This window comes from Phoca vitulina, unplaced genomic scaffold, assembly GCF_004348235.1.
Source record: "Phoca vitulina isolate PV1807 unplaced genomic scaffold, GSC_HSeal_1.0 scaffold19, whole genome shotgun sequence".
In the NCBI taxonomy this organism is placed as follows: Eukaryota; Metazoa; Chordata; class Mammalia; order Carnivora; family Phocidae; genus Phoca; species Phoca vitulina.
The window spans coordinates 27,152,051-27,285,869 of record NW_022589722.1 but is presented as its reverse complement, the minus strand read 5'-3'; the positions used below and the strand labels follow the sequence as shown (position 1 = coordinate 27,285,869).

Sequence of the window (133,819 nt, the reverse complement as noted above, 5' to 3'; positions counted from 1 at the left end):
TCTCTCTGTCTCAAATAAATAAATAAAATCTTTTAAAAAAAAAAAGATTCTTGCTCCCTCGGGACGCCTGGGTGGCTCAGTCGGTTAAGTGTCTGCCTTCGGCTCAGGTCATGATCCCAGAGTCCTGGGATTGAGCCTCACATCTGGCTCCCTGCTCCATGGGAAGCCTGCTTCTCCCTCTCCCACTCCCCCTGCTTGTGTTCCCTCTCTCTGTGTGTCTCTCTCTGTCAAATAAATAAATAAAATCTTAAAAAAAAAAAAAGATTCTTTCTCCTTCAAACAATGAATCATGGAACACTACCTCAAAAACTAACGATATACTGTATGGTGACTAACACAACATAATAAAATTAAATAAAAAAAAAAAAGATTCTTTTCCCCTCTCCCACTCCTGCTTCTCCCCTGGCTCAAGCTCTCTTTCTCTCTCTCAAAAAAAAAAAAAAAAAAAAAAAAAAAGTCCTAAATGTATATGCACCAAACAACAAGTTGCAAAATATGTGAAACATAAACTGATAGATGCCTTCACAGTTATAGTTGGGAGACTTCAACATCCTTTTCTCAACAAATGGTAAACAAGACATAAAATTAGCAGGGATATAGAACTCAAAACACCATCAACCAACAGGATCTGATGGACATTATAAACATTACAGAACAATCTGCCCACAGTAGCAGAATATACATTCTTTTTCAAGTGCCCATGGAACCAAGATAGATTATATTTTGGGCCATAAAGCAAATATCAACAAGTTTAAAAGGACTGAAATCAAAGTATATTCTCTGACCCCTGGAATCAATGGAATCAAACTAGAGATCAGTAACAGAAGGATAATAGGAAAATCTCCAAACACTTGGAAATTAAACAACACACTTCTAAATAGTACATATCTCAAAGATGAAGTCTCAAGGGAAATTAAAAAAAAAATTGAACTGAATGTAAATGAAATATAACATATCAAAATTTGTAGGATGCAGCTAAAACAGAATGGAGAGGGAAATTTATAGCACTTACTGTTTATATTGGAAAAGAAATGTCTCAAATCAATGATCTATGCTCCCACCTCAAGAAATTAGAAAGAGATTTTTTTTTTTAAGATTTTGTTTATTTATTTGACAGAGAGATAGCAAGAGCAGGAACACAAGCAGGGGGAGTGAGAGAGGGAGAAGCAGGCTTCCCACCGAGCAGGGAGCCTGATATGGGGCTTGATCTCAGAACCCTGGGATCACGACCCAAGCCGAAGGCAGATGCTTAACCACTGAGCCACCCAGGCACCCCAAAACTAGAAAGAGATTTTAAAAACCCTTTGGCAAATAGAAGGAAGGATATAATAAAGATAAAACAATGAATGAGCTTGGGCGCCTGGCTGGCTCAGTCAGTAGAACACATGACTCTTAATCTCAGGGTCGTGAGTTCAAAGCCCCAGGCATTGGGCCCTGTGCTCAGGTCATGATCCCAGAGTCCTGCTTATCCCTCTCCCTCCCCCTGATTGCTCTCTCTCTCTCAAATAAATAAATAAATAAAATCTTTAAAAAAATAAAAATTGTTAAAAAAAGACGTCAATAAGAGGTGGCTCAGTCAGTTAAGCGTCTGCCTTCGGCTCAGGTCATGATCCCGGGGTCCTGGGATCGAGCCCTGCTTTGGGCTCCCTGCTCAGTGGAGACCCTGCTTCTCCCTCTCCCTCTGCTGCTTCCCCTGCTTGTGTTCTCTCTCTGTCAAATAAATAAAATCTTTAAAAAGTTAAAAAAAAAAAAGACATCAATGAGGTTGAAAACAGAAAGATAGAAAAAATCAATGAGACAAAAACCTGGTTCTTTGAAAAGGTCAACAATATTGACAAACCACATTACTAAGATCAGTAATGAAATAGGGACTATCACTACAGACTCTGCAGACATTAAAAAGATAATAGCAGAATACCACAAACATGGGGCGCCTGGGTGGCTCAGATGGTTAAGCATCGGCCTTCAGCTCAGGTCATGATCCCGAGGTCCTGGGATCGAGCCCCACTTCGGGCTCCTGGCTCAGCGGGGAGCCTGCTTCTCCTTCTCCCTCTACCTCTCCCTCTCCCTCTGCCTCTCCCCCTGCTCGTGCTCTCTCTCTCTCTCTGTATCTCTGTGTCTCAAATGAATAAATAAAATCTTTGGGAAAAAAAAAGAATACCACAAACAACTCTATACACACAGATTTGACAACTTAGGTGAAATGGACCAATTCTTTCTTTTTTTAAAAAAGATTTTATTTATTTATTTATTTATTTATTTATTTATTTATTTATTTGGGACAGAGGGAGAGACAGTTAGATAAACAGAGCACAAGCAGGGAGGAGAGGGAGAGGCAGGCTACCCGCAAGGAGGAAGCCTGATGCAGGGCTTGATCCTAGGACCCTGGGATCATGACCTGAGCTGAAGGCAGATGCTTAACCGACTGAGCCACCCAGGTGCCCCAGACCAATTCTTTAAGAATTATAAATTACAGGAGTGCCTGAGTGGCTCAGTTGGTTAAGCATCTGCCTTTAGCTCAGGTCATGATCTCGGGGTCCTGGGGTTGAGTCCCACATCAGGCTCTCTGCTCAGTAGGGAGCTTGCCTCCCTCTTCCTGCTGCTCTGTCTACTTGTGTTCTCTCTCTCTGTCAAATAACTAAATCTTAAAAAAATAAAAAGTATAAACTACCTCACTTCATCAAATAGTAAAGAGATAATCTGAACAGTCCCATAACTATTGAGGAAATTGAATTAAAATCTCCTGAGAAAGAAGTCTCCAGGGGCGCCTGGGTGGCTCAGTTGTGAAGCGTCTGCCTTCGGCTCAGGTCATGATCCTAGGGTCCTGGGATCGAGCCCCACATTGGGCTCCCTGCTCCACGGGAAGCCTGCTTCTCCCTCTCCCACACCCTCTGCTTGTGTTCCCTCTCTTGCTGTCTCTCTCTCTCTCTCTCTGTCAAATAAATTTTTTTAAAAAAATCTTTAAAAAAAAAGCAACAAAAAAAAAGAAGGCTCCAGGTCCAGATGGTTTCTTTGGAGAGTTCTAAAAAATGTTTAAAGAATTAACACCAGTTCTACACAATCTCCTTCAGAAAGTAGAAGAGGAGAGCCATTTCTCAACTCATTCTATGAAGCTAGTATTACCCTGATACTGAAACTAAAGACAGTTAAAAACAAAAAAGAAAGAAAAAAAGAAAAAAGGAGACCATTATCTCTCATGGGCATAGACTCAAAAATTCTTTTTCGGGGGGCGAAGGAGAGAGAGAATCTCAAGCAGACTCCCTGCTGAGCGTAGAGCCCCACACAGGTCGTGAAATCGAGCTGTGAGATCATGACCCAAGCCGAAATAATGAGTCGGTCACCCAACCGACTGAACCACCCAGGCGTCCCAGATTCCAGAATTCTTGACAAAATATTAGCAAATAGAATTCAGCATTGTATAAGAAGAATTATACATCATGACCAAGTGAAGTTTATTCCAGAGATACAAGGCTAGTTCAGGATTCGAAAATAGATCAATGCAATCTACCATAGTAATAGGTGAAAGAAGAAAAATCATACGATCGTATCGAGTGATACAGAAAAAACACTTGGGAGACGCCTGGGTGGCTCAGTCGGTAAAGCGTCTGCCTTCAGCTCAGGTCATGATCCCAGAGTCCTGGGATCGAGCCCTGCATCGGGCTCCCTGCTCAGCGGGGAGCCTGCTTCTCCCTCTGACCCTCTCCCCTCTCATGCTGTTTTTTTCTCTCTCTCTCTCTCTCAAATAAATAAATAAAATCTTAAAAAAAAAACAACAAAAAAACCCTCTAAATATGAAGGCATAAATAGACTGTTTCAAATGGACTTTCAAAAGTTAATAAATCAAAGATTATTTTCTCTTGTATAGAATTCTAGGTTGACAGTTTTTTTAATTTTATTTTATTATGTTATGTTAATCACCATACATTACATCATTAGTTTTTGATGTAGTGTTCCATGATTCATTGTTTGTGTATAACACCCAGTGCTCCATTCAGTACGTGCCCTCCTTAACACTCATCACCGGGCTAACCCATCCCCCCACTCTCCTCCCCTTCTAAAACCCTCAGTTTGTTTCTCAGAGTCCAAGTCTCTCATGGTTCGTTTCCCCCTCCAATTTCCCCCCCTTCATTTTTCCCTTCCTGCTATCTTCTTTTTTTTGTTTAACATATAGTGTATTATTTGTTTCAGAGGTACAGATCTGTGATTCATCAGTCTTACACAATTCACAGCACTCACCATAGCACATGCCCTCCCCAATGTCTATCACCCAGCCACCCCATCCCTCCCACCCCCCACCACTCCAGCAACCCTCAGTTTGCTTCTTGAGATTAAGAATTCCTCATATCAGTGAGATCATATGATATATGTCTTTCTCTGATTGACTTATTTTGCTTAGCATAATACCCTCTAGTTCCATCCACCTCGTGACAGTTTTTTTTTTTAATTGATTTCTGACTTGCATAGTTTCTGATAAGAAATCTATCTTTGTTCCAAACGTGTCTTTTTATCTCCTGACTGTTTTTAAGATTTTCTCTTTGGGGGCGCCTGGGTGGTTCAGTCAGTTAAGTATCTGCCTTTGGCTCAGGTCATGACCCCGGGGTTCTGGGATCGAGCCCCTCATCAGGCTCTCTGTTCAGTGAGGAGCCTGCTTCTCCCTCTCCCTCTGCTGCTCCCCCTGCTTTTGCTCTCTCTCACTCTGTCTCTGTCAAGTAAATAAATAACATCTTTAAAAAAAAAAAAGATTTTATTACTGTTTTTCAGCAATTTTATTATTATGTGTCTTGGTATTATTTTCTATGAGTTTATCCTGCTTAGGGTTCACCAAGCTTCTTGGATCTGTGAACTTATTGTTTTCATCAAATTTGGGAATTTTTCTGTCATTTATTTCAAAAAATATTTTCTTGCACTTTTTTTCTGGAACTTTAATTATATATTAGCTTGATATTGTCCCCCAGAGTCTCTGTTCATTTTTTTTCAGTCTTTTTTCTCTACTTTACACTGTGAAGAGTTTCTATCATCATATCTTCCAATTCGCCAATCAATTTTCTGCTGTATTTAATCCTCTGTTAATCCCATTCGTTGACTTTCCATTTCAGGAGTTGTGTTTTCCATTTGTTGGAGTCATGAGTGTCCCCCACCAGCCCCACCGTCAGGACCGCACTCAGCACAGGCCTGCGCGTCACACGCAGTATGCACTCGCTACGCGAATAGGAACGTCCAGTCATACACTCTTTGTGGGCTGTGTTTTCTTTTTTTTTTTTTCTGCCTGTGACCACCTGGTAGCCCTGAGAATTGAGGGGTCTGTTCTGTGTATCTCATTCCAGACTGTCACCACCTACTGCCTCATTTCATGTGGTTCTTCCCAGCAGGCCGCATATGGAAGATGGCGCTCATCTTGTTTGCTTCAAGGACATAAGCCACCATCTCTCCCCTCCTTTTGGCAGTGCTGTATTGGGGCTCTGTAGTATGTGTGAACTAGGAGGAAGGACTAGAATTCATGGCCAGAAATCTCTCCGTCATCCTTACACGTAATAATACATAGTTGGCCCCTTTTTGGCTAATTGATTGACAGCATCCAGGAAGGAAAGAAATAAAATAATATATGGGTCAGGGCTTTATTGTTGACAACATACTTCTATTGACATGATTTTATGTAATCGTATTATTGTGAAATATACATAACAAAAAATTGACCATTTTAACCATTTTTAGGTGTGCAATTCTGTGACATTAAGCACATTCACATTGTTGTGCAACCCAAACTGAACTCTATGCCCATTAAACAGTAATCCCCCAGTCACCTCTGTCCCCGACCCCTGGCTGCCACCAGTCTACTTTCTGTCTCTGTGCATTTGACTAGTTTAGGAACCTCACATAGTGGAATCCTACAGTATTGGTCCTTTTGTGTCTAGTCTATTTCCCTTAGCATAATGTCTTCATGGTTCATGGTTCATCTATATGGTAGCCTTCGTCAACTTTGCTTCCTTTTTAAGGAATAATGTTCCACTGTAGATATACCACATTTTCTTTATCCCTTCATCTGTCAATGGACACTTGGGCTGCTGGCCAATGAGTAATGCTGCTATGAACATGGCTGTCCAAATACTTGTTCAAGTCCCTGCCTTTAATTCTTTAGTGTATATGCTCTGAATTAGAATTGCTGGATCATAGGGTAATTTTATGTACAGTTTTTGAGGAACCACTATCCTGTGTCCACAGTCGCTGTACCATTTTTCATTCTCACCACCAACACACAAGAGTTCTAATCTCTGACATGCTCGCCAATACTCGTGTATCTTTACAACTGCTCGCTGAGGCAGCGCGGACAAGATTGTCTCCATTTCACAGCTGAGACTATCGAAGTCCAGTTACTTGCCGGAGGTTATAGACTGGTGAGTTCACTTCATAGTCACCAGTCCAAACCTTTTGATATTTTTTTTATTGAAATATCATAGATGTATAACACTGTGTATGTTTGAGGGGTGCAGTATGTTTATTTATATATAGCGATATGATAACCACCACTTTAACATCTCTTATGTCACATAATTATTTATTTGTTTATTTATTTATTTTTTGTGGTGGGAACAATTAAGAGCTAGCCTGTTAGCACCTTTGAAACTGATCCTACAGTATTGTTGACTCTCATCACTATGCCATGCACTAGATCTCCAGGACTCATGTATCTATCTCCTAGTTCCACGCTGGTACCCTTAAACAGCATCTCCCCAAGTCCCCCGGCCCCTGAGCTTCTGGTGACCACCATTCTGCTCTCTGTGTTTGCAAGTGTGGCTCTTTCAGACATGTAACTGATATCAAACAGTATTTGTCTTTCTCTGGCTGACTTATCTCACTTAGCATAATGCCCTTGAGGTTCACTGATGTCTCAATTGGCAGGATTTCCTTCTTTCTCAGGGCTGAATACCACTCCGTGTATGTATACATATATACCATTACTTCTTTACACATTCATATCTGTTGGCACTTAGGTTGTTTCCCAAACCTTTTGATTTTATAGTTTACTGTGACTACCACTTCATTTTGGTTTTGGTTTTGTTTTAGTCCTTCCTTTTGTCTCCGGAGCTTATCATACACAATAGATCTTCAATGCTTCATAAATGGGAAATGACTGAACTTAAGTTTAGGATTATAGTTGGGAGGTGTTCACTGCTGCGTATTCTTGCTTTTGGGTTAATTTCTGTACAGCCATAAGAAGGGTGATAAACATCCCTCTCAAAAATGTCAGGCTTGGGGCACCTGGACGGCTCAGTTGGTTAAGCGTCTGCTTTCGGGTCCAGTCATGATTCCGGGGTCCTGGGATCGAGCCCTGCCTCGGGCTCCTTGCTCTGCGGGGAGCCTGTTTCTCCCTCTGCACTCCACCCCCCTGCGCTTGTGCTCTCTCTCTCCCTCTCTGATAAATAAATAAAATCTTTAAAAAGAATAAATCTCACAATTCAGGGTTTTTAGTATATTCAGGGCTGTGCAACCATCACCACTGTCAATTCCAGGACATTCTCGCCACCCCGAAAAGCAACCCCATACCTATCAGCAGTTGCTCCTCATTCTTTCCTTCACCCAGCCCCTGGCCACCACTGATGTACTTTCTGTCTCTGTGCATTTGCCTGTTTGAGACATTTCATATAAATAGAACCATACAGTATGTGGTCTTTTGTGTTTGGCTTCTTTCACTGAGCATCATGTGTTCAAAGTTCATCCAGGTTCTTGCGTAAATCACTACCTCATTCCTTTCAATGGTTGAATACTATTCCATTGGATGGATATCCATTTATCAGTTGATGGACGTTTGAATTGCTTATTATTTCAGCTATTATGAATAATGCTGCCATGGATGCTTGTGTACAGATTTTTGTGTGAACATATGTTTTCAGTTTTCTTGGGTCTATAACAAGGAGAGGAATTGCTAGGTCATACGGTAACTCTATGTATAACTAGTTTTTATGTTATGGACAGATATTTACTGAGATAAATTTTCTGCAGTGTACAAATCATTCTTAGAAATATTTAACTTAAAAAAAATTTTTTTTGAGAGAGAGAGGGAGAGGATGGGGGGAAGGCAGAGGGAGAGGGAGAAAGAATCTTAAGCAGATTCCACACCTAGCAACGGAGCCAAAGTGGGGCTTGATTTCATGACCCTGAGATCATGACCTGACCTGAAACCAAGAGTTGGGTGCTTAACCCACTGAGCCAGTCAAGCGCCCCTAAATATTTAACTTTTTAGAGGAACTGCTAGAATTCTCCAAAGCGGCTATCCCACTTTACATCCCCCCAGCAGTGTGTGAGGTTCCACTTTCTCCACATCCTCACCGGCCTGTATCTTTGATACTAAGCATCCTACCAGGTGTGAAACGGTATCTCATTGTAGTTTTGATTTGCATTTCCCTGATACTAATGATGTTGAGCATCTTTTTGTTGTCGATAACCAACCTCTGTGCTCTGGAGCCGAAATAGAACACAAAGACAGTTTGGTGATAACGAGGAACGATAATTTTATTACTTTGCCCAGCAAAGGAGGTGCAACAGCCTAGTCTGCAACTGCAGACCAGGGGCACCTGGCTGGCTGACTCAGCAGAGCACGCAACTCTTAATCTCCCGGTTGTGAGTTCAGGCCCCACGTTGGGGTGTGGAACCTACTTTAAAAAAACAAAACAAAACTGCAGAGCTGCCTGGGGGTAAAAGGCTGAAGGGTTTTATAGGAAAATACAGGATCGGGGCGGTTTTGATAGGAATCTGGTATGTGCTGCCAGCCACGTTCGTCATGTCTTTAAGGTGGTCTCCTGACCAGCCCTGGCAACAGCCATCTGAATCTCGTTACTAAGTATACATTGAGATCAGCGAGATGTCCACATTGATAAGAAGGGAGTTCCTGGGACAAAGGATCCACAGAAAAACAAGTTCAGGGAAGGAGGAGGAGACATCAAGAATGAAAAGAGAAAACCTCGTTGAGTTTAAAGTCAAGCCTTGCTGAAGCATTCGTGTGTCCATCTTCATCTCCATGTATCCGTACTTTTCTTCTTCTTTTTAAAAAATATTTCTTTTTTGGGCGCCTGGGTGGCTCAGTTGGTTAAGCAACTGCCTTCAGCTCAGGTCATGATCCTGGAGTCCCGGGATCGAGTCCCGCATCGGGCTCCCTGCTCAGTGGGGAGTCTGCTTCTCCCTCTGATCCTCTTCCCTCTCGTGCTCTCTGTCTCTCATTCTCTCTCTCTCAAATAAATAAATAAAATCTTTAAAAAATAAAAAAATAAAAATAAATAAAAATAAAAAATATTTCTTTTTAATTTTATTCACTTAAGAGAGAGAGGGAGAGCGAGCACAAGCAGGGGAGAGGCAGAGGCAGAGGGAGAAGCAGGCTTCCGGCTGAGCAGGGAGCCCGACGCGGGGCTCGATCCCAGGACCCTGAGATCATGACCTGAGCCGAAGGCAGTCGCTTAACTGAGCCACCCAGGCGCCCCGCATCCGTACTTTTCTACAGCAGTTTCATTTCCACTGCTTATGGGCCATTTGTATCTCCTCTTTGGGGAAAAATACCTCTTCAAATCTGTTGCCCAATTTTTCATTGGGTTGTCTTTTCGTTGGGTTGAGTGTCAGAGTTTATAGTCTCTTATCAGATATGATTCACGAATATATGATTGCATTCTGTGGGGTGTCTTTCACTTTCCTGATAGTATCCTTGGATGCACAAGAGTTTTAAATTCTGTTCAAGTACAATTTTTTTCCTGGTTGCTTGTGCTTTAGGTGTCCTATCTAATCATGGATTAGCAAGGTTATGAAGACCTTTACCTGTGTTTCTTTCCTTCTATGACTTGTAGTTCTAGCTCTTACATTTTGGTCTAACGATCTTTTTTTTTTTTTTTTTTAAGATTTTATTTATTTATTTGACAGAGAGAGACACAGTGAGAGAGGGAACATAAGCAGGGGGAGTGGGAGAGGGAGAAGCAGGTTCACCGCTGAGCAGGGAGCCCGAAGCGGGGCTCGATCCCAGGACCCTGGGGCCTGAGCCCAAGGCAGACGCCTAACGACTGAGCCACCCAGGCGCCCCTCTAACAATCTATTTTGAGTTAATTTTTGTATTTGGTGTGAGGTACAGGTCCAACTTCTTTCTTTTGTTACGTGGATATCCAGTTGTCCCAGCACCATTTACTGAAAAAAACTATTCCTTCTGCATTGAGTTCTCTTGGCACCCTTATCAAAAATCAATTGACCATAAATATATGGCTTTATTTCTAGACTCTGTTCCATTGATCTAAATGTCTGTCCTTATGCTACTACTGTTGTCTTGATTACTTTAGATTTGTAGTTTAAGTTTTGAAATTTGAAAGTATGAGTCCTCCAAATTTATACTTCTTTTTCAAGATTGTTTTGGCTATTTGGCTCCTTTGCATTTCCATACACGTTTTAGGATCAACATCTCAATTTCTGCCCCCCCCCCCCAAAAAAAAGCAAAAACCCAGCAGATATTTTGGTAGGGGTTGCACTGAATCCCTAGCTGGATTTGGAGAGTACCTCTTCCCTAACAAATTAGTGAGGTCTTCCCAGTCTTCTGATCCATGAACAATGTCTTTTCATTTATTTAGGTCTTTATTTTCTTTCACTGTTTTTAGTTTTCAGTGTACACGTCTTACACTTTTTTTGTTAAATCTATTCCTAAACATTTTGTTCTTTTTGATGCTGGTCTGTGTGCTCTTTAAACAGGGCGACCTCATCATGAACGTAACATTCCAGGAAACCATCCATCTGGAGACCAGCTTCCTAGTTTGTAAAAGGAGAAGCCTGGGGAACTTATCTTTAGGATGCCTTGGTTTCTTTCTCCCCTTTCAGTTTTTAGTCTGCGTGTTGCATTTGCTTGGAGCAGGGTCCCTGTGTCCTATGTATCAGTTTGCTGCCGTGACTGGGGAGTCTCTATAGTGTAAGGGAGATGAAGGGTATGGAGAAGAAAGGCTTTGGGGCCCCACAGACCTTTGACATTCTGGTAAGCCATATCCTGGCTGTGTGACCTTGAGCACTTGAGCTGCAGTCTTCTCATTGATCAGTTGGGGCTGTTTTTGAGGATTTCAGTAAGCTAAGTAAATGAAAGCACCTGAACACTGCTTGCCCCCCTTGGGCCCATTTCCTAGATTGACGTGTTATAAACAGCTCAACTGGAGACTTGTGGCTCCTTTTGGCTCTTCCCAACTTTTCCTGGTGATAATTTTCAAATACACAGAAACATTGAAATCAGCTTCTTGTATTGCTGACTGGATTAATTCTTATCTTTCCCCTCCCTAGCACTGCCTCCGGCCTGGACAAGGACAGCTTCTACCCCGCACCCCATTCATTTCTGCTCCCACTTTTCTCTTTGCAACATTGTAGTGAAAATGTACTTGAACACTTCAACCCAGCTGTCTTTAAGCTAAAGAGGCTAGAGCTGTGAAAGCTGGCTATTTACTGCTTGGAAATGGGTTAGAATTCTTGAGTGTTTCCCTGTTGAGGGCTCAGATTGATCCTGGGTCCGTAGTACTAGGGAGAAAATGGGAGTCTCTCTAACAGGCATTAACCCTCTTCTGTAATCTGGTGTCAGCCAAGTGGACCTGAAGCTGTTTTCCCAACAGGACCTGATTCTTCTTTCCTGGAGTTCCTCCTCACTCCTTTCCACATTCATCTTCCCTCCAAGATCTATTTTATCTAAGTAAATTGTGTGCCACACACAGGACTCGAATTTACAACCCTGTGATAGTCACATGACTGAGCCAGCCAGGCGCCCCTCCAAGATCCATTTTAAATACTGTCCTTTCCAGAAACTTGCCCAATTCCCATCAGCAGGTTTCCCCGACTCCATCTGTTCCCCTGCTTACACCATCAGCCCTTTGTTTTCTCTCACTTAAGCATCCCTCCATCTCCTTGCAGGGTTGCATCCTGTCCTTGTGTGCCATCTGGCCTGGCATATGATGTAGGTGCTCCAGGTGGATCTGCTGGACCACGGACCAGAGGCTGGTAGGCACTTGACACATTTTCTGGGATGGTCTCTGATTAATGCTCAGTGTGCAAGTAAACCTTACATTAAGATACTGGCTATTTTTGAGACAATGTAAAATAGTAGAAAGAACAAATAGGTGTTTGAATTAAGCTACTCGAAGATCTTTCTTTAGCCCTTAGTAGACTTATCATAGTGTGAAGCTCTAGGACAAAGACAAGGCTTGCCCAATGATGCCAAAGCCATTAGCAGTAGTCTGATTTTTCAGTTTATAGCCAACGGATATTCAGTTGGAGGGAGACCAGTAACCTCTTCATTCTTTAGCTACCTAGCACAATACCGGACTCATTGTTGTAATCTCTTAGGCTTCCAGGTTTTATTCCCACACATTTTCCTTTCTTACAACCTCATACCCCCATTGACTTCTTGGTTGGCAGGTAGCGAAACCCAAGTGTAACAGGAGAGGAACATATTGTTGCCGTAGCACCAAGTGCTGCTTTTTCAAGAAGTTACTTCTGATTTAGACAGATACATGATCCCTCTGAGGTGCTCATTCTCATCCCTGTAAAATGAGGGGTGATTAGAAGACCAGGAGGTCATCCATAGGGAACCATGTTTGAAGGTCCTCCTATATAAACCAGTTAACAGCTCATTTGTATCAAGTCAAATTAGTGAAATTGACATTTAGCTGGTCCTTGGGTTTTTCCCTGAGATTTGGATAAATTTATCTAAATCTATTTGTGAATTCACTCTATGTGATAGTTTAGGAAGACTGCAAGCTAGTGCTTTTGCTTTTTCCTCTGAATCCCATGTATCAGGCACTTACTCAAACTGACGCATTCTAAGACAAAGATGTGATAGCAAAGAAGTAAAACAAGGTCAGGTGTCTGTCTCACACAGTTTATTTAACAATAGGTAATAAGAAATCAAATTTAACAGTCTATACAGTGATCCAAAGTTCATATTTATAAGTAATCAACTTTAATTGCATGATTTACAACAGTTGAGGGTTTTTGCTTTCTATTTTCAAGTTTTACAGAAAGTGTGTGTGTGTGTGTGTGTGTGTATGTGTGTGTATGGGGTGGGGGCAGGGTAAGGAGGAAGAAAGCAAGCAAAGAAGAAACCCCAGGGACATTTTGTATGTTAAAATCATCCCACTGGAATCGTTTCTTACCCTCTTTTTAATTTTTTCCTTTGTTAGATGTAAAAATAACGAAAAAAATTCTTTCAAGAAACAGAACCACAATATATAATACATCAATTTGGCAGCTGCCCCTGTATATTTTGAAAAAGTCGTTTTTCTCTCTACATGTACAAATTATTTTAATACTTGAAGTTTTTACGCTCAGACTTACGGAATAGAAAATTTTCTGGAGCACAAAAGTTGACTTGAGGGGAGGAAAGGGGAATTTTTTTTTTTTTTTTTTTACATTTTTAAAAGAATGAACATCTTTGCACCCAGAGAAAAAAAATTGGTATTTTAATATATATTTATATATATTTATATATATATAGAATGTAATTTTAAAGTAACATTAACCCCTTTTGTCCTCTGGTTTTAGAAATGTTCTAACTCTTCCATAAAGTGAGGAAAATAGGGAAAAATGTCAACCATCTGCACCAGTAAATAATAACTATTAATATTACATATTTTCATTAATTTAAAAAAAATAATAAAACCTATTGGAGGTGCAAGGCAGGAGCATGTGGGTGGCTTCACAGACCTCAGCCTCCTCCCAGTGCACACTTGAACCACACACACAAGGGGGAAAAAAAAAGGCCGGTGGTAACCAGCCATAACAAAAATATATTCTTTGTATTCTATCAATCATCCCTCAGGTTCATCTGGCATGTTTGCTTTAAACCACAAACAGCTACTGCACAGTTCTTATGTGTTCCACGGAAAATTGTCTTTTAGGCTAAGAAAGATTCAAAAAAATTGTTTTCAGTACAAAAAGTCTTGTTAAGAGAAAATAATTTTTTTGCTCCCAAAATACTACAAGGTGTCTCTAGTGTATGTCTAGTGTACTCTGTGAGAGGTTTGAATTCAAGTCTGAGTTATCGGTGCTGAGTCCCAGGTCCGTGGCGCTTGCACCATGGAGGTTTGCCATGCCTGGATTGCTAGCGAGCTGAGACAGCATTGAACTCTGGTCCGGGCTGGCAAAATGCCCTTGTTCCATGGGGTTGGCCTGGGCAGCTACCAGTCCAGGATGTGGAGAACTGGTCTGTGGGGAAACGTGGTGTGGAGAAGGCTGAGGCTGCATCCTTGGGGAAGGGCTGGAGTGGGGGGGCTGGGACTGCGGCCGCGGAGAAGGGACGGGCTGGGGAGAACGCACTTGATTGGAGAGAGAAGAAGGGATCTGCTGGCCTTGGAGGTGTGGGGACTGAGCCTGGCTCGGGAGCATATGCTGCTGGGGGCTCATGGGGTTGGGCTGAGCAGGGGACCCCATCTGTTGCTGGAGGAGTCGTTGCTGATACGCCTGCAGGCTGGCTCCTGCCTCTGCTCCCAAGGCCTGGGGGAGCTGGCCCATCTGCCCCAGGCTCCCTTGCTGCATCTGCTGCATGTGATGCTGCATCCGCGGCTGCGGCTGCGGCTGGGGCGGCGGCGGCGGGTAGCCAACTCCCTGGGGCTGCTGGAACTGGTTATGGTTGGCCATCCCGGGCCCGATTCCGGGCCCCGCTCCCTGCTGCTGCTGTTGCTGCTGCATCATCTGCTGCCGCCTCAAGATGTCTCGAAACTGCGAAGGCATGGCGTTGTGGTTCATGTTCATCTGCTGGGCTTGGGGGCTCATCCCTCCCATGGGTGGCTGGAGCTGCTGCTGCGGCGGCTGCTGGGGCAGGCCGGCCCTCTGGACGCCCGCTGGCATGGGGTTCATGTTCGGCATGGCTGCGTTAGAGTGCACCCCCTGCTGGCCTGGCATGGCAGGCGGCTGCAGCCCCGGCTGGCCCTGGGGCATGCCAGGCTGCCCAGGGAGGGGCTGCGGATTCGAGTTGGCATACTTGGCAGCCCGCTGCTTGATGAACGCAGCCAACAGCTGGGGGTTGGCGTGAAGGATACTAAGCACCTGTTGCTGCTGTAGGGGAGAGCTGGGAGACCTGAGAGTCCGCAAAAGGTTTTGTAAGGCTTGTTGAGACACAGTGCCTGGTTTGAGAGGGCTCACACCTACCTGGCCCAGTCCTGGCTGGGGAGCTATATTCAAGGGCTGACCATGCTGGGCCACTGACATCATGGCTGGCCTCTGCATCCCAGGCTGTAGCTGCTGGGGCTGAGGCAATCCTCCTTGGACCCACTGTGGCTGTTGCTGCATCCCTGTGGGCCCCATCCCTGGCTCCAAATGCCCACTGGGACCTCTGGCCATAGGGGGTGGGTTCATACTCATGGGGGCCATCGGAGTCATCTGGGGCATCTGGTGCTGGATTGGCCTTTGAAAGATTTGCACGTGGGCCATCTGGCGCTGCGTCTCAGCTGCCCTCTGAATCTGCATGGCCATTTCCACTGCGGCAGGCGGGGGCCCCGGCAGGGGTGGCTGAGCAGTCTGAGGGGGGGTGGGAGGTGTCACCTGGCCCGCCGCCTTACCCTGGGAGACAGGGCCAGCAGCCTGAGTCCTGGGCAAGTAGGGTGGCATGCTGTTGGGAGGGGTGGGCTGAGGCTGAGCGGGAGGCGGGGGCTGGGGCGTCTGCGGCGTGGCTGGCTGCTGGCCCGTCGGTGTGGTGGGAGTGGCAGGAGTCGGGGAGGGCAGGCCTTGCGGCTGCCCCACCACACCGGTCCGCTGCATGCTGGCCATCCTCCTGCGGAGCATCTGGGCCTGCTGGAGCCGGTGCTGCAGCTGCTGCTGCCGGAGCTTCTGCTTGATGTTGAGGCAGAAGGGCACCGGGCACTTGTTCTCCTGGCAGTGCTTGGCGTGGTAGCAGCAGAGGGCGATGAGCTGCTTACAGATGGGGCAGCCCCCGTTGGTCTTGCGCTTGCAGCCCTTGGTGTGCTGCACCACCCGCTTCATCTTCTGGCAGGACGGCAGCGAGCAGTTGGCATTGCGGCACTGGCAGGCGTGCACCAGGGACTGGATGCAGCGCTGGATGCTCAGGCGCCGAGAGTCTCCTGGGCTCTGGGTGGCTGCAGCCTGTTGGCTGTTGCTCTCGTCATCTAAGCCGAGACCTAGTTTCTCCATTTTGTGGTCGTGGTTTTTAGTGTTGTAGCAGGTGATGCACAAGTCATAATCCTGGGGGAAGACAGGTGCAGTCAACTCTCCCAGATTTAAGTCACTCAAAAACATTTTATGTATTCTGCTACGGCCCCGAAGCCCCCTCTTAGAGAAAGCCCCTGCAGCTCCACCACTACAGTGTTAAGACCAGGCCCCTCCCACTCGCACGCCGCCTCACCACGGGCACCGAGCACAGGCCTGTGTAACAGCTGTTCCTACTGCCTCTCGGGAACCCGGACACCCCCCCCCGGCCCCCTGGGGCCTACCTCGCAGACAGTGCAGTGCCAGCGCGTCTCCACGTGGTGCTTGCACTCGTTGCAGGTGTAGACGAAGCGGTCCTGGCTCTGGGTGTGCAGCTCCACCAGCATGCACATGGTGGACCACTGGGCTCTTCGAAGTGAAGAGAACTCCAGGTGCTTGTCCCTTGCGAGGGTCAGGAAGGCGTCCCGCCCATCCATCAGATCGCAGGGGATGAGGGGGTCAGGATCGACGATGGGAGGCAGGGAGTTGGCGGCAGGGCCAGCGATGAGACGGATCACAAAGAAGACCTACGAAAGAGACCATCTCAATCTGACTCTGGAATAAGAGCACCGCATGGCACTGGATCGACAAGTGAGTCAAGATGGATGCTCGAGAGGCTGCTCACAGACCTCTGGTCTCTTCTCTGAGGAGGACTACAATGGGCCTAAAACTGACATCTTATTCTCTTATTTAATAATTCCTTCTAAATAAAAAGGGTCTGGGGATGATACAGCATACATACAGTGGACATTTCACCTCAAAGTGGTCCACTCTAAGACCCAATCCACGGTTGACTCTGAATCTAATCACAAGGGAACAAGTCAGACAAATCCAAATTGAGGGACATTCTACAAAATGATTTTGGGCCTTCACTTTCAATAAAATGCCCATATTATGAATGAAAAGAAAGCCAGGAACTGAGAAATGGCAACTCAACCTGACACATAATCCTTGATTGGAGCGTAAGGACCAGACATTAGACAGTGGCACTGGGGGAAATTTCCTGAGTGCGAAGCCACAGTGTGGTTAAGGAGAGGAGGTCTTTTTTTCTTAGAAGGTGCTTGCTGAACTACAGATAAAGAAGGTGTAGAAAAGGTTAACAACTGGTGAATCTAAGCGAGGGGTATGGCAGGGGGTCCACTATGCAACTTTCTGTAAGTCTGAAATTTGGGGGATGGGAAAGTTTGTGGGGGTGGGAAAGTTAAAAAAAGCAAAACCTTCTTAGTCCTTGCTGCAGAAACAAGAAAAGTCTTGTTCATTAAAGTCTGAAATGACACAACCACCCCTAATTCCCATGACCATCAGTGTAAAGGCTACAACAGGAAGCTGGTATTGCATGTCTATTTTACGTTAATTAGTATGTAACTCTAAAGATGAAAAATGCAAAGGTACCTTCAAGAGATGAGGAACCTGTGAGTAACTGCTGTACTGCCCACTACACTCTACCAGTTTCTCAGAGACTGAAAATCTGTGCCAATTGGCAGTAACACTTGTAAATATACTTGGGCAGCAATATTTGAATAAAACAAGATTAAGACATCTCTAGAAAAGAACAGGACAAGAGAGCACACTGAGCAGAGACACCTCCTGAACAGATGCCAAAAGTTAAAAGCATCAAGGGAGGACTGTGATGGGTGTTTGACCTTATAATATTGGGTTTAAGACTGTGGCTCAAAGAAAGCACTCATAAAGCATGGAAGAGCATTTTGAAAACGTGATGCACAGGAAAGCACTGAATCTAACAAGCGGGGAATGCCTCTAACAACTCATTTAAAATAGAGGTAAATAAATAAAACCATCTGGTGACTCCCTTGGAAATCTTTACTATGGCCAACCCTCCCGTAACAATTTTAATGAGTATTTCCGCTGTATGTTACCCTCTAGCTAAGACAATACTCAAGTTTAAGCTAAACTGACAACCTTAGATTCTAATTCCCAACAGGTATCCACTACTTACATCTTCAGACTAAACAAAGTCAAAAGACTAGATCCACAATTTAAGTCAAGCCTATATAATATACTCTAGGGACCTTTCCCAACTATTTTGTTATGCCAGAATCTCGTGACACTAAACACTGCTCGAAATAGCTAATAATTATTAATTGTTGATAATATCAAAATGAGGCACTCACCAGAACTCAGAAACCCTGAGGATTACAAACAGGGTTGGAAAAACTACGCTAATGCTTTTAATGCATGAGACACAATACACCACCACTGAGATTTATAACAGCTACAAATCAAAGAAACCTTATCACTTCCGGTTCTTACCTCCCACTCTAGCTATCCTCTTTTCTTTCTTCTTACCCTCAAATGATTTCTTCCTTCTAAATTTCAAATGGTCGGGTGCTCACCTCTTAAATGCCAACCATGGTGGGCAGTGTTTCAGACCTCCTTCTCTGCTTTTTTCCCCACGAGTGGCTACATCTTACCTCTTTGTGTTTCTCCATTGTGGCATACAGTTTCTGCGAGAGGTCATTGGATACATTGGGCATGCCTGGCTTCTTCTTGTTGCCCCTACTCAGGCTGCTCTTGTTTTTGCTGGTTTTCTTATTATTTTTCTTTTTAGCATTTTTGCTATCTCCCTTTGTCACCTGCAGGTTAGCAAAGGGGACAAAAAAATGTTAACATTTTTGTTAAGTGATTTGAATAATACTAATGGTAAAAGCGTTCTTCTTTTCTTTGAAACTGGAGATTCTAATCTTCTCCTCTACCAACTCTTTTCACAGACCCCATTTTTTTAACCTGTTACTTACAGTAGACTAATTAAGTTTACTAAGGTTTTTGCACTAATTTTCTTCCAGTGAAGAATCCCTATATTAAAACTCTTCAATAAGACAATGGCAGCCTTAGCTTTTTGACTAGAAGAGCCCCAGTTTGGACACCACTCAGATCAATCCATCCTATTCCAGATTTGGGGACAGGGCATATGGAGTGGAAGGGTGGGATACCAAACATTGTAGAATTTTATGGGCCTACCGTAAAAAACAACAACTTGAGAAGTCAATCAATGGATTCAAACTACAAGGCTGTGAGGACTTTACAGGCTACTACTTAAAAGTGACTTTAGTTAGGTCAGACTCAACGGAGACCATGGTAGCTATGCTATGGGGAAAAGCTCCTCAGATGATCCCCCTGCAAAGCCAGATTCTGTATGGAGGACTGGCAAACTCTGGCCCAGGTCTGTTTTCGTATGGCTCAGAATGTTCTGTACATTTATAAAGTAGTGTTTAAAAAAAAAAAAAAGGTCCCAAATATTCAATCTGGATCTTTATGGAAAACACTTTGGCCAGCCCCCTGCTCTACATAGCTAATTTTCTATCAGTTTTCAGGGTTTCCTTCCTTCTGTTTTCCACTGCCAGAAATCCAACGTCACAGTTAAAAAGGGGGTCTGATGCTAAAAAGGTCAAAAACCACTAAAACAGAACATTAGTAACTTATCTAAGCCAATTATTTCTTGACCAATTTGAAGAGCTCTTTCACACCTGAGAGCTTTAAGACCAAGTCAAAAGTTGAAGCCCGCTCGTGGATTACATGAGAGAATCAAGGCAGAAGCTGGAAAGGAAAACACAAAGCCCTTACATCTGTGCTCTCGTTGCTGGTGTTTTCTTCTCGCTTTCGCTCTTCCTCCTCCTGTTCCAGTTCCTTAATGCTCTCTTCCAGAACATTGGGCCAGAAATCACCCTCAAAGTAAGGCAACTCCTTTGCACTTGTTAATCGATCTTCAGTAGCTTGTTTAAAAATATCCTGTGAAAACACCCCGGAACAAATAGGTATTTGTTTTTCTTTTCTCAATTTTTTTTTTTAAAAGCATTTATCATTCAAAGGCAGTCACAGCTAGTGGACACAAGAAACACAAAGGATTAAAACGTCTTCTGAAAGAAAGGCAGCAGAGATTTTATTGATGGCCCAGGGAGACATTTAGTCCTAAACAGTGAAAACCCAAGGTCTGAAGTCAGTAGGTCCGGTTCTGTCTTCCCTCTGCCTGTGAGGACAGGGAGGTTACCTGCCTTTACAAAGCCGAGTGGGACATCTTCCTGCTAGGACCCATCGCACAGGCAGAGGCCCCATCAATCATGCCGCGGCCTCTCCTACTGCTGCTAACACAATGCAGTGCAATGTGAGGAATGCCTGCCTTGTACCCATCACCCATCCCCTGATGGGAGAAATATGTTCAAAACAACCCAAACCACAAATACTGGAAACTGCATGGCTACAGGCTGCTCTGCTGGGAAAACATCCAGTTCTTGCTTTTCTCCCCAGGAGTAAAAACAGATAAGAAACTTATCTGTTCAAGTTCTTATCATAAGACGCCCTCTAATCATGAATGGCTATTAAGAATACGTTTTTCATCACATCTTTAAAACAGAGATTTGTTGATCTAAGACTCTTTTAAAACTGAGTTTTTCTTGCTTTGAAAAAGGAAGAACAAACAGAAGATTTTTGTTAAGACAGTCAAATGGCAGACTACAGAGGAACAGGGTCAGTCCTGGCCCCCCGCCCCTCCTGACCTTGTAGTCGTGGACGATTCGCTCAGACACGGCCTTGTCAAGCATCTTTTTGTACCACTCCTGCAGTCGCTTGGGCTTGGGGATCTTCTGGTCAGGAGGATGGCAATGGAAGATATAGTCGTCTCCCTCACTTGGGGGACAAGCCCAAATATGCCCTGTTGTATATCTAACAACACAGAGAGGTAATATTGAAAAGTTTATCGTCCATTCCAGAAAGAATGCTACAAGGTGGAGTCAGTACAGAAACCAGTGATTTTTTCCTAAGACAATACTACGTGTACAATCCAGCATCAGGCCAGAACCAGGCCTAACCCACAGCACTTAAAGTGGGTCCACATTGTGAAGTTCTTGTGAGAGGCTAACCCTGGATCCCCAAATCCCACATTTGCATTTGAAGACCAAACAAAAGCTTCAATGCAAAGGAACATGGATGTGGATCCATTTCAACAAGAGAGCTGAACAGAATGCAAAATGTTAAGAGGAAGAACATGCAAGGTGAGGTGGTGAATATTCTCAAGCACATGTTTACCTTGAAGGTAAGGAATCAGACTCATTTGTGTATCTCCAGACCTTAGTTTGTTTTTGGTTCTGAAATCCAGGTATGAAAGGATCACCTGCAGTTTCAGGTTCTGGCCCTAAATGAGTAACAACCTTCCAATCAAACTGTACCTAACAGCTCAACTGAACAAAATAAAACTAATCTGGAAGGAGTATGCCTAGGGTCAAAATATCCATTTCTGCCCAATTGGCAACACTGAGAAAAGGAAGCAAAAAAAGTCACCTATCTCCATGTTTTAACCTACGTCTCACCACAATACCACGGTGGTAATTAGTTCAAAACCTAGTTAGTTTAAGCTAATTGTTTTTAAAGATAACATTTATCAATATGCTTACCCTAATTTCTTGACGTATTCTAAATATCCAATTAGAATTTCATGATAGACTGCAGTCCTCAAGCATTTAGGACGGAAGAAATGAACACTGTCAAGGTATGATATGTAAACTCTCCTGGATCAAGCGGGGAGAAAGGAACCAAGTCAAGTCACATAAGGAGTTCTTGCTGATGTGGCTAAAAACACAATCTCTCTCTTCTGTGCTTTTTTCACCTCATTTACACTGCACATCACACAATCACAGTTAGATAAATGACAAGACTGTGCACCCTTTAGGGGAGTTTCGTGAGCCTATGGCTCTTATTATAGTCTCTATTATAGTCTCAGTACCCTGTAGTGCCTGAAGCATAGTATGTTAGTATTTATGGATCCAGATGTATTCTGGCAGCATTCTTATTCTGGCCTTTATACTATTTTGGAAACAAATTCTAAACCATATCCTAACTTTATTCGTGTGACATTCTTTCACATACTTCTCAGGCAGGGTACTTACACAATCTAGATTTAAGCCCATTTTCTGAAAAATAGTCTGCTTCCCACTTCCAATTTCAGGCTGCTGTTCATATCCCCTTCCTTATTACTATGACTGCAGAATAGCAGTATTGAGGAGTGAGAATTTGCATTTCCATTTCCAAACCAAGCATATCAAATAGTTTCTTGCCCATGATGCTTTTTGCCTATTAAACTTCAAACTCCCACTCAAATTGGAAGATAGCTGTGTTAAGTCCTACCTCTGGTTGGGTGGAGGGCAGTCAGAGCCATACTCTTGAACATGCATGCCAAAGAAGCACAAGTCAACACCGTCTATCTCTTCAAAGGCAAAGAGGGCTTTGGTTCGGTATGGAAAGGATTCTGCCATCTCTCCACTATCTACAAACCTACACAATTCAGATTGGAGAGAAAAACCACAACATCTCATTCAGATCAGAATTATCAGCAGTAGCTGTATTAAGCACAAGAGAAGAAAAGGGAAAATTACTGGATACCTTGCTTTCATGCCTGGTTTCACTTCCACAGTTTTGTCAGAAGCATGAACTACCCGAACAGTGACCTCTCCTGACTCAGGGTGATTCTGTCGCCTAAGAAAGTCATTCACACGATTCTCCAGAAAGGTACCAAGCCTGGTGGATGGCAACCCTAGAAACGAAGAAGTGAAAAGTTCGGCAATAACCAAGGTGCAAATTTATTAAAAGTCTGACACTTCAATATCAAATATAATTTCTGCTTTTTCCGTACAAACAGGATAACTTGATTTTGTTAAAGCAATGTGGTCAATACTTGAAAACAATCTTTTGAAAAAAAATATGGAATACTTCATGAATTTGTGTGCCATCCTTGCATAGGGGCTATGCAAATCTCTGTATCATTCCAATTTCAGTCTATGTGCAGTTGAAGCAGACATGATAGTCAATTTAAAGTGTCTTCCACCCAGCTTTTTATTTATTAGAAAGAAAGCATGAGCGGGGGGTGGGGAGAGGGAGAAGCAGACTCCCCACTGAGCAGGAAGCCCTATGCAGGATTTGATCCTGGGACCCTGGGATCATGACCTGAGCCAAAGGCAGCTGCTTAACCAACTGAGCCACCCAGGCACCCCTCCACCCAACTTTTTATTTGGAAAATTTTCCAATTTCAGAAGTTAAAAAATAGAACATCCACATGCACTTTGCCTCAACTACAGTAATATTTAAAAAAATGACAATGGGTGCTCGCTTCGGCAGCACATACACTAAAAAAATGACAATGGTTGGGTATTATGAGAAACCTTACAAGAAAAAAAGCAATCTGTAGGTCAATAAAAAACTGCAAAGGCGGGCGCCTGGGTGGCTCAGTTGGTTAAGCGACTGCCTTCGGCTCAGGTCATGATCCTGGAGTCCCAGGATCGAGTCCCGCATCGGGCTCCCTGCTCGGCAGGGAGTCTGCTTCTCCCTCTGACCCTCCTCCCTCTCATGCTCTCTGTCTCTCATTCTCTCTCTCAAATAAATAAATAAAAACAAAACAAAACAAACAAACAAAAAAACTGCAAAGGCATCCACAAAATTAAACCAAATACCAAATAATGTGATAATCTCAACTGTATGGTACAATCTTTGACTACAATTCCCCCCAACCCCCAAGCGAGACAGGTCTGAAAGAAGCCTTGCTAATGGTATGGACCAAACTGAGATAATCACACACGGGACGGCAATTCTGGGTAGTATTTCTACATGTGGCCCCCAAAATGAAGAATTATAGGAAAAAAAAAAACATATCTTGCACATTTCAAATCCTGATCCTTTAAGTAATCTCTACACCCAACATGGGGCTTGAACTCACAACCCAGAGATCAAGAGTCACAGGCTCTTCAGACTGAACCAGCCACCTAGCCCCTTGGATGGGTTTATTTTAACTATGCTTCACTGAAGTATGGCCAGGATTTACTTGTAAGAATAAAACTTACTTTTAGCAGAAAACTTATTTTCTTTCCTGGTTCGTGCAGATTTCTTTAAGCAGCCATCACAGACAAATCTAAAATGTAAACCAAGACTTTGCTTACACAGCTTAGATAAACATTTTAAAGTTAACAATATTCTAGTAACACAATCTACCATATATATGTACCAAGTTAAAATTCAAAAGACAACCTGGGAGAAATATTTCTAAATATATAATGACTTAAAATAAGCAATATACAAAAAGCGTTTGGAAATCATTAAAGGGAAAAAAAAAAAAAAGAAAAAGAAAAAAAGCCTAACTGAAAAACAGTCAAAAAACCATGAGGAAATGTGAAGGGCATATAAACTGGTTGACATGTGAAAAGATGATGGACTACAGATTAAAACAGGAATTTCAGTTTTTGGCCAAAGTCTATATTCCTACTGGTAGGAATATAAATCAGTATGCTTTGAGCAGTACCAATAGATTTAAAAGGTACATTCTCTTTGTCCCAATTACATAAGGATGTGTGTTTGTAAGTAGAATTTCTTACAAAAACTTGAGACCACATTAAGTATCAAGTGACTGATTTCAAGTTGCAAGAATCACTGCAAGTCTTTTAACTGTTCTTCTTACCCAACTCTTTAATTAAGGAGAGCACTAAAAAGGCGTATCTAAAGATCAGCCATATATACATCAAATGAGTGTGATTTTTCCCTGCATGTTAGTTTCTAGAAATGTGTTAATTAGCTACCTCTTTCCCGTGACCCCCAAACCAGTATCAACAATCAAAGTAAAGAGCAGAGGACAGTGCAGAGATCCTATCTTTTTTCTTTTAAGTTTGTATTTATTTATTTGTTTAAGTAATCTCTACCCGCAAGGTGGGGCTTGAACTCATGACCCTGAGATCAAGAGTCACATGCTCTTCCAACTGATCAGCCAGGCATCCTGAGATCCCATCTTAATGAATCACTTCATTCACAGACACCCCCAACCTCGGAACAGAACTGGGATCAACTCCATTCTTGGAGAGTGAAAGGAGATCCATAGTAGTAGACAAGTGTCACAATGGACAAAAATCCACTTACTGTTGTCAAAGTCTTTGATGATGTGCAACTTATGTAAATATGTGGAGAATATTCAGAAAAAGAACACAGGGCCCAAGAACAGCTTGCTTACTGAAGTCTGTAGTCATTTCTATGAAACTCTTTCACTGGACAATAGACATGTAACTTACTGTCCAACCCCTCAAAACATCAAATCCTAACCCATTTCACCATTTAGTAAACCATTCACAGCATGACATTTTCTCAGAGGTAAGAACAGAGCTGCCCCATGGACACCCTCCGTATCTTCTAATTTTCCTACTGTGGCCAGTGTAAGTAGCACTCAAAATCTGGCAAATTTAATTCCTTCTAACAACTCCTTGCTAGTTTCCAGGTGCTAGAGATTTCTTATCTCTACTGATAAACCTTTCAAAAAAAATATATATTTTTAAAGATTTTATGTATTTATTTGACAGACACAGCGTGAGAGGGAACTCAAGCAGGGGGAGTGGGAGAGGGAGAGGAAGAGGAAGAAGCAGGCTTCCTGCTGAGCAGGGAGCCTGATGGGGGGCTCAATTCCAGGACCCTAGGATCCTGACCTGAGCCGAAGGCAGATGTTTGACTGAGCCACCCAGGCGCCCCCCAAAATATTTACTTTTGATGTGTAATGATTACAAAAGAATTTTATTTATTTATTTATTTTTAAAAGATTTTATTTATTTATTTGACAGAGAGACAGCAAGAGAGGGAACACAAGCAGGGGGAGTGGGAGAGGGAGAGAAGCAGGCTTCCCGCTGAGCAGGGAGCCCGATGTGGGGCTCGATCCCAGGACCCTGGGATCATGACCTGAGCCCAAGGCAGATGCTTGACTACTGAGGCACCCAGGCGCCCCGACAAAATAATTTTAAAAACCAGCAGAATAAAATATTTGTATATGGATTAAAATAAGGCATGCAAATTAATAGAAAGACCTGTATTTTTGGATTCTAGCTTAATGTTTTAAAAGTGAATTTTAGAATTTTTAAAAAAGATTTTATTTGACACAGAGAGAGAGAGAGAGAAAGAATGTGAGCACATACAAGCAGGGGGAGTGGCAGAGGGAGGAGGAGCAGACCCCCAATAAGAAGGGAGTCTGACATGGGGCTCAATCCCAGGACCCCAGGATCATGACCTGAGCCGAAGACAGATGCTTAACAGACTGAGCCACCCAGGTGCCCCTAAAAGTGAATTTTAGTTATCTCTCTCAATCCAAAACTAATTTTAGAGACAGTAACTTTGAAAATATGATACAATCATTGCAAAGACAAAAACTTGCTATAATTCACAAAGAAAAAGTCTAAAAAAAATAGTAATGTCTCACCCAGATGGCCAGATGATTTCATGATGAAGGACACAGATCTGATGCATCTTTCTTCCACACTCTGTACATTCAACAAACCTGGAATGAAAAGCCAGAAGTCAAGATTAGAACCAAAACTTTAACCAAATCAAAACTTTCCAACATTTCCCCTGATTCCGAACAATTTAAGACAGCCAAGATCACATCCAAAGAATTAAATTGTTTTTAAAAAGCTCTTCAGTATTATAGGCAGAGGAAAATTCAAAAGCAATTAAGTCACTGAATGTTACAATTTTATTTTTATTTGAGAGCGCAGGACACAGAACTTAAGCAGACTCCCTGCTGAGTGTGGAGCCCGATCACATGACCCCAAGATGATGACCTGAGCTGAAACCAAGAGTCAGACGCTTAACCAACTGCATCGCCCAGGCACATCAAAAATTTTATTTTTAAAAGATTTTAAGTAATTTCTACACCTAACATGGGGCTCAAACTTACAACCCTGAGATCAAGAGTCGCATGCTCTACCTACTGAGACAGCCAGGTGCCCCTGGATGTGACAATTTTAAATGTGACTGGGGGTAGGCAGTAAAAAGTGAAAGATCACTTCCAAAGAAGTCTGATGCCATCTGGATGCCTGGGTGGCTCAGTTAAGTGTCTGCCTTTGGCTCAGGTCATGATCCCAGGTCCTGGGATCAAGTCCCGCATCGGGCTCCTTGCTCATTGGGGAGGCTGCTTCTCCCTCAGCCTGCCACTCCCCTTGCTTGTGCGCTCTCTCTCTCTGACGAGTAAATAAAATCTATAACGAAGTCTGATGCCATCCTACCCATTCTAGGAGTGCCCAGAGTACTAGCACGGTTCAGTACTCTCTGAGTGGCCTCACTACAAAGTAGGGGAGTATGAAGATGTTTGAAAATGCACAGGACAGGGTGCCTGGGTGGCTCAGATGGTTAAGCATCTGCCTTCGGCTCAGGCTGTGATCCCAGGGCCTTGGGATTGAGCCCCATGTCCGGCTCCTGGCTCAGCGGGGAGCCTGCTTCTCCCTCTGCTTCTCCCCCTGCTCATGCTATCTCTGTGTCTCGAATGAATAAATAAAATCTTTAAAAAAAAAAAAAAAGAAAATGCACAGGACAGGGATGCCTGGGTGGCTCAGTCGGTTAAGCGTCTGCCTTTGGCTCAGGTCATGATCCCAGGGTCCTGGGATCAAGTCCCGCATCGGGCTCCTTGCTCAGCAAGGAGTCTGCTTCTCCCTCTGCCTGCCACTCCCCCTGCTTGTGCTTTCTTGCTCTCTAATAAATAAAATCTTAAAAAAAAAAAAAAAAAAAGAAAATGCACAGGACAACAGGAACGGAACACATGACACTCAGCAGAAGTAGGCCGGAGCTTCACTTGGGCCCAAACTATTCGGGGGATTTAGTGAAACGTAAATGAATATTAACTGTAATGCAGACTTCCAAATTTCTACCATGCGTGTTGCACATATGTTGTGTAGATTGATCCTCAGATCGCACTGGCTATGCAAACAAAGAGAATGAAAGGAAGAGGGAATATCAAAGTATATGGACTATTCAAGCGCAACTACTTACAGTTCAGGATCCAGTGTGTCATTTTTTCTCTTGGAAAATTGTTCTTTATTTATTGTACTAAGGAGAAAAGAGGGACACAATGAGAAAATGCATATGGAAAGATGAGCAATCTGACTACTATTCTAACCAAAGGAACAAATCTTGTAAAAGTGGATTATTTAAATCTTCTAAGAAGATACTGAAGATACATTAAACAGGTACATTCTAGGCTCCCAAAAAATGTATATTTACATAAAGGAATGCCTACATTTTTGGAAAGGACTTTATAATAAATCTATTTCCTCTTAGAGGAAATGGAGAACCCAGGAACTTATAAAATCTTGTCTACTACTCTTAGTACTAGGTTTTTATACCTTTTTTCTTTTTTAAAGATTTTATTTTTAAGTAATCTCTACACCCAACGTGGGGCTTGAACTCACCACCCCGAGGGTCAAGTCTCTTGACTGAGAGAGCCAGGTGCCCCCAGTATTTACACCTTTTAATATTTTAATGTTAGTGAGCTATGAAAAATGGATATATGTAAGGAGCTAAACCCCTATTTAAAATTAATATTCATTTCTCAGGGCAGTCTAGTCAAACAACATTTTATATTATTAAAAAAAATCTCAATATTAAAAATACATATTTCACGTTACTTATCGTTACCCAGAAAATTTTAAAGGGTAAAAATTCTTTATAATATTCACTTTAAAACTTTCACATGGCCTATCCCCAAATCTAGCACACCACATTGCTCACAGCCTTACAGAAGCTCACGTCTTAACCTTCTCTACCTAGAATAAACTTGAGGAGGCCCAACTTTGACTACTGTGATTCCTCCTCACAAAAATGAGGACATCTCCACATTTAAACTCTTTCCTACTCGGTACAGCCTAGAGATTATTCTCTAAATGGCCAAAGTCCTTGCTTCTCAAAGACTGTTCTGAAGACCAGAGGCATAGAAGGACCGGGAGCTTATCAGTAATGCAGACTATCAGGCCCACTATAGACCTATAGAATTGGAAAGGGGTTTCTATGCCCTTTAGTCTAAGAGATTCACTGTCCTATGGTTTAGATGTTATGGGAAGCCACTCAGCCGTACCAATGGTAAGGCTACCTTCCTTTCCTGCCATAGAAGGAACCTAGTTAGAGCTAGTCAGCCTGATTTATTTAGCCAAGGGTCAGAAAATCTCCTTAAGGTTCAAGGGGACCCAGCATCTACTCCCCAGACTAGCACCCAGCTCTATTATACTGTAGTTCAATGGTGACTGAAGGAAAAATTAACCAGTTTTTCCTCAGAAGCCCTATTTTTTTACTAGTAGTGTAACAATTCCACACTTTTTGGAATGTTCTGAACTGCTTCTGTTTATTATAGGTTAAACCAGGAAAGAAGGAACTGAAGAATATTAAAAGCACACCAAATAGTTCTTTCTTCCTGAAACAGTACACACTTGAAACACAGTGTCTAACTACATCTTAGCAATCAGGAGAGCTATTAGCCGATTTAGGCTATGTTTGAAAATTTGTCCTGGCATTCACCACACACGGTAACAGCTTGAGAGACTGCAAAAGCCCAACCAAGTCTCCTTCTTCTAGGCCACTCTAATAAGTGCCTAAACCCGTAATGTGAAATGAATGATTCTCAATGATTATAGTGATTTAGGATTGATAACCTACACGAGAAGCTGTAAGGAAGTTATTTGTTCAATTCCCCTTCAACTTAAAAGTTAATACCGAAGTCCCCTTGCATTACAACCTGTCAATTTTTAGGAGAGAAGCTGTTTCCTTATAGAAGTAGTATCTAAAATGAACATCCAGTCCAGTGTTGATATACTTCCCAGATCAGTGCTGACAAAACTTTCTGCTGTGACAGAAATGTTCCCTGCCAACATGGCAGCCACTACCCAAAGATGTCTACTGAGCGTTTGAAATGTGAATTTTTAACTTTATTTCCTTTAATTAATTTGTAAATAGCCAACTGTGGCTAATGGCTACTATACTGGCCGTGTAACCCAAGACCACCTAGCAGCTTAAGGATAACCACTTGACAACAAACCAAGACAGCACTTTCCAAAATAATGCAGTTACTTACGTTTGAGGCTGGGAAGGGTCATCCCCCAAAGAAACGCTCTCCCCTTGGATTTCATTGAAACACTTCTCACAGAAATGATACCTGTCGGCAAGAAGGCCATACTGGGGTGAACTGTTCCGTTCACACAACACAGCCCAAGCCAAGCAACGAAGCCACCAATCACAGCAGGCCAAGGAGGGGGACGGGAGCAGAGAGCAGGTCATCAACGGCGACAAGGACATTCAATGATGCAGATTTATGGGCCCCACAGTTTGGGTTTTTTTTTGGTTTGTTTTTTGTTTTTTTGTTTTTTGTTTTTTGCAATCAAAGCCAAGTGCAGACAACGACAAGCATGAGGGAGAAAAAAAAACACAAAACAAACGAAGAAATGAGGGATTGCAGGACAACAAAAAACATAAAAGCAAGACAAGACAACACAAAGCAGAAAGCCAAGGCAAAGCACAGATTAGCATTAAATATCTCAAATGGGATCACAAGTAGCAAATGATTTCAGCAAATAAAACAAAAAAGTTTCACTTACACAGACCTACATTCTTTCATTTTAGTAATTAATGCTACTTGATGCAAATAATCAAAAGGAGGAAGGATAAATATACTGGAGAGAGAAGAATTGCTACTCTATTACTGAAACATAGCAATCAACACACTTCTCCCCATTTCCACAACAAAATAAGTAACAAATAAAAATCCACTATGGATACAGAACCAGGAAGCAATCACCTAAAAACAACCCTGAATTGAAAAAAAACCCACAAAATTTCTTTTTGATCCCAAGGAAGCCACATCAGTTAAAATTTTTGTGTTTTTGTTTTCAATGAAAAAATCTGCACAAGTGCTTAAATACTGATTGTAGCCATCAACTGACATAGCTGAAAAGGCAAAAAGAAAGGCAGTGGTGCGAGCAGGCACATGATTACATGTTCCTTAGGTACAAAGATTATAAACACTGCACACCGATGTTAAAAATCCAAAAAACGTATGTCAAGACTGCAGCATGAGCAAAGTTTCATGCAAGTTGTTTGTTTTTTTTTTTAAACGTAAGTGCTTTTAACAACTTGATTCAGTTTTCCTAGGTATTAACAGTGAAAAACTGTGGATTCTAATGATTACAACAAAGCATTAGGAGAGTGCACCTAACTTTTTGTAAACAAAACAAAAAGTTTAAGTGACTTTTTCAAAGCTAGAAATGCAACTGTAGCACACAAGTTCAGCAAGAACCACCACCATGGGCTTGGTTTTATTAAAGAATATTAACTGCCCAGCCTTGTTATGACTGTCTCAGAGCCCCAAATAAACATCCTACACAAGTTATATTGTAGGCTGATGACTGAAAATAGGAGACAGATCATGCTTAAGATAGATTAATGAATGCCATCTGTGTGATTACAGCCATTGTTTGGCCAGGAGAAAATAAGGCAGAGGTCCCTAATTTATTAGAACTCTACCATCCACTGGTACAGACCTATTTTTTGGAGATGCTCCTTTTTATTTGCTTAACAGAGGCAAAGCAAAAAACTCTGAAATCCTCTGTTTTCATATGCTCTGAGAAGAACAACTTAGTGATAGGCTGCACACAAAAAGGAAACATTTCCCAAAAGATAACAGCTGGCTAACAAATTTCTGGCTAAAACTTTTCTGGAGAGTTTTTGGGAAGGAGATAGACTGCAGCAATTTCAGGGACAAGAAAAGACTAATTCGTTTAAAAATTTTCTCAGTTTGCCTCAGGCTGCGTGGTAAGCTGTGAAAAGAAAGGGCAATGAGAAGTGGGGGCTGGGATGGAGTCCCATCTATGCCACCAACTCACAAAAAGTTGTTTAACCTCTCAAGGACTTGGGCTCCTGCCTTGTAAAAATAAGGGGCCAGACAACTGACACAAGGCTACTTTCTGCTAGAAAACTGTACTGATTCTTCAAACAAAGGCAGAATGCTAAGACCAGAACTTGTGCTGTACAGTTGTTTTCAAGCAAGGTACACATGAACCATGAATGTATGTGTGCTGGTCCATCCGCATGCAGTCCCTGGACACACGGATACGTGGACCATGGTCCACACATAGTCAAGCTTACCTGTTCTGGTAACTGTAGTAAGTGGCATCACGAGGGATTGTGCATAACTGTTTGCCATAGCAACAGAGTGTCTGTGGAGAGAACTCCAACTGCAATAGAAACCATTTGTTAAATAGTACACAGGCCTGAAAGACAAGCTAGAATATTCATAATGGCAGATCAGAAATGAAAGTCATTGAATTCTTAAGTTCTCATTTATATAATGGGCTAATTCAGTTTCCAAGAGCACACACGGAACTAAAACCATTCTAGTATACTGTAGCAGTCCCACTTATCCACAGGCAAAGACCACACTAGTGGATGCCTAAGATCGTGGATAGTACCAAACCCTATATGTAATATGTTCTTTCCTATACATACATACCTATAATAAAGTTAGCTTATAAATTAAGCACAGTTAAGAGATTAATAACGAATAATAAAATAGAACAACAATAACAACATACTATAAACAAAGTTATGTGATTGTGGTCTCTCTCAAAATATCTTACTGTACTGTACCCACCCTCTTGTGATGCTATGATGCCTAGGTGATGAGATGAAGTGAAGTCAGTGATGTAGGTATTCCAGTGTAGCACAACAAAGGCTACTACTGACCTCTTGCTAGTATGTCAGAAGGTGGAGCATCTGTTTCTGGACCGTGGTTGGCGGAAACCAGGGGAAGGAAACCCACAGATAAGGAGGGACTACAGTACTGTATTAGCTCACCACTCTGAGGTAAGCTTAGCAGTCATGTCCTTCAACCACTCAGCAAAAAACTCAACAGGATAAGATGAGCTCCATGTGAATTGGTATGCATGGGAAAACCAGCACATGCCAGGCACTGTGCACCCACAGGTGAAAAAGATCCAAAGTCCTACTCCAGTAAGTTTACAATCTGATGATGCAGGGTTCTAATTAGTCAAGTTTTTAGTAATTCTTGTCCGTGCAAAAATTTCTTACCTTTCTGCCACAACAATATCCAAGGCTTTGCATTACTGGGTCAATTTCTTGTTCAAAGACTTCAGACAGCTTGGAGCAGTATTTGTATACCCGAGATGTTTTCCGATTATACAACCAGGCATTGTTGAACATAAGCCAAATGTCATCCACATACTGCCAGGGCTCCTGATACTGTCCAGTGTCTAACTTCCTCTTGATGGTAGAAAGGTCCATGGGGCTCTTCACAATATCAAAGTAATCCTAGAAAGGTAAGTGACACCGAGAAACATTACCTCAAAGTCTCAGTATGTTTTAAGGTAGATGGTGTGTCCTATTATCATCATGAGAGTTTTCCAGAAAAGTTGAGTCTTTGACCTGTTATGTCCAAGAAATTGACTGATGGCCATCACTTTTTTTAAAAGATCTATTCAATTTAGAGAGAGACAGCACATGAGCGAGTGTGTCAACTGGGGGGAGGGGAAGAGGGAGAGAGAATCCTCAAGCAGATTCCCCGCTGAGCATGGAGCCTGACACACAGGGCTGGATTCCAGGACCCTGGGATCATGACCTGAGCTGAAATCAAGAGTCGGCTACTCAACCGACTGAGCCAGTCAGCCATCCCCATCACTTCTTTAAATTACTAGTCTACAGAGATATGAAGCAGCTCAGACAGCAGAAATAAGAGAGCTACTATGTAGACTTTCCACAGTAGGCTGGAAAGTAGGCTGATGATCTACTGAAACAACTCCAGATACTCTACCATAGTATATGTGCCATCCATTTAATGACCAGTAAGTCAAACAACCTTAACATTTTAGTACTAAAAAGGGCCTGATGAGAAAACTAAGCCCAGTGAATATCAGTGATCTAAGACCACAGAAAAATATAGGAAAAAAGAAGTTCCTAATGGAGTTTGCCTCTGTAAGCACTCCACTGCCTTATCCAATACCACTTAGAAGCTTCAAGTGAAGCCTGCCAGCAGCCTGGTGTAGAAAGGCAACTTTAGAAGCAGATGAAGCTAATTTAGTCCATCTTTTCTACAAAATAAATAAACGTATGACCCAGTAATCAAAATCCTAAACGTATGACCCAGTAATCAAACTCCTTGGTATATCCCCCCCAAAACAAAAACATACACCCACACAAAATTTTGTACATGAATGAACATTCACAGCAGCACTACCCTCAATAGCCAAAAAGTGTAAACAACTCAAAATGTCTATCAACTCACGAATGGGTAAACAAAATGTGATATAGCCATACAGAGAGATATTGCTGGGACACAAAAAGGAACAAAGTATAAGTTCATGCTATAATATGGATGAACCTTGAATGAAGTCAGTCATAAAAAACAACACATACTATTTAATTCCATTTAATGAAATGTCCAGAACAAACAAATCCATAGAGACAGAAGTAGACTAGTGGTTGGATGGGGGAAGGAAATGGGAGTGACTGCTTATGGACATGGGGTTTCTTCTTGGGGGTGGTGAAAATGATCCAAAATTGACTAGTGACAGTTGCACAATCCTATTAATACACAGAAATAATTGAATTGTACAGTTTAAATGGGTGTCTTGTATAATGTGTGAATTATATCTGAATAAAGCTGTTAACATATTAAAAAAAAATCGAAAGTACCACCACATACTTACAGGGATTCCAAGAAGTTGAGGGTCCACAGGCTGACGAAAGGGAAGGGATTCTGGATCCTGCCGGTAAAGTGCCTCCAAAGTAGGCATCAGTGCCTGTCGTAACTCTTCTGGTTTGAAAACTTAAGAGCATATTTAAAATTAGTTATCAATGAAGCAAAAGAAGAAAAAAACGCTTGAGTTGAAGCTATGAAAATATCATACAAACCACAAAACACAAATCTGCCTACATTATCTCCATGAAGGTATCACTTAGGACACACTTCCTACTTCTAATTCCTGGTCTGCATCAGGTAGCACCTTTAAAACACCATGTCTAGTCAGCTTTAAACACCCTTCATGGCTCAGCTAATTTTTCAGTCAGAAATTCAGTTAAGATAGTCTTGACCAAGTAGAAACAGAATCCTAAGCATTCCAAAAATTTATGAACAGACTTGTCAAAAAAACATTCCAAGAGATAATTTTTATCTTCAGGAGGGGATATTTGTTAGTACTTTAGATATTTTTCACTTCATGGTGGGGGCGACCATGAAAAAAATGAACAAACAGAAGGGAGAGGATACTTTGTTTTTCATATCTGCTTGTACTCAAAAGAAACAAAATTTGAACAAACTTGTGAAATTAGATGTTTTAAAGACAGATTCCTAACAGGAAGATTGGGTTTTTTGCAGCCTCTATTAAAATAACATCTCAGTTATATAAACCTTATTTAAGTAATTGTTTTAACCCCAACATGTTAAACTGCATTATATTAACGGAACACCTTTATATATACCATCTTTAGGAGCCAGCAGACTCCTCCCTTGAGAAAAGTCCTACCTCTGCCATAGAAGGGATCACTAAGAGCCATGAGAAGTTCTAGTCCTAAAGTAGTTAGTAAATCAATTTTTGTGAGAATTAACTAAAGAGAGTAACACTCTATATTAAGCAGAGCTGCTTGCTCGGCTTGACTCATTAATATTTAAGAGGTGGTTGGGAGCAGAGACTCTGAATCAGCCTGCCTGGGTTCACTTACCAGCTGAGTAAGCTGGGGCAAGCTACTTAACCTTGCTGAGCCTCAGGTTTTCCCTGCCTGTAAAACAGGGATCAGTAACTCAGAGTTGTTGTAAAGTTTTTAGACGAGACAATGCAGGTGGCACAATGCCTGGTGCCCAGGAGGTTAACAATAAACAGTACTATTATCACTGCTATTATTTCCTGCATTTCAGTCAAGGATATCTAACAATTTTTCTCCTCTGAAAAAAAAATTTTGAGAAGTTATTAAACACCCAACCCTGAAGAAATGATGGGTGTGACTGACCCAATGACTGCAGGAAGGAAATGCACCTATAGAAAAGAAAAAGTCTTCCCCAGGAGCGCCTGGGTGGCTCAGTCGTTAAGCGTCTGCCTTCGGCTCAGGTCATGATCCCAGGATTCTGGGATCAAGTCCCACATCAGGCTCCCTGCTCGGCAGGAAGCCTGCTTCTCCCCCTCCCACTCCCCCTGCTTGTGTTCCCTCTCTCTGTCTGTCAAAATAAATAAATAAAATCTTTAAAAAAAAAAAAAAGTCTTCCCCAACATTAGTAATAACCCAGATACCAGGCCAAAAGGGCTCTAAGCTTAATGAAATCACACTAAAATCAATTTCAGAAACCCAAGAAGCTTAATCCCATTCTACTCAAAGTCTCCGGTTTTTTTCCCTGCCTCTAGGAACAGAGAGCCTAAGAGACCTACTCTTCTTCTTTGACTGTCCTGGGGCTGGAGATGACTGGGTAGCTGAAGTACTTGGCTGGTCTTCCTCCTCTTTTGTTTCAGTTTTTAATTCAGTGCCTCTCTCTTCTGTTTCTGTAGGTTCCATTTTACAGTCTTCTGCTTTAGTCTGAAAGACAAGGTAAATATTTTTAGTATTCCAAAGACTCGCCACCAGGAAGCAACAAGATCATTATCTTATTTACCCTGTCCTGGAGACCTATCCAAAGACCATTTCCTCATGCGGAAATCAGTGAAATGAGACCTAATTATCAGAATGCTAAGTTGGGTTCCGAGACTGAGGCCCTAACCAACGGCAGTCCTGGCCCTGCTCTCACCTCTGGAATATCCTCTGGCTGAGTATCGGCTGGTTCTGGTGGATCCACTTCCATCTTTGCCTCCATTTTCACTTCCTGTGAAGGCTGCTTCTCAGGAATGGTCTGAGAATTCACTTCTGTGCTACTAGTGGATGGTGGGTTTGATACCTGCCCTTCAATGCTTACAGCTGGTTGGGAAAGCTGGGCAGAAAGAGAGGAAAACACACAAAAGTTTGCCAATTATACAACCACAGTTTAAGCTCCACAACAAGATGGCATGATTAACCACCTATCTCTAGACTCCTTATTCATTATATTCATTTATGATGCTTTCAGGTACTCGGCCTATTTCACTCCCTTGAAGTAAACCCTGCTTCAGAACAGAAGACTGAGGACTTGCAAACACTGGCTGGCTGGCCGGCTATACATGAGAGACACTCAACAGTTCCTGCGCTAGCCGTCATTCTGTAGCAGTGTGAGGGCTGGGGTCTCAGAGATGACTTCCTCAGAGGAGCTCACGTTTATAGAGAAATCCAAAGAAATGAAAGACTGACTAGTTATTTTGTTTTGTTTTTAACTTTCCAGTAGGAAAGGCTGCAAGTGTACAGAAAAAGTAGACAGCAAATAATGAACTCCCATACTGAGTGGCTGTTTTGAATCACCACATTCTAATGGGATAATGAGCAATCTCTCATTTTCCTAGGTCTTCCAATAAGAAACCTCATGAGTAGTTAGTATTTTCAGGAACTACCCTAATCAAAAGTTTCCTTTCTGAATTCTGCTGTTCCTTGCCTATCAGAGGGTGGGATGAACCAGTTGCTGACTTAAGTGTTTCATGAAGTAGCTATGATTCATGGGACTTCTCTGTTCACCAACATGACAGAGAACTAAAATATAAGTATCAGTGAGCAAGCAGAAAGTTCTGAGCCTTGACACAGAGAATTCTATCAGTAAGGATGCACTATTAGATGTGAACTTGGATTTCTGTTATGTACATAATGAGCCTCTCACAAGGAAGCTACAGACTGTTCCAGGCCCATACTTATCTTAGGTCATGATTTTCTAACCTTGGCTAGGACCACAAAAATTCATAAATCTATGGTTTTGTTTATTCACTCTCAAATACTACAGTTCAGACTGTTTGAAAAAGATTCTTTAAATAAACAGAAAACTTGTTTAGTACACTAAACATACTACAGACTCTTTCCTCTTGTCACCCTGGTTATATGCCTTCAAGTCTCAGAACACAACACAAAACATACCATGGTCAACGTCAGACCTAAACAAAGTCTTTGAGCTCCCTCTATGCTAGGTACTATCCTGGGAAGAAAGAACAGGAAGAAAAGAAAGTCCTAATTCTAGTTTAACAGGGGAAACAACACAATAGAGAATAGAACCGGCATATAAATAATCTTAACACTACAGTACAATTTGAGAGGGTCTGCTGAAACCCAGATCTCTGCTTACTGGAGTCGAAGGCTGTGGGGGCAGCAGCGGCGCCGTCGGGGTGGGGGCAGATGCCGCGGCGCTCTGCTGTGAAAGAGGCTGCTGCTGCGGCTGCTCAGCTGAAGGAGCAGCAGGAAGCGAAGGCTGAACTGGAGGAGGAAGCTGCGTCGGCGGTGGTGTAGGTGTCTGCCTCGGAGGTGGATGGAGGGCCTGGGTCGGTGGCCCAGGTGGCATGGCTGGAGGTGTAGGAACAGGGGCTGGAATTGTTGCTGGTGGCTGCTGAGCCCCTATGCTTGGGGGAGTGTGGTGAGGCGTAGGGGTGCGACTAGGTACTGGAGAGGGTGAATTCTGATGCAGAGCTGACTGAGGGAGAGGGGGACAGTGAATGTGGCTCCCTTGAGACCCCGGAGGCATTATAGGAGAGTTCACAGGGCAGGAAGAACTGGACATTTGTGCCTGTTAAATGAGAAACATAAGATGACAATTGAGAACACAATAAAAGAAATATTTACACAGGCAGACTATATGCAATATGCTTCCATTTAAAAATGTGTCAAAAATCCTGTTACTGGGGGCATACCTTCAGATAATCCAATGTACTTAATTAAGGAAACTTCAAAAAAATTCACCAAAACAAAAACAAAAAAACAACCCACACCAGAATGGCCTCAGCTGCTTCAGGGGCATGGCACAGTTGAGTACACAGTATTTTCTGCCTGGTGATGCTCTTTAGCCACAGTTCTTTCTTCTGCATTATAGTTCTAAGATTCCATTTTTTTTTTTTTTTTTTTTTAATTTTAGGCAATAGTTCATTTTATTTTTGTGTTTCTAATTAGTGGCAAATTACACAAGTTCAATACATTTTCCTAAGATTCCATTTTAAGAAGTGTTCGCTACTATAAAAAATGGTTACAACTATCAATTTAATCTCTTTCCTAGTTTGTAACAATTATAATTGCAGCACTGCTACTTCAACTAATCTCTTCATGTTCAGAATACCATATGTCCATAACTGCTCTTATTAAAAACTTAGAAACTAGGGCGCCTCGGTGGCTCAGTCGTTGGGCGTCTGCCTTCGGCTCAGGTCATGATCCCAGGGTCCTGGGATCGAGCCCCACATCGGGCTCCCTGCTTGGCAGGAAGCCTGCTTCTCCCTCTCCCACTCCCCCTGCTTGTGTTTCCTCTCTCGCTGTGTCTCTGTCAAATAAATAAAATCTTTAAAAAAACAAAAACTTAAAACCATCTATTTTCACCCATTATTTGCTGCCACCCTTTCCTGTAAAAACCTAGATCAAGAGAAGTTTAAAGAATCACAAAAACAGGTGGAAAAAACCCATCTGTGAGACCTACTTGGGATACCGGTGCTTGCCCGCCAGACGGAGCCAAAGGCATATTCGTTACATTCATTCCCTGTGTTGAGAACTGAGTCTGGGGAAGGAACTGGCTCTGGTTGGAAGGCTGCTGCATGCGAGGCCCATAGCCCATAGGCTGCATAGGGGGAAAAAAACAAAAACAGAGCACCAATTGCTTCATTATGGTTATTCTACTACAGCTAGAATCACAACTGCTATGGCTCTGCTGAGGGGAAAGTGGGGTAGAAAAGGAAGAAAGTGTGCATGCAAAGATAATGGAGAACAGCCTTACAGCTGACCCAAGCCTATTCTAAAGCAATTACAGGAGGTTACTGACAAACCAATTCTCCTGATATACAAATGCACCTGACAAGGTACAGAGGTAACTGCTCTTTGCATACTGTTTGTTAAGTGACAGTGAATTACACCTTCACGAGGTCTGTGTTCATGTAATGATGTTGTAGTAGCACAAATCGTAAGACTCTGTAATAGGTACAATGAAAATCTTACAAAAGTTGTGGCTGAACTTGGTAGCATTCATGGTCCACAAGTATTTGAGGATTGTTACATTTCTTTTTTTGGGGTGGGGGAGTGTTTATAGTAGCTTTATTCATTAAAGTCAACAACTGGAAACAATCGAAATGTCCATCAATAATAAAGAATAAACACATTGTGGCACACTCACAAAATGGAATACTACTCAGCAAGAACAAATTACTGACATAAACAACAATGTAGATGAACTTTAAAACCATTATACTGAGCCAAAAAGATCAGACACAAGAGTACATCTGAATAATTCCATTTATATGAAGTTGAAAAACAGGTAAAGCTAATCCATGGTGATAGAAATCACGGCATCGGTTGTCTAAAGGAGACAGTGATTGAGTGGAAGGGGACATGAGGGCACTCTCTAGTGGAAATGTGCTTGAGGATTATTAAATTTCATTTCTAAAATTCCCTCAAACAAATATAGGCCTTTAATAGAGGAAGGAATTATGGAAAAACAAAGGCCAAAAACGTCATAATCTAAGAAAGGTATTTATCTTTTAAACATGGCAGTCTGGTGCTCAAGGACTAAAGGCACTAATTCTGAAAGCATAAGGGTTGGGGTTAACATGGAAAGGTGGATTGCCTTAGAATTTGCATAACGAGCAGTGAGTGCTCAGAGTCCCTCTTCTCCCTCCAGTCTCTAGAACCAAGCAACTGCCCCTACATCACTCTTGCAAGAGACAGTTTCCTGTCTGGATAGGTTCTGTGTTTGATGCACATTATAAAAGAGAGGCAACTATCAAAGTGTGCAGGATACTAAATATTGAGATTCCAGGGAAAGGTGACTGGCTGCTCTTACCAACTTTCTAGTATGTAGACCATGGGCTGTACTTGGAAATAAATCTTTTTTTTAGTGTTTATTTTATACAGATTATAATCAAGAGAGTTCTTAACTATATTGGATCCTCTAATACATATACTTCAGAAACTTGGTTTTTCATTTAAAGCTATAAACAGCTTTTATGCCACCATGTAAGTTGAAATTTTGCTTACAGAGCATTCCAATTTACAAATGTACCATAATTTAACCATAACAAATCCCCTACTGTACATTCAGGATATGGCCTGTTTTTAAAAACAGAGTACGTAATATAAGATCCTTAACATGAATTTTCTCCAAATTATATCCTTTTGGTTCCTTAGTGATGAATTTTGTAGGATAAATTTCTAAATACAATTTGTTGGTAAAAGAGATAGATGAAAATTAGGGATTATAGCATTTACTGCCTAATTGTGGTATATGGTTTAGTTTTCTCCTACTCCACTTTAAAAAAAAAATAACTATTTATTCTCATCTCTAAAACACATATATAATCATTTATCAATAAGGGCCAAATACAACAGAATTACAGAAAAAAATCAATGTTAAAGGTTAATCACTTACAGTTAGCTATTTAAGCAACTGTAAGATTTGTTGTTTACAAAGTAGAGACAAATAAAAAGGATTTTTAAATGTTAGGTAAAGGCCCAAATAATTACCCAAAGACGACACACTTACTGGGTTGAGAGTTCCAGGCTGAGCTAACTGTCCATGGTGCTGAAGAGGAGAGGTTTGCCGGGGTCCAATTGGGGGCTGGGGCATACTCATCTGGCCAAACTGATTCAAACCTGTAAGTACAAAATATTTCGTCTGAATACCTTCACTGGAGAACTAAAGAATGAATTCTGATTCTGTAACATTTTATCAGAACAAATAAAGGAATCTGCTCTCAACTGTGAATGAATTTGTTTTAATCACAGCAGCCACAGAAGGACACTGTTAATTAATTAACATATGTTCTCTGAATAAAATTTTATAATTGGGAATAAAACCCATCTTGACCAGTTGTTTTTATTTTATTATTTTTTAAAATATTTCATTTATTGATTTGAGAGCGAGTGAGCACAAGTTGGGGGGGGAGGGGGACAGATGGAGAGGGAGAGGCAGACTCTTGGCCAAGCAGGGAGCCCGACTCGGGGTTCAATCCCAGGATCTGGGATCATGACCTGAGCCTAAGGCAGACACTTAACCGACTGAGCCACCCAGGCGCCCCTGACCAGTTGTCTTTAAATGGATGCTTGATCATTTCGTATCTCTGCCACCTAGGTGACCTGCCACCCAACCTATGCTCTAATACCCTTTTCTTCCCTCCCTGGGCTCCAACTCCAAAATGTGTTCTGATTTCTCAAGTAGGTAATTATGATACATGCTGCTGGTTGAGGCAGGAATCAAGGTGGCAAGAATAATCTTGTAGTACACCAGAGACTCTGTTTTAAAAAGCCATGGTTGGGGCACCTGGCTTGCATAGTTGATAGAGCATGGGATTCTTGATCTCAGGGTTGTGAGTTTAGTTAGGCCCTATGTTGGGCATTGAGCTTACTTTAAAAAAAAAAAAAAAAGCCATGGTTAGATACATGGATTTCTTTTATAACTTACCAGGCTGTGGAGTTATCCGAGGCATCATCTGGTTTGGCACATTGCCACGGATCATAGATGGGTCAGGTAGAGGGCCATCTAGGGTGGAATAGAGAAATGGTTAAAAAATCATTTTTTTTTTTAAAAAAAGATTTTATCCATTTATTGTTTAGAGAGTGAGCGAGCAAGCATGCCTGAGCAGGGGGGAGGGGCAGAGGGAGAGGGAAAAGCAGACTCCCCACTGAGCAGGGAGCCCGACACAGGGTTCTGTCGCAGGACCCTGGGATCATGACCTAAGCCGAAGGCAGATGCTCAACCGACTTGAGCCACCCAGACGTCCCTAAAAAACCATCTTTTTTTTTTTTTTTAAAGATTTTATTTTACTTGACAGAGAGAGTGAGAGAGCATAAGCAGAGGAAGGGGTAGAAGCAGGCTCCCCAACGAGGGACTCGATCCCAGGACCGTGGGACCATGACCTGAGCCGAAGGCAGACGCTCAACCTACTGAGCCACCTAGGCGCCCTAGAATACCATCTTTTAGCCAGTAGCCCTTCCATTAAAAAGAGAGAGAGTGGGAAAGAGAGAGGGAGAGAAAAGAAAAAAAAGGAAAAACCCTCACAAAATATCTTTAATAGTATCATGAAAAATTCAGCCTGAATCTCCAAAGAATAAAGCTATGAACTCAGGAACCTGAAGAAAACGTTATTTCTGGTATATAAGAAAAGCCTCCAGGGGCACCGGGGTGGCTCAGTCATTAAGCGTCTGCCTTCGGCTCAGGTCATGATCCCAGGGTCCTGGGATCGAGCCCCGCATCGGGCTTCCTGTTCCTCGGGAAGCTTGCTTCTCCTTCTCCCACTCCCCCTGCTTGTGTTCCCTCTCTATCTGTCTCTCTCTCTCTCTCTGTCAAATAAATAAATAAAATCTTAAGGAAAAAAAAGCCTCCAAATATAGTATAAACTTTACTTAATCTTTCAGTGTTGACAGGAAAATAATGTAAAATCTTAAATTAAAAAAAAAGAGAGAAAGACTACTATAGTATTTAATATGCTACTGTTTGACTAAGCTGGATTCTTTGGTTGGTATGCAGAATACCTCCAAGAGACAGCCACAGATTTTGTTCAGTGACCAAATTTGATGTGTACCTCCATGTGTTTTTATGCGCACAAACCATTTCACTGTGACCACTGACCTTAAATAATTCACTTATTATACTGCTCTATATACCAAGGACCTCTTAAATACAAAAGCAGAAATAATTAAAATGACATCAAAATATAAATACAGTTGACACTTGAACAACATTTGAACTCCGCAAGTCCACTTATGCAGGTTTTTTTGGGTAAATATATATTTCTTAGAGGAGTTTCTTAGTAACGTTTCTTCTCTCTAGCTTATTTTAAGAATACAGTATTTAACACCTATAACATGCAAATATGTGTTAACTGTTTATGCTATTCCTAAAGCTTCTTGTCAACAGTAGGCTACTGATAATTAAATTTTGGGGGGAGTTCAAGTTTTTTGTGGATTTCTAACTGTGTTGAGGTCAGCGCCCCTAACTCCTGAGTTGTTCAAAGGGTCAAAAGTATGTAAGTTCTAATGGTTTCGTGGATTATCTGGACATCCTCTAGCACAGTGCTTTCCAACCTTTTCCATATCATGGTGCAGAGAAAATAATACTTCTCCAGCACTCTGGGAAAAGACAAGATGCTTGTAGTGACCCAACTCTGCCCTGGACACCCTGCCAAACCGAAGTGCTGTGCACGCAATCCTCAGATGTGCTTGTGGCAGACTATGCTCTAAAGAGAAGGCTATCACACTTCAGACAACTCAAAATTCCCTGTCACTTCTGCAAGTGTGCTATACTAACAAAAATGATCACACAACTAAGCGGTTTAGTGCAATTCAAGTAACTAAATCCACCAGGATTTACCATTAATATTGTTCTTAATAAAATTAAAACACAGTCAAATTGAATACTGGATTCTAAACATTTATTCATACTCTTTTATCCACAATTGTGCAAGATTTATAAAATTATGCATATAACCTATGTTCACTATATAAAAATTAGAGACTCTAAGACAGATAAAACCTATATAATCTTCCATATGTGTATTCATTACACTTTATGTAAAAGCAAGATTTTCACCTAATATATAAAGAACGTTTTTCCTGTCAATAATATGGATAGGTGTTGTAAGCTAAATGCCAGCAGGCACCAGGCAGTTAGTATCAACGAGTGGGAAAGACTAGGCATCTGAAGCAACACGGAAGGAACAGGGAGCGACTGGGATGAAGTGGGGAAGGCACAACTCTTCTAACAAGCAGTCACGACTCTAGATGGAGACTGTGGTACCCCTGGAGGAGAGGGGGCCAAATCTGCTAGATCCTTCCCTTCTTAAAGGAAACCAGAAATCCATATTCTAATGCAAAATCTTTTCAAATATATGAGACTAATCAAATGAAAAATCAAAAACCTAATTCTATTGCCCACATCTGGCCCTAATACCTTCATTTACAACTATGATGCACATGCTAGTTTTTTTCTGGCTACATGGTACAAATGTGTCATAAAACCTACTGTTGGCCTATTAGGCAGGTCTTAAATTCTCTTATCATAAGGAGTATCTGATGGACACTGAAGGAACATTTTGATAATTTTTAATTATTTACAAATTTTTAAAACATATATACACACAGACACACACAAAACCATTAATTAAAATGCTTATCATTCACATTTAAATAAAATACTCTCAATGCAAAGTACACACATAGACAGGACAATCAAACACCTTTTAAAACACAACATTAAATATATTCAAGTAAACCTATCACCCCCACAAGAAACCAATATTAACAGGTTAGTATTTATTTCTTCCAGAACTTTTTTTTTTTCTGGGAATTTGCCATATTAAATATTATACAGATAATACACATACTTGTCAACTTTCTCTTAATGTTTTTATGTTTGCAAAAAATTGAGGAGTCAGCTCCTTATTCAAACTCATTAAAAATTAGGTTCATTTTCGGACTACACATATATGTTGTTTATATCCACTTATTATAAACACCTTTCTAGTCTAATACAAATACCTACCACAGCCACCCTCTGATTATATAATGCATGCCCTTTGGGGTGGGGGGGCTTTATAGAAATACAAAAATGAGAAAGTTCAAGTCTTCCATAATCCTTCCTTGTGCCCATAATCATTTTCTCATGCAAATATAAAAATGAGGTAGAAATAAATTCATACTGAACTTGACAGATTATATTAAATGAGTATAAAAACTGTGTTTTCCAAATTTCCCATTGCGTTTGTCTATCTTTTTAAAAACTGAGATATAACCGACATGACAATGTATTAGTTTCAGGTGTACATGATTCAATATTTGTGTATATTACAAAAGGACCACCACAGTAAGTCTACCCCACACCCACTACCATACAGAGCAACAAGGGTTTTTTTGTGATGAGAACTTTTAAGATCTACCCTTCCGGCAAGTTTCAAATGTCTAATACAGTATTATTAACTATAGTCATCGTGCGGTATGTTACACATCCTCAGGACTTATAAGTGGAGGTTTGTACCTTTTGATCTTCCCCCATTTCACCCACCCCATCCATACTGCTGTCCCCACCCTGCCTCTTGCAACCACCAAACTGTTCTCTGTATCTATGAGCTCATTTTTTAAAAATAAAGATGCCAATCTAAGGGAGATCATATGGTAGGTCTTTCTGACTTATTTCACTTAGCAGAGTGCCCTCAAGGCCCATTCATGTCGCAAATGACAAGACTTCCTTTTTTTATGACTAAGTAGTATTTGTGGGTGCGTGCGTGTGCACGCACACACACATTTTCTTGACCCATTGATGGACATATCTTGTCTATTGTAAATAATGCTGCAATGAACATGAGGGTGCATGTATGTTTATCTTAACTAGTTTCTTCCTTATGGTACACTTCGGGCTTTTTACCTAGTCAAATCTTCATGGTTTGGTTTTATTTTCTGGATATTTCCTCGTGTACTTTTATGTTAAGACAGTGATGAGCTAGGTTTGGTTGGGCAATTCGCTTTTTCTTTCAAGAAAACTTTCTTTTATTTTTAATTACAATTGTATTTAACATATCTAATGGTTTAGAGCAGACTGTGAAGACAAAATGCCTGGGTTTGATTCTTGGTTCTGCCACTAACATTGTGACCATGACAAGTTAGGCCACCTCTCTCTGTCTCAGTTCCTCACTGGTAAAATGGGGCAACAGTACCTAAGATTATTGCTCAAATCTTTTTTTCTATGTATTTATCATCTACTAATTTTTTTATTAATGTAAGCTCTACAGCCCAACGTGGGACTTAAACTCATGACCCTGATTTCAAGAGTCACATGCTCCACTGACTGAGCCAGCCAGGTGCCCCATATTTTGTACCTTTTTAAATAAAGCTGTTTGGGGCACCTGGGTGGTTCAGATGTTAAGCTTCTGCCTTCAGCTCAGGTCATGATCCCAGGGTCCTGGGATCGAGCCCCGCATCGGGCTCCCTGCTCCACGGGAAGCCTGCTTCTCCCTCTCCCACTCCCCCTGCTTGTGTTCCCTCTCTCGCTGTGTCTCTCTCTGTCAAATAAAAATAAAATTCTGAAAGAAAAAGAAAGAAAAGAAAAGAAAAGAAAAGAAAAGAAAAGAAAGAAAGAAAGAAAGAAAGAAAGAAAGAAAGAAAGAAAGAGAGAGAAAGCTGTTTTAATTCTTATCTTGTTTTTTTAAATGCTAATCTGGTTTTATACTGCATCAACTCTCCCAGTTCGTTTTCCTTTTTTTTTTTTAAAAAAGATTTTATTTATTTATTTGATACACAGAGAGAAATAGAGAACAGAAGCAGGGAGAGGGAGAAGTGGACTCCCCACTGAGCAAGGAGCCAGAGGCGGGGCTTGATCCCAGGACCCTGAGATCATGACCTGAGCCGAAGGCAGAGGCTTACCAGACTGAGCCACCCAGGCGCCCCTCCCAGTTTGTTTTCCATCCCGTCTTTTTGTTTTCATTTCTTCTGTGTAGTAATTTTTTCTTTTGAACATTTCCTTTTTGTATAATAAATTTCCCTTGCAGTTTTAATTATCTATACAAGGACCACAGGATGAATCCTTCCTGATCATTATTTATCTCTATATAGGGAACAGTCCCCTCAGGGCGTGCTGTCTGCTCCAGAGGGTAGGTGGAATTACCTTAGAGTGGTTTCTCTAACAGCCACACCTTGCCCTTTACCTTTAAGTAGAGGGCTCCAGATGGTTGGTTAAATCTGTTCAACCTTCCAACTGCTTGGGTAAAAAGGGAATGCTCTGGAGAACCCTCAATTAAAATATAGTGTACAGCTGTATGGCTACTTCAGCAATGCAATACTGGGGGCACTTTTTGGATGTTTCTATAGTATAGATTAGGTTATTGTGAGTATTTCACAACTGAAGTTAAGGAAATGAAAAAAAAATTTAAATTCTCACCAACAGCATATTCCAGAGCCATGTTACTATACAATCTTTAATACCCACTTTAACCTTTAGAGACTCCAAAAGGTCACGCTGATTTTACTTGTTCTTTCAGTTCTTTCAGTTCTTTTCCCATTTTTCTTCCCACATTCCATCTTTTTCCCCAAGTCACATACTAAAGGAAATTAGCTCCTTTAATGTTGAAAACATTTACCTTGGTTTGTCCACTAATTATGTTTATGGTATCTTCTGTTGTCATTTTTTTCTTCAAAACTTCTAGGTAGTATCTAGTTTAAAGACGTTTCTCATTTCATTTTATATTTTCTTCAATACATTCTGTGTACTACTTTTAATTTTTTGTTTAAAATTTAAAACTTTTGATTCTTCTATAATTAATTTGCATATGGGATAAGGCAGTGATCTCATTCTACAAAATGCCAGAATTAGTACAGGCTAAAGGTCAACATATACTTACGAGGCGATTCAGTTCCATTAATATTTGTTCCTGTCGGCATCAATACACCATACTGCTTTCCCTCTAATGCAAGACCACAATTTAATACCTGTAGACTTTAGACTTGGCTCAAATTTCTAAAGAACTTCAGAAAACTATCACACCCAAGTATCTCAGGTTTGCCCACTCGTCTCTATACCTAACTGTTCTGGTTTAGACCATCAGCACTGAAATCAGTCTAAACAATTCTAATCTTGACTTTGTTTCTGAACATTTGTTCTCCTACCTACTCAAAAAACAGCTGCTTGGGCATCTGGGTGGCTCAGCTGGTTAAGCATCTGCCTTCGGATCCAGTCACAATCTCAGGGTCCTGGGACTGAGCCCCACACTGGGCTCCCTGCTCAGCGGGGAGTCTGCTTCTCCCTCTACCCCTCCCCCCGGCTTGTGCTCTCTTTCAAATAAATAAAACCTTAAAACAAAACAAAACAAAAGCTGCTTTTTCTTTGCCAGTGGACCTCCATGTATACTCTTCTTCTGCCAGAAACACTGTTGCTCTTCTCAATTCTGCTCAAATCACGGCCCTATGAGAGCATGTAACCAGCACTCTGCATTTAACAAATGGGGCTGCTGAAGGCCACTGGCAACCCTGGAGCTCACCATTTTACTACTTGAAGGCCTGAGGGAGATGAATTTCTCAGCCCTCCTAAAATCTTGACATATGAGTTGGTGCCTGCCGGCTCACATGGCACTATCTAAAGGTAGTCAGTCAAAAAATACAGGCTTTTCCTTCTCATAGCCTTTCTCACATCATTCAGAATAGCCTGTGTTGTTCTTCACCATGTACAAAACTCCTAATTTCACTACGTGAAATCTAGTAATGAGACAGTGAATGAATAAGGGAATGCATAATAATCTTGGCTATCTGGTTAATTCATTAGGTTGAGAAGGCTCCTATAACCAGAACACTAAAACTGTCAAGATGAATTTTAAATGCTTCTAAAAAATAGTTCTTAGCCTTCAAACATATTGTGTCAAGAAGAAAGTGTGACACTGTTGAGTAACATGACATTTATTGTGTGTTTAGGATGTATGAAAGCTGATGGGGACTTTGAACCTGCTTAGCCTGTATCTATTAGGTGCCTACCAAATTCAAGTCTGTGCAAACCTGTGGGCCACCGTCTTCTAGGTGTCACTTTGAGAGAACAGTATCTTGGGCTTCTAAAAATGATGCCAGATTATCAAGACTTTTTAAGTACTTACTATGCCCAGAAATCTTAAATATACTGTTACTTCTTTTACTAAGGGATGAATTAAGTTTCTTTGCAAAGGCAAAAAAAAAAAAAGGGTCATTCAGAAGCTCTAGGATAGGTACATAAGCTAGTGCAAATTAATGACTTTGGTTAGAAACCATTTTATTACCAATTTCTCCCCAAAATAACTGTAACAAAAAGCACTTACTGGAAGTCATTCCTGGTTGTGGCTGCCCCATATTGGGCCCTGGATTCATAGAAACTGGCACCATGCCTGCAGCACTGGGCAGCATATTTTGTTTCTGTAGTCTAGTCCTTCGTTTTTCTTCTAGTTCTTTCTGGATCTTATAGATCTTCTCAGCTAGCAGGTGGTAGTATTCCGCCTTTTTGAATGTTGGAAATAAAACAAAGATAAGGAAAAGAGAGTAACTACCATTAGGTAACAGAAAAAATGAACAAAGGACAGATATTAGCTTCATTTAAAGAGGTAAGCAGAAACCCAAAGGGGGAATATCTAATCTATTTTATTTTTTAAAGTTTTTATTTAAAGGCAGATGCTTTGTAAGTTAACATACAGTATAATATTAGTTTTAGGTGTACAATATAGTTACTTAACACTTGATATACCACCAGGTACTTATCATGACAAGTGCACTTCTGAATCCCCCTCACTTGTTTCCCTCATCCCCCACCCCCCCGTCTGATAACCACCATCTAATCTACTTTCTTAGATCATTCCAGATGTGAATTCGTGTTTGAAATCATCATGTGAAAAGCAGCTTAATTATGAACCTATATAGTAAAGCATGACCTCTCAAAAGTAGGTTTACAAAATACATGCTGGCAATTTGCAGCACAGGGGATGGATATGCTACATTTTGAAAAACTGCCAATTTAAAGAACAAAGTTCAAATGATGAAGAGAAACGAATACTTGAGATGAAAGTACTAAGCAGCTGATTCACCATACTCTAGTGAAAATAGCACAGAGCTGGTAACAGCTCAACCACTTTTTAAGTTGACAGAAGGACAACCCAGATAAAGTGCCACACGAGTACACTGTATTATTAAGAGGAAAAATGTAAGATTCTTGATGACATACACTTAAAGAAAATTGCTTTGTTATCTTGACTGTGCACAGTGAGAATAAGACAGGATAGCGAAAGGGTAGCCTCTAAAGTACACTATTATTTGTATATGTTACAAAGAAGAATAAACAACTAAAACAGGTCCACTTCTGACTTTATATAGGAAAACAGATGCTCACTCGATTATTTGCAGATTCATACATGTCCCCTTCCACTTTCCGGGCGTATGCAACTAAGTTTTCCATCCGTCTGTCTTTTAAAGCAGCAGGATCCGGAGTAGGAAATATGGCTTGAACACTAGGAAAAGAAAATTCTACCACTATTATATCATGTCAACTTTTCATTCTCATCACAGAAATATACAGTACTTTAAACTTTTTCCTGATTAGTGCTTTCTCATTTTTATACAATGTGCACATTAAGTAAAATAAAAAGGGGTGGGACATACTCAAATATTAAATAATACTGGCCCAAATGACATTGTCTCTGTGGTAAACAAAAGGCTTCCCCGATCAGAATATAAGAAATGACACCGCAAAAATCCCCTCTGGTCCCGGTCACTCTAACACAGAGTAAAAAAATTATACCAAGCTATTTGCATAAAGGAAGTGAGGAAACCTGACCTTTGTCATAGTGTCAAGATCCAACTGCCTTCAGATCCTTCTATTCTCAATTTATTCAGCTTAATGAAACCTAACGGGGTGCCTGGATGACTCAGTCAAATTAAGCATCCGACTCTTGATTTCAGCTCAGATCATGATCTCAGGGACATGGGATCGAGCCCCGCTTCAGGCTCCACACACTGAGCATGGAAGCTGCTTAAGAATTTTCTCTCTCCCTCTCTCTCTCAATAAATAAATAAATAAAACCTAATAATCACTACAAAAATCTTACAAGATAAAAAACATGAAGTGGAAGGGGCAGAGATGCATGATGATTCTGCCCAATTCAATGTCTTTTACTTTCTAACAATTCCCTACAAAATGCTTGGCACTAGTGTTCCTGAAGATTTGACAAATACATTTCCAGTCACTGATTTTATTATTTAGATATCTCATGTTCAGTTGTGCAGGATTCGGAAAAACCAGATGGAAAAGAAATAAATGGAAGTTTAGAAGAATATTTAAGTTGGTAAAAAATTCACAAGCATATAATATACTTTTAATGTCAAGTCAGATGATCAATCCCAAATAATCTATTATCTGTTACGAGATAACGGTTGTTAAACAATTTGAATGTCACAAAGTAAGTTTGTTTTGGTGGTTCTTTTTTAATTCATTTTATTAAAATCTTAGGAGTTTCCTCCTTGTTGTCAAATTCCACTTCTAGTGCCATCATTTTTGAATTCCTAAATGAAACTTAAATATACTTGGTAGGCTTATGTAAGATAAAATTAAGTTTAGATAAAAGGCCACATGGTTCTAAACCAATAAAAAATATGGATGGAATGAAGGAGACCCTTCTATTAAGTGGAAGAGAAATGAAAAAGATTGCTTTCTCTGAGAAAAAAATGCTGGACGTCATTCACAGCACAAGCTCTGTAATAAGTGAGGTCCAAGCTCTACTTTTATGATATTGGGCACATTACACTTTACCGCTCTCTATCCCTCCTCCCCTTCTTTCATCTGACAAGACGCTTCTTTAAATAAGCTGAATGCCTGGCATATATCAACTCCACAACAAACAGCGCAGAGATATCTCACAAACCACTGACATGCATTTTTGGAGGGCCAGAAGACAATAGGGCGGCCACCACTCAACATCTTAAGAGCGTTATTAGGGATATTTACCACTACCATATTCTAATGCACTGAGACATGGTTTTTCTTCTAAAATTTGAGTTTTGCAAAGGCAGTGACACTAAAATAATTTTTAGCTAATATATTGAAAACAGTCACTAGGTAGAATAGTTTATACACTAATGTTAAAGCTGAAAGACTTCTACGAATGGTAGTGGAAAAGCTGAGAAGCAGAGAACAGGAAGCAAGAAAGCTACAGGAGCAGAAGCATTAGCATCAAGAGCCAGGCTACAGAAAAATCAATACTCCTCCTCTGTGGTTTAAGTGTCTGGCAGATTGGAAGCATGTTGACATGGTAACTCTTTATGAATAAGACATGCCCAGTCTTTATGAATAAGACATACAGTTTGTGAACAAGATGATTTCGAAGATCCTGAGTAATATCTTCATGCCATTGTTTCCGAATTCCAGTATTGGATGGTTGAGCTGCTGTTGGCATAGGACCCAGGGAGGCCACACTGGCATTTTCACTCATCATTGGACTTTAAAAAGGAATTGTGAAATAGTTTTAGTGAAGAAGGTAGGAGAAAGAAGATTTCATTTAGAGCTAACAGTGATGACTACAATGGGTCTAACACACTATGACAAGTCTATTTACATAAAGAAATCTGAGAGAAATAGTGTATATGTGTTTGTACTTGTGTGAGGCAGAGTTAACCCACAATACTTCATCCTCTGGAGGAGAGGATGAAGTCTTAGGTTTAGAAGATTAAGTGTTATGTTGTAAAACTAAACTGTTACTCTGACACAACTTATCCCAGGAATCCACTGGGTAATGGATTAATTCTTACCTCTGGGATAACTCATATTTTAAGTAGCTGCATACTTGCAACCTCTTACTATATGGAGGGAAGGTACAGGTTACCCTGGATAATTGATACAATTTCAAATAAGATTGTAGAAAACCAAAAGCATGGACTCAAATATAATATTTGCCTTCATTCATCAAGGATAGCTTCAAATCAAAGAAACAAAAAAACTCAAATAAGGAATTCTAACAAGTGTTTAAAACATGACATAGGGAACACACTGAGAAAAAACTTACTTTTGAGAATTTATGGCTGAATGCAACATTGAGTCAGAAAGAAGATTCGACGTTTGAACCCCTACACCTCCATTTACTCCCATAGGACTAGCACCTAGGTCAAAACAAACAAAAGGAATATTTTAAATACCATAGCAAAAAGAAAGAACAAACAAAAGAATAGCTATAAAAGTACTAGAAGAACATATCACAGGAAATTTTTGTGCTTTCAAAGACCCAAAACCCAGAAGCCGTAAGGACAACATTTAGAAACTTGAGTAATAAAATAACCACCATGAGCAAAGAAGACAAATGACAAACTAGGGGAAAAAACAAAACAAAGAAAACACTAGGGCTATTTACCAAATGCTGACAAAAAAAATCTGTGCACACTCTTTGACTTAGTATTTCTACTCCTGATATTTTGTCTTATAGGTTTACTCATATATGTATGGACAGACACTGCCTACAATGATGTCAAAAGGAGCAAAAAATTAAAACCAAAACGGTTTAGGTGACATAACTATATATGCATATATTTTCATAAGTACAACTTACGAAAGGACGTAAGTGTGATGATCCCTGGAAAGGGGGGAATGAAATCTTAATCCAAAAGATGGTGTTTTGGTTAAACATTTGAATACTCCTTCAAACTGGCCGGAATAGCTCTATGTGCATACATTACCTCCTCAATTAGCAATTTTAATGAATAGTCTATTTCTTTAAAAACAAAAGCTAACAGCAATATTCTCACTAAACCAGATTTTCATGTGGTTAAAATTTTTTTTTTCTTTAAATACACAATTCTATTAATATACCTCAAGGTATGTTAAAAACAAGGAAAAAAAAGAAACTTCACACTATAATGCAAATAACTGGTGAGATCTGTAAACAACATTTAATGAAAAAAAAATGCTGGTGCTTTCCTTCACCATGTTTCCTAAATATTTAGGTAGAAATTTGCTTCTAACATCAGCCCAGCTCTGAAATGTAGTTGCTGGAAGTGGTCTTTTTAAAACAGAATTGTATTGTTCCTAATTCTGTATTTGTCAATGTAAACACTACATGTGGAAATACTCCTTTTTAGAGAAATTAGGTACCCATCACATTGATTTGCTTTATTGCTGGCAACAGCATGAAGGGGTAAAAGAAAAAGTGATGACACTCCACCAATTTGCTTACTGTCTTCTGATGGCACATGAGAACATAGCAAAACATTCTCTATGAAGTCCCCAGGTCCATTTAATATTCGGCACTGACTCCAAGTTATGGCTCAATCATAACTTGAGAAGGAATAGGTTAATATTTAAGATCCTAAGAGGGGGTTAAAAAAAAAATTCCAAGAGCGAACATTCACTTGAGAATACAAAAATTAAGTCAAACAATACTGGCACTGCCTGAGATTAAGTCAGAAGGCGGGGGGGAAGGGAATCGCAACACCTAAAAATCATCAAGAATATATATATATATATGTTTTTATATATATATATATTATTTATTTATTTATTTGACAGAGAGAGACACAGCGAGAGAGGGAACACAAGCAGGGGGAGTGGGAGAGGGAGAAGCAGGCCTCCCGCCGAGCAGGGAGCCCGATGCGGGGCTCGATCCCAGGACCCTGGGATCATGACCCGAGCCGAAGGCAGATGCTAACGACTGAGCCACCCAGGCGCCCCATCAAGAATATATTTTTGTTGGGGTACCTGGGTGGCTCAGTCGGTTAAGAGTCCGACTTTTTTGTTGTTGTTGTTAAGATTTATTTGAGAGAGAGAGAGAAAGGGCGCTTGTGCGCACACACAAGCAAAGGAAACAGCAGAGGGAGAGGGAGAAGCAGGCTCCCCGCTGAGCAGAGAGCCAAGGACGCAGGCTGATCCTAGGACCCTGAAATCATTACCGGAGCCCAATGCAGACGTAACCGTAACTGAGCCACCCAGCACCCCCTGCATCTGACTCTTGATATTGGCTCAGGTCATGATTTCAGGGTAGTGCGATCTAGCTCCATACTGGGCGTGGAGCCTGCTTAAGATTCTCCCCCTCTCCCTTTCTTTGTCCCTCCTTCCCCTCTAAAAATAAAAAAAGAATGTATTTTTGTTTTCTAAGCCCTAGGAGAAACCCCATACTAACCTTTATAAAGTAAGGGAACTCAGCAGGGACTGTAAGAATGTGGTCAAATATGGTCAAGGAAGTCTTATACAAAAAAGCTCTAATTTAGGGCTCCAGAAGGGTTTCTACCTTTTGGCTACAGAATCTCTATAACCTGATATATGTTAACAGAGATCTTGTAGTTCTGTCTGCTTAATTGCTTCCTTGCCCATCCAAACCAGAGATGTTTCAAAGTAAGGGCCATGCCCCTTTCTTAATTTTTTTTCCAGCACATAGCACATTTGAATGCATGCTGTTTCTCATTTACTCAAATGTCCCCGTCAATCAAAGGTACCTGAAATTTATAATTGATTCCAGCATTACAGCCAGTTCTGCCACAGGGGGAGACACATCTGGAGTCCCAAGTTGTTTTGGTGAATATGTCTGCTTAAAAGCACTAGTATAAAGGTTTGCTTAAGTGCTTCATCCTACCCAGTACTATACACCTCAGGGAAAGATGCTATGACATAGACCCATAAACACAAATACTACCTTTTCTAAAAATCCAACAGCCTCGGAACATACACTAGCACCTGTATCTGACAAAGAGGGGGGACAGAAGGCCTTCAGAGAGAGTACAAAACAAAACCCGGGAGTTCTTAACAGAAATAGTTCCAGAATTTCCATAAAATAGCTGAAAGATAGCTAACCAATAATTTGAAGGTCAGTAATAGAGAGAATAGGGATACTATAAAGGCCAGTTAAAGGCAAATAAAGAGTCCCAAAACATTTTTATGCTGAGATTATTAAAACCTGAACATACACACCACTATACATGACATATTCATACCAAGAATGTTTAATCTGGATCTCACTACAAGGAAACAATCAGACTAATCCAAACTATAGGACAATCTACAGTGTTCATCAAAAGTCAATGTGTGATGAATAAAGAGAGGAGAGATGACTTCTAGATTAAGAGAAACAAACGGCACATAACAAACTGAATGGAAAAAACCCCAAATGACTTCGGGGGACAACTAGAGAAATTAAAATACAGACTGTACATTAGAAGACATTATTAACTAATGTTAAATTCTGTAGGCATGATAATAGTGTTGTGGCCATGGAGAAGAATCTCTGATTAGGAAACACATGCTGAAACAGCAGTCAAATGTCAGGACAGCTCAAGAACACACAGAAATAAAGCAAATTTGGCAAAAAATGCTGAGAATAAAGAAATCTAGGTAAAAGGTATGTATATGGTCTTTATTGGAGTATTACAACTTTTAGGTAGGTTTTGAAAACTCCAAACTAAAATTTAGAAGAAAAATATGTATTCATATAGGGGAAAGAAACATGTAAATACTACCTTTACCTTAAATCTGCAACGATTATGAAGAACCTAGAGCATTTTTTTTTAACTTTTTAAAAAAATATTTTATTTACTTGACAGAGAGAGAGATAGCGAGAGCAGGAACACAAGCAGGGGGAGTGGGAGAGGGAGAAGCAGGCTTCCCGCCGAGCAGGGAGCCCGATGCGGGGCTCGATTCCAGGACCCTGGGATGACCTGAGCTGAAGGCAGACGCTTAACGACTGAGCCACCTAGGCCCCCCGAACCTAGAGTATTTTACACTGCTATAAAGGAGGATACAAAAAGTGTTTTTATGTCTCAAATTTCCTGACCAAGTTTTCCCCTGGATTTCTGATTATATATCCAACCTGCCCTCTTGTCAGAGTCCCCAACAATACTTTAGGGTTAAAATAATATGGGTGAGACCTGACAGCACTAACCACTTGGGAGTCCGATCTTGGACAAACACAAAAGATAAACATTATAGGTTGCTGAGTAAATGGAAATATACTCAAGTAAACTGCTTTTGTTTACAAATGCCATAAAAACCCTACACTGTTGGAGCACACGACACAGTCCCCTTTGTGGATACAGTCCAGCACATCAGGCTAGTGTCCTAAAATAGAAACCATCAGTGAAAGAAAACAGAAGTGAAGAGAGTCTGGTTTAGTATTTCAAAATCATGAGATATCAAAAAAAATACAGTTAACACTAATTTTGAGTATTGAACTGTGTATTTCTTTACTCTTTCTGATAATATGGCTCTAGGCTAAGGCCAAGATGCAACTCCAGAGTCATTATTTCTGATCATCAAAATCATTATATTCCTAGTAAAATCCATTATAAAACTCTAAAAATAGAAGCTTGAAAGGATCACTTTAAGTACCCCCCAAAAATCAATTTACAGTAATCCTTGGTCCAAACATTACTCAGAAGCATAAAGTTTAGATTAAAACTAATAAATTGCTGGGGTGCCTGGGTGGCGCAGCTGGTTAAGCATCCAACTCTTGGTTTTGGCTCAGGTCATGATCTCAGGGTTGTGAGACTGAGCCCCACAACGGGCTCCACAGTGAGTGCAGAGTCTGCTCAAGATTTTCCCCTCCTGGGGCGTCTGGGTGGCTCAGCCGTTAAGCGTCTGCCTTCGGCTCAGGTCATGGTCCCAGGGTCCTGGGATCGAGCCCCGCATCGGGCTCCCTGCTCAGCGGGGAGCCTGCTTCTCCCTCTCCCACTCCCCCTGCTTGTGCTCCCTCTCTGTGTCTCTGTCAGATAAATAAATAAAATCTTTAAAAAAAAAAAAAAAGATTCTCCCTTCCTCTCCCTCTGCTCCCCCTCCCCCCGTGCTCTCTCTCTCTCTCCCCCTCCCTCAAATGAATAAATAAATCTTTTATTTTTTTAAAAAAATTTTTTTTCAAAGATTTTATTTATTTATTTGAGAGAGAGAGACTGAGAGAGAGAGAGCATGAGAGGGGGGAGGGTCAGGAGGGTCAGAGGGAGAAGCAGACTCCCTGCCGAGCAGGGAGCCCGATGCAGGACTCGATCCAGGGCCTCCAGGATCATGACCTGAGCCGAAGGCAGTCGCTCAACCAACTGAGCCACCCAGGCGCCCAAATGAATAAATAAATCTTTAAAACAACACAACAACTAATTAATTGGTTAAGATTTTGGTGTGAAGTGAAAAAGAGGTCACATGTTCATAATATGCAATAAAATATTTTCTTAAAACCCTCTTAAAGACTGCAGAGAGGGGCGCCTGTGTGGCTTAGTCAGTTAAATGTCCGACTCTTGATTTCAGCTCAGGTCATAATCTCAGGGTCGTGAGACTGAGCTCCCCATAAGGCTCCAGGTGTAGAGCCTTCCTGAGATTCTCTCTCCCCTTCTCTCTCAAAAAAGAAAATAAAAAGAAAAGAGTGTGGAGAAAATTACATGCCCCAGTCAGGGGGATTTCATTTTGAGATACATTTCTTTTGTCTAAGTTTTACGGAACTCATAAAAAGAAAATGAAAAGATAGGGGGCACCCTTCAACATAAACACACAGGATTAATTACTTTTAAAAGGGCTTTGGTATAAAAGAATAACACTTCAGGGGCTCCTGGGTGGCTCAGTCGTTAGCATCTGCCTTCGGCTCGGGTCATGATCCCAGGGTCCTGGGATCGAGTCCCGCATCGGGCTCCCTGCTCAGCGGGAAGCCTGCTTCTCCCTCTCCCACTCCCCCTGCTTGTGTTCCCTCTCTCACTGTGTCTCTCTCTGTCAAATAAATAAAATCTTTAAAAAAAATAAAAAAGAAGTAACACTTCATATATAAGCCTTTGCCCATCTGGCTTGGGCCTGATGAATAGAAACCATGAGGATGTAACATGCCAAAAAGAAGAGTTTGTTTTCACACTAGTTTTTAAGATGAGATTGAACACAATGAAATAAATGAGGTATTCTAGAAGTTTTGGCTCATGGTGATTATTACTAATAAGGTACCATTAACTGAACTAAGAAGAAATAGATGGAAACTTGATTAATCTTCAATCTTAAAATAAAGACACTGAGAAAAGGGGAAAAGAAATCTCAAGAAGCCAACTTTCAAATGATTTTGTGGCTATATGCAAACATACATACATAGATGATACAAGAGGAGACAAAAAGAACAAAACTAGGAATTAAACACAGAAAATTTGAAAAATTAATGGGAAATACCAATTACAAAAATGAAAATCCAGGCCAGGCACAGTTAGACAACAGCACTGGTTGAGATCCTAAAACTCAAGAGGAGTTTGGATAACACTTAGGGTAACATGGGAAGAAAGAAGAAAAAGGCAATCTTAAGTAAAAAAAAAAAAGATGAAGAGGGGTGAAATGAAGTCCCCAGATCTCTATTTCTGGCCCCTTTCATGTATTTGAAACACAAGAGTTTGAAAACTAGCCTGAAAAGGCAGGATTAGCTCTTCATCCCGGTTTCTGGTCTAGTTTTTTAAACTCCTCACTCAGTAATTATTTAACAAGTTTGCACTGCCCATCAAGGAATGATGTACATTTCGTTAAGTTAAAAAGCACAAAAATCAACAAGATTACATTTTTCTAAGAGCAGTATGCCCAATTTTGTTTCCTCATTTGGAACCGAACAATAATGGGCAGAAACTAAAGCTTACTATAAATATTAACCGAAGGAAGACAATGGACTTCATAGGAAAAAACACGGTGGATCATACAGAACCAGACTTTTTTTTTTTTTTATGATTTATTTAAGGAGACAGACAGCACAAGTGAGAGGGGCAGAGGGATAGGGAGAAAGAATCTCAAACAGACTCCGCACTGAGCAGAGCTTGACTGTGGAGCTCGATCCCAGGACCCTGAGATCATGACCTGAGCTGAAATCAAGAGTTGGATGCTTAAATGACTGTGCCACCCAGACGCCCCCAGACTGTTTTCTAGTTACAGAAGAACTCATCACCAAGGACAGTTTTAGAATAAAGAGGCAAGGTATTAAAAGTCACTGACTCACCAGTGGACCTACTTATTTATTTAAACAAAATTGCTTAGATGTTCAACTTCTTAACAGCAAAGGGATACAATCTAAATGCAAATCTCCTTTACTTCACTACACAATTAGAGGAAAAGAAAAATATGCCCCAAATTAGGATACTAGAACACTGCTCATTCTTCCCCTTCCTTCTCAGTCATATCATAGGAAGAAGTTAAGTAAACACATACATTCAATAAGCTATTTCAAAAGGCACACTACTTTAGCAAGAATATGGGAATCTGTATTAATAACCACATTCATTTCTACACACCTCAAACCAAAATATAACAATTTCCTTTCCTTTTTCTTTTTTTTTTAAAAGATTTTATTTATTTGAAAGAGAGACAGAAAGCGACAGAGATAGCAAGAAAGATCATGAGCAGGGAGGAGAGAGAGAAGCAGGCTCCCCGCTGAGCAGGGAGCCCAACGCATGACTTGATCCCCAACCCTGGGATCGAGCCCCGCATAGGGCTCCCTGCTCGGCGGGAAGCCTGCTTCTCCCTCTCCCACTCCCCCTGCTTGTGTTCTCTCTCTCGCTGTGTCTCTCTCTGTCAAATAAATAAATAAAATCTTTAAAAAAATAAAATAAAATAAATAAATAAAATAAAATGAACTACTCTTCAACCATTAAAAAGGATACATGGGTATATAAAATGAAAGATGTCCTGAATTGTGTTAAAGAAATAGTTTGCTATAGAGTAACACACAAGATCACATTTCTAGAAATACAAATTCACATATGCATGAAAGAATTAAGAAAGATATAAATCACTAGCAGTTGCCTCTGGTATACTGACTGTGATGAGACTTTTCTACTACAATCTTTAAAAAATTACTTCAAGAATTAATCACGTGGGACACCTGGGTGGCTCAGTCGGTTTTAAGTATCTGCCTTTGGCTCAGGTCATGATCCCAGGATCCTGGGATGGAGCCCCACACTGGGCTCCCTGCTGCTTCTACCTCTCCCTCTGCTGCTCCCCCTGGCTTGTGCTCTCTGACAAATAAATAAATAAAGACTTAAAAAAAAATACCTTAAAAGAAATCATGTAACAAAAAAAATTAAGAGTGGGGACAGACACACACACACATAGACTAAAATAAACTAAGGAGGTAATTCTGCATATTACATGGCATTTACATATATAACCAACATCACATCTGTCACCAGAGAGGACACAAACTTACTCATGTTGCTCATGGGCCGCATGCCTTGGGGAGATTGCCCAGACTGCTGATTCTGCTGGTTCTTTGCTTGCACCTGGGGCTGCGTCGGCATTTGATTTACTTGATAAGGCAGCCCAAGAGCTGCATATGCCCTTTCTATAGAGCTGGGATCAATCTGACTAACAGTGCTTAGGCTGGGGGTAGACTGTTGACCCACCCCTAGAGAACTAGTATTTCCAAGTCCAACTGGTGCTCCAGTCAGAATTGCTAGAGAAGACAAAAAAAAATGGGATTATAATGTTAAAGATGTAAGAAAAGTAGACTAACCCATCATGAATTTAAAAGACACCAAATCAGTTATGTGATTATGAAACATCTCAGTACATGCATCTTGTTTCTCATTATTTCCTTAAAAAAATGTCTAGATGCAGAACTGAATGGTCAAAAGAGGGTCACTGGCATGAGAGGCTTTTGATCCAGAATACCCAGAAGCCTCCCTTCCCTACAGGCTGTATCAGTGTTCCCACCAACAGTGTATGAATGACTCAGAGCCACACAAATACCAACACCAGAGAGCATCATTTCTGCCAATGTGATGTGAGACAAATAGCACCTTATTTCATTTCTTAATTTAATAGTGAACTTTTTGGTATGTCCTCCTCCCTCTATTAAACTATTTCCTTATCCCAATTTTCTCCTGGGTTGTTTATGACTTCTTCTTTAATTTATGGTACTTAATTCCTTCTTCACATGCTATACATATATTTCCAAATTTATCTTTTCAGCCCTAAATGCTTAATGTTTTGTTTCTAGAGAGGAGGTGTGGTAGCTGCACTTAAATCTTTCTACTTTTGTCTTTCTCCAAGAAAAGCTCCTAAACATCCCAAGCTTCTAAAAATAATCTCAAACTTTTTTCCTTTCTCTTTAGTTTCAAATTATCTCTATTAGACCATAAGTATAAAAGAGTAACTTGCCCAATGTCACTGTCTTTTCAGTTTTCATGAATGTAAAAATGAAGTATAAATTCACCGTTTTCAAACAATGACTATTAACAGTTTCTAGATCTTACTTTAGGTAATAAGCAGATCAATTCTAATCTCATTAATATGAAGTTAACAGGAGTGGAAACAACCTAGTAGGATAGCACAAGGAAGACACAGGAACTTCACATAATCAAGAAGTACTCTAAATCCCACCAAACTGCATGTGGTAAGAGTCTAAGAATATTTTCGGTATAAAAGCTTCAAAAGATTTAATCACTTACACTGTTGGTTTCTCTTATCTCCAGCATTTTTAAGGGGGAGACACACAGGACAATCATGCCTTGTACAATTCTTCCAGTGTGAAATGATTTGTCTAGAAGAAGCACAGTGTGCCACTAAAAAGAAGAAAAATAATTTTTTCAAATGCAGCTTATACTTTTTTATATTAGTATCAGCTAACTTACTGATCACTTAACAAGTGCTACAAATGTTAACTCACTTCATCTTCCTAACATCCCTACAGGGTATTAGCACTCACATTTTATAGTTGAGAAAACAGGCAAAACCTGGTTAACCAATTTGCATAAAGTCAGAGTACTCAAAGTGGGATTCAAACTTAAGCAACCTCCAGAGCCCATATTTTCCACCAAGATGTGCAATCTACTTTATAAAAACAGATTTCTAGGGGCGCCTGGGTGGCTCAGTCGTTAAGCATCTGCCTTTGGCTCAGGACATGATCCCAGGGTCCTGGGATCGAGCCCCGCATCGGGCTCCCCGTTCCGCGGGAGGCCTGCTTCTCCCACTCCCCCTGCTTGTGTTCCCTCTCTCGCTGTGTCTCTCTCTGTCAAATAAATAAATAAAAATCTTTAAAAAAAAAACAAAACAAACAGATTTCTAATGACTCCATAAATATACAAAATGCATTAAGCTGGGTAACACTGTTTTAGTATTTGCCTATCTGATAGTTAGCAAATCCTCAATAATATTTAAAGTATGCTATGCTGGGGCAAATCAAAGTCAATAAGGATCACCACAAAAGAGACATCCTTTAAAATTTCTACCATATCCCTAGATACTAACAAAATGATACTGAATTTTATCACATCCTAATATGGAATTAAGACATTATCAGTAAAGGAGTTTCAAAATAGAGTAGATCACGTTTTCTCTTGGACTCTAAATGTTAATTGCTGACCACAGAAACCCTTTGAGCCCACTCACCTTGGCAGGACTTGCCTGACTGGCAGTGTGTCATGTGGTTTAGGACGTTCTTCATTGTGCGACAGTGGGGAAGGTTGCACTGCCTCACTTCCCCATTAGCCTGCTCCCGGCGCTGGCACTTGTGAGCATGCAAAAGGAGAACAAGCTGCTGCTGGATGAGCTTGCGCTTCTCTGGATCAGCTGTATGCGCTCCAGAACCCATCCCTTGGGCTACTGGAGTCACAAGGCCTGGCTGCTGGACCTGTGGGGCCTGCTGTTGACCCTAAGGGAAAAAAACAACAAAGATACATTTAACGTTGAAAATATCTAGCTCTATAGGTGTGCCGCAGTGTGCTCTTTAATAAATATAGACCTAGACATTTTCAATTAAAACCTTTAAGGACAGGGGCGCCTGGGTGGCTCAGTCATTAAGTGTCTGCCTTCAGCTCAGGTCATGATCCCGGGGTCCTGGGATCGAGCCCCGCATAAGGCTCCCTGCTCGGCAGGAAACCTGCTTCTCCCTCTCCCACTCCCCCTGCTTGTGTTCTCTCTCTCGCTGTCTCTCTGTCAAATGAATAAATAAAAAATCTTAAAAAAAACACAAAACCTTTAAGGACAGTCTACCATGTGCCACAGGTGAGTCCAAGGTAAATAAACAATGGTTCCTACCATCAAGAAGCTCAATAAGAAAACAAAGTTACATTACTAAGTAATATAGTCAAAGTATATATAGTATGCAAAGCAAAAAAAAAAAAAAAAAAAAGCATGATAAGCTGGGCTGGGAGAGGAAAAGGCAAGGAGTCTGTAGTGAAGAGAATGTTCAAGTCAGGTTTTGAAACACAGTAACAATGAAGAACTCCTTGGGAGACCCAGCACCCTCTTTTAGGTGGGTGAAAAATTAATTTTTGTAATTAGGAAGCCCCCTTTTTCCCCTAGTGAAAAAAGTAAACATTTCTGGGGACAGAGATGCCCTGTTTTATTCATTTTTATATCTCTAGTACTTAAAGTATCTGAAATACAGGCAATTCAGTGAATATATGACACAAAGCAAAAAATAAAAATAAAAAATCTGAAAGAGAAGTAGCATTTCTACAGGACAATTTTTTCCAAAGGTGAACAGGGACTACTTAACAAATTTACAACTAGAAATTGTTTTACTTTAGAAAAATAGCAAGCAGCAGCTCTTTCTGCCTATGGGTCTTTGTCCCCGTGCTTTAATTCCCTTTTGCACCGAAAAAAGAAAGAAAAATAGCAATGTTAGAAGCTTTGGAGATTCCCAAAACAAAAATCACTGTTTAAAACAATGTGTAACGGGACGCCTGGGTGGCTCAATCGGTTAAGCAACTGCCTTCGGCTCAGGTCATGATCCTGGCATCCCAGGACTGAGTCCCCTTCAGGCTCCCTGCTCAGTGGGGAGTCTGCTTCTCCCTCTGACCCTCCCCGCTCTCGTGCTCTCTCAAATAATAAAAAAATAAAATCTTTAAATAAATAAATAAATAAATAAATAATAAATAAATAAAAATAAAATAAAACAATGTGTAACTTTGAGGGAGGTTACTCTTGTATGGCAATATCAGATACAAATCAGTAAATACGGTCATTGAGAGTTGGAATCCTTTGCCACAGAGTCCTTCTGAGGAGAAAGGTTCTACTTTCCTATTCCATAGAAATGCTAACAAGCAGAAGATATGTAGTACAGCAGGCCACAAAATTTTCGTTGTAGAAGCCCCACTTGCTCGCATTTGGCCAAGCACCCTTACTGAACAATACTGTAAGAAACAAAAACCCATGGGAAATGGAAGGAAGGCACAAGCCTCCTCAATCATGGGGTCCATCCATTACTTCCTAGTGTGTATAGCAGACAGCATGAAAGTTTAACACAGTTCTTTTGTCAAAATGCCAGTTTAAAGACAAATCTGTACACAGATTACTACCCACCATGTTGGGCATTCCTCCACCAGGAACTGCCTTTTTGTCCATTGCAAATGGAGATAAGTTATTTGGTAGTACAGACTTTGTCTGAATCTGGAGACCAAGGCCACCGGCTCCAATCTGCTGTCCAGAATTCTGAGTGTATGGTGAACCATAAGGATTAGGGTTGTTCATCATTCCCATCTAAGAATAAAAACAGACAAGAAATTAAATCTTATTCCCTGCATTAACAGAACATTACTATTCCTTTTCCACTTCCTAATTTATAAAGACAATTTTAAAAGTAGTTCTCTGCTGTTATAAACAGACTATAGAAGTATGTTCATGAAAATACTCATATGTTTTCGAAGATTAAGATTTATGGGGGGGCGCCTAGGTAGCTCAGTTGGTTAAGCATCTGCCTTAGGCTCAGGTCGTGATCCTGGGGCCCTGGGATCACGCACTGAGTTGGACTCCCTGCTTAGCCGGGAGTCTGCTTCTCCCTCTTGCCCCCTCCCCGCCAACTTGTGCACACTCTCTTGTGCTTTCTCTTGCTCACTCACTCCCTCAAATAAATAAAATCTTTAAAAAGAAATTATTAAAAAAAAATTAAGATTTAAGGGCTTCAGCTCAGGCAGAGTAAATTTACAGGGCTATTTTCTGTAAATATTTGAGATAAATGTGTTTTAGAAAAACTTACAAGCATCTTCACTAAGCTGTATCTACAAATCAAGGTTTGCCATTCATCTTCGCTTGAATGAAGTAGATGCATTTTTATTTAATGTACAAAATACGGCTTAATAAATTCAACTCAATAAATGACCTAATCCCTAAATATGTTAGAGTGTGTGGATTTGAATGCTTAGTCCAGCATTTTGTTCACATAAAAGGTAGAAAACATAATTTAGGGGATATGTCCTTTTTCATTTAGGCATATGGCAGCACAGTGATTTTAAAACTTTTGAAATCTGAATCCCTTAGATAGAACATGCAAACTTCAGAGTCCACATCATTCCTTGCAGTCTTAAACCTAGCTGCTTTATTCATTAAATTACCTGCTTGGCTCCTAAAGTAATCTGAGTTTCTCTGTAACCCGTATATATTTTCAAAAGTAGACTTTTGTCTGTATTTACGACAGTGTGGAGCGATCATATTGCATAGTTATTAATTTAAAGAACAGAGTATTTATTCAGAAGCCAAATGTTTTACTGATAGCAATGATGCAACTTACAATCCTATTCTTCCATAGAGGAACCCACCAGTAGTCAAACACCACCTACTAAAAACATACAGCATAGCTCTCAGAATAGAAACTAAGGAGACTAGTACTACTACTCAATTAACGACTGAGCCACCCAGGTGCCCCACTACTACCCAATTAAAAGGAGTCATACTAGATTTCTATTCTTCTTAGCCAGATCCAATTCTATCAGAGGGGCCTTCAAATTCTACCTCTAAATACACACACACACACACACACACACACACACACACCCTAAAACTGTCCCCAGTCCGCTGTCACTGTCTTAATTCAAGCCCCTCATCACAGCTTGTGTAGACTGTGTCCAACAGGTTTTCTTGCCTTCTGTCTCTTCTATTTTCTACCCAGAGCCCTCATGATGTTCATCAGGCCTCTCTATCCATGGTATCCTACTATAGCCTGTACCCATTAACTTGCAAATCTGAGGAGCAACTTGTTTCTTAAATCTCTAGCATTTGCCTTAAAGATTTTCCTTTTTCCTCTTCCTAGGCTGTGGCATACCCTCCCTTCCTACTTGATTCCTGAACGATAACCTGTAAAGGAAATAAAATACTTAGTTCACAAAGAGGCAGTCCAATTTTCATTTTTTGTTGCTTACTTAGTTGATACAACCTAATTAAGAAGCAGCTACAGATTCTACTCATCCTCTAAGATACATTTCAAAAGTTACCATCTCTGTGAAGCATCTATTGTTCTAGACTGCTAAAGAGCTCTTTTTCTACCCTAATCAATGTTTGTGCATTTATAATACAACATAGGTGGTAAAACAAAACGCATGCCTCTTCTATCCCCCCAGACCACACATATTAAGGGTAAGAACCTTAGTTCACTTATCTTTGTAGCCCCAATGCCCTAATCCTAATCGACAAAAGAGCCCGTTGACTCAGGAAAACAAAAATACTAAGTCATAAACACACAAACCTCTGTAAATAAAACTGTTCTTTAAATCATATGCAGTATCTATACTCTGAGTACATATACTCTGAGATTTTTTAGGAATATGGCATGTTTATCAGTTTAAAGGTTTGCCTGTAATGAAAAATTAAAGAACATTTACAGTTTCCAAATGACATAACTAAGGGAATAAGCCTGAGGGAAGTGGCAAGGTTTGGGGGAAAGCATACAAGAATGGGGCAGCCTGAACAGGGAGCATCCAGAGTGAAAAGCTAACTGCTTCAGTCTCCAATAACTGTAATTCCCTAAGTGAATCTGGCCAAAAGATTATAGAGACTATCAAATACAGAAACAGGCTTAAACGCCAAGTTCAGGTTTCTTTTGGTAGTTTCAAGTGTGGCTGCAAGTGCTGTTCCTCCATATGCTTTTAAAGTCCTAATATTTATATGAATATAGTTCTAATAATACATGAGCCTACATGTGGGGGAGTTACAGTTCACTTGACTGTGTTTCCTACTAGCATAGAAATTCATGACAGACATAAAATGAAAGCTCTTCTAACAAAGAATCTGCAGGACAGACCATAAAAGACCAAAAGACAATAAATTAAGCTTTTAGGAGTCCACTATTTACGAAAATAAAACACAGGAATTTGTAAGCTGCCTTGATGTCTCTTGATAAGCATAATATCTCTACTCAAATGTATCACAGTAGAATCTGGTCCTTCACATTTGTTCACATAGACACTGCCTTACCTGCTTACAACAACTGGGTTTCAACCAGTTCCTGACATTGCTTGTTTTCCCAATTACAATGCATTACCTAGAAACTCCCAAGTGGGCCATGGTCTCAAATATACAGACTGCACCGACTGCTGGTCTGTCAGCAGTAATTCATTCCTGACACTTTTGGTCCCTCTGACCAACCAAGACTCTCAGGCTTTTGGCTCTTCTGTCTTCCTCAGAGTTCTGCTGCCAGTGTTAGACAGAATACAACCAATCTCCCCATCTCCCATCCCTATCCTTTCGATCTCGCTAACTTCCAGTACTCCCCCACCAAATATAACAGGAAGGGAATATACTGGACTTAATGTCTGCTGCACTGTAGTTCCTTATTTGATCTTGTTCCCCTTCTCTGTATCTCAAGTGATCCCGATGTCCAACTCCCCACCACCTACCTGCATCACAAGGATACAGATAACCACCTAAACGGAAAAGGCAGAGGACCAGGAGACCAGGAAGCCACAACAGTTCCAGGCAACTAAAACAAAAAACACCTCAGGGGGCTCTCTCTTCTTTTTTTAAAAAATCTGACTCTACAGGGGCACCTGGGTGGCTCAGTCTGTTGAGCGTCTGCCTTCAGCTCAGGTCATGATCCCAGAGTCCTGGGAAGGAGCCCTGCGTGGGGGGAGGGAGGGGGTGTCCCTGGCTCAGCTCTCCCTCTGCCCCTCCCTCATTCTCTCTCTCTCAAATAAATAAATCCTTAAAAAAAAAAAAAAAAAATCTGACTCTACAGGTTTTTTCTAAGTTTTCAATATATTAAAAGCAGAAACTTATGGAGCACAGGAACTCAAAAAACACCCGACAGTGGCAATAATTGGCAAATATATAGGAAAAATAAAAGTAGTACCTCAAATATTAAGAAAATAATTGGGAATATTTAGCGCAGAGAAAAAAAATCCCTTAATAATATTTGCAGGCACCACAGTAACTCAAACCAATACCATGCATGTGACTCCAAGATTCATCAAATAATAAAAACAAAATTAAACTACAATCAGACATTTCCTACTACCTACTGGGTTTAATAAACGCCCATGTTATGCAACATGTTACGTTACATGTTATGTAAATCCGTATCCAAGTTAGATGCCAGACACTACGTTAATAACTGAGGGTACAATGATAAACAAGGAAGACGAGGGATCTCTTAGAACCTACAGCAAATCCTAAACATTACTTTTCAGACTCGTTCCCATTACTCCTATACCAATGCCTTAGTTTAGGAGGCCTCATCACCCCATTGGGACCATCCCTCAAACTGTTATTACACACCTAAAACCACATCCATCTAGATGGTAAATTTGGGTATAAACTCTCCTCTTTGGGGCACCTGGGTGGCTCAGTTGTTGGGCACCTGCCTTCGGCTCAGGTCATGATCCCAGGGTCCTGGGATCAAGCCCCGCATCAGACTCCCTGATCAGAGGGAAGCCTGCTTCTTCCTCTCCCCCTGCCGCTCCCCTTGTTTGTGCTATGTCAAATAAATAAATAAAATCTTTAAAAACAAAACAAAACAAAACTCTCCTCTTTCAAACCTGTCAGATTACAGCATTTATAATTAGTCTTTCTCTCAACATGGATTCTCCCTCCTTTCTTTACACTTAATACCTGCAGTCCCAACTGGTCCTTCCTACCTGCTTCACTCCTGGCCGATCCAAGTTCTAAAACAGATCAATCACTGCTCTTATATTTTAAAATTTTATAGGTTAAATATTCTTTAACATTATATGCCGAAGACCATCACTACTGATGTTAATTTTAAGAGAAGAACTCCAAAAATGATATTACTGTTCCTACCTCCTCAAAAAAATTTTTAAATGAGAAAAAGAAAGAAGGAAAAGGGAATTATTCCTAAGGCCAATATTCATTTAAATGAAGAGGTTTTTGTTTTTGTTTTTTTAATATCAATTTCAGGGCGCCTGGGTGGCTCAGTCGTTAAGCGTCTGTCTGCCTTTGGCTCAGGTCATGATCCCAGGGTCCTGGGATCAAGCCCCACATCGGGCTCCCTGCTCAGCAGGAAGCCTGATTCTCCCTCTCCCACTCCCCCTGCTTGTGTTCCCTCTCTCACTGTCAAATAAATAATAAATAAATAAATAATAAATAAATAAATAAATATCAGTCACAATTCATACAGAATTTGGATATCAATCTATCCAGATGCCAAGTAACACACAATTCTTCACAACATGTGAGGTAACCAGAGTCAGAGGAAAGGAGGGTTAGGATTTGTCATCCCCCAGATCTAGGACTACAGAATAAGAACTAAAAAGTAATACATAAAGATCCTCCAAGACAGGGTGACTGGCGGCGCCTGGGTGGCTTGGTCAGTTAAGTGTCTGCCTTTGGCTCAGGTTACGATCTTGGGGTCCTGGGATGGAGCCCTGGTTTGGGCTCCCTGCTCAGTGGGGAGTCCACTTTTTCTTCCTCTGCCCCTTACCCTGGCTTGTGCTCTCTAAAATAAATTTTAAAAATCTTAAAAAAAAAAAGATGGGGCACCTGGGTGGCTCAGTCGGTTGGTTGTGTCTGACTCTTGATTTTGGCTCAGGTCATGATCTGGCAACTCATAGGACTGAGCCCCATATCCGGCTCTGTGCTCAGTGCGGAGTCGGCTTGGGATTCTCTCCCTTCCCCTCTGCCCCTCCTCTTGTGCTCTCAAATAAATAAATAAATAAAATCTTAAAAACAAAAGGATGCTCCAAGACTGTCTGTGAAAGGTCCAGCGATCACTAAGACTGAATTATAGAAAACAGGCAAGGTTCCTGCTCTTATAGGTCCTAGTCTAGCAATGATCACCCCTATACAAGGTTACAAGTAAGTGAGGAGGGACTGTTGCTGTAAGAAACATAAAAACGTTGTATGTTTTTAGCTGTGTAAGTCTTATCAATATATGAATCATAATAATAGAATGACATTATACTATAGTGATAAACAACATGCACTTTTTTTTAAAGATTTTTAATTTATTTTTATTTGACACAGAGACAGAGATAGTGAGAGCGAGCATAAGCAGGGGGAGCGGCAGGCAGAGGGAGAGGGAGACCAGGCTCCCCGCTGAGCAGGGAGCCCGATGCCGGGCTCTATCCCAGGATCCTGAGATCATGACCCTGAGCCGAAGGCAGACGTTTAACCAACTGAGCCACCCAGGCGCCCCAAACAACATGCACTTTCAATTCAGAAAGACAAGAGTTCTCTGTTAATACCCATTCCCTGACTCTGTTCCCTCACCTGTACAATGGGAATAAAACCATAGGGTTGATATTAGAATTAATGGCTCTAACACATATTAAACCTATTAACATTCAGTAGCTCCTTAACTTTTGGAGCCTAACACTAATTTAGGTACAATTATACTGATGTTGTTATTTAATAGTATTCTGGATCTTATCTCTTTAATCCTAACAAGCTCTTTCATGGAACAGATTTTTTTATTCCTTTAAAAAAAAAAAAGATTTTATTTATTTAAGTGAGCGAGAGAGAGAGAGAGGGGAAGAGAGAGCGTGCGCGCACATGAGCAGGGGGAGAGGCAGGGGGAGAAGCAGACTCCCCGCTGAGCAGGGAGCGCCAATGTGGGGCTCGATCCCAGGACCCTGAGATTATGACTTGAGCGGAAGGCAGATGCTTAACTGACTGAGCCCACCAGGCGTCCCTAGCTTTTTTTTTTTTTTTAAAGATTTTATTTATTTATTTGACAGAGAGATAGAGAGCACAAGTAGGCAGAGGGAGAGGGAGAAGCAGGCTCTCCACTGAGCAGGGAGCCGGACGTGGGGCTCGATCCCAGGACCCGAGGATCATGACCTGAGCCGAAGGCAGCCGCTTAACCGACTGAGCCACCCAGGCGCCCCTCTAGCTTTTTAGGCGCCCCTCTAGCTTTTTTTTTTTAAATTCTAAGGGTGGGGGGATCCCTCCACAATATTAATGAATACTTCCTGAATAAAAAGTCCTTAATTCCAAAGAAAGTTACTCTTCCACCAAATGTAGAGAATATTAATCCACTGAAGTCTCTACTAGTGGGCATTCCCATAACCTCTAGCCAACAGCTGTTCATGTGGTAGGTCGTTTATCTCGTTAGAGCCAAGAGCTACGCCTCTAGAAGGTTACAGCTTAACTTCCGTGATCTAGATTTGATTTCTCCCCCTCCCCCATAAGTTTTAAGAACATCACAAAATGGGAACTACAATAATACTGAACACTTGCTACCACTACTATTACTACTCTACAAGTCCTTACTATATACCACTCACAAAGAGCTCACTTCTACTAATCACTTAGTTCCCCAATAATCCCATGAGGTAGGTTACACCCACTTTTACTATTTCCATTCTACGGGTGGGAAAACTGAGGTATAGCAAGCAAGTTGTCCAAGGTAATATAGCTACTATGTGAGTGACTGAGTTCATTTTTAACCCAGGCAGTAAAGCTCCACAGTCCATACCATTAACTATGATGATTAACTTCATCTCTTTCCTCATACATAAAGAGCAGCTATTAGGGAAAGGATTTTCAAAAATGTTTCTTTTGTCACCAGCATTTTTAAGGAGGCAGACAGAATATTTTGCGATGTTGCTGGAGAGTGAAACAATTTAACCAAGAAGCTTGGCAATATGCAGCCGAAGAGGACGACGACTATGGTAACAGCCCAGATGCTAAACCAGGTAGCAGGATTCCAAATTGGCACTATTCTGCCCTTCACTGTACCCTCCTGAACTAATCAGTCAGAAGTAACTTTAAGACATAAAACATTTTGTCTTTATCTTATGTTAACTCTAAAATCAAAGACTAGATTAAAAGAGAATATGATCCAAGTTTTTTCCCATTAACCACTGTTAGGCTTTGGAAGAATGTTCTAAGTAGTAATGTCACAACCTGCGTGCACACTTGAACCATAGATTCACCCATAAAAAAGAACTGTGTACAAAAGCCACTGCCATTTGCCAAGAAGGTTCAAATCTTCAAGTCTCACTGAAAACTTCCTTAATTCCTGATTCTTAAATATCATTAGAACTCTTTAAGAATTTTGAAAGAAATGTAATGAATATAATTAGCTCTTAGAGGTAATTTTAGGACCTGGTCCCATGGAACAATTTTAACGCCTTGACTTGAATTTATTTTAATCTTCAATAGGAAAATACGGAAGGTTTTTTTTCCTGTTATAAAGAGAAAACTCATTTTATAAAAGTACTTAGTTGTATATTAATTGGGTATCTCATCGTAAACTTCCATAATTCCTCCAAACTCATTTACTAATAAATAAGCATTTAGAGTTCTTAGCACTGCTCTAAGTACAAGTATCACTTTATTATTTTTTTAAAAGATTTTATTTATTTATTTGAGAGAGAGAATGAGAGAGAGCGAGCACATGGGTGGGGGGGAGGGTCAGAGGGAGAAGCAGACTCCCTGCTGAGCAGGGAGCCCGATGCGGGACTCGATCCTGGGACTCCAGGATCATGACCTGAGCCGAAGGCAGTCGCTTAACCAAGTGAGCCACCCAGGTGCCCTAAGTATCAACTTTAAAATATAGGTGGGACTCATTTAAAACCACAAAATATTTTTTTTTTTTTATTTGACAGAGAGAGACACAGCGAGAGAGGGAACACAAGCAGGGGAGTGGGAGAGGGAGAAGCAGGCTTCCTGCTGAGCAGGGAGCCTGATGCGGGGCTTGATCCCAGGACCCTGGGATCATGACCTGAGCCGAAGGCAGACGCTTAACGACTGAGCCACCCAGGCGCCCCAAAACCACAAAATATTTTAATAATATTTTTATATTTGAATTTCTCCATCCCATGAAAACAGAAGCTCCACAAAGACAGGAATTTTTGTCTATTTTGTACACTGCTATATATCCAGTCCCTAAAACAATGCTGATATAAGAAATTTGTGATTTAGATTATAAGGAGAACAGTGCCCCACTCCCACGGAGCCTTTCCTTTTTTTTTTTTTTTTTTAAGATTTTATTTTTAAGTAATCTCTACACACACGTGGGGCTCAAACTTACAACCCCAAGATCAAGAGTTGCATGCTCAACTAACTAAGCCAGCCAGGCACCCCTCGGCTTTTCCTTTTTAAATTTTTCTTCATAGCACACACCTGGAATACTATAAACTTGTAACTTATGTGCACACTAGAAAGTAAGTTCTATGAAGTAAGTTTATTCACCAAAGCTAGGGCTCAATAAATATTTGATCAATCAGTGAAGGTTTAGTCTGTCACCCCACCACTCCCCACTGGAGTATAAACATCAGGAGGGCAGGGACTCTTCACAGCTCTGTTCTAGAATCTGGAAGAGGTACCTAATAAATATTTTACCTTCTTGTTTCTGGTTTCCACTCCAAATATTCAACCTTAACCATATTAACACAGCAACATGAAAGTGCCAAAAAAGGAGAATCTACAGAGGAGGTAGGAATGCAAACAGAATCTTTCCCTAAGTTAAGAGGTCAATATTCTTTACTGTGTGGCAAAAAAAAAAAAAAAAAAAGAATTAAATAAAATTAGGAGCTTTCATATATGAAAATGACCTCAGTCTCCTCACTCCCAATTTATCCCTATGTCTTTTTTTAAGTAGATTCCATGCCCAGTGTAGAGCTCAAAGCGGCACTTGAACTCAGGACCCCAAGATCAAAACCTGAGCTGAGATCAAGAGTCGGATGCTTAACCGACTGAGCCACCCAGGCGCCTCTCATCCCGATGTCTTAATTTGATCCCTGAACTCTCATCATCATGATTCTCAGGAACACGAAGTCCTAATGCCTACTCAGTTATTCCTCTAATGGAGAGAGCTTGCTCTTAACTCCTTGTGAAAATCTTACCCATCTCCAATATCACCTCCCAAGCAAAGTCATCTTTTTCATTCAACAAATGTTTACTAACTATATATCAGGTGTTGGCAATTGTAGTGTGATCCACTTCGAGAAAAATAAATAAATAAATACATAGGAAAAATATGAAGGAATAAGCATCAAATATATGCTTATAACATCTTAATTTTATACATAAAGAACACATTTAAAAAGTTTTGAAAAATATATTTAGTATGCTTTACTTAATAAAGTTTTTTTAAAAAGTAGGCTTTTTGAAAAAGAAAAGCCTTTCAAACAATGACCAAAATTAGGTTAACTGGACACTTGGAATGTTAGTTGAGGTTTCAGAGTACATGAATGCACCTTAATGTCCATCAACTAACGAGAAAAAAGTAACATTTAATAAATCTTTTAGAATAAATACCTCTTGAAAACCAGGGACATTCCAAGTGGTGGAAATAAGTGATGTCTCTCTGAAGATGGTATAAAGCCAGCTAGCTCAAAACTACTTTTACAAGGAGTCTATGAAGGCTAAAGTGGGCTTAGAAAGGAGTCAAAAATACTCTAATATTTGTGAAAATATTCTAACACTTATTCTAATATGCTAACACTGAGAGAACAGGAATTAGCAATCAGTTGGAACTGAAGGCATACAGTATCACTGAACTATAAAATAACTGGTTTACTTAAAATTAATGTAAGAGCTTCATAAACTTTATGACAACACAGATCCTTGGCATATATGGGAGAAATGGTACACCATGTAAGAAGATTAAGCATGATTAGTAAAGAATAAATGAGTAACTGACCTCAAGCCCTCCCTCCATCATTGGAACAATCAAAAACATACTGATAGTGCATACAAATCAAAACTGCACTTACCTTAAGAGGCTGAGGGCCTCTCAATCCTGCTTGTCCTCCCATCTGAGGAGAGCCTTGCTGCAGTGGCTCGGTCATTAAACTGCCAGCATTTCCCATGCCTGGGTTTGGGTACTGCATATTAGGTCGCCCCCGGCCTGCTCCAATTGAACCGTTCATGACTTGATTAGGCATCATCCCCTGTCCATTGCCTGCATTCAACATTCCAGGATTCATGCCAGCATTCATCCCTGTGTTCATTCCCATGGCAGGTTGATTTACTGGACTGTTCATCATACCTGCTGCAGATGGCGTAGGACCCTGATTTGGTCCACTAGTGCCCATCCCCATGTTAGGAGAAGTCAAGCCTGCCTGTGCCATTGGGCTTTTAACCATGCTATTTATCAAACCTAATCCAGGACTATTCTGTTGGGGCTGGCTGGCCATGCCTTGGCCTGGGCCACCAACCCCCATATTGAGGTTAGGGGAACTACCAGACCGGAGCAATTCTGACAGTTGTTTATGTTTAGAGGCTGCATCTTGTACTATGCCAAGACTTGTCTGAAGCTGACTAATATCACCACCATTGGTTAGTCCCAATTCTGTAGAGTTGATTAATTCATCTGGTAAGTCATGCTCCAAATCAAATAGAGAGCCAAAATCTAAAAGCAAAGAGAAAAGATAAGAGTTAGAGTTTGACAGAATCAAAATCACAAATTTCTGTTTTGTTCTTGATAAGCATTAAATATTTCCAAACCTCACTCCATGGGATACTATTTGTATTGCAGTCTTTCATATTATGCTAAAAAAATTTTTGTTACATATGTATTTAAAAATTAGAGAATATTTGGTTATGCCAACAAGTTTAAACACTTATGAACTGTACCTAACGTAAGACCAAAGGAAAAAGGATTAACTGTTAGCACAACACCCATTACATGTATTGCCCAGTTTGTACCGGTTTACGAAAAAAAGATATACAATCGTTTAATATTCCAGAATTCCTTAGAAGAGGTTAAAATAACTTATCTATACACAAACTAAGTTCAGAATGAAATAAAAGATTTAAAATATTATAATAATAGACAACTGGGGCGCCTGGGTGACTCAGCTGGTTAAGCGACTGCCTTTGGCTCAGGTCGTGATCCCAGAGTCCCAGGATGGAGCCCTGCATCGGGCTCTCTGCTAGGCGGGAGAGCAGAACATTTACTTAAATGTTCAACACTAAAACTACGCAGATGATGGGATATTTCCTTGTATACTGTAGGGGGAAAGTAGAATGCAAAATTGTTCATAATGTTCTCTGCTTCTCCCTCTCCCACTCCCCCTGCTTGTGTTCCCTCTCTCGCTCTCTTTCTCTCTCAAATAAATAAAAAATCTTAAAAAAAAAAAAATACAGGGGCTATATCCATTCTTTACCAAGTGCCTATCACAGTACCTGCCACAAAGCAAGTCCTTGATCTGAGTGAATTCACTTTCACCTGACCTCAGCCTACAGATCAGTTTCCCTTAACCAAAATCTCGCTGGAATAGGATATAAAACCATGCCTAGTTCCTTCAACAACATACAAATCACCCCAAACCCAACAAAAAGAGGATGCAAATTATGGATTAACTCAGGGTTTCTCAATCTTGGCACTACTGAACATTTTGGGCTGGATTATCCTCTGTTGTGGGGGAAGGGGAGATCGTCCTGTGAACTTTAAGATAAGCAGCAGATCCTTGGTCTCTCTCAATGCCAGGAGTACCCCCACCCCATTTGTGACAATCAAAAAATATCTCCAGAAATTACCAAATGTCCACTGGAGGGAAAAAACTGTCCTGGTTGATCTGTGGACTAACAGTATTAACTCATTATATAGATTGAGGTGTTGAGTTTTTTTTCCTTTTAATTCTCCAAGTAGTTTTCACATTAACAAGGCATAATTGGGTATTTAATAATTAGATATACTTGAATCAACAACTGATTATACTATTAAAAGATAGTCCATCCCTTGAAGACAAAATACCACTTAGTAATGATCTACTTGGTCCAATTAATCTTGGTTCCAAAGCCCACCTCTTCCTCTATGTGCCCTTCCTATTCTTAAAAGCATTCTATCATGGCACTGAAATTATCTGTGTGTCTCTCTCCCCTCCTCCTGGCTATCTCTTCCTACCACCAACCCTCACCCCACACCTGCATCCAGACTGTAGCTTTTTGGGAAGGCTAAGTTTCACCACTTATACACCAACTCCCTGCCTATGTCCAACACACTTAAGCAACTGGTCATATTATAATTGCTCTGAATTGGGACACCTAGGTGGCTCAGTTGGTTAAGCGTCCACCTTCAGCTCTCAGGTCAGGATCCCAGGGTCCTGGGATCAAGCCCCACATCAGGCTCCCTGCTCAGCGGGGAGCCTGCTTCTCCCTCTTCCTCTGCCACTCCCCCTGCTTGTGCTCTCTCACTCTCACTCTGTCAAATAAACAAAATCTATTTAAAAAAAAAAAAAGGGAAATTCTAATACATATGTAAAATATATATTAATATATATATATTTGCTGTCAATCACATCCCAGGATCTCAGGGCATGATTCAGAATCCAGACTTTTACAGTATTATTCTTTCCTTTTGAAAAATCATTTTATGCTCCTCCATTATAAAAACTAAATGTGTCTTAGGTGTTTTGGAATACAAATAAGGTTTCAAATAAAATTTCCCTGATATCATCGGGATGCCTGGGTGGCTCAGTTGGTAAAGTGTCTGCCTTCAGCTCAGGTCATGATCCCAGGATCTTGGGATCATCAGGCTCCCTGCTCAGTGGGGAGCCTGCTTCTTCCTCTGCCTGCCGCTCCCCCTGCTTTGTGCTCTCTGACAAATAAAATCTTTAAAAAAAAATTTCCCTGATATCACTACTGAAAGACAACTGCTTAATATGTGGATGTATTTCCTTCACTGTTTCCACTTACACAAGTCACAAAACTAAAATCATACATATTTTAGGAACAATTTTGCATTCTACTTTCCCCCTGCAGTATACAAGGAAATATCCCATCATCTGCATAGTTTTAGTGAACATTTAAGTAAAAAACAAAACAAACAAAAAAAAAAACCTCTGCTCACTTAGAAATTTTAAAAGCATATATATGAATAAGTGAGAAGAGAAAATCGCAAAAGAAAAGTAACATTTCAAAACTTAAATAAAAAATAAAGATAAAACTTAAGTAGCCAAGTTATTATGTTAGAAAAAATAGTAGCAAGATAATCAAAGATAAAAGCAATTATCAACAGAAGAGAAAAATAGGGATACAACTGAGAGGGTATCAACAAAACCAGAAGTTGGTTCTTTGAAGAAGAGTAATAAAAAATAAATTTCTGGGAAGGTTAAGGAAAAAAAAACAAAACAGAAAGCAATACAGCTAATCAGCTTCACACAAATAAACTGAAGAGTCAAAAATGGATACATTCCTGAGAAAATATTCATGAAACTTTAATCAAAAAGAAATTCTGTAGGATAAACGTCCTAGTTTCTGCAACAAATCAATGACATAAAAAGACAAATATAAAGGAATGGGAGGAGTTGTTTTAAGGATCCAACAACTAGGGGCGCCTGGGTGGCTCAGTCGTTAAGCGTCTGCCTTTGGCTCGGGTCATGATCCCAGGGTCCTGGGATCGAGCCCCGCATAGGGCTCCCTGCTCGGCGGGAGGCCTGCTTCTCCCTCTCTCACTCCCCATGCTTGTGTTCCTGCTCTCACTATCTGTCAAATAAATAAATAAAATCTTAAAAAAAAAAAAAAAGATCCAACAACTAGACATATCTTGTTTGGAACCTGAAAACTAGCTATAAGAAAACACATTTTTAAGAAGAGAATCAGGACGAGGCACCTAGGTGGCTCAGTCAGTCGAGCATCTGACTCCTGGTTTTGGCTCTGGTCATGTTCTCAGGGTCATGGGACTGAGCCCTGAGTTGGGCTCTGCGCTCAGCAAGGAAGTCCGCATGAGATTCTCTGTCCCTCCCTCTCCTTCTGCCCCTCCCCAGGCGCCACTCATATATCTCAAATAAATAAATAAATAAAATCTTAAAAAGAAAATCAGGAAAACTACATACGACTGAGTGGTGGGTAATATTAAATTATCAATTTTGGTGGGTGTGGTAATAGCATAGTTACTACGTTAAAACAAATCCTTTTAGGGGCGCCTGGGTGGCTCAGTCGTTAAGCGTCTGCCTTCGGCTCAGGTCATGATTCCAGGTCCTGGGATCGAGCCCCGCATCGGGCTCCCTGCTCGGTGGGAAGCCTGCTTCTCCCTCTCCCACTCCCCCTGCTTGTGTTCCTGCTCTCGCTGTCTCTCTCTCTGTCAATTAAATAAATAAAATCTTTAAAAAAAAACCAAACAAACAAACAAAAAATCCTTTTAACTATGAGATACATATTGAAGTATTTCTGGTGAAATGACTTGTCTGGGATTTGCTATAAAACACTCCAGCAAAAAAAAGAAAGGAGGGAGCATGTATGTGTGTGCAAAAATAACTTGAAGTAACAGGCATATGGGAGTTCCTTTATACTATTCTATTAAATTGAAATTTCTCATTTAAATAAGTTTAAAAGGAGACATAGAGAGCCTATTATTACTATTAAAGGAATAGTCTGGGGGTGCCTCAGTGGTGCGGTTGGTTAGGTGTCCAATTCTTGGTTTCGGCTCAGGTCATGATCTTAGGGTCGTGAGATCCAGCCGTGCATCAGGCTTCTGCCCAGGGAAGAGTCGGCTTGGGATTCTCCCTCCTTCTCCCCGTGCCCCTCCCCTGGTTCTCTCCCTCCCTCTCAAATAAACAAATCTTAAAAAAAAAGAAAAGAAAGAAATAGTCTGTCTTAATCGTTGGTTGGGGCGCCTGGGTGGCTCAGTCGTTAAGCGTCTGCCTTCGGCTCAGGTCATGATCCCAGGGTCCTGGGATCGAGCCCCGCATCGGGCTCCCTGCTCCGCAGGAGAGCCTGCTTCTCCCTCTCCCACTCCCCCTGCTTGTGTTCCCTCTCTCGCTGTGTCTCTCTCTGTCAAATAAATAAATAAAATCTTTAAAAAAAAAAAAAAATCGTTGGTTAATCTTCCCATAAGGAAAACACCAGATCTAAATGTTTTTACAGGCATGTCCTACTGAACTTTCAAGTAAGACAAGTCAACCTCATACACACACTTCTAGAAAACAGAATACTCTAAAAAAAATCACATGGCCAGTACAAGAAAAGAAAATCATGAACATAAGCAAAAATCCAAAAAAGAAAAAACCAAACACCAAAACCCACCCCCAAACAAAAACAAACCCCCAGCAAATCAAATTCATCAAGTGTCTTTAAAATGTACTGTAACGATCAAGTTGAGATAATGTCAGGAATCCAGGGGGGGAGGGGTTTGCATTAGAAGCCTAGAATATCTGTAAGTCATTCATCATATTAACAAAGATTTCAATGGCTCTAAGAAAAGCACTGTATAAAATTCAATACCCAATCACACACAAAAAACCCCAAACCAAAACAACAAAAAACTACAGCGATCAAGAAAGTGATGGGAACTTCCTTAAAGTGATAAAAAAGGTTCCTTCCAAAACATAAAAACTGACAGCAAATATGCATTAATGGACCAACATCAAAAGTCTCTTTAGCATCAGAACAAGACAAAGATACCTATGACAAACACTTCTAATCCAATGTTGTACTGGAGAATCTAGCCAAAGTAATAATACAAGAAAAATTACACATTCAGTGCAATGCCAATCAAAATTCTAACACTTTTTCAGGGAACCAGACAAGAGGGTTCTGAAGTACACACAGAAGAGCCTAGTTTCCACCTCTGTATAATAGGAAAGTACCTACTTCATAAGTTATTTGTTGAGTATTAAATGAGTTAATATGTATTTAAAATAGTGCCGACACATATTAAGCACCATGAAAATATTTTATCTATTATTATTCAATGGAATCATTACCCTATTAGGAGACAAAACAATCTTATAATAATGAGAAACTTTTATCAGGCACTTTCAACGTGTCAGGGATTGTTCTTGGCACTTCAATAATTTTATTATTCCCACTAATCCTCTCAACAATATCAGAAGTAGGTAAGAACCACATATACAGAATTCACTGAGGAGAAATCAACTTTAGTAATACAGAAGTCTTACTGGAGACCCTAGAATCTTGAGGATTTTAATTTAACCTGTACTACAGCCAAATTTGCTCCATTTGATTGCTGCTTCATGTTTATGCAAAACATTTCACATCACATTACAAAGTTAAGCTCCATTGTGAAGCCAGACAGGAGGGTTTACATTGGTAGACCCTGAAAATAAAAGTTTAGGACTGTTCTTAGATCCACTCAGGTTTCAACTCAAAGACTGATTCCAATTCTCTTGTTTCCCAAGATGGCTCTCAATCAACTATGCACTTACTATCTTCTATCTTTTGTTATGGCTAAATATTTGTGTGCATCATTACTTCATTACCAAATTATGAGTATCTGAAGGATAAGGGTTGCATTTATTTTTTTTAAAAGATTTGAAAGAGAGAGAGAGCTCAAGTATGTGCACGGGGGAGGGGCAAAGGCAAAGATTCTCAAGCAGACTCCCTGCTAGATGTGGGGGCTCAACCCCACAACCCCAAGATCATGACCTGGGCCGAAATCAAGAGTCGAACGCTCAGGTGACTGAGCCACCCAGGTGCCCCAAGGGTTGTATTTAATAAATATTTACATTTCTCACAGGATCTAGCGTAAGCTCACAGAATTAATGTTTTCAGCAATTCTAAAATTGCATATTGTAATTATTTATATCCGATTTGGTATTTGTAACTTAATAAAAGTTCTCTTACCTCTACTTAAAACATTTTCAACAGCTATACTGATTAAATTTGGAAGACTGTAAAAGTCATATATATACTTTGATTAAACAGACACTATTATTTCATCTAATATCATTAACAGTCATCATTACTCCTAAGCTACTTTGTGTGCCTAAAAGCTGGACATTTATAATTCCTAAATGCCATCAGCTATCACTGTTACCTATAGCTTGGCACTGCTCAGGGAGTCTAAACCCAATTCTATAAGCTGACCTCATTTAGCAACTGTGAGCTCAAGTCACCCCTTCCATCAAGAGATAGTACAACTTTCTCTACTTCCCTCATGGAGTTTTATTGTTGTTGTTCTGTTTTTTGGGATAGGAAGAGTGTTAACTGAGAAAGGTAAACTCACACAGAAGATTCTGGTGTCCCTGGCTGAGTGATAGAGAATCTGAATGCCTGATGAGAAATTTCAGAACCTTCCGTCCAGAGGGAAGGGCCAGGATAACTTCCAGGGTGAGTCCTTAGCTACGACTTTGTCCTAAACAGCAAATGAAACTCATGGTCTAAAACTTGTTAGAAAAGCAAGTCCCAAACTAAAAGCAATATGTATGAAGATGCAAGGGAAAAAAATAATTAAAAAATTTAATGTCACAATTTAGGAAATCCTACTGGATGGTGGATTTTAGTACTGACCAGTCTCAATTTCACGCTTGTTACTGAGCTCTTCAAGTTCTTCCTTTTCCTTCAAGGAAAGGGAAAAAAATGAAGGTTCAAATAAATCATCTTCTCAGGCCCCTATCTCAACTTGCCCTTCATAGGGATTAGTTCAGATCAGCTGAGTAAAATTTAGATGTTCAACAAACATGAGAAACCTAGAAGATCCCTTAACCTAAGAGTTCAGAATTTTTATTCTAAAGAGAAAATTGGTCTGAGGACTTGTAAGCAAAAGTCTGGTATGAACAAATTTGTATTTCTTAGAGCCCACTCAGGCAAACAAGATGAAGAATGAATTGGACAGACGTGTCTGGAGTCAGAGAGACTGGTTAGGAGGCTGCTGCTGGAGAAGTAACAAAAACTAGCAGTTGATCTGGAGCAGAAGTACTAAATGGGCAGAGGCATCAAAGATGCCAATTGAAAGAACTCTTTGTGACTATAGGTAGGGGATTAAGAAAAAGACAAGGATGATGCCTAAGTTTCTGGGTTGGACGACCTAAAAGTATATAGGGGTTCTGTTATCCAGAAGGGAAACCCAGAGGAATACATGGTGATGTAAGAAAAAAAGTCACTGTTAGACATTAAGGGGACCATCAGATATACAAGTATTTAAGGGACAATAATCTTAACCATCAAAGGATGTTGAGGGGTACCTGGGTGGCTCAGTTGGTTAAGCAACTGCCTTTGGCTCAGGTCATGATCCTAGAGTCCCAGGATCGAGTCCCACATCAGGCTCCCTGCTCAGCAGGGAGTCTGCTTCTCCTTCTGACCCTCCCCCCTCTCATGTTCTCTCTCTCTCTCATTCTCTCTCTCAAATAAATAAATAAAATCTTTAAAAAAAAAAAAAAAGGATGTTGAAACCCACCATTCCCCAAGCCCATCCACCAGGAACACTGTCCTGGAAACCAGGTTCCAAGAAGGAAATGTTAGTGGTGTCCCATGCTCCAGAGAGAATTTACTAAATGTAGATGTACTAGGAAATATTTACTAATCTAGGAAAGAGTAGTTCAGTGGAGTTGGAAAGAGCAAATGCCAGACTGCAGCGGACTGAGGAGGTAAGAAAGGAAAAGACAACAAGTATCTTTTCTAGATATTAAAGTAAGCTCCTAAATACTTGCTTAATTGCCCCCTTTCTCTATGATTAGAAATTTATAAATCTGAAATTTATTCCATTACCTTTTAAACTATCCTATGCCAAGTATCACAAAACAGTATCACAAACAACTGTTGAATGAACTCACACTATCTCCAATAAGACATTTCCTGCTTACTTTCAAATTATCAATCAATCAATATCATTAGCAGACGATTTCTACCAAATAGTTCACTGACAAGTTCCCAAATACCTTTAATGATGCTCAAGTACAAAATAACTTTGAGTAAAATATTTCTTCACCTGAGTGCACATTCAATCCAAACACAGTGATACAAATGTGACTGACAGGACAGATTTAAATGTGATTTGCAAAGTTTAGAATACATGAAGTATATCCAATGGACCAGGTATTTAGAAATGTGACAATCTAAACAAAAATGAATTTGGATTGAATATGTGGGAAACTAGTGTTGAGTCAAAACGTCCTTTCATTATTACATACTGATTTTGTAGGTCACACTTGGGTGTTTTCTATATTGCTATGTCAATTTGGCCATATAATATCTTGTAAAATGAATACTGACATCACTTAGCCTTTCCAAAAATCAAGATAAAGATGATTCCACAATATGTGAGAAACTACATAAATACTACCCACCATGAAATATATAAATGAAGCATAACCTTCAAAATTAGAATTCTTAATACAATCCCACACACTGCACTGTGCTGTGAGCATAAATAAGAGGCTTTTTTAAAAATTACTAATTACAATGTGAAACTTGAAATAATTTTGGCTCAAAAAATCTAATTCTACTGAATAGCACCTCTTCCCAGTTATACATTTTTTTCCTATATAAAAGGCTCAAACATTGTTTGTAACAGGCTTATTTTTGTGCTTCAGGTAAACTGAAGTCAAATAAAAACTCAGTTCTGCTCTTAAACTGTGCACATAAGCAAAATACCCATACTAATAACCATACTGTTCCAAAACTAGTAAATTCTCAAGTATCCACTTAGAAGACAGAACTCATCCATTGATTTTTTTTTTTTTTTTAAGATTTTATTTATTTGGCAGAGAGCGTGCGCACGCACGCCCACAGGCAGGGGGGAGCAGCAGAGGGAGCGGCAGAGGGAGAGGGAGAAGCAGGCTCCGTACTGAGCAAGGAGCCGGATGGAAGGACCCTGGGATTATGATATGACCTCGGCTGAAGGCAGACACTTAACGAACTGAGACACCCAGGCGCCCCTGATTCTGCTTTCATTTAGTTTTCTATATGGCATTAAAATGTTTTTAAAAAAACGAACATTCCAGATCTCAAAACCTTTCCTTCCTCTAACCCAGTGGTGAGGCCAGAGGATTAAGTAGGAGCAGGACAGGTGAAGAGTGGAGAGAAAGAAAATGGGATGCGTACCACCTAAAGCTCAACCAGTTCAGCAACTGCAAGAATTACAAGTAGGGAGAGCAAAGTGAGTGATGAGGTGGGAAGAGATCAGAATGCTCAGAGCCCCTATTCCAGGTGAGGGATCTGGGATTTAAAAAAAATTAAGGATGGAAATGAAAGTCAAATCTATGTAACTTCAATAAATCTGGTAACAGTTTGGCTAGACATTGACAATATAACAAAGATCTCTCATTCTTACTGGTTTAGGGCACTTCCTACATTATTAACTCAGCTTTTTGGGGTGCTTAAGAAGCATGACATTTTAGGGGCGCCTGGATGGCTCAGTCAGTTAAAAGGCTGCCTTCAGCTTGGGTCATGATCCCGGAGTCCCGGGATTGAACCCCACATCGGGCTCCCTGCTCAGTGAAGAGCCTGCTTCTCCCTCTGCCCCTCACCCCACTTGTGCTCTCTCTCAAATAAATAAAAATCTTAAAAAAAAAAAGCAGCATGACATTTTAGATACAGTCTTTAAAATGAGGCAAATTTGCAAACTTCATGAAATAATTAGGTTGAAACAACTTTCCTAACCTTCATTCAGTGCTTTATTTAAAAACAGTATTTTGATACTCTGCAGACGTAGAACTAATCTAATGAACTAATCTAATCACAAACAACCCACCTATCAAGGAAAGAAAGATGCACAAACACTTAAAACTACTTCTGAAATACTAAGAAAATTAAATGAAATATCCATGCTGGAAAAACAGATATGACTTCTAATACTTTTCAAGAAAACTGGAAACAATTTGTGATTTTACATACAAACTTGGATTGAAGATGATGATCAATACTAGATTATACAGGATCACATAGCTATGCATGTTATCAAGTGTTGAATTTTGAAATCCAATGGAGTCAAAGGGCAGAAGTGCAAGCAAATTTCAAAATATGCATTCTTAACATTGTCCTGCAACAATGACATCAAAAGGGGTACTTATACTTTGGCAAGTGATTGACTTGAAGTCGCCTCTTAACCCCAACACATTTAAGTTAGGTCTTAAAATTTAAACAGAGATGAAGTGCTATAACTGATCAAATGTGTGACCTTTCCCCACTTTTAGAAGTTTTATATTGACTATCTGCCTTGCTCTTTATTAATATGGTGACACTTCTTCGCATGAAATTAACTAAAAGGTGAGGACACTATTATTTATCAAAATCCCACCTTAAAAATCAACTCAATGACATGTTTATATTAAACCTAAACTGCATGTTAACTTAACCACCACTGATCATTTCTTGATTTGGAGTAGTGGTAACATCTTGGGAGAAGCTTTGTGGTGAGTTTAAGATTCGTTTGCTTGACTGGGGTTAGTTCTGAGGGAATGAAATGCCTATAGGGGATCCTACGTGATACAACTATCATAGCATCTCTCCAAAAAACAAAACCAAAAAAATTCCTAAAGATTGCATATCTGCAAAGAAAAAGGAGAGAGTGAATTGTTTGAGTTATCTGCTGTTATTCTCTACATTTAGGACAACTGGTAAACAAAACTTGGACCTTAAAAAAATAAACAATTCACATCAATAATTACAGTCTACCAAAAACTCCCAAGGCAAATGGAAGTGCACTTCAAAAGATAAATGACATACCCCTAGTCTTCCTGCCATTAGGTGCTCTCCTTGCTACTGATCCTGTACTGTGTCACCAGAATTAGTCTTCCCCTTTTCCCTGACCACGTCATTCTCTTGTTCATAAAATTTTTATCCTGATGGTAAGAAACGTCAAACTCCTTACTACATTTCTGTCTTTTCATAATAGGACACCAAAATCCTTTCCCATCTGTCTCACATAAAAACATACGCCATAGTCTGATTCCAGCCACATTAGAACCACCTGTATTTGTTAAACAGAAATACTCTTCCGGGGAGTCTGGGTGGCTCAGTCGTTAAGCGTCTGCCTTCGGCTCAGGTCATGATCCCAGGATCCTGGGATCGAGTCCTGCATCGGGCTCCCTACTTAGGGGGAAGCCCGCTTCTCCCTCTCCCACTCCCCCTGCTTGTGTTCCCTCTCCCGCTGTGTCTCTGTCAAATAAATAAATCTTAAAAAAAAAAAAGAAAAAAGAAATACTCTTCCAATTTTCTCTACTTCTAAGGTAAGTTATCTTCAAGTTCTCCTACCTCTGTTCAACTTTCCCTCTGCAGTTTTCCCTCAGTTCTCCAAACACACCCCGTCAGAAACAATCCCTATCCTCTACTTTTATCTCCAACTTTTTAGAATACTTATCAGAGTATAACTCACAGGAAAACTGTGTGGACATGTATACCAACCCCACCAGATCCTAAATGCTTTGAGAGCAAAAAGTGCAACCTTGATTCATTTTTAAATTTCCAAGTGTCTAATAATTGATGTTTGGTAATTAACGTTTGTTGGCTGAAAGGAGAGAAAGACACACCAAATGAAAACAGTGACTACTCAACTCAGGAGAATCACACAACTTCAAAATGTTCACAATTTAACTCATCACAACCCCTCCCCACCACATCCATACACAAATACTTCACTTCCTATGTTTGCTATCTTAGAAAATGGCAACCTCACCAACCCAGCTGCCCAAACTTGAAACTTGGGAATTACCCTTGATCCCTCTATCACAAAATCCTAATGAGTAATAAATCACCAAGTTCTGCTGGTCACCCACTTTCCTCGAATCTTTTCACTGCTTTCCATCTACTAGTTCAGGCCACCCTCATCACAGCTGGAATCCTAAAACAGCCATCTCTCTGGTCTCCCTGTTTCATATTTTTCCCTGTTCCTTTGCAAAGCATTCCTCACTTTAGTCAATCATCAAGGTACAATTATGCCCCATCCATTTAAAAGAGCTAAAATGGGGAGCGCCTGGGTGGCTCAATGGGTGAAGCGTCTGCCTTCGGCTCAGGTCATGATCTCAGGGTCCCGGGATGGAGCCCTCCGTCGGGCTCCTCGCTCAGTGGGGAGCCTGCTTCTCCCTCCCCCCGCTGCTCCTCAATTGTGCGCGTGCGCATGCACATGCAATTGCTTTCTGTCAAATAAATAAAAATCTTTTGAAAAAGAGCTGAAATGGAAAATCTAAACTCCAATAAGTATTATAAGCAAAAAAAAAAAAAAAAAAACGAAAGAAGTATTATAAGCCAAGCGTAACTGGCTCCACACTCCCCTATATGGCTGTATTTCTTGCTAACCCCCCAGTCAGATGGAACTTAACAGGTTCCCTGAACAGGCCATACTCTTGTTCCCAGCCTGGGCTCACTCTTACGAACACTATATTCTATCCTTCAGATCTCAAGATCAGACATCAATTCCTCAAAGACAGCATCCAGAGGAACAGTAGTTACAGGTTATAGGCCCTCCTATTTCTCCCACTGTACACAGTACTTCCCAAATACAACGCTGGTCACATCAGTCTTGAATGTCACTCTCATCCCCTTATCTATGAGCAATGGGAAGGAAGGGTCCGTATCTATCTTGATTACCAGAGTATTCCCTGCACTGAAAATGCTGGTCCAATACAGATGAATGCCAGCTTGTCAACTCTTCCAAGCCAGTATTTTTCAAATTGTGGGTCACAAGCCAATAGTGGGTCATGAAATCAATACAGTGGGTCACAACCAGCACTTAAAAAAAAAAAAAGAAACAAACATAATAGAAAACACCAGAGTATATTACAGATAGTAAGGATAAGTAGTTTGTCCGCTTGCTGAGGTAGCGTCTCTAGTTCTCCACGTAAAATGGAGTTCTTATGGGGTGTGGTCAAAAAAATCTGAAAAGCACTGCACTGCTTCTTTTCTTCTCCCTCTTCCTTTTTAAAAAAGTCTTTTAAGACCCAGTAAGCAAACAGAAAATAGAAAAAGTAGTGCTCAATCACACAGTTCTTTAGCAAAAAGCCATTCTAACTTGAGCATTTCCAGTAAGAACAATCCTTCTGATTTCTCACGCTTTAAATACTTGATTTCCATTTTAATTACTTACATATACAAGACACCCTATATGACAGTACATATAGTACTTCTACTTTTATTTTAGTCTCCACTACTATATTCTTACACTCTTCAGAAACTTAATCTTTGAGATCTATTGGCTAATTTGCACCATAAGCTTTACTTCTTAGACTACTACTACTCTCTGAACTTCATGAACTTGGCTTTCTCTTAATCCAATCTATCTATAAATCCATTAAAAAATCTACCACTGCTTTGTTGTTGCTATATATTTAGCCAGTAAGGTTAAAAACTGTCAACACAATGAGCGCATACTACACTGCAGCAAGCACTCTACCCTAAACATTTGACGAAGAGAATTTTCGTTTATTCCTCACCACAGTCCTGTAGGGTGGGTACCACAGGTGAGGAAGCTGAGCGAGGTTAAGTAACTGGCCCTAGGTTCACAGTTAAAAAGGCACGTCTGGGATGAGAACTCTAAAGTAGTGTCTCCAAAAACCCCTTTTCTTAACCGCTCACGTTTTTTCCCAGGAGTTTTAGTTTTCGTTTCTCTCTCTCAACTAAATTACTCCTAATTGCCTTTTGAAGCATTTATAAAATAAGATCTATATCTAAAAACAAAGGATATCTAAACTGTTCAGGAGAAGCTTAACACCTTAATATTTATTCTCTTAAACCTGTGAGAAAAAAAAGACAACAACAAAAAAACCTGTGAGAACTGAGCAATAAAAAATTTCCTACCAAAATTTCAGAAGAAAACTAACACCCATCACATGAAAAAATCACCTGCAAAATTTAATGTTTTAAAATTTTTACACTTGGTATAATTTAAGTTTCAATTTGCCCATTTATTTCCCTAATGTTTGCCACACTAAAAAAATTCAACTTCGGAAATTCTCAAAGAAGAAAACCCTAAAATCACAAAATACACACAAAACAAGCATATCTTATTTTTCTATTAATTGTTGGCTGTTATGAATTGGCAGAACAGCTCCTGAACTGTTTTTGTAAATATACCAGGAAGAGGTATTTTGCACTCCCACTTGTATCTGCAACATTCTTCCTACTCTTTTTTTTCTCTTTCCTATTTACCACTTAATGTCCCTACAAACACCACTAGGCACTTATTTTCAATTTCTTGTTTCAATTTATCTCGCTTTTTATAGAATAGACTAAGGAGAAGGTGGAAAAGCAAAGTAAAACAGAAAATAATGCAAAAAGGCAACCAAAGGCAGAAACCGTTTCCTCTCTCTCCATTACACATTCACTGGACATGCCAATACATTTCTTACGTCTGTGACAGACACGAATTTCTGCTGGAAAAGGGCACCCACACTGTATGTAACAAGATTTACAATTTAACAAAAGTCACTATCTCACTATCAACCACATACAGCCTTCTTGAAGCCCTATAAATGAACTTACAAAGCCTTGAGAATAAGCAACTGCCAGAGTTCAAGGCACTTAATAAAATGTTTTGCAACATTAACACTGAGGTCAGCAATACCTCATTGGACCAAGGAGCCATAACCGAAAAACTCCAGGAGAACTCTAATATAAACATGCATGCCTTAAAAATAAAATTAAAACACAGTATCATAGGTTTAAGAGCTGAAAAAGAAATGGCCACCAAAAATATTCTGGTTAGGATAATAAACCATTAATCCACAGTAGTGTTTTGAGAAAGTATAACTGACATTAAAAAAAATCCTTGCCACTTCTCTATTATGTATATTAATCTAGTGGTCAAAATAATATATTTTATATCCTATCTGCCCTGTTCCTTTGAAATGAAAAACAGGGATAAAATCCAAGCCGATTCTGACACGAATACACAGTAGAACTACAAAACTGGTACCAAGACCAGAAAGATCGTTACTTAATATGCCAGATCCTAACGCTGTCATCCATCTTTCCAGAGTCTGTTCTTTCAATGCATATAGCATTAAGTGTTTACAAAGCAGTGACAGAACATATCCAATGAACAATGAAGGCAACTATATCATCCTCATCAAGCCCACTGCACATATTATTACTAGAAATAGGTTCAAGAAATATTTTCAGGACTTACCTGTTAACTTTCTTGGTCAATAATTTTACCAAAATATTTCTACAAATGGTTTTTATAATCTTTTTTTTTTTTTTTGGGTGGAGAACATAAAGTTATTTTATTTATCAAATAGTTCTGGCCTAACCATACCAAGTTAAATAAAATTTTCAATGGATCAAGTACAAATATTGAAACAGGAACATAAAGATGCAAAAGCTAAAAAATTAAGTCTCTCCCTCCCCATTCCAACACATAAAACTTGAACTTAATTCAAGTTATTTGAATCAATCTGGAATGTTTTAGAAGAATCTTTGACATCTCATTAAGAAGTCATTTTTATTCTGCATCAGTGGCTAACCTTAAAAATTCAGAAGTTGGAATTTAAACACTAATTTGTTTTAACATGTTAGTATGTCAACCCAATTGCGCTCCAGTTTTCTTTCCTATACAACTGGAACATGCCAACACTCTTGGTAGGTACACTCAACACTACTAAAATCACAAGTCCTGATCATTAAAAAAAAAAAAAAAAGTTTCTGATGTCTACAATGTTGGGATCATTTTGACCCAGTTCTAGATAAAATTCATAATCAATTACCAAAAAACAACTTACTTTCACATTTATAAAATATCCAGGTAATAACTCAAAAGTCAAAACACAGAAAAGGTATGTGTTTGAAAACTTAAAGTTTTAAGAAGTGAAGTGTCTCTGTTAAAAGTTCCCTGACAACTTATACTACACACTGCTGCCTGCAAAAAGAAAAATAAAAGAAAAATAAAAAATCATCAACTTGAATTATGTTCACAATGGGACAGTATTTTCTTTATAACTACCTCCCTCCATCCTCCCCCGCCAAAACCCATACTGATTAGGATTAAAAATTGACACCGAAGAATTCCTAGAGTACAATCTTAATGGGGGCAGGAGGGATCAACTCTCATCACAAAATTTAGAGAAAGGTAACTAATACTAAGATAAACTCTTAGTACTAAAATTGAGTTCATCTCAATGTTGAGGGTTTTTTACTCTAAAAACCCACCTGATACATTTAGGACTCTCTTAATTATCCAAAGATATTTCAACTAGCAAAATAGTTTTTGTATACTGGACAGGTGAGACACTACTAAAATGAGTTAGCTAAAGTTGCCAAGTACACAGATCAAATATGGAGAAGGCAGTAGTGCACTGAATAGAGGTGTCTGAACAACAGCAGAGCGCACTCTCCCTTCAGGCCTTGCATTACTCCAAGAGTAAGCTGCTCAAATCAGGAGTCATCAAAATGACACACATTAAAGAAGTTTTCTCTACAATATCCCACGTCTCTAGTGAACTCAAATGTAAAATCCATTACCACATTACACAAAAATTAAAGAAATAACACAAAAACATACAGGCAGAAATATGTCTAAAGGTGATCTGAAAATCCTTCGGAACATTTTAGTAAGTGCAAAGGAATATGATACTCGATATGTGTAACAGTTCTAAGGAAAAAAGGCAAGTAAGAGAAAAAAAAATCTGTGAAGACTACAGAAAGTTAAAGGAATAAGAATAGATCAAAGTTCTTGCATTGCCAATTTTACAAGTCTGAAGTGGAAAACTACAAGAAAACTGCACAAATCCTCAATCTTTGCAGGTTATCTTAAACTCATTACACATTTTTCTTATAAAAGCAAAGAATCCAAAGCATTTGCCATATCCTTACATTTTCACCCTCTGAAACGAAGCCTGCTTAGAAACATGCTTTAAAAGTTCTCTACAAACTCATAGGGTACATTTAACTCCATTATGCACTCTCACTGGCAGATGGAGGGATGACGCGGAGTTAAAGAGATGCTCCGTAGTAAGGGGGAACATCTTGTGGACTGTCAGATGGCCAACCATTCTTCCTCTTCATTATCCTGGCACCTCAAACAACTACGACAGCAAAAGAGAAGGTCGGTGGCCATCAGGACAGCACCAAACTAATTATAAGAAGGGGATGATGGAGGGAAGTCTCCCTGAATTTCCCTTGACAAAAGGGCTGGTCCACAACTGAGTGAAGTTAAGAATGGTAGAGCTTTTCTACGCTGAAATATGGATCTCCAAGTATGTTTAAAGCATAAAAAAAAACAACAACAACAAAACACAAAAACACACAAATACAGTACCTTACGCACATTTTAAACTTTCGTACGATCAGTCTGTTTGCAGTTCATGACTGGGACCCTTACAACTCCTAATTTTGATTTCCAAGTACATAACTCCACACAATTGGTTATCTCCACCGCCCCCCCCCAAAAGAGAAAGTGACTACAAACTGCAAAGAAAATGCCTCTGCTCTCTCCCAACCTAAAACCCCAGAGTTTCAGACATTTTGGTCTCAGACCAAAGAAATGGGAGATGTAAAATGAACTGCGCTCCATATTGATTCTTAAGGCAAATAAAAAGGGGGGGAAAAAAAGCTAGGAATGGTAGGTAAAATAATTCGAACCAAATTTCAGCTTTGACGTTAAAGCTAACGTCAAACCTGAAATCCTGGATCACACATAACACACAAATAAAAATCAAGATTTTTTACACTCTCATCCTCAACGGAAAATCTTGTGCAAAAAAGAGAAAATCTTGAAAAGAGTGGAAAGTAGAGAAAACAGAGTAAGTGCAATCGAGGAGAAAGGATTCGCAATTCCTCATTTCTCAACAACAAAAAATTCAAAGCAAAATTGCATAAAAAGCCCTTACACACAAATGCACTGGCATTTCAAAAATTAAACTGCATGGGAGCAACAATAAAAGCTATTTCCATAGCACCACTCAAGAGCTCTAATTCCAGAACACACATCGATATGACATAGTGTTGCAACGAATGTATTAGGAAGCAAAGAAAATGGTTGGGCTACTGGACGTCTTCGACCAGCTCATTCAAACACCTTTAAAATTAATCAAGAAGCAGAGAACTAAGAAGAGAAAAAAAGGAAAATATGGAAGAGGAAAGGTGCACCGAGCAAAAAAGATTAAGGGGGATGTGGAAGGCCAGGGCTCCCGGGACTAACCTGTGCCATCGCTGGCCGACGCCGAGAGGGCCGGAGATGAGAGTTTAGGCCGCTTGGCTGAAGGCGGCCCCGGTTCCACCACATTCTCGGCCATTTTTAATTCTTTCGGAGATACAGGCGAGGAAAACGAGAATCCTCGGGAAATCTCTTCTTTGGCCAGGGCTCCCCGCCCCGCTCCCTGGGGTGGGCTTGGGGGGCTCCGCCGGCCCCCGAGGGGGGTGGGGGAAGTTCCTTTTTCTCTTCGCTGGGTCGCGGTGGCTGAAGAGGGATGCGGACTCGATAGAAAAGGTAGGGGCAAGTGCGAGGGGCCGGGCCTGCGCCCAGGCCCGGAGGAGGGCACAGGAGCACAAATCCGCCGAGCGCGTCCGCTGCGGCGAATTCCCGAGAACTCGCGGCTCTAGAGGCGCAGTCCCCGGCCCGCCACGGCCGGCCCCTGCCCAGCCGAGGTCTCTCGGAGCTCCGCCGCCGCCATCAGCCTCTTCCTCCTCGGCGCTGTCCTCCTCCTTCTCATCGCCACAAGGAGGCGGGGGCGAAAAGGGGGGAGAGGAGGAGGCGACGAGAGACACTCACCTCCTCCCGGTGCCCCCTCCCGGACCTGCGCCCCCACCCTCCGAGCCCTCCTCCTGCCGCCGCACCGGCCCCTAATGGCCGCAGAGAGCTCGCCCGAGCCGAGAGCCAGGCTGGCGCCGCCGCCTCACATCGCGCGGCGGGCGGCGGAGGCGCGGCGAGGACGCCGGGCGCGGAGCTCGCCGGTCCAGAGGGCCGAGGGGGCCGGGCCGGGCCGAGCAGCGCCGCCCGCCCGCGCCGACGCCGAGCCCACCGAGGAGGCCCCGCTCCGGCGGGCGGCGCAGGCGGCCTCTCCTCGCGCCGCGCTCTCCCCCTTCACCCTCCTCTCCCGCGGCACAGAAATAAATACGGCCGCCGCTACGGCCCCCACCCCCGGCGGCCAGGTGCCGGGAGCGCCCGCCCCCCGGGGCTCCGCTCGGGGCCGCCCTCGGCGACGGGCGAAGGCGCCGCGGGGCGCGGGGTTATGTAATGGTCCCCCCTAGGCGTCGACGCCGGCCCGGCTGCCGGGCCGCGGTGGGGGTGTGTGCGGACGGGAGGGGGCTGGGGTCGCCTCAGCCCGTGCGCCCCGCGCCCCCTGCCACTGTCTCGGCCCCTGCCGCCTTTCTTCGGCCCGGCTCGCCTCCGCACTCTGGCTCCCGCAGTTCGCACTCAGCCCGGCGTCCCGCTTGCCCACTCTCGCCCGCTCCCTCTCGCCCTCTCTCCCCCCCAGCCTAGCACACAAACAAGATGGCGGCTGTTGTTTCTTCCCTCTGCCGAAACCTCCTTACAGGCTAGCGGTAGCAGCGGCGGCCGGAAATGAGCCAAGGGGGGGGTGAAAAAAGGGGAGGGGTTGGGCCTCCGGAGGGAGGTGGCGAGGGGGGCGGGGCCTGGGCCCGAGCCGCTCACACAATGGGGGAAGAGGACCCGGGGGGCGGGACCAGCTCCAATCACGGGATCCGCCCAAGGCCCCAACGCGGTTGGCGCTTCCGCAAACTCCCCCGGCGTCACCGGTGGCTCCCTTTAAAGGGGAGGACTTGGCGGCGGCGGGGGGCGGGGTTCAGGGCCCGCCTCGGGATCTATTTTCAGTCGGTGGACACTTGCGGGGGAAGGTGCCTGTGTTGGGTCTCTGCGTAGGGGACCGGTGGGAACCGGGGGTGACGGAGCCCGGGAGCTGCGCCGGGGAAGACGCCAGGTTACCGCGCAGGTGGCCGAATGGGAGCGCCGTGGGGATGGCCCTGTATCCCAGGTCCTTGGGCGGCCAGTCTTCCGAACCCCGGTTGAATCAACCAGGCTGGGGGTACTCCGTCGTTGGCCCGTGTTCTCTCCTCCATCTCTTTCCCAGAGGGATCATCCAAAAATCACACTGATTATGAGTTGTTTCCCTTTTCTCCGAATTTTACAATTTGTTTTACAATAAGCATATATTATTTTGATAATCAGGAAACAAAAATCGCAGCGGTGGGAAGACACTGTAGGACCAGACCTAAATTCGTTTCTTGCCCACCACGTGTCCACTCGCCCTTACCAGGTACCTCTCTCACCAAAGGAGACTTGAATTATTTTTCTGAATACATCTGAGACCTGAGGACATCTTATGGTACTTCTTTTCACCCACCCCCACTAGGCTAGCTCAACAAAAGACCACGTTTAGGTAGTGCCTTAAAGATAATGTAGATACGGAAAAGCGCAAAAACGTAATGTGCTAAAGATAATCTAAGCATGGACAAAAGCAAAAATGTAACTACAGAGGAAAATTCTTGAATATAAATAAAGTGTGTGCAAAACACAGTTTTGCAGAGGAGGGCCTCACCAGCATGCTTTCACATTCCTACACATTACGGGATTCCGCTGTGCTTGGCCTTGGGTAAATTGGTACTTGAGGAGGTGGCAAGGTTGTTAGTGTTCCCCAAGGAAACCCCCAAACCAGTATCTATGGCGATAGTTAAAAGCTTTTTCACGTATTTCAAATCTCATCCTCCTTAGTTGGTGTTTGCTTATTGTTGAATTTACTTTGGTGGTGGTGGTTGTTTGCTCTTTAAAGTGAATGGTGAGAATAAATAAGAAGGTAGCAGTGAAGATATTAATGGAGCAATTCAGGTTACCAACAAGGATGAGTTCTGTTCTGTGATGTTAAGGCCTAATTCACCCCAACTACAGTAGAAAAGCAGGTAAATTGAAAAGGTACTTTAAGAAAGTTGTTTTGGATGGATTCAGCATGTAGGACTAAGGTCAAAATGGGCCTTCAAGAATGATTCAGTTATTTCTAATAGTTTATACCCACATTCACAGTAAAGAGGACATGGGAAAGAAATGTGGACAATACCTGGAAACTTGACTGGTAGTTTCCTTCTGGAAGGTTGCTCACCCAACTTTTTAAAGAGTTTATGACCTTTGGAAAAAGATTTGCCTCCTTTTGCAGAGGAGCCAACCTGAGTCTAAGCAGCATTCAAACATAACTGGCCTGCGTGGCCAAAAATACCTTAGGACTAGGTAAAGGAAGCCTGTCCAGGAAGATCTGAGGACCATCTCATGAGAGAATTCTGCAAAAAGGAGAATCGGGAGCCATGGACCTGCCCAGAAGGGAAGGCTCCACAGTAAACTGGGAGTTCTCATGCCTTCTGCTCCTTCCCAGGATTTGCGCCTTGGGGTCTTTACCCAGACCTTCAAGTCAGCTGAGCTGGAGACGTAAGGGTCACACAAATGCAGTCAAGATGAGACTTCAGATTGTTTCAAAAAAGCAGAATGGAATCATCAGCCTGGATTATATCCAGCCTAATCAAAATGAAAATTTCCTCCAAGGGTGCCTGGGTGGCTCAGTCAGTCAAGCAGCTGCCTTTGGCTCAGGTCATGATCCCAGAGTCCTGGGATCAAGCCCCGCATCGCATCAGGGGAGCCCGCTTCTCCCTCTCCCTAGGCCTGCTCCCCCTGCTTGTGCTCTCTCTCTCTCTCTGTCTGTCAAATAAATAAATAAATAAAATCTTTAAAAAAGAAAAGAAGAGAAAATTTGCTCCAATCGTGCCGTGCTATGTGTAGGTTAAGAGTGTTCATGAAGAAGGAATTGTCTGTCAGTCACTAGCCGGCAGGTGGAAGGGGGATGGGAGATGGAGACACAGGAGTGAGCAGAGACTGGCAGGTAAGAACATGGGCACTGAAGGCTACCAGGCCTGGGGTTAAATTCTGGCTGTGTCACAAGCTGTGTGACTTGAGCAGGCTTCTAATCTGTAAAATGGATTTCTTGATTAGACTTACTTTATTGTGAAGATTAAACATGACAATTTATAAATAATGCTTACCACAGTGTTTAACACATGGTAAGCACTCAATACACCTTAGCTATATCTAGTCATACATTCTAAAATTAAGTTAGAAAGGGCTATTCTAGGTGTGGCCCAACAAAGTTTGTCTCAAGCACTTGTCATCAAGGGAAGAATGCCTCATGAACTTGGGTTCCTCCTGCAAATACGAATGGGGATGGGGTTGTGAAAGTGGCTGCATATCCATTCCAAGGAATTATTGATTTATATACTCTTCTAAAATGTTGTCAGCATTTGCAAGAACACATTTTTATTTATATCATATATTTAATAAAATCTGTTCTTGAAAAAAATTTTAGTAGTCAATATTGGCAAGGATGGGGGTGCCTGGGTGGCTCAGTTGGTTAAGCGGCTGCCTTCGGCTCAGGTCATGATCCCGGGGTTCTGGGATCGAGCCCCGCATCGGGCTCCCTGCTCCGCGGAGAGCCTGCTTCTCCTTCTCCCTCTGCCTGCCTCTCTGCCTACTTGTGCTCTCTCTCTATCTCTCTGTCAAATAAATAAATAAAATCTTTTAAAAAAAAATATTGGCAAGGATGTGGAGACTTGGTGTTTACACACAATGTTAATGGGAAAAGAGCATGGAAAAAATGTTTAGGTTCATACGATTTTTTTTTAAGAATTTATTTATTTATTTGAGAGAGAGAGACACAGTGAGAGAGGGAACACAAGCAGGGGGGTGGGAGAGGGAGAAGCAGGCTTCCCGCCAAGCAGGGAGCCCGATGCGGGACTCGATCCCAGGACACTGGGATCATGACCTGAGCTGAAGGCAGACGCTTAACGACTGAGACACCCAGGCGCCCCTAGGTTCATACGATTACATTTACAGATTTTTAAAATCCCAGTATTCTAGGATGTATTCCGCAAGTGCACAAAGATGGATATGAGAATGTTTATTGCAGCCATTATAATACTTTCTCTCCCTGCTCCCAAAGTTAAACAAACCAACAGCCCATCTCTAGGTGAATGTTAAAAACAACAACAACAACAACAACAAAAACCAACTATGGATATGATTCCACTTATATAAGCTTATGAAGGTACTCAGATTCACAGAGACAGGAAGAATGGTGGTTGCCAGGGATTGAGAAGACTGGGAAGATAATTGTTTAATGGGTAGAGAGTTTCAGTTTGGTGAGATTAAAAAATTCTGGAGCTGGATGGTGGTGATGGTTGCATAGCTGTGTGAATGTACCTAAATGCCATTAAACTGTGCACTTAAAAACGGTTAAGATGCGGGGCGCCTGGGTAGCTCAGTCGGTTAAGTGTCTCACTCTTCATTCCAGCTCAGGTCATGATCTCAGCATCATGAGATGGAGTCTGGTGTCAGGTTCCAGGCTCAGCTTGGAGTCTGCTTGGGATTCTCTCTCCCTCTGCCCCTCCCCCCACCACGCGCACATGCTCTCTCTCTCTCTCTCTCAAATAAATAAAATCTTTTTTTTTAAAAAAGGGTTAAGATGGTAAAGTTTATGTTATGTATATTTGACCACAGTTTATACAAAAATTTTTAAATGGTTAAAATGGTAAATTTTATGTGATGTATTTTTTACTACAAAAGGAAAAAACAAGCCAAAACAAACAAACAAAAAAACCCCAAGCAATGAAATAGCCTTACCATGGTGGGGTATAATGCAGTCATTTAAAAATGAGTAGGGGGCACCTGGGTGGCTCAGTCGTTGGATTGAGCCCCACATCACAGGCTCCCTGCTCAGCAGGAAGCCTGCTTCTCCCTCTCCCACTCCCCCTCCTTGTGTTCCCTTTCTCACTGTATCTCTCTCTGTCAAAATAAATAAAATCTTTAAAAAAATAAAAACAAAAATAAAAATGAGTAGGTAGATATGTACTACCATAGAAAGATATCCATATATTGCTAAAGACAAAAAGAAAATTATAGAACTGCAGGTATAGAATGGCTGTATTTTTATAAATGTAATTAATAATAATAATGGGTTTGAAGCTGAGAGAATATGTACCAAACTGTCAACGGTGTTGGAGTAAGAGAAGTGTTATGAGGAGCTTTCATTCTACATTATAAATTTTGTGGTGTGTGAAATCAGAACTAAAAAGTATTTTTTTAAAAAGCCTAAACGATTCCTCTTTGCCATTAGGATAAAGTTTCATGTGCAAGAAATGGCCCTTGTCTACCTGTCTCATTTCTTTCAAATTCCCTCCTTGCAGCAAAGTGGAATCATTTCTGTGCTGCTTGTGACGTGCTTTCTCTGTCCTCAAGACATTCACACATATTCCTTCTGTCTGAAACACTCACCACCCCCACCCCTTTTATCCACCTAATTCCCAATACTTTTCAGGTCTCAACTTACACATCCCTTTTCCTGTAAAGGCCTTCCTGATGCCCCCAAATCCTGGTTGCAGACTTCTCCCCTGCCATCCCATGGCCAGCATCCTGTAATTCCGAATTGCCTGCATTTCGCACTGTGTCATAGTCCTTGTTGGCCTTTTCCAGTGACAGCAGGAAAGGTGACCGTGTTGTCCATCTCTCTCTCTCCCGGCTCCTAACTCAGGACATGATGCATGGTAGAAACTCAACTCAAACTTCTTTTTTTTTTTTTTAAAGATTTTATTTATTTATTTGACAGAGAGAGACACAGCAAGAGAGAGAACACAAGCAGGGGCAGTCGGAGAGGGAGAAGCAGGCTTCCTGCTAAGCAGGGAGCCCGATGTGGGGCTCGATCCCAGGACCCTGGGATCATAACCTGAGCCGAAGGCAGACACTTAATGACTGAGCCACCCAGGCGCCCCTCAACTCAAACTTCTTGAGCGAACGAATAGATACCACTGATTTGTTAATCTGGTCTGAGTGAGTGGGTCTCCTCGCCCATCCTTTTATTCCCTGCAGCGACAAGGACACAGTCTATCTGGCCCTGAAAAGAACAGTCTATCTTACCTGTCCATTGGGTACCGGCCAATCTTCCTCTCTCCTGGAATCGTGAATATCTTGACCCAGATTCTTTATAATAGAAGGAGAATAAGTGTATTCATTAATGATCTGGGAAACTAAGGCTCTAAAGAAAGTAAAATGTCCTTCATGAGACCCCAGACTGAGGCAAAGGGAAGGCTTGAACTCAGGTCTTCCAACAGCACATACAGGCCTCTCACCACTGAACCTTCAGGGCAGGAAGTGGGTCTCATGCTTTCTCATGGTTCTGGTACCTAGTACAGGAACTGCTATAGGATTCATAGCCAAGGAGGGTCTGTTGAATGAGTGAATGAGTGAATGAATGAATAAAGGAAGAAGGAAGTTCTATACATAAACACATACTCAAACACACACATTCACAAAATCCTTTTTTTTTTCTTTTAAGTAGACTCCTTGCTCAATGTGGAGCCCAAGGTGGGGCTTGAACTCATGACCCTGGGATGAGGACCTGAGCTGAGACCAAGATGTCAGACACTTAACTGACTGAGCCACCCAGGTGCCCCATCACAAAATCTTTTCTATAAATTTAGAATACAAATTCTAAATTGTATTAGAATACAGAGCCACAAAAGCAGCCACAGAACTTGTAACTTTCCATGTTGTTAGGCATGGTGTCCCACCATAAGGACTGAAGTGGACTAGGAGAGCATAACTACCAGCAAGCAAGAACTTGCAATCTTTCCACCCTGAACCAACCTTTTCTGAGCATCTTCTCTGTGCCCAGCACTTTGCTGAGGACTGGGATTCCAAGATGGAGAAGATACTATTCCCATCCTCTGGGCACACCATCTAGTTGGAAAGAAACCTATAGTGATAAGTAGTTACCAGACAGAGTGATGGAAGCTATCTCAAGGCAAATGAGGATGGATAATTCATGAGTGAAACACTTGTCACATTGGTGCCTGGGTGCTGCTCACCGAGGCTGGAGCATATGCTAGTGAGAGGACCCAGGCAGCAGAGGATGCTGAAAGAGTGGCCTGGCCAGGCCACAAAGGACCGCGTGTACCATACCGGGAAGTCTGGACTGAGACTGGCTTTTTATTTGGAACTTGTGGTCATTTGATCTACCAATTAGAATGTACAGCAATTCAGTGGAATATTAAAATATGTTAGCAGTATTATAAATAAAAATATGATTGACTTCAAAATAAGAAAACCATGACCTAAAATTTGGTCCTTTATATTCTAAAAGGGTTCTTCAAAGGATGGCAAAAAGGACAGACATGCAAATCAGATGTTTTCAATGCCTTGTACCCCTAAGCTGATGGTAACTATCGCCACAATGTGTGGGCCTATCAGACTGTGACTCTACCTAAAGGATCTCAAAATAGCTCTGCTCTGCTCTCTGCGGCAGGCAAGCGTCTGCTCTATTCGGCAGTAGCTCATTCTTTACTATTGTTGCTATGTGACAAACTATTGGCTCTCACTGTTAATCTAAGCCTGCCAGAGAAGGAGGGTGGGCAGAGGGCTTTGGGAGAAGCATCTTTCCTAGAATCTAATGTAACAAACGTGTCCTGAGAATTTCCTAGGTACTCCTGTGGTACCTGGTCCTGAAGATACAGATATCCAATTCAGATCATTGAACATTTATTGAATAGCTCCTATATGGAGGCCCTGTGCTGGGCTCCAGCAAAAATAAATAAAATTCACATGATTTCTGCCCTCAGTTTCTCACTATCTAGTGGTAGAGATAGTCTCATAAACAGGAAACTATAATCTAATATACAAGATGCAATGATAGAGTCTTGGGTGCTATATGAACACTCAGACAGGGTGCTTTAGATTGCGTTCAGCTTTGGACATGGTAATGTGCTTGTGGGACACCCATATGGACATCTCCAATGGACAGATGGACCTACAGGTCTATAGGGAAATCAGACTCAGTCCTTGCCCTGGAGGGTCTTGCTATTGAGTGAAAGAGACAGAAATGTAAATACAGAGATCAATTACAATACTCACAATTACAATTCACACAAAGGTGATGGTACAACTACCTTGACCTGGAAGTTTTGATGTCCCTCTAGGAAAGAGCCTAGGAGCTGAGTCTTGAGTGACTCAGAGTGGCTATCCTGGTAAACCAAACCAAACCAAACCAAACAAACAAGCAAACAAAAACAAAAGGTCCTCTATGAAATAATTGAACAACTCTTTAGCTCTGTAGTCCAGGCATAGGTAAGGGGAGGCACAGCAAACACCATAAAGCTCAAGCCCTGGGCTATGGGCACTGGTGATCTGGTGATGTGGCTTACTGGGGAGCTAAACATGTGGCATCACTTGGTGACAAGAGATAGTCTGGGGTGGTGAGATCATTAGAAGCATACAAAGTAGCAAACCCAGTGTTCCACACACTGCCAACCTGAAAAACATCTCCTTCCAAAGGACTTCAGGTGCATCTCCATGAGACACAGGTAGAATATCTGCCTTGTCCTCCTACCTGCAGCCTCATTGCGGTTTATTCTTTGCACTACTACTTTGACTCATCTTGGCATAAATCAAAGTCAGAACAATTTCAGGATTGTGAGTTTGAGCCCCGCATTGGGTGCAGAGATTACTTACAATAAATCAATAAATAAAAATTAAAAAAGAATTGACACTTTGGCAAACAAAGGGTTAATCGATTTAATCCACAGAGCTCTTGCATGTGGATAAGGAAAAAAAAATAGAAAAGAAATTGGATGAAAAACTCACAAAACAATAAACAGTGGTGACTGACAAACCCAAAGGTGACTCCCCCAAATTCCCACCTCCTGATGTTCATGCCTCTCTGTAATCCCCTCCCCTTATGTGTGGGCAGAATCTGTGACTTGCTTCTAATCAACAGAAGTGGCAAAGGTGATAGGATATCACTCCCAGATCAATTGTGTTATATAAGACTACATCAAGACTTAGTCAATTAGAGAGTCAGATCAAGAGATTCTCCTTGCTGGCTTGATGGAGTAAGCAGCCATGTGGAGGAAGCCAAGTGGCAAGAAACTGTGAGTGGTCTCCAGGAACTATAAGCCAATAGCCAGAAGCAACAAAGCTGGGGCCCTCAGTCATACTGCTACAAGGAAATGAATTCCGCCAACCATCTGAATGAGCTTGGAACCAGATTCTTCCTCATTCAAGCCTCCAGATGAAATGCAGCCCTGTCAACACCTTGCATGCAGCCCTGGGAGAACCTGAGCTGAAGACTCAGTTAAGCAATGCCCGGACTCCTGACCTGTATAAACTGTGAAATAATAAATGTCTGTATTGTTTAAGCCACTAAATTTGTGGTAACTTATTATGTAGCAATAGAAAAATAATACAAACAGGACTACTTTTTCAAAAATGCAAATGTATTTTTAAGCAGGTAATATATCAACAAGGTTTAACACTTTAAAAGGTGTATTTTGGGACACCTGGCTGGCTCAGTTAGTGGAGCATGCGACTCTTGATCTTGGGGTCATGAGTTTGAGCCCAGTGTTGGGTGTAGAGATTACTTAAAGTAAATAAATAAAATGTTTAAAAAAGAAAAGGTTGGGGCGCCTGGGTGGCTCAGTTGGTTAAGCGGCTGCCTTCGGCTCAGGTCATGATCCCAGGGTCCTGGGATCGAGCCCCACATAGGGCTCCTTGCTCAGTGGGGAGCCTGTTTCTCCCCTGCCTGCTGTTCCCCCTGCTTGTGCTCTGTCTCTCTCTCTCTCTCTGTGTCAAATAAATAAATAAAATCTTAAAAAAAAAAAAAGAAAAGAAAAGGTATATTTTTCCTTCTGCTCTTGTCCCCTAGTCACTTAGTGCCCCACCCCAGTGACAATCTTTATCCCCAGTTTCTTGCATATGCTTCCAGAGCAAAGCAGTGCATATTTGAGCAAATAAATTTATATTTCTTTATATTTTTAACTTTTTTCTTTTCATCTAAATGGTATACATATGCTCTTCTGAACTCTTAGATTATTTTTTTTTAATTGTGACAGACAAGGCCACCTGGGTGGCTCAGTCGGTTAAACATCTGACTCTTGATCTCAGCTCAGGTCTTGATCTCAGGGTCGTGAGTTCAAGCCCGGCTCCCCACTGGGCATGGAGCCTACTAAAAAAATAAAAATAAATTAAAAAAGAAACTATTCTCGGGGAGCCTGGGTGGCTCAGTCGTTAAGCGTCTGCCTTCGGCTCAGGTCATGATCCCAGGGTCCTGGGATGAAGCCCCACATTGGGCTCCCTGCTCAGCAGGGAGCCTGCTGCTCTCTCTCCCACTCCCCCTGCTTGTGTTCCCTCTCTCACTGTGTCTCTCTCAGTCAAATAAATAAATAAAATCTTTAAAAAAAAAAAAAAGAAACTATTCTCTAAACTGTGATATACCTCATACATACATAGGAGTGTGTGAAATATATATATATATATATACACACACATTTTAAAAACAAAGCCAACACTTGTGTAACGTCAGGCAGGCCATGAAATGAAATATAGCCAGTCTTTAGCAGCTCCGTCCATGGCTGTGTGGCCTCTCCTATTACATATCCGTTGCTTCTCAGAAGCACAACTACTACACTGATTTCAGTCACTACCATCCCCTTGCCTTTTGAATATAGTTTTCCCTCCTGTGTACACATCATCAGACACTGTAGAATAGTTTTGCCCATTTTGACCTTTATATAAAGGAAATCATACTCTTCTTTTGTGATGGCTGCAACCCAGCCATGTTGATGCATGAAGTTGTGGTTTGTTCATTCTATTGCTGTAGGGTTTTCCACTGTCTTAATAAATCACAATTTATTTTTCCATTTTACTATGGATGGACATTTTAAGGCTTTTCATTTTTATCCTATTAGGAATAGCTCTGCTCTGAACTGGTGCACATGGGCAAGGCTCTCTCAAGGAGTATGGGTCTTAGGACTGGAATTTCTGGGAGGGATATAGGGCATTCATCGCTTCAGTTTTTCTGAGCAGTTTACCAATTTACACTCCTGCCACCGGTGCCTGAGAGTTCCTATCATCCCACTTCATCAACATTTGGTATTGTCAGATTTCTTAATTTTATTTACTTACTTATTTATTTTTAAGATTTTATTTATTTATTTGAGAGAGAGAGAGAGAAAACACGAGTTGGGGGGAGGGACAGAGGGAGAGGGGAAACAGGGCTCATGTGTGAAATGACACATTCAAGGATAGTCGAGGTAACATTGTTTATAAGAGCAAAAGATTGAAAACAGCTTCAATCCCCAATGGCTGAGGACTGCTTAAGTAATTTATGATACAAATTTACAAGGGAACACTAATGCAGATTTTTATTTTTATTTTTTTTAAATTTTTATTTATTTATTTGGCAGAGAGAGACACAGCGAAAGAGGGAACACAAGCAGGGGGAGAGGGAGAGGGAGAAGCAGACTCCCAGCTGAGCAGGGAGCCCGATGCGGGGCTCGATCCCAGGACCCTGGGATCATGACCTGAGCCGAAGGCAGACGCTTAACGACTGAGCCACCCAGGCGCCCCGTAATGCAGATTTTTAAAAAAAATTTTATATAGGCTGAAAAGGAATATCTTCCAAGATATATTGTTTTGTTTTGTTTTTAAAGATTTTATTTTTTGTCAGAGAGAGAGAGAGAGAGCACAAGCATGGAGAATGGCAGGCAGGCGAGAAGCAGGCTCCCCGCTGAGCAGGGAACCCGACGTGGTGCTCGATTCCAGGATCCTGGGATCATGACCTGAGCCAGACGCAGAGGCTTAACCGACTGAGCCACTCAGGTGCCCTGGCATATTTATTTATTTACTTATTTATTTATTATTTTTAAAGATTTTATTTGTCAGAGAGAGAGAGAGCACAAGCAGGGGGAGCAGCAGGCAGAAGGAGAAGCAGGCTCCCCACTGAGTAAGGAGCTGGATGCTTCGCAGGGAGCCCTACCAGGGCCCAATCCCAGGCCCCCAGGATCATGACTTGAGCAGAAGGCAGACGCTTAACTGACTAAGCCCCAGGCGTCCCCCAAGATATATTGTTAAGAGAGATAATAGTCAAGTGTCCCATACTATGTATAATATGCTACCACACCCAAAGTGAATATGCATATGTACTTGTATTTGCATAGAATATCTTGGGAGGATGCTCAAGAAAATAGGTACAGTGGATGTTTGGGGAACCAGGGTGGAGGGAGACATTTTTCACCATACATTACTTTGCACCTTTTGGATTTTCTACTAGTTGCATGTATTACCTATTTTTTTTTAAGATTTTATTTATGTATTTGAGAGAGAGAAATATAGCGCACGCGAGAGAGAGAACATGAGCAATGGGGAGAGGGAGAAGCAGGCTCCCCACTGAGCCAGGAGCTCGACATGGGGCTCGATCCCAGGACCCTGGGATCATGACCTGAGCTGAAGGCAGACACTTAACCAACCGAGCCACCCAGGCACCCCGCATGTATTACCTATTAAAAGTAAGTTAAATAATTTTAAAATGTATTGAGTTCCTATTATGGGGCAGACCTGTGCTAATTCCTAGAGATACGGTGGTGAACAAAAGAGAGACCTTGCCTTGTGGAGCTCCCAGTCCAGTATGGGAGACAGTCACTGAAACCATCATTGTGGTGACCTGTGATGAGTGGACATTGAGCCACTTTGGAGGAAAGGGATGCATAGCAGGGACATCCATCAGAGTTTTGGAGGTGGGCAGGCAGCCTGATGTTTGCATGGGGAGCAGAAAGAAGAGGGAGCCAGCCCGTGGAGGTGGCTGGCAGAGAGCAGAGGCCCCGGCAGAGGAAACAGCATTTGTGGAGGGAGAGTAGAGTTCTGTCCATTTGAGGAACTGAAAGAAGTTCAGCTAAGCCGGAAGTTCACACGAGCTGAGTCGGTTTTCAGAAAAAGCCACACTAGAACTATGGAGAAAGGATTGAAGAGGGCAAGAGTGGAGTCAAGAAGGCTGGTTAGGAAGCTTCTGTCGTCATTAGACAATAGAGGACCGGAGGCTGGATTAGGAGGGTGGCAGTGGGGACAGAAAGGGTGAGACAGATTCAAGAGACATTGAGAATGTAGAATCTACAAACTCAGTGGTTGGATGATGGGTGAAGGAGGGAGAGGATCGTTATCATAGTAAAGACTAATATTTGGTAAGTACTTACTATGTGGTAGTACCTGCCCAGCACTTGCTGTGATTCTATCATTCAGTGACCTGGGGAGGTAGGTATGGCTATGATGAGAGTCTACAGATTTAAAGTCTGAGAGGGTGCAGGAACTTGCTTGAGGACACATAGGTATTATGTGGCATAGCCATTTGAAGCCATTTATCTGGCTGCCACATTCATGCTCTTAACCCGTCTCTCTCTCTCTTTTTAAAGATTTATTTACTTATTTTTGTGAGAGAAAGTGGGAGGAGGGGCAGAGGGAGAGGGAAAGAATCCCAAGCAGACTCCCGGCTGAGTGTGGAGTCCCACACGGGGCTCGATCTCACGACCCTGAGATTATGACCTGATCTGAAACCAACAGTTGGTTGCTTAACTGACGGAGCCACCCAGGCACCCCTCTTAACCCGTCTCCTAAAGGTGACTCCCAGCTGCCAGGTTTGGGCAACTCGGTGGTGAATGATGCTATTTATTGAGAGAAAACACAAGAGAGGAAGAAGGTTCAAGGAGGAAAATGGGCATCTGACTCCTCTAGTTTAAGGTCACTGCAAGAAATGGGAGTAGGTAAGCAAAATAGGCAGTTTTATATCTAAAAGTAGAGAAAGTTCTGGGCTGGAATTTGGGCCTCATCAGTATACAAATAGTGCCCGAGGTCAAAGGAGTGGATGAAACTAGACCTTGACAGAGTAAGAACAAAGAGCAGCCAGCCAGTAGAGGTTTTTTTCCAGCAGGGAAGTCACATGATCAAATCTTGTTTATGAGAAGATAAGTCTGGCAACGGTGTGGAAGATTGACTGGGGAACCTTGGAAAACTAGGTAGCAGAAAATCGAACACTTGCATTCATTCTTTCCTTTAGTTATCTTCCAAGCATCGCCAGACACTTTGTGTGAGGTACCACCAAGCCCAGGGAACACGGAGACAAACCAGACCCTGTCCTCGACCTCGTAGAACTTTGGGAGCTAGGAAAGAGTGAGGTTAGTGAGCCTTATGAGAAGGGGGGGGGGCGCGCACAGGTCACTGTGGGAACACAGAGGAGGGAAAGGAGACTTAAATCCACCTTGGGCAGGGGGTTCCTCAATGGAAGTTGTGACTGGAGGTAAGCCTTGATGAACAACTAAGTGTCCCCTCAATGAGTAACAGGCAGAGCCAGCAGGGTGGGTGAAGGTACTCCTACCTTAAAATCACTTCAGTAACTGCAAAGGGGTTCAGTGAGACTGGGGCAATGGGTGGATGCGTGGGGAAGGAAGATGGATAAGGCTGGAGATCTGGATAAGCTCCTGAAAATCTGGGTTCTTAACCAAGGAGTTTGAATTTTATCCTGAAAATAGTGGTGAGACATTGGGGGTAAGCAGGGAAATCGTGTGATCAGATTTGCCCTTTAGAAAGATCCCTGTGACCGCAAAGTGGAGAATGGGCAGGAGGAGGCCAGAAGACAAACAAGGAGGATAGCTAGGAGGATGTTGCAGTGAGAATAAGGAAATATTGGTTGCAGTGATCCAGGTAGAACTATTAAGGACCTGAACTGAGGTATATGTACTATTCAGCTTTCTCTAAGTGATGCTGCATAACAAACAGCTTTAAAATCTCATGGCATATGGCAATCTATACTTATTTTTTGCTCATATAATAAGATTGCAGGTTGGCTATCTCTCTGCTAGACTCAGCTACCCTTATCTTTTCATTTTGGAATCCAGGTTGAAGGAATAGCCACTATCTGGGACATTTTTTCATAGTGAAGGCCTAGAGCAAAAGTACCCCAGCCAAGCCCCACAACTGCATTTAAAACTCTGGTTGAGTGTGACAAAGTTCCCATATGCTCATATCTCATTGGCCAGAGCATATCGTGTGGCAAAATCCAAAGTCAATAGGCCAGGGAAACACGTTAAGGGTTGGAGAAAATGAATGCTTATGAACATATGGGATAGTTTCTAGCAACCGGTTGTTGAGGACAAAAAGGAAAAATGGATTTGATTTGGGATTTGGTGAGATTTGATGGATGTGCCAAGGATCACCTCAGGTGGTTAAACTGAAGGTGGTACCACTCAACAAGAAAAAGGATAGGGGAAAAGGAACCTTATAGTAGATGATGCCCAGCATCACATCTGCCTTCTTAGGATCATGGTACCCTGGTTTTGCTTTTAGGGAACCATTCTTTCTCCACTCTCAACCATTATGCTTTGGGTGAAACTTCTACCCCCTTACCAAGGGTGCATGTGACCTCATCCTAAGCCAATGAGAACATACTGTACTCTTGAACACTGATTCGTTCAAGTGGAAATTCACAACACACACATGGCCAATCAGAGCCAGTGAGGCTCAATTTTAGGTCTTTAGTTTGTGGACTTGAATGAGAAAGGTAAAAATTCTTGCAGCATGAATGGAGTCAGCACAGAGGAAGCAGAACAGGGAGGAGGTAGAAGAATGGTTTCTGGTGATATCACCTGAACTTTGACCAAGCCATATGTGGAACAACCCCAGGGAAATATTAATTCTAAGCATCAGAAACCTGGAGGAAAAAGCTAGAGAAAGAGTAGTTCATGGAGGTCAGAATAGTCCAAGCAAGAAATAATGAGGGATTCAATAAATCAGTGGCTTTGGAAATGGATGGAAACACTGAAGCATATCTGAAGACCATGGAATTTGTTGGCTCACAGCATTTGGGGGGTAGTGGAAAGAAAGGTGAAGATGATGACATGCTAGTATATAGTGAAGAATATTTGGGGAGATGGTGAAAGCATTGAGGTCAAGAGTACAGAAAGTGGGGGCATACTTGAGGGTCAAAGAACAGGTTCCATTTTGGACATGTTAAACTTGAGGTGCCTATTGCAGATAGAAATACTGACATGGAGCATGATAAATAGGTTGAGAACAGGGATGTAGGCATGGAAAACGTCAACGTATAGTTAAGAGTTGCAGCTAAGGGGTAAAGGAGCTTTCCCAGAGAGCGCTGATAAAGATGGAATGGAAGAGGGTCATGGACCTTGGAGAAGCACACCCATTTAAGGAGCTGGCAGTGAATGCAGATCGATGAAAAGACGGAGAGGCATGGTCATGGAGAAGGGAAGGGTGAAGGGCTGCAGAAGCCAAGGAATTAGGGAGTCCCCAGCAGTAGGGGGTTTTCATAACACTTCCCTCTCCTATGCACTCTACATCCAAACCACTGGCAAAGGTAATCAATCTTATTTTAAAAACGTGTCTCAGATCCCTCTACTTATCTCCATCCCCATTCCCAGCATGTAGTCTAAGCCACTATTTTGCCTACATTACAAGACTTCACTGGTATCCCTGCTTCTACTCTTGCTCCATTTCAAATCCATTCTCCACACAAAAGCCAGGGTGAACTTCTAGAAATCTAAATTGAATCATGTCACTTTACAGCTCAAAACCCTCCGAAGGCCTCCTACTGCTCTTAGAATGAAGCCCATAGGTGACAAGGAACCATTGGAGGGCTTTTAGTAGGGGGGTGACACAATCAAATTTGAGAATTTGGAAAGCATTTTGGAAAGTCACTCTAAGAGCTGGGTGGAGGGTAGAGAGAAGAGGAGCAGAGAGTACAGCGAGGAAGCTGTTGCGTGGTGACAGAAAACGAGAGGGGATGGGTTTGAGGAATATTTAGGCAATGGAATCTATAAGGTTGGTGGTTGACTGGCTGGTTACATGTGTGGTTGAGGTTTCCAGTTAGGGGACACTAAGTGCCATAACCAGTAAAAGGAGACAGGGAGATGAGGCAGTGATACATCAGGCAGCGAACTGTACAGGGCGGACACAAACTGGTATGACTTAAAATTCAAGGTCACCCCTCTCCCCATTCAACAATGCTGAGAACATTACTGAGCATCTCTGGTCAGCTCTCTTGCCCACTCTGCACAGGACGATTGCTAACCTTCTTTTGCTGTGTGCTCCCCTTGCCTTCCTCTTCCACTCTCAGGAGATGGCTTCACTTCCTACCTCACAAAGCAAAGATAAAGCTTCAGAAGCCAACTGGTTCACGTCCCTGCTACCACATCCCCGTACCCGTATGCCTCTGGTGCCTATCCCTTCTTCCAGTTTCAGTAGTATGGCAGAATGAACCAAAACCTCCCGAGATTAGAGGAGAAATTTGAGAATCAGAGAAGATCTAGCTCCGAATGGGGCCCTTCTTCCCCGGTAGCTTAGATGGGGGCGTTTTCATACAATCATTTTTATGAAAAAATCCCCAGGAGGAGAGCAAATACATTGTTGGGACCAAAAGACAAGGAAGTCTTTATCACTTCTCAAGGAACAAGGCAACATCCTATCAATAAGAGGAAATTGGGTTTTTCATATGACTAGACAGTATGGAGTTGGAAGAAAAGAAATTCTTTTTTTTTTTTTTTTTAAGAAAAGAAATTCTATGGTGATAAGGTGAGTTTGCCCTTTGGTAACTGAAGAGTGAAACAGCTACAGCTACTACTGATACAGAGCAATCAAACTGAAGAGGAAATGCCTAACATTTTATACCCCTGTAAGAGTCCGGAGCTCCCTCTTGCCCCCAGTCATCTTGGAAAGCAGTAGATGCCCAAGCAGAGGAAAGCTCCCCTGACATCCAGTGGGAATGTGCCAGAAGGGAGATGGTGTGGCTCTGCTCTCCTGCCAGGAGGGATGGGGAGTCTCAAGGGGCAGAGGGGGGCTCAAAGTGAGAAAGGGCTTACAGAGGAGGCTCGCAGAAGAACCAGACAAGTGAGAGAAGGGAACGAGGGGGGATCCACAGGCCAGGAAGGGGAGGGCTTTACTCCTCCTGTCTCATTCTCTGGGTTTTCTTCCTCTGCCTTTAAGAGGCTGAGATCCCCACATCTCAGTCCCCGGCCCTCTAATACCACTCTCTATCCCCAGGCAGGCTGTAAGTGCCATCTCTACATAGGTTCAGCAAGTGTTTGTTGAATGAGTCTGTGAATAAATGATATTATGGACTCAGTGGTGTCCCTCCCTAAATTCATGAAGTCCTTACTCCCAGTATCTCAGAATGCAGCTATATTTGGAGACAAGATCTTCAAAGAGGTGGTTAAGTTAAAATGAGGCTGTAGGGTGGGGCCCTAGTCTAATATGACTGGTGTCCTAATAAGAGAAACAGATACCAGGGATTTGGATACACAGAAAAAAAACCGGGTGCCTGGGTGGCTCAGATGGTTAAGCATCTGCCTTCGGCTTAGGTCATGATCTCAGGGTCCTGGGATCGAGTCCCGCATCGGGCTCCTGCTCCTTGGGAGCCTGCTTCTCCCTCTGCCTCTCTCTCTCTCTCTCTGTCTCTCATGAATAAATAAATAAAATCTTTAAAAAAAAAAAAGAAAAAAAAAAAAACCCCTGTGCGGTCACAGAGGAGGCAAAGGTGATATTGTGAAGAAAGAAATATGCATTTGGTCTTTGTCCCCAGTTCCCGGCACAGAGTTCCTAAAACCCTTGGAATTTCCTGAGTGAGAGGGGTGAAAGGACCATCTTTTGTTATTCATAATTAGCCCCTTTCAACCACACCGAGTTTATGCGAATGAGGTGACTCTTGGTGCACCCCCAGCCCCTAGATAGCTTCAGGATCCTCCCCTGCCAAAGGATCCAACCATGTGATTGGAGGGCTGGAACTTTCAGACCCACCCCATCCCCCACCCCTGGGGAGGAGAGAGGGGTTGGAGGTTGAGTTAATCTCAAGGGGCCAATAATTTAATCAATCATGCCTCTGTCATGGAACTTCCATAAAAATGCTAAACGATGGGGCTTGTAGAGCTTCTGGATTGGCAAACACATCAAGGTGCTGGGAGGGTAGGTAGTACACCCAGAGAGGGCATGGAAGCTTCAAGCCTGTGCTCCCATATCCTGCCCTATGCACCTCTCCCATTTGCCTGTCCCTGAGTCACATCCTTTATAATAAACAGATAATAGGAAGTAAAGTGGCCTTCCTAAGTGAGCCATTCTAGCAATTTATTGAACCTGAGAAGGGGGTTGTGGGAACCCCCAATTTATAGCCTCTATCAAAAGTACAGGAGGCCTGGGAATTGTGATTGGCTTCTGAAGTAGGGGGCACTCTCTCTTGGGACCCAGCCCTTAATCTATGGCGTCCGATGCTAACTCCAGGTAGTTAGTGTCAGAGTTGAATTGAATTGTTGGACGCCCAGTTGGTGTCCAGAGAGTTGGAGAATTGGTTTTTGGTGTAGAAAAACAACAACAACATACGTGTGATGTTATGAAAATTGTTTAGAGTGGCCCCCTGCAAAACGGAGATCCATCTCAACAGACACCAAACCTGCCAACACCTTGATCTTGGACTTCTAGCCTCCAGAACTGTGAGAAAATAAGTTTCTGTTGTTTAAGCCACTCAGCCTATGGTATCCTGTTATAGCAGCCCTAACGAATGAACACCGATGAGGAAGCCCTGGGACAGGGACCTGGGGAAGGACCGCAAGCTGATGGCAGCATGCAAGTTGGATATGTGGGGTCTCAACCCGAGAGTGGGGTCTGGGCTGGATAAAAAGATTGTTGGGCAAAGTGTGATATTAGTCTGTTGTCTCTGTCTCCTATGGAGACCATGGGAAGTGAGAAGAAAGTCATTATCCTTTATATTCAGTCTGGGAGGATGCTGTTGGTTGACTTCCCAATGTTCAGGTCCCCCTTCCTCCTTCCAACTAGAAACTTGGTTTTGTTTGGGTCTTTGCACCTCCCCAGGCAGCCCATGAGAATCTTGGGAATCTGACCCCATTCCCAGCTCCAGCATTTGATCCTCTTTCGTTTGAGCCAGCATGGGAAATTCATTTTTCTAGTGAGTGATTATTGCCAGAATTTAGGCTTAAGCTAATCGTCTCAAACCATTCCTCTGGTCACTGTCATGTTCTAGGGGTTGGCAGAGAGTAGGTAGCCTCCAATATTCCTTCTTTCTGTAGAACTCTCAATATTGAGCCGGGCATTGGCCACCCTCCCCATAAAGACTACCTTTCCAGCACCACTTACAACTAGGTGTGGTCATGGAGTAAGTTTTGACCAATCATATGTAGATATGATTGGTGAAGGCAAATTTTGAGAAGCATACTTAAAGAGGGATATTGTAATTGTCCATTGCTGCATAAAAAAGTTGCCCCAAAGCTAAGTGGTTGGAAAACAACAAACATTAGTTTCTTGAAGTTTCGGTGGGATAAGAATCCAGGAGCGACTTAGCTGGATGGTTCCTTCTGGCAAGGCTGTAATCAAGGTGTCAGAGGGGACTGCAGTCACCTAAAGGCTCCAAGAGAGGAGGCTTTCCTTCTGAGCTCACTCATGTGGCTCTTGAGCAACCCTCAAAGGAAGGATCCATTTCCAAAATTACTAACATGGGGCTCTGTGCAGGACTGCCTCATGACATAGCAGCTGGATTTCCCCAAAGCGGTCATCAAGAGAAAGTGAAAGAAAACACCCAAGATAGAACCACCATCTTTTTATGAACTAGTCTTGGAAGCAACATCCTACTACTTCTCCTGTAGTCTATCCCTTACAAGCAAATAAATAAGTCCTGCCCATGCTTGGGGAGAGAGGATTACACAAAGATGTGAATCCTGGGAGGCAGGGATAACTGGGCACCATTATAGAGGCTGCCCCCCACAGTGGGAATGTGCTCACCTCTTTACCTTTTTCTTCTGCCTGCTGACCAGAAAAAGAGAACTAGTGGCTGGAATTCAAGCAGCCATCTTGTACCATGAGGTGATCTTGGGAATGGAGGGTGTGAATAGCACAGCAAAAGGGTAGAAGGAGCGGTCCCTGACATTGTGGAGAGCCATTCCTGTGTCTCTCGGGTTTTATTTATCTTGTTTAAGCCATTGCTATTTTATACTTTCCATTTCTGGCAGCCAAACCTAATCCTACATGATCCAGGTCGTTAGTGTGGCCCTGGAAACTATTCTGGTTGGTAAAAGAACTGGTTTCCTATCATTTTTATGCTTTAGATATGATAATTACAAGGATTTGTTCTCTTTCTTTCTCTCTTTTTTAATTTTTATTTTTAAAAAGATTTTATTTAGGGACGCCTGGGTGGCTCAGTTGTTAAGCATCTGCCTTCGGCCCAGGTCATGATCCCAGGGTCCTGGGATTAAGCCCCACATTGGGCTCTCTGCTCAGCAGAGAGCCTGCTTCTCCCTCTCTCACTCCCCCTGCTTGTGTTCCCTCTCTTGCTGTGTCTCTTTCTGTCAAATAAATAAATAAAATCTTTTAAAAAAAATAAAAAGATTTTATTTACTTATTTAAGAGAGAGAGAGCACATACACACAGATGGGGGGAGGAGCAGGGGAAGAGGGAGAAGCGGACTTCCCCCTCTGCTGAGCACAGAGTCCAATGCGGGGCTCCATCCCAGGACCCTGAGATCAAGATCTGAGCCAAAATCAGACCCTTAACTGACTGAACGCCCTGGGCGCCCCTTTCTCTTTTTTTAAAAGTATAGTTGATATACAATGGTACATTAGTTTCAGGTGTACAATATAGTCTATATGTTATATTATGCTCACTGCAAGTATAGCTACCATCTGTCACCGCGCAACAATATTACAATACCATTGACTAGATTCCTTATGCTGTACCTTTCATCCCGGTGACTTACTCGTCCCCTAACTGGGAAGCCTGAACCTCCCACTCCCCTGCCCTCATTTTGCCTACCTCCTCACTCCCCTTGCCTCTGCCGACCACCAGATTGTTCTCTGTATTTATGGGTCTATTTCTGCTTTTTGTGTGTTTGTTCATTTGTTTTGTTTTTTAGATTCCACAAACAAGGACTTGCTCCTGATACATGTTCACTGAAATCGCTTTCAGTCTCTTGCCTTCTTTCAATTCAGCCACAAACTGTCCTGAGTTCCCTTGCCCCTGACTCATCCTCTCTCCCCTTTCAACTATTTCGCCATTCAGATGCAGAGACTTGAACACATTTGCAGAATGTGAAGAAGAAACTGGCATAGAGGAAGAAATTAAAAATCCAGGAGGAGTCAGGAATAATTGGTGGAACAATGCCCCAGAGCAGGGGGCAGCAAACTACAGACGCCAGCTGCCGGTGTTTGTAAATCAAAATTTATTGGAACATAGCCCCACGCATTCATTTACTGATCGTCTATGGTGGTTTTCTAGCCACAAAGGAAGACAGGCCAGCAGAACCTGAAATATTTGCTATCTTGCCCTTTGCTGACTCTTGCCCTAGAGGCAGGATTGGGTGCGCGGGAGTCAAAGATGCTGGAAAGGTAGCAAATAGTGGGGCCCACCGCCGGTAGGAAAAGTGGCATGATTAAGGTGAGGCTGAGAAGAAAGAGGAAGAGACAAGAGGCATGAGGAGGCTCCATGCTTCTGAAAGGCAGGGGCCTGTGGGGGGGGGGCGGGGGGGGCACAGAGGCAACCAGATAGGGATGTCAGGAACTGAGGTTTCTGAGGTGTTGAGAATGGCAAGATGGTGGGGAGAGTTTCATTTAGTCCCCACGTCAATCACTAGCACCATCAGCTCTCTGTCCAGTTGTCTTCCCCTAGCTGGCCCTGCCTGGGGCCCAGATGCCCAAGTTCTCTGTGAGTGTGACAGAGTGCCAGGCAATGGTTTGAAGAGACTGAGGAATTGTGGTGAAGAACTAGCAGGGAAAGGCTGCAGAGCTGGAGCCCGAGGCATAGGAGGTGAGGAACCAAGAGCCTCTGCTTTTGCAGCTGTAGGGACAAGGCCAGGTTCATCAGGTGCCGGTGAAAACAAGCTGCTGCAGGGAGTAGGCTCTGAGTGTCGATGCTGAGGGTTTGTTTGTTTTTTTTTTGCCATGAAAGTAGGAGCAAAAGGCAAGGAGGTGGTGTGAAGGGTAAGGGAACTCAAAATAGTTTAGGGTTGAGCAAAGCAAAGAAAGGCAGAGACTGGGTTGGATTTCCACACTTAAGATCAGTAACATTTAAAGTATTAAAACAATCATGGACTAGCTACTAAGAGTATTTGGAAAAATTAGGAGTAGAAAACCTCAAAACAAACAAAACAAGAATTTCTTTCTTTCTCCAGTAAAAGTCCAGAGGTAGGTGGCCCAGGACTGGTGTTAGGGACTCTAGCTGGTACCAGAGGCCCAGCCTCCTTCCACCTTCTTGCTCTGCCTTGTGCATTTTCCTTTCCCAAGTTACCTCTGCTCCAAGAACTAGCAGCCATCACATTTCCACTCCAGCCTGGAAAAGGAGGAAATGGGAGAAGCTGCACCTGCCATTACATATCCCCTTGGCCAGACACCTTGCTGCAAGGCAGCCTTGGAAATATGGCCTTCATTCTGAGTGGTCATGTGCACACCTAAATTTTACAGAAAGTGGAAAACATAAATTGGGAAACCAATACTTTTTTCTGCCATGTCCCACCCTTATATCTATGTGTATGAAAGATGATTGTACATTTCAATTTGCACGGAATTGTCATGGTTTACACTGTTATCCCACATAATTATTGACAGCATTCCTTTTCACTCAAAAGTGAAAAAAAGAAGAAAAATTGGTGGTTCCTCAAAAAGCTAAACACAGAAACATATGATCCAGAATTCTACTTCTAGGTATATACCCAAAAGAACTGAAAGAAGGGATGCAAACAGATTACTTCTACACCCACATTCATAGTAGCATTATTCATAATAGCCAAAAGAAGGAAAGGACCAGTTGTCCATTACCAGATTGATAGATAAACAAAATGTGGAATATATGTACAATGGAATATTATTCAGCCATAAAAAAGAATGAAGTACTAATTCATGGTACAACATGGATGAACCTTGAAAACATTATGCTCAGGGAAAGAAGCCAGACACAAAGGACAGATACTGTATGGTTCCTCTTATATTCTAGGAATAGGCAGATTCATAGAGACAGGAAGTGGTTATGAGTGGCTAGGGGGAGGGTCAAAGGGGGAGTTATTATTTAATGGGTATGGAGTTCTATTTGAGATGATGAAAAATTTTGGAAGTGGCTACAAGAACACAATAATGTGAATGTACTTAATGCCACTAAACACTTAAAATTGTTAAAATGGTGAATTTTATGATATATATTTTTTACCATAATAAAAGAAAAAGGAAAATCAAAAGCTTAAGGTATTTACAAAAAGAAGGCATAAATATCCATACAAATACTGACTATTCAGAGCAGCTTTACCTGTGGAAACTGGAAATAAGCCAAATGTACACCAGCAGGTGAATGGACAAGCAAACTGGTATATCCACACAGTAAAACACTACTCAGCTGGAATACAACTCAGCCATCAAAAAAATATGAAATCTTGCCATTTGCAAAGATGTGGATGGAAGTAGAGGGTATTATGCTAAGTGAAATAAGTCAATCAGAGAAAGACAATTATCATATGATCTTACTGGTATGTGGAATTTAAGAAACAAAACAGAGGATCATAGGGGAAGAGAGAAAAAAATAAAACAAGATGAAACCAGAGAGGGAAACAAACCATAAGAGACTCTTAATCATTGGAAACAAACTGAGGGTTGCTGGAAGGGAGGGGGGTAGGGGATGGGGTAACTGGGTGATAGACATTAAGGAGGGCACATGATGTCATGAGCACTGGGTCTTATATAAGACTGATGAATCACTGTTCTCTACCTCTGAAACCAATAATACATTATATGTTAATTAATTGAATTTAAACTAAAAATGGAAAAAAATAAAACACTACTCACCAATAAAAAGAAATAAATTGCTGAGACATACAACAACATAAAAGAATCTCAATTATGCTGCATGAAAGAAGCCAGACAGAAGAGTATATACAGTGTTTATATATAGATTTATACAAAATTTATGTAACATTCTAGAAAATGCAGGCTAATGTATAGTGACAGAGGTAGATCGGTGCTTACCTGGCGAGGGGGGTACAGGGAGAAACAGGAGAGAAAGTTTACCAAGGGACACAAGGAGTTTTGGGAAGAGGTGACAGATATGTTCCTTATCTTCATTGTGGTGACAGTTTCATGGACATACACATAGGTCAAAACTTTTCAATTTGTATACTTTAAATATGTGCAATTTTTTGTTTGCCGAGTATACCTTAATAATGCTATTAAAATAAACATGCGTGCATACTTACGTTAACATATGAATAGATACTATTAAAAATAGAGATTTTTTAAAGAAGTGTTCTAGTTTGGGTGGTATGTCACATGGTCGCCCTATATATATGTGTGTGTGTGTATATATATATATATATATATATATATATATATCCTTCGTCCCATACATAAAGTATACTCACCTGTGCCCAGTAGAGAACCCCCAAATCTCATCGCATCCCACTTAAAGTCTATAACCATCCATCAGATCCAGAAGTAGGTGCAACCTACAAACTAAAAGATGAACTCTCTTTTAAATATATGTTGGTGGCACCCCAAAGATACAAATGTAGTGATCCGAAGGGGTATGTGCACCCCAATGTTTATAGCAGCAATGTCCACAATAGCCAAACTATGGAAAGAGCCAAGCTTTCCATCAACAGATGAATGGATAAAGAAGATGTAGTATATATTTATATATACAATGGAATATTAGGCAGCCATCAAAAAAACCGAAATCTGTGGATGGAACTAGAGGGTATTATCCTAAGCGAAATAAGTCAATCAGAGAAAGACAAGTATATGATCTCACTGATATGAGGAATTTGAGAAACAAGATAGAGGATCATAGGGGAAGGGAGGAAAAAATGAAACAAGAAGAAACCAGAGAGGGAGACAACCATAAGAGACTCTTAATCTCAGGAAACAAACTGAGGGTTGCTGGAGGGGAGGGGGGTAGGAGGGATGGGGGTGCTGGGTGATGGACATTGGGGAGGGTATGTGCTATGGTGAGCGCTGTGAATTGTGTAAGACTGATGAATCACAGACCTGTACCTCTGAAACAAAATAATACATTGTATGTCAAAAAAAAAAAAAGAAGATAGTAGGAAGGGAAAAATGAAGGGAGGGAATCGGAGGGCGAGACGAACCATGAGAGACTGTGGACTCTGAGAAACAAACGGAGGGTTTTAGAGGGGAGGGGGGTGGGGGGATGGGTTAGCCCGGTGATGGGTATTAAAGAGGGCACGTACTACATGGAGCACTGGGTGTTATACGCAAACAATGAATCATGGAACACTACATCAAAAACTAATGATGTAATCCATGGTGACATAACATAATAAAATAAAATTAATTTAAAAAAATAAATAAATATATGCTAGTGGCGTAGGAACAAGATAATCACAATAAAAATGACCATTCTGAAAATTAAAGGCTATGAAACACATAGATGATGGTCCACTGCAATCAATAACGTCTTCTGAGCAGAACGGGAGAGATTGCCTTCTCTGGCAGTAGAATTAGTTCCTGCGTGCACCTGACAACCACTAGCTCTTCCCTCTGGGAGGTGTTTCCCTTTCCATTATCCCCCATGGACACCAGAGAGGTGGGCACCGGGGAAATGGCCTAGTGGGGCTGCACAGTTTTCAGTGTCTACTTCCTGCTGGTGCAGTTTTTGAAGCCTGGGAATGGCTTCAAGGGTTGAGTAGTCACAGACGTTTGCAGGCCAAGCTAGTGGTTTCTTTGGTGATATAATTCTTTCTAACACTTAAATGGCTTTCAGACTATCTGCTTCAAGTGCAAATGACCATGGCCTAAGATCTCATCTAGATAAAACTTTTAAGCCTGGGTACCTTGGTCTTTTACAAATGAGCCTCTGTGTTGAGCCTAATGGCAGCCATCTTCATTCCCTCTGAAATAGGGTGGGAGAGCAATATCCTTTAATCCTGTTTTTGCCCTCAGGCTCATGGCCTCTGGGGGGAAAGTTAGTCTAATCTCTTGCTACAGCTCCCATGCCACTCCCTATAGTTGCTCAGGTTTGAAATGCCAAAACAGACGGCTTCTTTCAGCTGTGAAAGTCGTCTCCATGCTATGGAACTCTTGGACAACTTGGACTGTGAACCACCAGTGGAGTATCTTCCTTTCTATCTCTGCCAAAGACTGGGGAGCTTCAGCCTGCGCCCTGCTCCAATAAGACTCTAAAAAGCAGCAAACAGCACCCAACACACAGGAAGACTGAATTTTCCCAACTAGTTCTCCAGTATTCCTGCCTTGTTTGGAACTTGCCTTCCAAGGGCTGCTGGAACTTGTGACCCATGAGTGTGTTGTGAAGTCAGGTGGGTCACAGCCATCTTTTTGTTTTAAGGAGCTAGAATAGAATAGAAAATATTATATGCATGAAGCCTGGGGCAGGAACAGAAGCTCAGCTATACTAAATTCCCTGCTCAGGCTGCTTCTAGCTCTCTGGCCCATGCCCCTTTGAAAATGGGTGGCCTTTGTCCTCAAGCACCAAGACAGCATCTGCAGTCCAGGCAGAAGTTTGGGGAGAGATGAAGGAGGAGGCAAAGAGGACACCCACAGTCTCTTACTTTTTTCCTAGAAGTCACCAGACAGCACCTCTACTTATATCCCACCCACAAGAGCTTAGACACATGGCTACAGTTAATGCAAGGAGGGGGAGAGATGTGATTTTTATCCTGGGTAACATGTGTCCATCTAAAAGTTATCTTAAATGGGAAAAATGAAAGAGGATGTTAATTATAAGGCAACTGACAAGATGCATGAATATGTATAGATTTTTTAAAAAATTTATTAATTTCAAGGCATAATGGGTGCTAATCAATGATTTCTTTCAAAACTCTCAGAGCTATTCTCACCTAGGAAGAAGTAGACACTGTGTTCTTGGTCTGCCTTTGACCCATTCCCACCAATAGTGTCTCCAGACTCCCAGGTCTTCAACCACTAGATAAAGTGCTTAAACTTAAAAGTGGAGTCAAGATTCCCAGGTGCAAATCCAGGCTTACGGGCCATGTGACTTTTGTTGGCAAGTTATTTTAACTCAGTCTCTGTTTCCTTGGCTGTAAAATGATGGAGACCAATAGTTCCATAGCAGAGCATTTTTATGGGGATGAGATATGAATTTCCATGTAAGGAAGTGGAGAGCCAGGGACATGGTTAGCTCTTAATAAATGATAATTCTAGTTCATTATTCAGTATCTTCTTGCTACCTCAAGGCTAAACTTCCCCACACATGAGAGTCTTCTAGAATGTGTCTGTGGTGTCAGCCCCCTTTTTCCATCCCATGGTCCCTTATTTATTTTGTAATAACATTGTTTCCAATTAAAAAGTAATACAACCCAACAATTTCACCTCTAGGCATCTATTTTAGATTCCCATGAGCACACAAAGATGCACCTGGTGTGCTGGCATTATTTGTAATAGCAACAAATTGGAAAACAACCATCAATAAGAGAATATTTAAAAATTAAGGAGCAGCCAGACTCTGGAATCTCATGAAGCCATTTAAAAGACCTAGACTGGGGGCGCCTGGGTGGCTCAGTCGTTAAGCGTCTGCCTTCAGCTCAGGTCACGATCCCAGGGTCCTGGGATCGAGCCCCACATCGGGCTCCCTGCTCTGTGGGAAGCCTGCTTCTCCCTCTCCCACTCCCCCTGCTTGCGTTCCCTCTCTCACTGTGTCTCTCTCTGTCAAATAAATGGATAAAATCTTTAAAAAAATAAAAATAGGGGTGCCTGGGTGGCTCAGATGGTTAAGCATCTGTCTTCGGCTCAGGTCATGATCCCAGGGTCCTGGGATCGAGCCCCACATCGGGCTCCTGGCTCAGCAGGGAGCCTGCTTCTCCCTCTCCCTCTGCCTCTACCCCTGCTCATGCTCTCTCTCTGTCCCTGTATCTCTGTGTCTCAAATGAATAAATAAAATCTTTAAATTTTTTTTTTTTTTTTTAAGATTTTATTTATTTATTTGACAGAGAGAGACATAGCGAGAGAGGGAACACAAGCAGGGGGAGTGGGAGAGGGAGAAGCAGGCTTCCCGCGGAGCAGGGAGCCCGATGCGGGGCTCGATCCCAGGACCCTGGGATCATGACCTGAGCCGAAGGCAGTCGCTTAACCAACTGAGCCACCCAGGCGCCCAATAAATAAAATCTTTAAAAAAAATAATAATAAAAATAAAAATAAAAATAAATAGATAAAAGACCTAGACTGACTTCTTCTTATACCGCTCTCTCCTTGTCCCCATCTCCAGCCTTCCGGAGAGGTCGCAAACATTCCACTCTTTGTTCCTGTTGTAGGCCCCAGCATGAGCCCTTCCCTCAGCTTGGCATGTTCTGTCCCTGACAGATTTCATTTAGATATGGCTTTCCCTAACCCCCTCTCCCAATATAAAGTAGCCCCTCAGCCAATCTCTAGCACGTCACCCTGTTTTATTTCTCAATGTAACACATTCCCCTAATTTATATATTTACTTATTTATTTTCTGTCTGTCTGTCTGCCTGTCTCTCCCATTTATGAAACACAAATGCCAGGAGAGTAGTGCCCTAGTCTTGTTTATCATTCTGTCCCCACTGACGGAAAACTGAGCCTGCTCCGTAGCGGGGATTCAATAAATATTCACTGAATAAATAACACCAGCTACACTTATTGAGAGCTTTCTATTTTCTGTGCATTGCTCTATATCCTTTATGTATACTTATATGCATATTTGTAGAACCCTTAAAACAATTCTATCAGGTATTTACCATTGTTATGGAACCTGGACTGGGTCACCTGATGGAAGAACCAAGCGGCACTCGGAGATCTTGGAAGATAGGAGGTTTATTTAATGCCAGCAGGCTCAGAGGAGAGTGGTCTCCAAAGGTCTGAGCCCTGAGCACAAATAAAGGGGGCAATTTATACACTTCTACTTCCACATACTTGGCACTTTTGGCAAGCGGGGGCAGGGAGAAGAACCGGGAAAAGCCCCAGGGCAAGGACTGGGACTCTCCTACTGGCTCAGTCGGCCATCTTAGGACATAGATTTTCCTTATCATTCCCCACTTTGATGCCCCTTTAAACACCTAGTTTAGAGGGCATCATTCTGTTTGACTCTGAGGGTTGACTGCAAGGCTTGGGGAGAACACAGACTTAATCATAAACCTAACAGCACACCAGGTAGCAGAAGACCACGACTGACTGGGGCCAGGAAAACCATGGTGAAATGCGCTCAGGAGTAGACAGCAGAGGGCCAGTAAAAGTGGGATCTATGACCTTAAGTAGAAGCCTCTGGGGGAAAGTCCAGTCAGGAGGGGCCGCAGTGTAGAGTCCGGCTCCCAAGATGAGGGAAATCACACCGATGAGAGCCAGGGACCACTGGTGTGGCTCCTCATCCGAATGATGAACTTTCTTCACTCTTGAGTGGTGGACCCACGGGGTGACACCTGAGATCTTGAGGGCAGTAGGGGTGGTTAGAACAACAGTGTGGGGCCCTGTCCACTGCAGTTTGAGGGGGTCTTTCTTCCAATCTTTGACCCAAACTGAGTCCCCTGTCTGGAAGGAGTGTACCTGAGACCCTAAGGAGATTGGGGCCCTCTCAATGGTGTACTTTTGTAATTTATTTAGGGTGGCCCCCAGGGCCTGAAGTTGCTCCTTTATCCCTTTATCTCCAACCTGATGCAAGTTTCCTGGAAGGCTTCCCAAGCATGGGGGAGGCCGTCCATATATTAATTCGAATGGGGAGAAACCTGATGTCCCGGGCGTGCAGCGAGCACGCCGGAGAGCTAGGGGTAGCAGATCCGGCCATGGGAGGTTGGTCTCCTGAAAAAACTTTGCTAAGGTTCCCTTGAGGGTGCGATTCATTTGCTCTACTTTCCCTGAACTTTGGGGCCAGTAAGCGGTGTGGCGTCTCCAGGTGATGTTGAGAGATTTGGTCAAGACCTGTACAACGTCTGCCACAAATGTGGGTCCATTGTCACCATGGCTTGTTAATGGCAGGCTGAACCGGGGCACGATCTCCCGCAAGAGGACTTCAGCTACTTCCTGGCTTTGCTCCGTCCTGGTCGGGAAGGCTTCGACCCACCCAGAGTCTGTGCATACTATGACTAGGAGAGATCTGAACCCCCGGCTCGGCTGCACATCTGTGGAGTCCACCTCTAGACCTTCGAAGGGGGCTGCTCCCATCCTCTGGACACCTGGCGGGGGCCGCGGTGCACACCGAGCATTATTTTTAGCACATGTTAAGCATCGTTCACTCGTCGCTCGGCATAGTGCCGGCAGCTGACTGATGTAGTAGTGCTTCTTTTTTTTTTTTTTTTTAAGATTTTATTTATTTATTGGAGAGAGAGAGAGAGAGGGCATGAGAAGGGGGGAGGGTCAGAGGGAGAGGCAGGCCATCCCTTTTCAGTCAGGGTGGCCCCCTCAGCCATGGCCCATTCCTTTTCCTTTTTAGTGTAACTGGGTGGAGGGACTTCTTCTGGGGGTGTCAGGGCCATGGTGAGGGAAGGGGCTCTGTCCATGTCCTCACTGGCTGCGGTCTTGGCTGCCTCATCTGCCAGACAATTTCCTCACACTATGGGGTCGTCTCCTTTCTGGTGTCCCTTACTGTGCAGGATTGCTACTTCCTTTGGAAGCCAGACGGCTTCGAGGAGTCTCAGTATCTGCTCCTTGTTCTTGATAGCTTTTCCTGCTGTGGTTAGGAGGCCCCTTTCCTTGTAGATGGCCCCATGTATATGTACAGTAGAGAAGGCGTACTGAGAGTCAGTATAGATGTTGACTCAGGACTAAGGGATACAATTCAGCCTGTTGAGCTGACCATCCAGCTGGTAATGCCTTAGCTTCTAGGACTTCAGTGGTTGTGGTTACTGCATAACCTGCTTTCCGGGCACCCTCTTGTAGGTAACTGCTGCCATCACTGAACAGCGTGAGCTCTGGATTCTTTATGGCTTGATCCCGCAGATCTGGACAGCTCATGTAGACTTCATCAGTCACCTAGGAGCAGTCATGGTCTGGTTCCCCCTCTTCTCTGGGGAGAAAGGTTGCTGGATTTAATGCCCTTACTGTTTCGAGGGTGACCTGCGGGTTTTCACAGAGGAGCCCTTGGTATTGTGCTAGCCGAGAGTTGGAAAGGAAGCGGTGTCCCTGTGTGTTCATGAGGGACACAACTGCATGAGGGACCTTGACGTTAAGTTCTTGCCCCAGGGTAAGTTTGTCCGCCTCCTTGATGAGTAGGACTGTGGCTCCCAGCGCCCTGAGGCACGGGGGCCATCCCGCTGCCACGGGCTCCAGCTTCTTTTACAGGTAGGCAACTGGACATTGCCAGGGTCCAACAGTCTGGGTGAGTACCCCGAGCGCTATTTTTTCCTTTTCATGCACAAAGAGATTGAAGGGTTTCTCTACATCTGGCAGGCACAGGGCTGGAGCCCGCCCCAGGGCGGTCTTTTTTTTTTTTTTTTAAAGATTTTATTTATTTATTTGAGACAGAGAGAATGAGAGAGAGAGCACAGGAGAAGGGGGAGGGTCAGAGGGAGAAGCAGATTCCCTGCCGAGCAGGGAGCCCGATGCGGGACTCGATCCCGGGACTCCAGGATCATGACCTGAGCCGAAGGCAGTCGCTTAACCAACTGAGCCACCCAGGCGCCCCCCAGGGCGGTCTTTATCTCTGTGAAAGCAGCTTCTGCTTCCTCAGTCCAGGCAAGGGGTTCTCAATCTGGTCCCCCTAAGAGATCATAAAGGGGGTCTTGCTATTGCCAAGAACCCAGGGATCCAGATGCAGCAGAATCCTGCAGCCCCCATGAATTCTCATAGGCCCCTTTTTGTCTGGGGCTGTGGCAGGGAGATGATGACCCTTTTCCTCTCTGGCCCTAGTTCTCTTTTCCCTTAGGTGAGGAGGAAACCAAGGTATCGGACCTGTTGTTGGCAGATTTGTGCCTTCTTCCATGAGGCTCGGTATCCCGAGTCTGACAGGAGCTGTAGGAGGGCCTTTGTGCCTTTTGCGCAGTCTTCTTGTGTGTCACTGGCAAGGAGGAGGTCATCCACATACTGGAGGAGGGTGCATAGTGTGGCCTCTCTTGGGAAGCTGGCGAGGTCAGCGGCCAGCGCTTCCCCAAAGAGGGTGGTGAATTTTTAAACCCCTGCAGGAGGCGCATCCAAGTCAGTTGCATCTGGCGCCCTGTATCAGGTTCAGACCATTCAAAGGCAAATAGTGGCTGGCTCTGGGGAGCTAAGCGGAGGCAGAAGAAGGCATCCTTCAGATCTAGGCAAGTGAACCATCTGGCCGACCCTGGGATTTGGCTGAGGAGGGTGTATGGATTCGGGACCACTGGGTGCAGAGAGATGGTCACCTTGTTGATGGCCCGTAGGTCTTGAACTGGTCAGTATCCCCCTCCTGGCTTCTTGACTGGCGGGAGTGGGGTATTCCAGGCCGAATGGCACTCGACTAGAATACCTGCTTCTTTAAGTTTGGTCAGAAGTTCTTGGAGGCCGATCTTAGCTTCTTGTGGAAGGGGATATTGCCTTTGCCTCTGAGGTTGGGCTCCTGGGATCAGTTCAAAAATGATAGGGGCCTGATTCCGGGCTAGTCCAGGTGGGTTGCTTTCAGCCCATACTGAAGGGAAGGCGAGTCTGACTCCGGCAGGCTGCTTGGTTGGGCCTGGGCACAGAATAGCCTCCATTCTTCTTCCCTTGGCATGGTAATTGCTAGTATTAGAGACCCCGTCTCCTCTTGCCTTGGGTTCAGTTGGAGGCTAGTGTGTCCAGTGGGCTCAAAGGTTATCTGAGCCCTAAGCTTGGAGAGTATGTCTCCACCCAGGAGAGGGATGGGGCAATTGGGCAGATAAAGGAATTCGTGTCGGACCTTGTGGCCCCAGAGTTCACATTGGCAAGCCTGGCAGAAGGGCTGTTGTATTGCCCGCATCCCGGTGGCCCAAAGGATGTCGCAGTCTTTTTGCTGAAAGGTACCACTGGGGAGGTGACAATAGAGTGCTCGGCCCCAGTATCAACCATAAAAGTCACTGGTTGGCCCCCCACCTTCATTTTGACCATGGGTTCATGGGGGCCAAGGAGGAAAGAGCCCGGTCCCCCTCAGTCTGAGTCCATCCCCGCAAGGCCTACGAGGTCCTCCTCTCGGGGTTCTTCCTTGTAGCGGCTGGGCTTTTGGGCCTTTCCCCAGTTGGGACATTCATTTTTCCAGTGACCCTTCTCTTTACAGTAGGCACATTGATCCCTTGCCAAGGGGGTTCTGGACTTCCCCCCTTTCCGTGGTTGGGGTCTCCCCATCTTTGTGTTGTCCTTTTCTTTCAGGGCGGCGGTGAGGAGGCTGACTTTCTTTTTCACCTTTTTATTAGCTTCCCATTCGGCTGCGACTTCCCTGTTCATGTAGACCTTATTGGCAATCTCTATTAGTTGGGTGATGTTCATCCTGGCAAAACCCTCTAGTTTCTTAAGTTTTTTTCTGATGTCTGGGGTTGCCTGAGCCACGAAGGAGGTGTTTACCATCTGTTGGCTTTCCTGTGCCTTGGGGTCAGATGGAGTGTATATCCTATAGGCTTCACATAGTCTTTCGTAGTAGTCCCCGGGGGACTCCCCTGGTTGTTCAGTGACCCAGGATACCTTAGTCATGTTCAAGGGTTTCTTAGCTCCTACCCGGATTCCCCAGAGGAGGGCCTCCTGGTACCAGCGGATATGGGCCTGTCCCTTGGTTGTGGTGAAGTCCCATGCTGGGCACTCTTCGGGCGCGGCTGTATTAGCCCAGGCAGAAGGGTCGATGACTCCCGCTGGTACGTGGTCTTCCAGGTACTGCCGTGCACCTTTCATTATTCTCCTCCTTTCCTCTGTGTTAAACAGGGTACGGAGTAACTGTTGGCAGTCTTCCCAGGTTGGCTGATGAGTCTGGAAGAGGGATTCCATGAGGTCTACCATAGCCTGTGATTTCTCAGAGTAGGATGGGGTGTTATGTTTCCAGTTGAGGAGGTCGGTGGTGGAGAAGGGCTGATAATACATCATGGAATGACCAGGTTGGACCGTCCCATCTTCATCGTGCCTCTTGGGTTCCCGCATCTCTCGTACTGGCATTTGGAGGGCGCTTGCACCTGGCCTGGGGCGCAGCCTGGCTGCTGGTCCTGGAGAAAGTGGATCTTTTGGGCCTGGGGGCGCCGGTGGATCCTCAGGGTCTGGGGGCACCGGTGAAACCAATGGCGGCGGAGTGTCTGGAGCTGAAGGGCCAGGTGTAGGCAGTCTTGGGGGTATGTATGGTGGGGGCAGGATCGGTTCGTCCTTGGGCTCTCTGGCTAGGATTTGTGGAGACTGGGGCTTTGCTGATTTTCTTTAGGTCATTTGGATGAAGCGATTAAGACCCTGGTCTGTCCCTCCTATTGCAAGCAAATCGCACCCAGAGGGGAAGGGTCTGAGCAATTCCTAGCCAGGAGTCAATGTACAGAAACTGGTCAGGGTGTCCTGGTTCTCCTGTTACTGACTCGCCATACTCGACGAATCACTGGGACATCCAATGTCCCTTCTGAAGGCCACTGGACATCAAAGGTGGGCCATTCCAATTCACATAGGGTTCTCAACTTGCCAGGGTTCATCCTGACTCCATAGTCTCCTGAAAACCCCTTCTTGAAATTTTTGATCATGGTCTCTAGAACCATAGGTTTACTCTGTCCTGACCCCATGGTGATGTCCCCGTGTGCAGTGGCACAGAGACAGAAAAAGGGGGGGTACCTCCTGAGATGAGACTAATCAGATGCCCGTCTGGCCGTGTTCCGAAGGAGCTTAGGCAAGGCTTAGCTGTAGTGATCTCAGCGTTGTGACTTACGATCGGAAACTATTCCGATGCCACCATAGACTGTATGCCGTTCACCACGGAATCGCAGACGGGCCCACTCAGACTCTGTAGGCTTCTGGGGACCTTAAGGGTGCCCGCCCGTGGAGTCACAGAATCAGTCCGCTTGAGCAAGCCAGGTTGGACTACACATTCACTCACACATTCACACTCCAGAAGTTATTACATGCCCTCCCTGGGAATCCCTACCTGTGAGACCTCTAAGAGGTCTCTGGGAGGTGATCAGGCTCCCTTTCCACCCCAATGAGGGTGGGCCTGTCTGGGTCCTGGGTCCCCAGGCCTTACCAGAATCTGACGTCGGAACCAGGTCCTCACCTGCCAAGTCTCCTCGAGTCTGGCAGGAGCAGCGGAGCGGGGCCAGCCCGAGGCAACCGGGGTGGAGACTGCCAAAAATTAGGCAGGGCGTGCCTTCTCTGTTAGGATCCCTCGTTCCATCGCCACCCCACCGTTGCCCCCAAACCGGTGGCAACAATGGGCCAGTGCGGTTGGGTTTCCTGGTCAGGGAACTAAATGTTACAGAACCTGGACTGGATCGCCCGATGGAAGAACCAAGCAGCACTCGGAGATCTTGGAGGATAGGAGGTTTATTTAACACCGGTGGGCTCAGAGGAGAGTGGTCTCCAAAGGTCTGAGCCCTGAGCACAAAGGGGGAAATTTATACGCTTCTACTTCCACGTACTTGGCACTTTTGGTGCGTGCGCGAAGCGGGGCAGGGAGAAGAACCCGGAAGAGCCCCGGGGCAAGGACTGGGACTCTCCCGCTGGCTCGGTCGGCCATTTTAGGACACAGATTTTCCTTATCACTATTACTATTATATCATTTTACAGATGAGGCTCTGCCTAAGACCAAGCAGCTACTAAACAGTAGAGCTGAATTTCAACCCAGGGAGTGTGAGTTCCAGAGGCTGTGACCTTAACCCCCTACACAACATCGCCCCTTAAATGTCAAGGACCAAAACATATAGAATGTAGGTAAAGCAGTGCTCAGAGTGAAATTTATAACTATAAATGCCTATTTTTAAAAAAAGAGATCTCAATCAATAACCTAAACTTCCACCTTAAGAAACTAGGAAAAAAAAAAAGCACACTAATCCCAAAGCAAGAAGCAGGAAGGAAATAATAAAGACTAGAGCAGAAATAAATGAACTATAGAAAAAAAAAGAGAGAGAGAAAATCAACAAAACCCAAAGCTGGTTTTTTGAAAAGATCAACAGAAGTCATAAACTTTTAGTTAGACTGACCCAGAAAAAGGAGAGGAGATTAAAATTATAAAAATCAGAAATAAATGAGGGAACATAGCCACAAAACTTAGAGAAATAAAAAAGATTATAAGAGGAGAATATATAGGGAAATGCTGCTCAAAGGGCACAAGCTTTCAGTTATAAGAGGAATAAACTCTGGGGATCTAATGTATAGCATGGTGACTACAGTTAATAATACCGTGTTGTGTACTTGAAATTTGTTAACAGTACAGACTGTAAGTGTCTACATACAAAAAGGGCAACTCTCTGAGTTGATGGATGTGTTAATTACCTGATGGTGATAATCAATTCACAAGGTATACATATGTCAAATCATCATGCTATACACCTTAAATATATACAATTTTATTTGTTAATTATACCTCAATAAAGCTGAAGAAAAAAGGGAAAAAAAGGAGGATATTATGAACAACTTTACTCCAACAAATTAGATAATTTAAATGAAATGGATAAATTCTAGGAAAACGCAAATACTCAAAATGACTCAAGAAGAAACTGAAAATATAAATAGGCCTATAGCCAGTAAAGACATCAAATTAATAATTAGAAACGTCCCACAAAGAAAAGCCCAGTCCCAGATAGCTTCATTGGTGAATTGTACCAAACATTCAAAGAATTATACCAATTGTGGTAGGTTGACTAATGGCTCTCCAAAGATATCCAT

At 42.1% G+C, this 133,819-nt stretch overlaps 1 protein-coding gene and 1 non-coding gene across 2 annotated transcripts; both read right to left on the bottom strand.

Moving 5' to 3' along the window:
* Positions 1 to 12,854: 12,854 nt before the first annotated feature.
* On the bottom strand, positions 12,855 to 96,167 carry EP300 (E1A binding protein p300). The gene is made up of 31 exons (XM_032416149.1): positions 95,421 to 96,167; positions 76,381 to 77,018; positions 65,795 to 65,971; positions 63,878 to 64,139; positions 62,938 to 63,051; positions 61,695 to 61,940; positions 53,583 to 53,676; positions 52,882 to 53,019; positions 50,918 to 51,035; positions 49,860 to 50,034; positions 42,497 to 42,574; positions 41,579 to 41,688; positions 39,527 to 39,664; positions 38,198 to 38,632; positions 36,752 to 36,931; positions 36,399 to 36,543; positions 34,689 to 34,807; positions 33,055 to 33,294; positions 32,113 to 32,201; positions 30,047 to 30,127; positions 27,976 to 28,032; positions 26,411 to 26,488; positions 24,030 to 24,097; positions 22,579 to 22,729; positions 22,324 to 22,470; positions 21,594 to 21,707; positions 20,700 to 20,865; positions 19,771 to 19,935; positions 18,621 to 18,782; positions 16,434 to 16,715; positions 12,855 to 16,185 (listed from the first exon to the last, which is right to left on the bottom strand). Exons 1-31 carry the CDS (start codon positions 95,512 to 95,514, stop codon positions 13,978 to 13,980), a joined length of 7,269 nt encoding a protein of 2,422 aa, XP_032272040.1. The 5' UTR covers positions 95,515 to 96,167; the 3' UTR covers positions 12,855 to 13,977.
* On the bottom strand, positions 22,891 to 22,992 carry LOC116640158. The gene has a single exon (XR_004300983.1). It is a non-coding gene; the product is annotated as a U6 spliceosomal RNA (small nuclear RNA).
* Positions 96,168 to 133,819: the final 37,652 nt, after the last annotated feature.

Bases quoted from the DNA above. Each gene is read 5' to 3' on its own strand.
- EP300 (XM_032416149.1), bottom strand. From the start codon at position 95,514: ATGGCCGAGAATGTGGTGGAACCGGGGCCGCCTTCAGCCAAGCGGCCT. The intron at 53,020-53,582 runs GTAAGTTTTTTC...TCCTTTTTAAAG, and splicing joins TCAGCCATAAATTCTCAAAA to TCCAATGATGAGTGAAAATG. The intron at 34,808-36,398 runs GTAGGTCTCTTA...TATGCTCTTAAG, and splicing joins AGGACAGTCAAAGAAGAAGA to TTTTCAAACCAGAAGAGTTA.